General features: G+C 37.7%; 2 protein-coding genes and 1 long non-coding RNA gene across 6 annotated transcripts; all 3 read right to left on the bottom strand.

Annotated features, from left to right (window-relative positions):
• Positions 1–4,468: 4,468 nt before the first annotated feature.
• On the bottom strand, positions 4,469–21,824 carry LOC311284636. Its single transcript, XR_014626253.1, has 3 exons — positions 21,591–21,824; positions 14,813–14,870; positions 4,469–4,709 (listed from the first exon to the last, which is right to left on the bottom strand). It is a non-coding gene; the product is annotated as an uncharacterized lncRNA (long non-coding RNA).
• A 3,739-nt stretch (positions 21,825–25,563) lies between these two features.
• mef2ca (myocyte enhancer factor 2ca) lies at positions 25,564–68,402 on the bottom strand. Of its 4 annotated transcripts, XM_084400953.1 has the most exons (12): positions 68,158–68,402; positions 62,389–62,505; positions 48,172–48,367; positions 43,784–43,987; positions 34,339–34,479; positions 34,054–34,237; positions 32,029–32,076; positions 29,374–29,546; positions 29,154–29,177; positions 28,677–28,806; positions 27,983–28,106; positions 25,564–26,827 (listed from the first exon to the last, which is right to left on the bottom strand). In XM_084400953.1, exons 3-12 carry the CDS (start codon positions 48,223–48,225, stop codon positions 26,461–26,463), a joined length of 1,449 nt encoding a protein of 482 aa, XP_084257079.1. In that variant the 5' UTR covers positions 48,226–48,367; positions 62,389–62,505; positions 68,158–68,402; the 3' UTR covers positions 25,564–26,460. The 4 variants fall into 4 exon arrangements, with proteins under 4 accessions (XP_084257079.1, XP_084257081.1, XP_084257080.1 ...); XM_084400955.1 differs by lacking the exon at positions 29,154–29,177; XM_084400954.1 differs by lacking the exons at positions 62,389–62,505; positions 68,158–68,402 and adding an exon at positions 61,680–62,020.
• Positions 68,403–102,105: 33,703 nt separating this feature from the next.
• cetn3 (centrin 3) lies at positions 102,106–106,034 on the bottom strand. The gene is made up of 5 exons (XM_084400260.1): positions 105,849–106,034; positions 105,295–105,430; positions 103,161–103,275; positions 102,826–103,017; positions 102,106–102,496 (listed from the first exon to the last, which is right to left on the bottom strand). Exons 1-5 carry the CDS (start codon positions 105,863–105,865, stop codon positions 102,453–102,455), a joined length of 504 nt encoding a protein of 167 aa, XP_084256386.1. The 5' UTR covers positions 105,866–106,034; the 3' UTR covers positions 102,106–102,452.
• Between the last annotated feature and the right edge of the window lie 15,862 nt (positions 106,035–121,896).

Raw genomic sequence — 121,896 nt, 5'->3', positions numbered from 1 at the left:
CCTGGATTTAAACAATGGTTGACCCATCGTTTACTTGAAGTGTGGAGCGGCTCTATGGTTCCCCAAGGACGCAAAACGGTTCCCAGTGGACAGAGAATCCTTAAACATTCAGCATTAAAATTTCATCTGCTTGACATCCGCTCTTAAAAATTATTATGATTTATAAATATTTAGACATAATTTGTGGGTGTCTCTTCAACTACATGGAAAAATGTATGTGTTTATGTATTTTGTCTCCACAATGTCTAAGTGTGTGTGTGTGGGTTAGGTATGTCATTTTTGTCATGAACATTTCCCACATCTCAAATACACCCAACATTCTGTGGTGGAAATGAGTCTACATTTTTTTTAGATAAAATAACTGACACCTTTTTCATGTTAAAGCTAATTTTGTGGCTAGCATTTTATGTATCCAAATTAGAACAAAAATGTACAATGTTCATGATTTTGTCAGAATTTGTCAAAACTGCAGCTTGATTCAAATATTAGCGATATTTACCTTGAATCGTTTCTTCACTGACACCGTTGTTTACTTGATAACCGCTTTTGAACGCTTGAAAAAACTTTATTAGCAGTACAATTGCTGACAGTGATTGAAATTATGTCACAACTTGAGAGCCAGTCATAATTTGTGTTTCAATTTTCAGACACACACCCAAATATTGAAATGGTTTATGATGAGTGAACCTTTTGTTTAGATGATTATTTTTTTTATTAAATGTAAAAAAAAAAAAAAATCATGCTGATTGACGGTATGTGTTTGGGAATAAGAGAAAAACAATAAGATCTATACCAAAAAAAAAATAATAATAATAATTTTAAAAGTAGGAAGTGAAATGATGAAGGTTTCAGTTTCCAAGACAGTTTTAATGTGACCATATATCAAATAGAAAACAATGAAATCTGTTAGTTTCTGTAGTTAAACACCCTTTTACAATGAATACAGCATGCAAATATAATTTGTGACAAAAAGCTATTTAATACACTAATCATCAGATTGCTACTTCTGACATTTTGCAGTTGTTTTCTGTCCCATGGATGGACTTAGTAGTTTTTAACAGGCGATGGAGCAGACGGACCTCTGGCACTGGGGGAGGGGGTGCTGGTGTGGACGACAAACTCGCTGAAAGTTCTCAAGGAATCATTTCTATTTCACACTCCACTTGGCTGCTGATTTGAGATTGTGAGTTAGCATAACAAAGCCGCAGAGCCTGTGAACTTGGGGGACCTTTCGACCCCACAGCTCTGCCGGTGAATAGGCTTTGGCTCTGCCAATGGAATCCCTCCCTGCCTCTCCTGTTCGTGGCTAAATTGTTAATCAGGGTAATTTAATATAGTTTTCAATATGCCTCATCTCTCTTTGGGAGGGCATTCACAGCTTCCCTCTCCGCCCCAACCGAAAAACAGCCCGTTCTTTCATGCGGCCCCAGACGGGCAGCTGCAGTCTGGCCTCCTCCTCCGGGCTGGAGTGAGCCGGTATCATGCATTACTGCGGTGAAGTGGGGAGCGAGATGAGGTGGATGTGAATGTGGAAACCTCTTAGCCTTGTCTGACTCTGAGAACGGAGGAGAGACTCAAGTGGGGTTTTGAGACCGTGACGGAGTCTCTGCACACAACCAGACAGCCCGTCCCACCCTCGGTCCATTGAGATGTCCAACTTGAATGTTCTCTGGATATGTTAAGCCATAGCTTAACTTCCTCATAGCTTATGGGAAAATATGACAGGTTCCGTGGTTTTTGCATAGATATACACATTGCCAATTTAACGTATCATGTGCATTTTTAGTCCTATTATAGCTAATACACACATTCATGGCAAAAATCTCTTTTTTGTTCATTTTAAATAGCGAATGTTTATTTAAATCTGTTGCAATCACCCTAGTTTTGCTGCCTTTATATATCTTAATATATCTGTATCATGTTATTAAATATACATTTTCTTCAAATTCTAAAAGTGAAACTACGTACAGTATATGGTCTTTTAAAATATATAATTTTACCATGTATTGTAAGGTTACTGTGTGTGTGTGGTTAAGGTAAACCGTAAATTATGGGGACACAATGTCACCCCTTGTCCTTGTTGGGACATTTTTTGGTCCCCACATGGAAAACAGTTTATAAATCATACTATGTGATGTTTTTTGAAAATGTAAAAATGCAGGAAGTTTTCTGTGATGGGTAGGTTTAGGGGTAGGGTTTGTGTAATGGGATAGAATATACAGTTTGTACAGTATAAAAATCATTATGTCTATGGAAAGTCCCCATAAAACATGAAAACACAACATTCCATACATTCAAACATCCAGGATAACAGCAAATTCCCAGGACACTTACAAAATAAACTCGCCCCCAAACTTGTTTCACATACTTTGCATGCTGGGTAATGGGCAGGCTTACAGTATAAAAAATCATCAGTGTATTTTGTCCTGTGACAATAACATTTCTTGAACCTTTTTTAAACCGGAAGTGTAAATGTTCAGTGTCAACATAGAAGGGTTTCATGACCCTTGACATATACATATAAGGGTCATGTGTGGAGAACGTTTGGACTGTTCATGTAGTCAGATTTTACAGCAAGCCAATATAAATAAGCAGAATGGTTGGACTTTGCCTCACACACAAAAACTTTTAGAACGTTTAATGTGTCCCTATTATGCTATTTTAAAGGTTCCTAATTTTGTTGTGGAGTCTCTCGCAGTAAGTGTACATGCATCCAAGGTCAAAAAACTTTTCTCATAATATACACTGCAGCATCAGCTCTTTTCTAAAAGTGTCTGAAACGGTTTGATAAAGAATTTGGTCTCTCTAAACCCCGCCTTTCACAGAGCCTACTCTGCTCTGATTGGTCAGATGACACAGATGGTTGTGATTGGTCTATTCTGCTCTGATTGGTTAGATGGCTCAGTCTGTTGTGATTGGTCTACTCTGCTCTGACTGGTCAGATGACCCAGTCTGTTGTGATTGGTCTACTCTGCTCTGATTGGTCAGATGGCTCAGTCTGTTGTGATTGGTCTACTCTGCTCTGATTGGTCAGATGACCCAGTCTGTTGTGATTGGTCTACTCTGCTCTGATTGGTCAGATGGCTCAGTCTGTTGTGATTGGTCTACTCTGCTCTGTGTGATTGGTCAGATGGCTCAGTCTGTTGTGATTGGTCTACTCTGCTCTGATTGGTCAGATGGCTCAGTCTGATGTGATTGGTCTACTCTGCTCAGATTGGTCAGATGGCTCAGTCTGTTGTGATTGGTCTACTCTGCTCAGATTGGTCAGTTGGTCAGTCGGTTTTACTGTATCAGTTCGACTTCATCCTCTGGAATTACATGTAGTGGATTTACTTTCCCAGCACAGAAAACAGCGTCTTCTCAACATGTCGACAACACAAACCAAACTCTTCCAGTCTCAGCTACAACTACAGTGTTTGAGGGTCAAATTAGACATTGTTTGCGGGCAGCTAATGAACATCCCAGGCCAGCATTATGCAAATTTGTTACAAACCTTTCGTAGGTTTGTGCAGGAAATAAGAGTGGAATTACTGACGACTCATTTCAGGCTGTTCAAAATCTGTTGTTTCTTTTGAGAGAAAATAACTCCATTTATCATTCACTTTCATCTTTGAAACTTTGCAGACATTTTACATTCATAAACAGCTATATTACACACTCCATGAAAGGTAATATCCGAAAAAGCACAATAGGGGCCCTTTAACCAGATAAACATGTTCAAAAACATAATTATTGCAATAGTGCAGAAAGACAAGACATGCACAGAATTGTCCTGAGACAGCTAATGCGCTGCCCACTGCTGGTTTTAAGAGTTGTAAACTAATTACTGGAAGTGCATGGTTAACATCTGCTGGTTATTTAAACACCATTGGGCTTGTTTAGTGTTTAATGAGAATAAATAAAAGCTCCAACAGACAGGCACAGTCTTTACAAAGAGACATGACAGTCCTCCTCACCTCCAGGCTGTGGAGTAGATTGTGAATCACGCTAATTAATTTCAGTGGCATCTCGTCTAACAAGAGTCTCCTGAGAGGAAGAGAGGAGGCTGTTAACATGAGGACCAGTGTCCACTCACTGGCCAGATACTAGAGCGTGAGCACCCCTCTCAACTCAATGATGCTGGGATTGCTTAATAATTCATAATCTTATGGTAATTACAGGGCCTATTTTTGTCTTTTCCGTTTTAATGTCAGTATTTTGAACAGCTTTTAATGGTTTTCCAACATATTTCAGTCAGAATGTAGACCTCCAAGCAGTTTTTCCCTGCTTATAATGCAAACTAAAAGCTTTTGATTCATTCAGTTTCATTCCATTTTGTAACATATTATGTGTACTGAAGTATGAAGGCTACATTCATATCATTCATTCATGAAAACTGACATGCTCTTATGATCTGTGATATTTGGGCCATCACACACACCCGAAGAATGGCATAAAGAAGGAAACATGAACATATTTTGATCAAATATCAGTTTTTATTTAGAAAAATTGCAAATATTTTTACAGACATATACACATATATAAAATACACATTATATGTAGAATTTTTATTTATATTATATATTTTACCCCTTGTGATTGAAGCATCTTCATAAGATGATCTGTGAGCTCTGACTGATGTTACTTTCACCATCACTGAAGTGATACGAAAGTATCCAGATCAGATCCTTCCCATGATTCCTTTATCATCCTTCATTTATCTGCCAACCCTAGAAAGACAAAAAAAAAAAAAAAAAGTGCTATAAATGCAACGTAAACAGTTTCAGAGTGAAAGTATATGCATGCTACCTGATTTTTTGCAATGACATTTTTTTCTACATGCTCCCTGATTTGTGTTTCTTGTTTTTTGCTGTTTGGTCTTTAATTTTGAAGTGTATTTTCTGTTCCTGTTTTCCCATTGTTCACGTCCTGTGTTTAGTTCCTGTTTTTCTATAGTTAGTAACTGTAGTTACTCTTGTTTTTTGCCATAGTGATTGATTACCCTCACCTGTTCCTAGTTAGCCTCTCGTTATCCTGTGTATTTCTGTCTGATGTTGCCCGTTGTGGATTTAGTGTATGTGTTGTTGTCAGTTCTGCTTTTCCTGAACTTTGTGCCTACGTCTCCCTTTACCTGGATTTATCTTTTGTTATTTTCTTAATAAACTTTTGCAATTGGATCCCACTCTCTGTCTTCTCGGAAACATCATGTGGTGGCTCTAGTTAAAGACTGTGTGATGTTCAAATCCAGCTCCGTATAATTGATGAACGCACTGTGATTAACTCGGGAGGAAGTTTAGTAGAGGAAACTGATTTCCTGATGTACTGCTATCCACTTCCACAGAAGACAAATATGAGCTTGACAGATCAGCAGAAACTCATTTTCTAGTACTATCCCTTGACGTTTGCCTTATTCTAAAATGATTTCTATGCTGAAAAATGTTGTCCATTTGGCCTTTGGCTATGGTGAACTTGCCATGTTCAGCCATTACATTAGACGTGGGAATGAGATGCGGAAATATTCATCTCTGAGTGAAATTAGACCTTCATTGATCATGACGAGGGAAAGCGATCACTTTTAATTCTCACTTTCATTATGGTCAGGATATATATCAAAATACTTAATGTTGCATGCTTTTTCATTTCAACACACCCTGTGTTGTGTCAGAAGAATGAAATGCCTCTGGATTGGAGAAATATATTGCTTAGCTGAAGCCAACATGAGAAGCTTTTACAGGTACAAATGCTATTTTAAGGGTTATGAATCTGAGAGTGTGTGTGCTGCTCACAGAAGGAGTCAGTCTTGTTAACACATCGTGATTTCACACCTAACAACCGCCATCCTTTCACTGAGCGAGGTGTGTGTGTGTCTACTTGATGCAGTTGAGTCACAAATATCTCAAACATTATGAATATAAAGTGCTAATGGTCTCTTGCTTATCCTCAGATCATCACATACTTCTCTGATGCCTAACTGTACAAAGAATGTAATCTTTTTAGAGATAAATCTTCTACAATATTCAATTCTAACTGAACTAAGGCCCAATCCTGGTTTTAATCTAAACACCAGGCCTTAGAGTTTTCTCTTTTTTTTTATCAAAAAGTTTTAGTTTGTTTTTAGTCGGTTTCACTGGTTCTTTATACTCGTATTGTTTTAAAATGAATAGCCTTTGTGATTTATGTATTTAATTGATCGTAGTTCACAATGAGTGTTTTACTTTCTATTCATTTGTCTTTGTTTGCATCTGTACACCACCCTTACACAACCTTGACATTGTAAGACTAATTTAATGTATCAATTATTCTTATGCTAATTAGGGTACAGTTTCCCAAGGTTAGCATCCCAGATGGCAACAAAACCTCACATGCATCTCGTCCCCTTTTACTCTCTGTCAGACTGTCTCACAAAGCCTGGAAGAACTGAGCAACAATATTTGCATACTTTTGTCCAGTCTAATCCAGCATAACGCATACAACACTGGTGTAGTGTAACACCATCACCCCTTCCGACGACGACACACACACAAACACACACACACACACACACACACACACACACACACACACCTTTCTTTTCATTGTGCTTTGCTAGCTTATGTCATTTTCTCAAGTCTGAATACTACATGCAGTCAAAACAGAGCCAGCTTGAGAAAGTGATGTCATAATTAATGTTTATCTCTCGGCTCATGCCCAAAATATTTCCATAAAACTCTTTTCACAGAAAGATGTGAGTAATATATATATATATATATATATATATATATATATATATATATATATATATATATATATATATATATATATATACATATACATTACATTATATATATTTTTTATATAAACAAGTTGTATTATTTAATCACTTCTAACGTCTTCCTGTGAAATGAGAGGTTTGTAATATTATATACATGAAAAAATAATATATGTAAAAATATGTTATGTATTTAGGTAATGTTTAAAGATTATCTAAATAATTTCGAGGTGCATGCATTTTATAATGAATTTTATATGAATTTTATTTTAGTACTTTTTATAATTTATAAATTGTACATTTGTATTTTTTTCACAGTTATTTTGAATAACTTAATCAGTTAATTATTCAAAAGACGGGAAAAATTTTTTGATTATTCAAAAGCGCACATTACGAATCACTTAGTTTTAAAATCAGTGTTTTTAGTTTATGAAAACAAAGACTAAACATACTGATTTTAAAATTAAGTGATTCATCAGTGCACATTATTCAAGATTTCATAATTATTCATCAAACTTAAATATTTGTTCTGCCTCTGACAGCATTCCTGCTGATTTAACCAAGACAGACAAAATCAAATGAACCAATACAGTTTTCCTCAATCGCTTTGGCCAGGGCTGTACGGTAACTTTTTTTGCACATAGCACTGGTTCTACAGAGGTTGAAAGTTTTGTAGCACGTGTGATGCATTTATTCATCGCACAGACAGATTATTTCATAGCACATGCAACATTACATGTTGCTCTGTACAGTCCTGGCTCTGGCACGTTTCGAAACAGTCTTAACATTCTCTAAACTGCTCTCTGGCTGAATGCTCTTGTGTATCACACTGAGATTTTTAGAAACAGACTTCAACAGTAGGTAAACATTTACTAGGAAAAGTCAATACAGTAGTATACACAAAAAGAAAATTAACATTTGTGTTTATACAGTACATTTATTTGTGTAGTATTCACAGTTGCTCATTCATCTTCCTATTGCTCTTCCTCGACAAGCAACTGTGGATTATCAGTTTAAGTAACCCATTTCTAAAAAAAATGAATGTACTGCTTTAGAGACTGATGTTTAAGGTTATGACGTTCCTCCATGTTCAAAAATAGTGATTGTGCTGATGGGCAAACTCCATATGCTTCCAAACTTGATTGGTTGATTGATAAGATTGTGATTCCTATTTCATTACAATAGCAGGCCATTTGCCATTGGCCATTGCATGTTAAATATTTATGGAATATACATGCATGTCTGACCGATTTTGATAACTGGTTCACTGAGAATCAACCGTTTTGATCAACAAACCACATGCATTTAGTTATTATGCAAATTGTAGACGACTGTATACCATTTCTTTTGCACACATGTGTCAAAACGCATGCTTAAATCAATAAGAAATTCAAATCTGATGTGAACAAGAAGCTAATTGTTAATTTGAGAATTGAGAAAAACTGTAATCTCACAAGAACTTTTCACAGTCCAATCAAATACGACAGCTTTGAAATTAGAAAGAATGGCTTCGGTGTGATGACACTTACTGGGCCTTATGTAGTCATTTACAATGTATTATGCAAGATTTGGTGAGACCTCTATAACCTTCAGCTAAGCTTGTGTGAACTCATTAGGCAACATTATCTGAGACCAGCGAACCTTAAAATATATATATAAAAAAAAAAAACAGCTAATCACAAACCAGAGCATCGAGTTCCCTTTCTCTGAGCACTGTCCTGGTTTAATGGCTCGGGGTGGTGGACGCTAGTTCCTTTTCCCCATTTCACACACTAGTCGAATTTTATCCCCACAAGAACGATGAGTTTTCGACCTAATGTGCTTTCTGAGATAACAGAGATACCACCAGCTGAAGCAATGGAACGAAAGTGCGGCCATTTTCTCACACACAAAATAGTAGATAAATGGTTCGCAGTGCTCAGAAATTTCCCAGATTCTAAACCGAACAAAAGACCCCCATTTTCAGCACATACATACTCATTAAGCACACATATAGAGGCCATGTCACAACTTAAGGAGAGATTTTATGCCTACCATGTCTTACTATTATGTAAAATTAGGTAGGGGAGAGAACTAGAAGATGAAAGGGTTTGGGGGGGGGGGGGAATTATCCTTGCGCCAAACTCGCCCGTTGTCTAATTATAGTAACATGCTTTCTTCATGAAACAGTGTTACATGAACCCCCCCTCTCTCCTCTCTCTCTCTCTCTCTCTCTCTGCCGAGAGGTTAGAATGGGATCTACTGTAAATGTGCAGCTGGCACCCGGATTCGTCCATCCAAAAGGATGAATCCATAATTCAGAATGTCCATAAATCAGGTGGTGAAACACACACACACACACACACACACACACACACACACACACACACACACACACACACACACACACACACACACACACACACACACACACACACACACACACACACACACACACACATGAACGAATCACTATTAAAAAACCTCATGTGCAAGTAAAAAACAAATTAAGGGAATGAAATAATAGGATGCTGTCACATGCTTTGGATGGTGAATACCTACAGCCGAATTTATGCTATCTGGGACGTTTCTACACAATTTAAGCATTAACGGTTTTGTTAGTCATCCCTCTGTAGCCCTTCAATGGACCTTCATTAGAAACATGAAAAATATGAAGTGTCTCGAGTTACGAAAAATGAGCTCTCAAAATGCTGCACGTAATAAGAGTAAAAAACAGTAAAAACTGTTTTGACAGTTATGTTGGAAAATGTAAAATACAGCTAATCCAAGATTGCAGCACTGCTATCATACGCACACGAAAACTAAATGGAGAAATCACAGCTTTACCTTGATTTCACTGACCATGATTTCAGCTTTTCTTTTGCACCACCTTTGTTAAACTATCATGTTAAATAAATAGAAATGTAAAAACCATATTCGAAGTCGATGTAAAACAACCGCTATATGCAGATCCCGACACAACATTCTATGTTAATGCAAATTTATGCAACGTTACCTGTAACACTCCTCTAGTGGTTGAACCATACAACTGCAAGTTACTTGTGGAGGAAAATTGTTTTGGTAATTACTGTATGTGTGCGACATTAAAATCCTCCACCGTACCATACATGCGCTATAACCGGATCTTTTTTCTTTATTTACATGACAAGATGGACATGACGTAAATGACGAACGGACGAATATGCAAATCCGCCCCGACGTCTCTAAACTAATATTATAGGCTTACCACTATGAATCGGGGGAAGCAAAAAACACATTTTGAAAGAAAGATTTTTAGTGTACTCTCTATTTGAGGACATTTGTTGGCTTTAAAAAAAAAAAAAAAAAAAAAAAGTTTAAGGCCTACTTGGCAGTTTATTGAGGTTTTTATTATTAATAGGTTACATTTGAAACTTGATTAATAGTATGGCTTTTGATTTTTTTTGTTATTTTTAACAACAAATTGAAATTGGGATATATTTAGTGAAGACTGTCTGTATTTGATTAATATTGGTTATAGATGGCCATAACTTCCTTTCTCTAATTGATTTTCATGTCATCCTCTCCTGTTGTGAACCTCCACCCCACCCCCCCTCGAACGAGAGCCTTCCGTGAGATTTTTGACGTGAAGATGTCATGACAAGCTTGGCCTTTCTCTCTTTCCTGCGGCTTGTGCGGCCCATGGCCAAAAGGTTTTGTGGCGAAGGGACTGTGAGAGGCCTGTTCCTGTCCCCCTCCACTCGGCTTTACCCCTCTGGTTCCCATCCGCTTCTGAAGCTCTTAACAGCCCGAGCTGAGAGCTCGTAACCCCCAGCACACCCTAATGAGAGACCCGGGGACAATACTGGCATTGTTTGGTACCTCAGCCCAAGAACAATGGATGTTTACCCAAGCAGTTGTCCGACCCAAACTCTACCGTTGATTACTGTTGGGTCTCCTGATTAACTCTGCTCCTCGCCCCAGCACAATGGACCCTTTGACTGGGCCACCGTAAGCCCCCTCCAATTTGTCCTCCCCTCCTTCACTTTTTCTCTCCATCGCCACTCTTAACACAGAACTCCATCATGGGACCCGAGAGAGGGCAGCGTCTCTCATAGGGCTGAAATATCGCTGCTTAATCGCCACTCACTTCAACAGAGAGACGTTAACAGAAGTCTGGAAAAAAGACCCGTAGGGACTCCGACTTCAGTATTGTAAAAAAGCATCCCAAAAAATGATTTAAGCATTAAAATTGCGACTAAAATAATTTGTGTTTCAAAACGTTGGTTTTGAATATTTTATTTGTCGAGTGTAAAAGGTTTTCTGAGAATATCAAGTGAAAATGCATTTTAGTAATCTAATATAAGTTTAGCAGAGTGTTTAAAAGCTGAAAATGGATTTTCCGTCACAGTTGGATTTGTGTGTGTTTGCACGTCATATTACTGTTTTTTGTCAATTTTTACACATGTACATACCAACACAATGATAAATATGCATTGGTATGCTCAATTGTCATCAACATTCTTGCTAATATGAGCAGCGTAAAAGGAAGTACAGTATCCGTCAATTTAACAAAAGTTTGACTACGTCCTCATGCATAAAATATAGTTTATAATTCACAATGTTCAGGCCCTTTCACCGCTCATTTAACCTCGTAGAACTGCCATTTGCCAATGCAAAAGATATGTTGCACTGCTAAATCATTCAAATGCATACAATTCAAAAGTTTGGGGTCCGTAAGATTTTTTTAATGTTATTGGGAAAAAAAGGCTTTTATGCACACCAAGGCTATATGATCAAAAATACAGTAAAAATATTGTGAAAAATATTACAATTTAAAATAAGTGTTATCTATCAAATATATTTTAAAATGTAATTTATTCCTGATGCAAAGCTGAATTTTCAGCATCATTACTCCAGTCTTCAGTGTCACATGATCCTTCAGAAATCATTTGCCTATGCTGATTATAAATGACAGAAAGCTAAAAAAAAAAAAAAAATTAAATAGAAATCTTTTGTAACATTATAAATGTCTTTACTGTCACTTTTGATCATTTTAATGTGTCCTTGAGTATCAATTTCTTTTCTTTTTTTTTACTGACCCAACTTTTGAACTGTAGAAGTGTATCCCACAGCATACATTATAGCAATGGAAATAAATGTATCATTCAAATCTAAGGGCTGCATGTACCAGAACATACACAAAATGGTTTCCGTTCACTAACACTGGTACATATAATTCATGCAGCCATGTTTTATTAACACATTTCAGATGAAATCCCTGGGTAAAAAGCTATCCTGGTATTATAGAGCATGTAAATCTAGGTCCAGTTTCACACACTGGAATAGAAGCCCATTTTAACACAGCGGGAAAGAAAACATGGGCTAAAACTCAATGCATCTTCTAAAATGCAGTCAATAAAGATTTTTTTATTAATTTTAATTTAATTTCTAATGCATATCGCTCTATATCCGAATAATATCAGTTTATTAATTTACTCAAAATGACACTACAATTCATGAACGCGTCAATTGATTAGCAAACAACAAAACACCCATTACATGAATTGAAATAGCATGCAGCTCTGCAGTGTGTGTGTTTCTGTGGTCATGCATGGCCGTCAGCACTGCGACATGCACACACACACACACACACACACACACACACTGAACGTCTGCAGTCGGCCCATCTGCCCAGCAGAGATGCTCAGCATCCAGGCTCCGATATTCAGATGAGGCCCGCGCAGATTAATAAATCATTAAGACCGCGCTGTCTATAACGGCCCCATTCGCACGCTCTCCGGACACTGCGTGTCTGCTGCGAGCCCGGCATTAGACATGCAAGAATGTTAATGTCGACACGCATTATAAGAAGCTTGTGAGGCGTCTGTCTGCACGCTGGGCCTTTGCACATCTCGCCATATTGTGTCTGAGAGGGAAGCCTCTCTCGTCTGAAGAAAGAAGACCCACTTTGTGTTTGTACATCTATAAATGTTTAGAACATGTGGCCTAAATATGAAAGCATTTTGTGCTTTTTTTTATTTTTATCCCTACTACTAAAAGTCAAACATAAATCTGATCTGAGAATGTGATATTTATTTTAAAAATGTGACTTATTTAAATACGCTCTTATAAATGTTCTTTATTAGTATCAATGGACCTTTAACATTCATAGAACCTTTCCAACACACAAAAGGTTCTTAAAATGTTCTTCATTCTTTCAAGAACGGTTCAATGAAAAAATCTTTGGGGAACCAAAAAATCGTTGTTCTATGGCATTACTGTAAAAACTCCTTTCGGAAACTTTATTTTTAAGAGTGTATAAATATACACATATATACATTTTCTTGTACAGCGTCTGCGTGCATGCATTATTTTTTTTTAAATAGCAATAATTAGCAATGCTTTTTTTTTAATGTATATTTTACATAAAAACATTAGCGCACAGGAAAAGACACCTGTTTTTCGTTTTTTGTTCTCTTTTCTGCTCCATTCAAAGCATTTTGTCTCCTGCTTAACCCAGCACTTTAAGCACACAGTGAGGGGGATGATTGCATCACAAAGGAAAGCACCAAGTCCCTACCCCTATTTTGGCTTTGAAATTTGCATGCATTTGCATGATTTTATTATGCACATGCCTTTTGTTCCCTGGGTGGGAACCATGAAAAAAAAAAAAAAGGAGAGAGATGGAGCCCGTGCAAATCCACCTCGCACACAAAACTACACATTTACGATTGGACAACATGAAGATTTTGATGAAAGCTGAGCTGTTCATATTTGCACAGCGGTGCTTGTTTAGCAACAATCAACAAATTAACCGCAGAAAAAAATATGAATATATTTAATATGGAACTGTTTTGCTGTTACTTATTGATATTTGCATGCTGTTTTATTCTATTATTAGCCTTATTTCTGTGCAGACACGCACGCAAAACGCTTTCAGCTTCACGCAGACTCGCCGTTTCATAATTACAATCGAAATATCACATCATTAGCGTCTGCTATCACAGAGAACTTCAGTAGGAGTCTAATGTAACGGTCCAATACGACCGACCTGATTTGAAGAAATAGGTCAGGGGTTTAATGTTGCCTTCGGCCTGGTTTTCTAAACCATCCTGATTCAGACACACACACACACACACACACACCGTGATTGAGTCTTCTGGCTCGATAAACATCTTCTGACTAAAATACTCAGCTATCAAGAATGTTTTGCTAACGTCCAGTTTTTAAAATGTTTTTTATGAATGTTAAAGGGATAGTTCACACAAATTTTTTTATTCTGTCATGATCTATGTTCATGTTCTAACCCTGTATGAATTTCTTTCTTCTGCTGAACACAAAAAAAGATATTTTGAAAAATGTCAGAAAACCAAACAGTTGATGGACCCCATTGCCTTCCATAGTATTTTTTTCCCCATACAATGGAGTCCAAAATATTATATTCTTCAAAATATCTTCTTTTGTGTTCAGCAGAAGAAATAAATTCATACAGGTTTGGAACAACTTGAGAGTGCGTAAATGATGACAGAATTTTCATTTTTGGGAGAACTATCCCTTTAAGGAAACATTCTATTTTATAATTTCGCCAACATTATGGGAACGTTACTTTTGAATGTTCTCTGAATGTTCTGGAACAAAAAAAATGTTAGACAAACATCCAAACTAAAATAAAGTTTCAGAAAAAAAACTATAAATAACGTGTTTGTGTTAACATTTCGAGAACATCATTGAAGAACAGATAAGTTTGAACAAACATTCAATTAACGATACTGGAAGAAGGTTTGTTCATAACTTAGCCAGAACGTTCCCTTCTGGGTAATTCTTGCATAATGCAACAAAGTTATTATTATTATTAAAAATAATATTTACAGCCAGTAAGGTTGTGTCACCCACCTTTAACCATGCTTTCCACCAATATAATTTTTTTCGCCTGTCTTTCTCTTATAGCTAGTCCGTCTTGGTCATTTGCATGCATATCTTTGTTTTTTGGATTTGTGTGCAATGGGAAAACAAATCTCAAACGTGCTACAAGCATGTTTTGCAAACCCGCACATGCGCATGTGTCTCTGAAGGGTCCGCAGAGGATGTTCACATCCCTTCTTCTGGCCTCTGGCTCTCACTCACCTCATGTTGCATCAGCCTCACACTTCCTCCTGCAGGCGACTCCGAGCTCCAGCTGCCTCTAACACACACAGAGAAACACAGATTTCACGTTACATAAAGACACATCATTGTGTCTAGCTTTACTATATAAGGGTGAGCGGAATGTCTCGTATTTAGAGGTACAGATAACAGAGATGATTTCTATCCAAAGCAACCAACATTTATTCAAAATACACATATTAATTTACGCATTCCTTGGGAACCGAACCCAAAACCTTCACTTTGTTAGTGCCACGTTCTACTGTTTGAGCTACATTTACAGCATACAAAGGGGGTTTTCGCACCATTTTCGGTTCCCCAAAGAGTCTCTCAGCGATCAGTTATTAAAAGAACCATTTTGGTCACTAGACTTTGAGCATGTCGTGATATTATGTCACACTCTGCGGCATCTGTTTTTATAAACATAAATTCAACATATAACACATAATAATGAATCAAAAAAAGTCAAAAATACACAATCTATTCCACTTTACTGCATTCAGCATTCAGCAGTACATCTAGCCAAGAGGTCATGCTGTGACATATTGATCTTCTATTGCTCACACGTCTTCGTGTGATATGAATTCGCAGGTCAGAGTTCACTAAACTTTAGAATGCGGCGAAATTCAAAAGTTTCAAAAATTCTAAACTGCATTTACGCTTTCAGCATTCACATAATGGAAGTCAATAGAATGGAAAGTGTAGTGTGACCATCCAAGCATTTAAAAAAGAATCTACATATGCCAAAGCAACTTTATTCATTAGTTCATGCATTCCCTGGGAATCGAACCCATAACCTCCACTTTGTTAGTGCCACATTCTAATGTTTGAGCTATTTACACCATACACTCTTAAAAATAATGTTTTTTTTGTTTGTTTGTTTTTTAACCTAAAATAGCCTTTTGTGCAATGGAAAGGTTCCATGGATTTTAAACGTTCTTCATGGAACCATCAATGCCAATAAAGAACCTTTTTAAGAGTAAATCAGAAAACTTTTTATTTTATGCATTAACTTTTAATGGACAGTATTTGGTTGTAGTTGAAAAGAAAGGATAAAGGCCACTAGCAAAATGTGTTCACGCAATCCACAAGTGTATGAGTATCAGCGGCACGTATGTTGCATGAATATCTTAAATGTGAATGAATAATTAACAGCGTTCCTCATGCCTGCAATCTATCTATTCTTCTTCTGCTTATATTGCATGCATGCCACTGACTCCCTAAAAGTGGTCAAAATTCCTCTCTTTGGTATATTTGTACTATGAAACATTGAACATGTTTGAAATGTGTGCACAGAGAATTAATTATATCACTTAAAATGCATTTAGCTTGAAATACAAAGCTAAAGAAGTCATTTTTGTTATCACTGCACGTCTTCATCCATATGGTCTTCAGCAGTTTATACATGCAACGTCGAATCAAAACACAAGATGCCAAGCGTTGATCAAAAGCGTTGATTCTCCTGAGGATCTCCATGCGGTGTGATTACCACCAATCATACGCTGGAGCTCAGGGTGCTAAACCAATGAAAATGGTGCTAATTAGAAAATTGGTATTCATGGTAACGGGCAGCTATTGTGATGTGACATATGCAAAGCGCGTGACGTGTGTGTGTGTGTGTGCGCGTGTGTGTGTGTGTGTGCCAGCAGACATTTTGGGATTGCCCTCTCAGTCTCCACTGCCAAAGTCATAAGATGGTGGCAAACAGGAGGCATCGATTCCACGGTGGACAATGACGTTTGGAGATGCCCATGAACCGCTGACGGTTAATCACAAGGGTTGTATGTCATATATTTTCTCAGATTTCATTCAACATCATGTAAATCAGTGCTTTCCAAAGCAGAAGCAATTATATTTGATTCCCTGTTGATTCTTGGTTTTGTCAGAATACAGAAATATTGTCTTTTTTTTTTAAAGAACAGTCAAAAACTAGCAACAATTCACTAGTCGATTCTGTTTTATATTGTCTTGCTATCAATGCATGCATGCGGCTCCTCTTGCCTCTCCATCAAAGCCTCACAGCAAATTAGCATCCGCGTTATATTAATGAGCCGGCTCAGCATTTATGAAGTACAAAGTCATTTGCAGCTGTTGTCGAAAAAGATTAGGGGATGGAAACACAATTACAGGATACCGGTATTGGAAATCTAGTTCTAGTATATTTGCGTAGCCCATTCATTTATTCCACATAATCAGCTTGTTTTAGCCTAATCACCTATGCAGCTTATGTTTATTAATAACTGATATGGTTCAGTATTAATATCCTTTAGTCTTGATGACAGATTATATTCTTATTATAAATTGCTCTCGGAAGATCTAAGATAGAAATATCAGTGTAATGAATGAACACCGGTTTTCTGTGACTAAAGCATGGCAACACTATAGGTGATTCTCATTACAGTTATTGCAGCTATAGACACACTGGCGCCTCATCATCTCCATGGAAACTCCAATCAGCTCAAGAGCTCATCACACATGACAGATCTGCCAAAAGTGGGCGGGCACATCATAACTGCAGGTTGATTAGCAGATTTGATTTTTTTCTCTCTCTTTCTCTCACTACTAAATCAAATTTTCAGTGATTATTTTACATTATTTCATTTGGATATTATTTAACAAATGTCATTTTATATCCTCCCCACCCCAAAATTATATAAATAATAATAATATTTACTTTCAAAATGCAATTTTTTTTTTTTAAATGATCTCTTTAAAATTTTATATTTTGTTCAGGCTAATGTTTTTACTATGAGTTAAATACATTTGAATAATTGTAATATTACGGTATATATCTTCTTTCTGAGCTCCAGCGTATAGTCTGACCCCTGACCTGTCTGACCTCTCATGCCCTCTGTCCCTAAGTTTCAGAGTTCAAGGTTCAGCACGTGCTTTTGGGTCAAATTCAAGTTCATTCCGACCATCAAAACTGATTCCATGTGCCAAAATACACAATACAGAAACATATTTGACATAAAACACTTGCACCTGTAAACAGCAAGGGCTGTATGTTATAGCAGAGAGAACATAATGAATTTGTCTAATAAAATAACGTTTTTAATTAATATTGTTCCCTTAATAATTTTATTATGCAGTAAACAAATACTAAAAAACTAGCACAAATATTAAAAAATAACTTTTTTAATAAAATCCAAACAAATGTGATGGGTTGCACAGGAAATTCTGTAAATGCTACTTTAGTAATTGTAAAAAAAAAAGATGTATTGCTTTGTTAAATAAAGTAATTCATACTTTTTAATAAAAAAAAAGGCTTATTTTGTCTTATTTGAGTTAACTATATATATATACACACGTTTTTTATTACATTTTAGATCAAAATTACTAAAAATGTTTACAGTATACATACGCCAATAAAGATAATAAATGATATTAAATTTAAAGATATTGAATCAATATAAAAATGCAGGGTTTGTATAAGGTTAAGTTTAGGTTTTGAATACAGAAAATATATTTCGCTCATAAAAACAAAAGAAGTCAATCTAAAGTGAAGAAAAACATGGTAATAATTTTTTGTACAAGATACTCCTATATGTAGCCAGCTGCTTAATGTGTGTGTGTGTGTGTGTGTGTCTGACTCTAAATCAGTTGTCAGCTCTCGGGGCCTCTATGTCGGCCTAGTCGTGGATAGTTTACGAGTTGATTGGTGTGTGTATGTCTAAGTACAGCATCCCGTTACACATTCCCGTCACACACAGGCTCTCCAGCATCCTCCATTCACTCCACTCTGCTGTTCCACCCTCCACAGAGATGCAGATGAGCAGGGTGCACTTGGACCCCCTCCCCTCACAGGGCTGTCTGTCATATTCTGCCCCAGACAAGACATTGCCCACTTGCCCTCGAGCGTGGGAATGGGGGTCCACGGGCGTTCACATCATCTCCCCCACGTGCGCTCGACCGCATCAATTAAGGATGAGTTTCTATGCCAATCCATCCCCATTCCTTCCTCCATCCCATTATGTCCCAATTATTTCATTTGAGGAGCTTGAATAAGTCCAGAGTCAACGATACTGGGACGCACGTGGGTTCCATTGAGCTGACAACCACAACAAACTTACGCCTTTGTCTTGCTTGTGTCCTATGTGCTTTGCATTCATCCATTAATCCAAAAGCTTTATAAATATTCCTATATGATGTGCATGATCAACAAATCATGGTCTGCACGAGCAAAAACACACAGAACGCCTATATTTCTTCATTGCACACAGCTAAAGTAACCGATATATATTTCATGCTCCACGCTGAGATGCTGATAGAAGCGGTCCTTACTTTCGGTTATCTAGCTTTATGACGACCAGCACACTCATACAGCTAGATAACCAAAGATAACAACACGCCTCCAACATATGATGCGTCGCACCACAACAAGTGCAAAAAGCCCATTTGCCCCAATTACTAGTCACCAGATGCGAGTGATTAGTTTCATGCAAAAAAAAAAAAAAAAAAAAAACCCGAGAAAGTTCCTCGCAGCCTGCCTGCTGTCCTTCTAAATGAGGTCGATCCAATCCAACTTGGCTCCCGCGCGTAATTGTAGAACTTCTTAATTCTTGACTCGAACGATGAAGAGAAATCTACAAGACGCGAGCCTGCTACGTCCATCCATAGCAGCGAGGATGCTTTTATTCCAAGCGGAGCTCGGCTCGGCTGGATTTACAGTGCGGTACGCATGAAATCCTGCGTATCCATGCAAGAGAATAAACGGGCACGCAGCAAAAAACGCAAGGCATAAAGGCAGCATCGGGCACAGAGCGAGAGCTGTAGAGTAAAACACATGCGTACTTGGGTTTGGGCTGCAAATATCACTCTCGTAACATGCGTAAAACGCGCGCAGGTTTGATCCGGAGGCATTTTCGCTCCTCTTGCTCAGGGTACCATCGTGACGTGCTTATGGCACACGGATGACGTGCTCACGGATGACAGGACTGACGCACTCATCTCTAGAGCCCAAAATGCGCACAAACCTCGTGAGGTCAGAGGTCTCGAGGTCACGGCGAATTTAAATGTCCAGTTGGAGACGCACGCGGCGACGCGCACCGGTTTGCACCATTTCTGAAGTGTGCAATTATGAATATACACCACAGTCAGAAATGAACCATGGCTTAGGGCAAAAAAAAAAAATGCCCCTAGGTGCCTAATTCCTCAGCTTTTCTAACATTTGATATATTTCTAGGACGTTCTAATATATGATTTTATTAGTGAATAAATATTTGCATGCATAAAAGTAAAAATGCCTATGAAAATCACCCTGGTCTTAATTTCTGGTACTGTTGTAGACCCTCATCCTTTCCGTTTTGCAAGATATCAGTGGTTTAGTTTAGTTGCAAGAGTGAAACTCAGTTTGCCTCAAAAAAAAAAAGAGTCGCGCGAGCAGTTTCTAAGGCATGCACTGCAATTATGAATTATAATTAATAATTGTGAGTGGAATAAGTGTCTTTTACATTTTAGATCTGCTTTAGATCTGTAAACAGGCCTGTAAACAGATCAACATGATACAAATATTATCATGAACTTTTCAACGAAATGTTCGCTCTTCGATTCGTTTCTGCAGCAGCAGGAGACTAAAATGATCCCATAGTAAATATAATATATAGGCTAACATTAAATAACCCTAAAATATTATCACTGGAAGGATGCACACAATTATCTAACCGTTATTTCACCACTAACTGAAGCGATGCATGTCAATATTTCGAGATACATTATAACCGGTACATATTTATTTTAGTAATTTTAGCGCGTGCACAACTGACATACAAACACACATATGTTTTGCTTTTTTTCTGAGAACCTAATAGAAAGCACAAATGCATTTGTAAAGGTTACCTCAAACATGTAAATGAGAGAAAATAACGCAGCTGAATGAAGAACGTGAAAGCATCTATTCTCTCTCAGTAGAACAAAGGTTTGCTTGATTTTAAAGGCTTCAAAATGACTCAAATCAATCAGATGGTATATTCTTTAAACTAATGAAATATTTAGCAAATATCATTTTAAAGCAAAATGCCATTTTATCTGATCTTTAACAGTAGCTCTTAATTTAACCACCCTGAAGCAATTAACCACTTCGAGTGTCCAGCGTGACGTCACACTGTGAGGACAATTAACACTCATTTATCTGTTCTCATCTGCTCAACAGACAGTGACGTGCAGGTCAAAGTGTGTGTGAAGACTTTACAACACTTTATAATAAGGTTTCTTTAGTTAGCTTACTAATTTAGTTAACATGAACTGAGGATGAACAATACTTCTACAGCATTTATCAATCTTAGTTCATGTTAATTTCAACATTTACTAATACATTATTCAAATCAAAAGTTGCATTTGTTAACATTAGTTGATGCACTGTGAACTAACATGAACAAACAATGAACAGCTGGATTTATATTAACTGACATTAACAAAGATTAATAAATAGCCAAGCCTACTAACAAATGTATTGCTCATAACTCGTTAGTTCGTGTTAGTTTTTTATATAGGCTATATATATATTACGCATATAATTCATAAGCAAATAGTTGCCAAACAATATTTCATTACGTTAGAAAATAATCGAACATTTAGCATTTTTCAATTTATCAACAATTTAGCTTTTTCTTACAAGGACAATTAAGAAAACACTGGCCATACATTTAAAAATAGGCCTATTGCTTTTTCCTTTTATGAATAATGCAGTAATTCAACACAATAGCTATTAAAGCTACATATTTCACGTGGCCTGTTTTAAAGCATAAAGTAGGCTACTTACATTCTCCTTGAACTCCCCATGGCACAAAAAAAAAAAAAAAAAAAAAACGGTCATCTGGATGTGAAATGCGGATAAACGAACATCCTCGATTAGAAATCACATCCTCGAAATCCTTCTACGAGCAGTTTGCTAGAGAAGCACGAGGCGCCGTCGTCTGACACGATCTTATTCCATCCTCAGGATGAGAAGGTGTGAGGGAAGAGCAGAACTTCATCACATGGCTTCCTGCGCGCGAGAGCGAATGGAAAGTGCAGCGCGAGCCCTGCAACTTTGGGTGGGCTCGAGAGGGGTGGGGGTTGGGGGGGCAATTTATGACCCACCCCTTCTACCTCTGCATTATACGTGCGATGAAATTTATATTTTATTCAATTGCCCAAATTTGCTCAGATTTCGCTGTGTGGCTTTATGCTGCACGAGGTAGAAAATGTCTAAGTGACGTGACCAGGTGTGACTTACCTGAATCCCCATGGGGTGGGAAGGACCACGTTTTCCAACATGTCTTCATCCTCAAATGTTGTCTTTAATGCGTGTACCCATTGATATTTTCTACATTTTGGATCATTTAAAGTGCCTTCTTCTTCTAATTTTTATTATTTTTTAATTCTATTATTATTAGTCTTTAGTATTATTTTGACAGTCATTTGATGCAGGACTGGAGGGGGTCACGTTCAATGACGTCGTCTTGTTTGTTACGCGCAGCCATATTTGGATACACCGAGGAAATTAGTGATGCTCAATATGCAAATCAAGTCATAATGACTAGGCTACACCACAGAGCCGAAACAATGTCTCGTGCTAAAATAAAATGGTGGGATCTTGATTATACGGGTTTATTTCTTAAGCAAGCAGATATTCTGGATGTTAATGTCGTTGGAGGAAGGAAATGGCAGCACGTGAGAAATTATCGCCTGTATTAATAATCAGCTGCTCGATGTCTTTGTGTTTGTCACGCAGAACAGCATTTGCTCTTATTCTTTCAGCATTTCAAAGCACCTCAAAGTTGTTGTTTTTTCTTTCTTTCTTCATCAGGTGAGTTTTTTGAATTAGCTGTTTAATATATAGGCTACAATATTAAACATTCAGATTTTTAAAAATTCATGTCAATTCAAATTAAAGAGAATTTTTGTCTGGATTGTATAGTTTATTTTTTAAGGGAACAGCCGAGTTTTGTGCATATTAGATGCTGACGTTCATTGCAACCAAATAATTTTTTTTTTAGATTTATGAATTAAGACTAAAGGAATCAAATGGTTTAAACGCACTAGGTGACTAACTAACAAAAATCCCAAACTTACATTTTATTTGCAAAGCTATCGCGTCGAATGGACATGATTCCAGCAGCTCCAGGCGTCAGATGTGTGTTTCAGTCTGATGTCTTGAGTTCATGCTGGTTGTTAGAGATGTTCAGTTCTCATTCGCGTTTCTCAGTTTGTTCACGGGAAGACGAGAGAAAATCACAAAAATCTTGTATGAAGCCTATATTTTCCTAAAACAAACAAACACTGCAAAATGGCCATTATTGATCAAAACTTGTTTTTTTTTGTCTCAAAGCAAATACTGCTTTTAAGAATGCATTTAAAATAAAACATATAAAGGATATAAATATGTAGCCTAAACCATATCTATCTAAAATAGATTGGTGGGTTGATAGGTTAGATCCTTTTTTTTTTTTTTTTTGTACGTTCATGGAGATAAAAGGGAAGGAAATAGCAGAACAACATCTCTCACACACACACACACACACTCACAGACGCAGCCTACACACACTCACAATGGCTTTGTTCATATTAAAACCAGCAATTACAGAGCAAATGTCCTCTTTAAAACGTAGACTGTGATTATATCTTCTATTTCCAGTGATGCATATCTTTGTAGTCATTTATAAACTCGAAGAAATCTCATTGATCATAATGGAATAATTGTGGATGTGAAATCTCAGTGTGCTTATTAGCTTTTATTTATTTAAAATATAGTAGCCTACATTTTTTTAAATGTATTTATTACTAGTTCTTGCATTTCACAATATGTTATTATACGTTATCCCAGACTTGAGCTTGTATATTTCGACAGTAGTCCATGAACGCGTGTGTTATTGCACTACAGCGCCACCTGGCGACAGTCCAACAGCAGCTTAACATCAGGGGAGAATCAGGAACCTGAAACATTTATTCCATCTATATGATCGGTCCTATACAATGATGCAGTTCTTTCATTTAGCACAGTTTTCAGACAGATAAAAGCTTAATTTTCGCCATAAATTAAAGAGCAGTTGAATAATATTTTAAGCTTCAGTTCTTTAGACATAAATAAACTGAAGATTTTGCACCAGCTGAAAAACAAATGATCTATCTATCTATCTATCTATCTATCTATCTATCTATCTATCTATCTATCTATCTATCTATCTATCTATCGCTTTTTAACGCTTTAAATCTAATTTATGGTTTAATACTGTACTTTATACGTATCTGATATTCTCAAAATAAAGATTATTAGAAGCAATTACTGACTGTAAATTTGCGTATGATCAGAAATATGTTTTACCGCGTGTTTAAGGAATTATACTTTGGTTTGTTGTGTTTGATGACAGTTGTAATGGAATAAACAATGATCTTTAAAGGCACGAACGTGTTTCCGATTAATTAATACTAATAGCCTAATTAAAATGATATCCTCGTCCTGTCGATATGGTTTTCAATATTTCAGCTCACACGTACAGTGTGTGTGATAACTAATTCCGTCGACTTTAATTTCACGGAAGATTTGTCTGGGTGTATTCTGCTCTTATGAACTGAGATATCGACATATTTCTAAACGCGACTGAAATGTGTAACATAAGGAAAGAGTAGGACTCAGCAGCTTTTATAATTCTAACAAACGCGATATTTTACTGCTTCAAATGCAACAAACATCTCTTCATGTGACAAGTCTCAACTATTTAGAATCAAACATTCCTGTAAGATTTCTAATAGATTTAAGCAGAAATTCTGCCCTGCTCTTTTCTTATTTTCTGCTCTTATGATGAATTGCTTATCACGACACATTAAATCATTAAAGGTGTTGGATGTCATTTCCAGCCTTACAACTATAAAGATGATTATCAGTCCAGTCTAGTAAAACGTGAGCATACTAGACAGACAATGACCTTGCAAAATGATTTTAAAGTATACATGTTTTGCTATAAATAAAGGCATGAATTGCTCCATCAAACAATCCCTAAAAGACAAACAAGGAGAATCACATGCAGCTTTGCATGCACTAATTTCCTACGTGTGTTTTCTGTAAATATTTCATAAGCGGTTTACTGTAGACTTATGTTTTAAATATAAAGCTGAAGATCTCAGTTTAGGCTGTGAAATGAGAATGAACTCTCAGTGGTCTGAGGAATCATATTTGAGCCATGATGGTTTAAATCACGATGCCTTTTAGTCAAAATCAACTTAGCTGAGATAGCACAATATTTTGAGTTTCTGTTGGATAAACCAATCTCCTTCATTGTATTAACTCAATTTTTTTATTTCAATGAACTAATTTTTTAAGGCAACCAGGTGACTTACCTTTTTAAGTTAAACCAACAATATTTTTTACAGTGTAGGCTACTCTAATTAATAAATTATGACAACATATGTTTTTACATTGCTTTAACTCATCAATATAAGTTAAGCAAACATTTTTTTTAAAGTTATACAAGATTCAACACATTTTTTGGTTAACTTAAATATCCAAGTTGATTGTACTTAATTTAAGGCAGCGACTTGTGTCTGTAAAATGTCGTACACCAGTGTTTTGATGAGTAATGCATCAGTTTTTAAGAATTTTAAATATACAGACAAATTCTGGTCTAGTTTAGCATCATAATATGCAAAAACATCCATCTCTGAAGAAACATTTGATTCATACTGATCAAAATCCATGCAATAACCTGATGAATTAAAGAAACAAGCAAGCAAAAAAAAAAAGAAAAAAAAAAAGTGCAATTGTTTATATGGCTTTATTTTTGGAGCTCACACAGCTTTACCTCTCTGTTCAACATCGGCAAAGCTTGAAATCACATTCTGACTCATGTGGTCAACAGGTAGCAACAAATGCTCTGCATTTTTATGAAAATATAAGCAAAATGTATTGTACATCTCTTCCACCGGGGACAGGCAATACATGGCCCAGAGAACTTTAACGTTGTTAACACGGCTCTGAAATATCGACAACATTTACAAGAGAATTTGTGTATTTGGAACACTTCCCGATCCCGTTTAGAATTGTAAAAATCGCGTCCGTTCCTCAGCCCTGGGCCCGTGTAGTCTTAAAATGGTGCGTGATGGCTTTCTCTATCACTCGGTTAAATCGCAAATAAACCTGCAAATCCTGGCAGGTCCGTTTACCCAAAAGCCTCATCGTTCTCTATTTACATAAATACGTTGAACCTGCAACACAACAACGTCTGTGATAACATACATTTGCAAGTTAGTGCGCATTGACGTGAGCGTAAAGGCCCCGAATATTACTTGTACAAGCCCTGAGACACGTCAATGCCTCCTTTAATAGTTTAATTATGCATAATATATTACTGAAACTAAAAAGTAGCTTTACCAAACAAGAGTACCAGACTTCTCTTTTTAATCCTGTATGCTTGTATACATACATACACACGTATGTAAAATTACATGTATCATTTTTTTTTTTTGTCGTTTTCCCCACACGTGGCACAAGCGATGCATGTCCCTTGCCCCCAACCCCAAATCACAAACACGCCCTCCCTCCCTCCCCTGTTTATCTTATATATATATCAATTTTAATACTTGATGTAGCACTCACACTCCGCAGAAACAAATATAATAATACTAAAGTGAAATCTCCAGATCGAGAAGCGGGATCACGAGGCCCAGCCCTCGGACAGACGCATGCGCTTGACGGAGGGGCTCTGCCGCTCGTCCTGAGAGGGTCTCAGCAGTCCCATGGGCGAGTGGAAGTCGGAGCGGTGTTCCTCGCGGTCGCTGCCGTCGTACGAGCTGCCGCAGCTGCTCAGGCTGTCCACCGGGGAGCGTCCCGAGTCCTGCCGCAGGTGACCCTGCTGGGACGCCTGCTGGGCCAGGGGAGGGGGCAGGGGCTGAGCGTAGCCCCCCGGGGTGCCTCCCGCGCGGTCCCGGGGAGGAGACACGGGTTCCGACTTGATGTGCAGGCTCTGATTGGACGGCAGCGAGAGGGTGGAGCTCTGACATAACTGTGTGTTGCCGCAGTTCCTGTGGGGAGAGAGAGGAGACACGGTTAAAGGTCGAGGAAAAACGTGACGACTCACTGATGTTACAGTGCTGGGAAATAGATAGTCACGATACAGGTTGTGACCTTATGAGGATATAAATGGTGAAAATGATGAATTTCCCACAATTTTTGAGAGATTAATGCAGATTATCACTTTTCTAAGACGCTTTTAAAATTGTAGAGTCCAAAAATCTGAGATAGCTAGTAACATTTTTATGACACTATATTATCAACAAAACAATTTAAGTTAAAATTAGTTATATATAGTATATATATTATATTTTATTATATTATTTATTATATTAAACATAAATATTATATTAAATATAAAATCCCAGATTCCCAGCTAAATTTAAGTGAAAAATTTAACTGAACAAAAAAAAAAAACATGAATATCAAAATGTGTAAAAAAAATAGAATTCCAATAAAAATAAAATACAGATTCCTAGGAAAGAATTTAAGTAAACATTTAAACTGAAAAAGTAAAAAAAAAATATATATTTTGATATTATATTAAATATTATATTAATAAAATATTATATTTAAAATAAAATCCCAGATTCCCAGCAAAATAATTTAAGTGAAAAAATGTATTGAACAAAAAAAAATTGTGAATTTCAAAATGTATTATATTATACTGCATTTTGATACTTTAATTAAAAATTTTGAATTCCAATAAAAATAAAATTCCGATTCCTAGGACAACAATTTAAGTAAAAAGTATATTATTATACAATAAGTATATTATATATTATATTATTAGTTTGACATTTTTAATTACATTTAAAATCGTAGATCACCAGCAAAACAATTTTAATGAAAAGTTAAAATGAAAAAATACCATGAATTCGACAATGTATTATTATATTATATTATATTATATTATATTATATTATATTATATTATATTATATTATATTATATTATATTATATTATATTATATTATATTATATTATATTCACATTTGTATTGAATTTTAATAAAAAAGAAAATCAAAACTTTTTGGATCCCACTGTATTTTAGCCCTTATGATATAACACCGCACATGCCCACAGTGATTTGTCTGTCGTTATAGTGAGTATTCAGTTGATCTTCAGTGTGTTTTGGGTGCACAGGTCAGGGGTGAAGATGCTCACCCTAGATGTCCTAGACCAGAATGCTGCATGTTTTGCTGCCAGCCGGTCATCGAGCCCAGATGAAGAGAAGTTGAGCTGTTAAAACCGGTCAGAGAGGACAGGTCTGCACTGCTGAGAGAATATTCTAGAAGGGAAGAGAAAGATCTCTGTTCAACACACTGCATATAGACTGGACTGAATCTCCTGCTTACTGCAACAGGAAGAGGCTGAAAGAATATTGAGTCAATGACGCCACCTGGTGGTGTAATTAAGACTCTTCAAACAGTTCAGATTCATGGAGTAAACCTTAAATGTGCATAGTGTGCACATTTAAAATAATTTCAATATACACTATCATTCAAAAATATGGGGTCAGTAAGATTTCTTTAAAGAAATTAGTTTTATTCAGCAAGGATGAATTACACTGTGACATTAAAGACATTTATAGTGTTAGAAAAGATTTCTCTTTCAAATAAATGCAAACAAAAGTTATTATAAATATTATATAATATTATAATATTATAAATATAAAAACGCAGATTTGATGATCAACAAGAGACTTCTTTCAAAAATATTTAATGGTAGTGTTTAATACAGTATATATATATATATATAATTATGATAATGTTTTGTAATATAATTTAATATAAAGAATAATATAATAATATAATTGTGTTTATATTACATTATATTATATTATTTGAGCAGCACTCACCTGTACCGTATGAGGTAGAGAGGGCTGATGGGTAACCGCCCATTCCCTGTCCTGGTAGAGTGGGTGTGGCTACAGACACCACTGGTGTGCTCAAGGACTGGGCGGACTGAGAGTTGTTTATTCTCTGGTTCTGTGGGAAAGAAATATGATATTTAAAACAACAGCGACAGAATTCAATTGCGCAGGACGAACAGTAAATGTGCGGGTGGCATCATATCTGCTCTAACTGCTTAATAGATATGATATATTGATATTTATAGATGCATGTGACCAATAACAGGCAATCATCTCACATCCACTGCCGGAGTTTCACTGTTGCTATGGGAACCACTAACGCAGTCCCCTTGGCAACAGAGGAATGAGACTGTTTTGTTTCAGTGTGTGCATTTGACCAAACTTTTTGTTTGTTTGTCTGTTTCTGTGCTCTGTTTCATGGTTAATCGTGTTTCACTGAAGGTGTGCAATGATGCTACTTACCAGCAACATGTCAACATCCTCCGACTGGTGAGCAGTTAAAAGAATACAGTTCTAATTAGTTCTAGTAAAACTGAAGGAACGTCTTTATGGCATATATTTGATGGTCTGAACTGGTTTTATATGGGCAATGCTGGTGTGTGTAGCATTAAATCCTCATTGCAACTGAACTTGACGGCCAGTGATCATATTTTGGCGTGTGGCAATGGTGATGTGAACTTACGATGGAGGGCATGGTGTTCTTGGATCCGGGGGGGATCAGGACACGCAGGTCCGGCTTGCGGTTGCTCATGCTCATGCTCATGGACGGAGGAGACTTGGCCTGCATGTTCTTACTCATGTTCCCCGGAGAGACCAGCAGACCAGGGGAGTTGCGGTGGTTTCCATACCCGTTTCCTATGGGACAGTGAAAGAGGTCGAGTCAGTCTAACACCAATGACCATACACACACTTTCACAATAATATGATAGACGGCAACTGCAAAACATGCTAGGGCAATTTCACGTCACAAATACAATATAGAAGTATTATCAAAACACTGATGGAGATGCCCTGGATTTCTTGTTCATCAATTATACCATAGATTATTTAATTTTTTATAAATAAAGCTTTAAATGTCAAGAAATGATGACTGTGTGTCCCCACATTTGCATAATTGATCATTTAATCACATAAATGTAAATTTTAAAGGACATTTTGTCTAAATAATTTATAATCAATTTAATTTATAATAACATCAACAATACTTATAGTAATAATTACTACTACTACTACTACTACTAATAATAATAATTATTATTATTATTATAACAGTTACAACCTTTTTCTGCATTGTTTACTAATTTTCTGGATTATTTAGTAATAATAATAATCTTTTATAAAAATAATTATACAATATAAAAGTACCCAAAAAATTTTTTGAAGGTGGCATTTTTGTGATGTTTATGGAAGCTTTATTAAAACATAAAGGTAATTGCGACTTATCTCACAATTCTGACTTTTTTTCTCAATTGCATATCATATAACTCACAATTGCGACTTTAGAACGCTCAATTGTCAGGAAAAAAGTCGCAATTATCTTTTACATTTTTTTATTCCATGGTGGAAACAATATCTTTAAATCTAATAAAATATATCTCTAAAAATGACCTATTGTTTCTTTTATACTGATTTTCGTTTATATTACATGGTCGTTTGCCTGCATTGACGAGATATACCATGGTCTGTCTGAATACTTGATTCTGATTGGTTGGAAGGAGTGCATTAAAACCGTTTTAGCATAGGTAGTTCCAAGTCAGTTTAATCACCGTTCTGTATTAGTGTGCTGCTTTCATTCAAGCACACACACACGCACAAAGAGATCGGAGATTGCACTGCGCACACAGAGAGTTGTTGTCAACATTGGCCCGCGACATTTATTAATAAACTCGCTTCGCTACTGAAACGCTGAATTATATTACTCAGCATTGTCGCTGTCTTTTTAAGTAATTCAACTCACAGCTTCACTGCTAGTAGAGAGACAGAGAGACACAGGTAATTCACACGCACATCTCTCTCTCTCTCTCTCTCTCTATCTCTCTCTCTATAGGCTAATTCATTAAAATGTTATAATTCAAGTGTAACCTTACTGCACTACTTTATCTCTGTGTCTGATTCAAAGTGGGCAGAATGCTAGATCTAACATCATTTTAACACTTCCAATCAAATTTAGCACTGCAAACATCAGTGACAGCTTTAACGCTTCTCGTCGGGTGGTTCTTTGCCTCCACGTCATGCATTACATTAGTTTAAAGCACAGCTAGCTGTGGATTATCCTTTCTATATCCAAGTTTCCCTACTTGGGGAAAAAAAAAGATTAAAAAATCTTTAAAAATAGTCTGAAAAAACTTATGAGCTACTTGTTTGAAGAGGTCAGCTGAACCTTAAAATAAATTGGTGAATCTGACGGCTGTCACAGTTTTTGATAAATCTGTCTAAAATGAAAAAAAGTCTTTTCATGGATATTTTATGTTTCCACATGCTCTCTAAGAAGTCGGCTACAATATTAGTTCTGTGGTCTTTTTGAAGACGCTGTCACTAAATTGTTGCCATCTGTCACAATAACGCCACAGAACTATGGGAAAAATGGAATATATGGAAGAAAGAAATTGCAAACGTCGTCAAACGCAGAGCATCGCCATCTTTCCAAAAGTTGACTTTTTTGACATTTTCTCCGATGTTTTATAATCACATCTTAGATGTTTTGTTCTTTCCTCCTGAAGACCTACATTTCCAGGAACATTTGGAGGTGTTAACCACCTTCAAAAGTCAATTTAGACTTCTACTCATCATGTTGTCCTCCTGTCATCCACACTTTCAACGTTTGCATTTCATTATGCTCCCGTTTGAGTCTTCTGCACCAAAGCAGTGATGGTGTTGACAGCCAGTGAGTTTAAACCCGCTACCGTGACAATGTGCAAAGTCCATTTTCTTCGAGCTTCACTAACACTCTTTCATGCACGCATTGGCTCAAACGTTAGCGGCTTGTAATCTTTCTCATGAATGAACTGCGTTCACAGACTTTGAAACTACAAACGGTACATAATTTAGGCTTTTTTAGACCTTTTGTGGTGGAATCGCAGCCTCAAATCTTGACATTCTATGAATATAACACGTTATGTTTCCAAACGGAGGTGTTGACGGTTTTTTTTATGAAACGGTTCTTTAAATATACTATTTAAGGCGCTTCGCCGCAACATCCTACAGCGGTGCGCTGGGTAAATATCCGGGGAGGAACTAGCCAAGCACAAGGAAGCTTTGAATCAAACCGAGCGGCTCCGTCTGTCTATTGAGACAGCAAACATACACGTATGGTAAATATACTGTACATCGCTCTTACCTGCACTGGTGCCCACTCCGCTGCTGAGGTCTGGACCCATAAGGCCACCTGAGGATAGGACAGAGAAGACATTAAACAAGACTGACACTCCAAACACGCCTGACTGCCGCCTCCTCCAGACGGACCGTTACACATTCCAGCGTTCATTAAGATACATGCATGAAAGCCAGCATAAAAAAAAACTCCCGTCTGTAAGTCTATCCGAACCCACAAACCCCTGTTCGGCCCTATGGAGAAGATGTCACCGTCCAAGAAAAACCTTTGAAAAGTCTGCGCGGTTTCAGACGTCGGGGTCCATGCCAAGACTCATATTTAGTTTTGCTCCTGTAATACGAAGCAAATTGTTCCAGGAGAGCCAAGGATAATGACAGGACAGACGCTGCGGTCTGAAGGACTCTGACCAGAGCACAAAATAGATCTTTTAGACAATAATAACAAGCCCACAGAAGGATTACACTTCCCACACGTATGCCACCACAGACTGTCTTTCTCCACCACTTTGTTCATTTTTCTTCCCATTGCTTCCTCTCTGTCTTTCTATATACATTCTGAACGCACAGATCTGGATGTTTCTTTTGGCGCTGTGGACCTTTAGAAATTAAACTCCTTTAAGACTTTTCACACTGTCGCACTTGTCTACTAACAATATCCAATGGCACATAATGTGCATCACAGGAGGATTCAGAATTTTTTGTGTCTGAAGCAAATGTCATTTTCACCACATATTAAATCAGTCTGTGCTGGAAATGACAGTGGTAGAAATTAAACATTTTTGTCATAACCCCCAACCCCCAGTATAAAAATCACTATAAATCTTTTTTCTTTTATTACACTTTTTGTTAAGGTTATTATAGACATATACGTTTCAAATAATTGAACTAACTTAATAAATTATATTTTTAATTAGTAAATAGTTACATAATCTATTAAATAGTTTTATAGTTTACTCATTTTTAAGTTAAAAATAAAATATACGATTTTAAAATATATTTAAAACTACATGAATATACAAATATATAGATTATACATTAGTGATGTCAAATTGATTAATCGCATCTATTTTAATCGCATGCATATATACTGTGTGTGTGTGTGTATGTATATATGTGTGTTTATATATATATATATATATATATATATATATATATATATATATATATATATATATATATATGTATACACACATATATACATATTTATACACATATACACACACACACATACATACATCTACATACATGTATATATATATATATATATATATGTGTGTGTGTGTGTGTGTGTATACATATATACACACACACACACACACACACACACACACATAAAATATAATTTTTCTCATTTCAAAACTTTTTCATTATATTTTAATAAAACAAATTGATGGATTTTCACATTTTCAGATTAATAGTCTGGGTCTGGTAAAACAAATCATTTTCTTTCATGCAAAGATCTAAATTTATCTCAGATCTAAAATCAGTATGTTTTTTTAATAATCAATCCCTGCGACAGTTGAAGAAACACCCATACACATGTGCTCAGAGTACGGATAATGTGTTTTGATAAATCCTAAACTGACCAAGCTTCCTCTTGATGAAACCCAGGCCACAAACGCAAACTTTTCTAAAGGAAGAACGGGAGTTAAAAGGAAAATATGGTCATCTTTATTTGCCCCTAGAAAACCGGGAGTTCCTTTATATAAGCAGCCAAAACTCCCATAGAGACATACACTTTTTTTTTTTTTTGGGCTCTGGGACAACCTCAGGAGTTCTGCTGAGTACACAGTGTTTATATTATAGGCCCGGCCCGGCACAGCTGAGTATGGCTGAAAGAAATATTTGAGCGTATGTAATGATCTGTATGCGGTGTTTGAATACATGCGAGGTGTGTTTTCATAGCCTCAGTGGAGCTGTTGGTGGTCCTCAGCAGAGCTGCTTTCTAATGATGTGTAAATGAACATTATTTGAAACTGTACTCCGGTCCGGAGTCCCTGGCAAAGTGGAGAGCCCGGTGCGGGGTCAGTACCTGTGTTGCCTGCACTCGGGGGCCGGTGGGTCACTCCAGGGGACATGCTGTTCCTCTGGAGGGAGGGGTGGGCCAGCGGCAGCAGGTTGGGGTTCAGGGACGCTCCTGGGTGGCTGTAGATCAGGCTGTTGTGGTTGCTCACCGGGATTGAGACGGGCATGTCGTAATTAGACTGGGGGATGGCCTATAAACCAAAAGTGAATTATCAGCCAGGTTGATTAATCTGCAAATGTTTGGCTGTTTTGAGATTCCAAATGGGACATCTGAAACATTTACTGCACTTACACACAGTCTCTGCCTGCTGATCATCAGGTCAATGTCCTCGTTGATTTTGCGATATTTGTCCTCAGATTCTGGACTGTGGCCTGAATCTTCAGCATCAATATCAGGACTGTCACAGCCGTTTAGACCCTTCTTCCTCAGAGTCTGAAACAAATACACAAAAATACTTAAACGCTACAGAAAATTACTATATATCTATATATAGTTTCAGTGTTTTAGTGTCAGTACTACATTAAACTGCTATATATAATGTTGAATATAAAGTATAATAATGCAATGGGGGAATATTTGTGAGTCCTGATCATGCCAAATGTCTTATGTTACCAGTAAAACGTGGCCTACATTATTTTAAATATACTGTATATAGTCAGTGACAGAGTGCAAGCATATTCATCGAAAATAATTCTGTATTTTCAGCTTCAGAATCATGAATATTTTTATTCTGGTGTCACCATTGTCCTGTGCATTGGGTTACCAGCACCAAGTCCAAGCCTATTTAATCAACAGTACATTTTTTGTTAACCTTTTACCATATGTCTTGGAGTATCGCAATAATATCACATCGTGAGTTCAGTATCGTGGTATGTATCGAATCGTGACATGGGTATCGTTACACCGCTAATATATATAAATAGATAAACGTAACCATTCCACAGATGCTGTTAAATGAGCTTAACTTGTATTCAATCCTGAATATCACTTTATGACTATGGAGCATTTTCCTGTTTGACCACACGAGGGCTACATTTGAAAACAAATCAAGCTTTTCCTGCTTGTGAAACACGAGCCTTTGATTCCTCTGAAGAGCCTGATCCTTTCATCTGAAGCCTCTGAGAGTCTAGTTTGAGCAAACTTTGACTTAAAATGGAATGAAACTTTTACAGTAGCTTTGCTGTCATTAGCGGTGCTTGTTACGCAAAAAACAACTCTATTATTATTACCCATGCCAGAAGCTGAATGTTTGATTTTAGGTTTAAATGTTTCCCATGTCAGAATAAGACGCCTCCAGAGTGTTTCGTCTGTGTTTTTGTAAATTAGATTCAGGGTAAAAACTGATCTGAAGCGACATAGAGCGGCTTGGCTAATCTTTCTGCTGGGTCTCAGCGGCAAGCGGCCACGTCGCTGGACCACAACAATTCCACTCATTCAAGACATCTCCACCTGTCAGGGCCTTTGCACCTGTCCAACAAATCTCCTCAGCTCAAGGGGAGGGGGAGGGTCCGGGGCCGCAGCCAATCACGGCCTCAAACCCCGGGGATGGCCGTAGAAGGCTATTTTTTGCCCTAGTACCACCCAGCAGCAGCATCCCAGAAACCCTACACCAGCCGTCTGCGGGTCGCTGACACCTCCAGCTCACAGTCCGACCCAGCTCAGTGCTTTTAGAAGCACGGCTGGATCCCAAAGCCTGACATCAGCAGACTAAACATTCAGACTGGCACGAACCGCTCCAGACCAACAGGGGGAGGGTCGTGTTCAGCCGAGCATTCCTGTGTAGTTCATTACACACCAAAGACAGGACAACGACGAGAGCAGGACAGAACTTTAATGTCTCGATTTTTTTATAGATTAAATGACGAACAAGTGAAGATGATTGCTTAAAATAGTTGTTCACCCAAAAAAATAAAAAAATTTACACACATTTTATGTCACAAAAGATATTCGAAGAACACTGAAAACCAAACAGCAATTGGTCCCCATTGACTTTCAGTGTATATTATTAATATACTAATACGTTTTCTATTAGTATTTTGAATTAGGTTTTTTTTTTTTTTTTTTTTTGTGACTTTTTATTACTTTTTGTATTTAAAATTTACTATTAAGTTTCTTCTTTTTTTCAGTGTTAGTTTTAGTTTTTATTTAGTAATTCAGTAAGTAATTTTAGTCCCCCTGTGGTGAAAATCAAGCTTTTAATGTTTTTTATATGTCTATATGTGGTGTTTTTAATATGCTTTAAGACAAACCATGTGCAAATTCATAAGTCAACACCATCGCTGAGTATTTTCTCCCTAAAACTGCAGTGAACCAAAGACGGTCTTAAAAATGCGTTTTGAAATCGTTGGTGTTTCTGACGTCACAAACTACCTTGTAACCAATCACGTCAACGTGTGAGCTGGAGTGAGTGTGTGAGTGGAGGTGGGGCTAATTTGCATATTCATAGAACCGCATATACTTAATGAGGCAAGGGTGTAGAGTTACATTCAAGCTATTTTAAGGCATGAAGATATTTTTTTTCAAGGAAAAAACATTTAAATATGTCATTTTGGTGATCAAAGGTGAGTTTTAATGGATAAAATGATTTACTACAGGGGGACTTTAATGATAATAAGCTGGTATAGTAAAAAAAAAACAGCTTTTTTCAAAGGCGTTTTTCAAAATATCTTATTTTGTGTTCTGCAGAAGCAAGTCAATCAAGTTTGGAACGACATGAGGCAGAGTAAACGATGACAGAATTATCATTTTTGGGTGAACTATGCCTTTAAGTCGGATTTTGCACCTTAGAAAAATACCACATCTGTTTCCTCAAAAAGATCTCCGCAACGACTCAAATGGCGCTTTATCAAAATAAGTCAAGTCTCAATATGAACTCATAAATTTGTCATCAATTTCTCCCAAAACCATATTATCTGGCATATACCATCCAGATTAATTTTATATCTCTATATTTTTAGTGTATGCCAACTCTTCACTCATGTATGCATAATTTAACTTCTCTAAACATCTGAGACAAAGTTGCCCAAAACATGACTTAAGTGAGCATATAAACCCATATACTTTGACATTTAGTTGTGTTACGAAATGCCCCAAGTGAGATTAATAACAGAATTACAGCAGCACTCCATTGCCAAAAATAATAAAAAAAGAGTAATTTATATCCATTTTAATTTTTCCAAAGTACTTATAAGGAAAAACATCTGAGAGTTGCTTGATTCTTAGACCCGAAATGAGTCTGTATGTGAATGTACAGTAAATGCTGGCATTTTGTTGCATTTTAATGCAATGTAAATAAAACTTCTCCTGAAAAACCTCCTGAGCCATGAAAGCAAACAGCCAGATTGATGTCTCCTGCCTTTATAAATGTTTGTTGATTAATTTGCTTCAAGTAAAGTAAAGAAAAAATGAATTCAGCTATGCCTTAAGTTGAAGCGTGCTGTCATGAGGGCAGAGAGGAGAAGAAAGGAGAGACACAGCCATCAGCGCCTCCTTCTGCTCCTAGTCCTCTCAACTCTATGGAGACTTGCTCCTAATTAAACCAGCGCTGCATCCCTCTCCCACACGGCATCCACAGCCCCAGTCCGTCCGCACGTAGACACGGCGTCCTATATAGCGAGCGATCCGGTAACCTTCAGCGGAGAAATGATGTTGAACGTGCACTAGCAGGTGGTAACGTGTGGAGACAGCTGACCGATGCTGTTTGTTGGCCAGCAGCTGACGAACCGACTGACTGACTGAGTGTGTCACGTCACCGCGTACCCTCTTCTGCGGTCCACATGGGTGGTCTCCCTTCACCTCAAACCAGGCTCATTACAATCCACTGTGTCAAGAGACTCGTTAAACAAGGGCAAAGTCTGAGAAACGGGAGTCGAACGGCACACACACCAACCCAGAGGACAATTATATTACTCATAGGTTGCTCAATCATTGCTCGGGAGACTTTATGGAGTTCTCATTCACATTTCCTCTCAGCTTTGCTGCTGATGTTTCTCCTCAAATGCACGAGAAATAAAAATATACACAAATGAGACAATTGTTGACATATTGTTGACATATTTCTCATCGGTTGCTCTTTTATAGCTCAAGAGTTCTTAATGGAGTTCTTAATTATGTTATTAATTGTCTCTGATGTTTCTTATAAAATTTTATAGGATATATATTAAAATATAAACAAATGAAACAACTTAAGAGTGTTTTGCTCAGAGGTTGCTCCTTCATAACTCAGGAGACTATGGCTTTCTCAATTATGTCTCATTTAAGCATCAACTTCATCTCAGATGTATCTCCTCAAATGCCTAAAGATAATTCAAAAAGAAACAAATTTACATTTATTCATTTAGCAGACGCTTTTATCCAAAGCGACTTACAAATAAGAACAAAAGATACGACAATATGCAAGTGCCATGACCCTTCCAGTTTAATCTAACGTTAATAATCCCAGTACGTGTACTTTGTTATAAACATTGTCTCAGATGTTTCTTATAAAATTTGATATGATATATTCAAATATAATGTATATTTGTACAAATATAATGTATTATAAAATTATAAAAGTATATCAAATATTAAAAAATATATATTTTTTACAAATGAAATGATTCTTGGCAAAGTCAAGTCAAGTGTATCACTCATACTGTATGTTATTGTTTCTCAGTTCAGGAGTTCTTATGTCTCATTTAAGAATCAGATATCTCTCCTTAAATGCCCAAGGAGAAATAAAAATCATTTTACACCGTAAAACAAAATTACTGCCTTACATTTTTGAGTACAATCAAATTGGATGTTTAAATAATTTCAAATGAAATTACATTAAACTGACTTTTAAAAAATGTATAACATAAAAAAAAGCCTAAATAATTTTGATGAGTTAAAGCAATGTAAAACAATATGTTGTCATAACGATCATATATAATGTTTTACTGTGTAGAGACAAATGAGAGAATTCTTGACAAAGAGTGTATTGCTCATAAATTGTCAGGTCTCATTTAAATATCAGAGTTTCTTTAGGAGTAATAGAAATTTAAACAAATGAGATTCGTTAAAAAACAGTAAGAGTATAGAGCTGAACGACATGAGAAGTAGGAAAATCTCTAGCCACGTTGCTGTCTAGGAGAAACAATCGAAACACTGAAGAGACCTCATGTGTGACTTGTCTTCCCTTTAAGGAACACACACACACACCAAGGTGGCACTGCATTTTGCCCGTCTACATAAACACAGACCACATCCAAGACGCCCAGAAAAAAGCAATCAAACTGAGAGCATGTGACCACAAAAAGGCAGCTCGGTTCAAGGAAATGTCGTCTTATTGTCTCGTGTGTCAGTAGGGATATTCGACTAAGAACTTATTCCACCTCTTCAGATGAGCATGTGTGTGTGTGTGTCATGTTTGCCTGTGTGGAAAGTTGTTGATTTACGCAGTGACTCACAAACTGGCAGCACAACACTTCGCACAGACAAGTGCAGCCGCAGTTATTGTAACACAAAAGCATGTTGAAGCGAAAGGAAATGGCAAATTGTCAGTACGAAAGGCACAGAAAGTATCCAAATAAGACTGGATTTGTGTTGCCGAAACACTGGTAGATCAAGCTTGGTTTATTAAAAGCAGATGGATCTGTGTGGAAAAACGAAAGCCGTACTGATTCCGACCGTAAAAGAAGCGGAATCCTATTAGAGACGTACGGGTTTGCCAGTAGGGACGCCCCCGTTCCTGCGGCAGGTCGCATGGCCAATGCGTGGCACTGTCTGGCCCTCCTCCAGCGCTCTTTCCACCAGCTGCTCTGACCACAGCAGCTGGGCAACGTTTGGAAAATGCCACACTGGGGACTTCTGGGTAATTTACCTCCTTTGATGCTCTCAGTACCCTATAATAACGAATCAAAGGCCCTCTCTTTCACTGCCACGAGTTGAGCGCCGTGTGTTTGGTATTAAACGCACTCGAGAGCATAATTACGACAGTGACCGACCCAATGGATATCCAATCCAACCGCAAGGAAGCGGAAGAGTGTCCCGAAACCGAGTTGGGCTCGGAAAAAAAAAGGGAACCTATTCTCCCTGGTGTTCTTGGGTGGCTTCGGAAACGACACCTCCCGACTTCTCATGCTTCGCAGCTGACGCGGGGCAAGAATTCCTCACCAGGATCATTCCTGGAAGAACCGGGCCAAAGCAGGCCCACATTTATGAATTTGAAGAAAAAAAAAAATTGGCCTTTCTGTAAGTAATCACACACAGGCATGTCATCACTTTACATTCTTTGTCATGTGACCACTCAGCAAGCTTTTTCCATTGCCGCATCTATAGAGGACAGTATGGTTATTCATGTTAAATTATGACTGATCAAGCCCTTTAGAACACAAAGCCCTTTACTGTAGCCCAATAATGGGCTCTTGTGGGCCCCAATCATTCATAGTCACCAAACTGAACTGTATTTGACATGTAGCACGCCACGATAATGGCCCGACTCGACTTGCCATGGCATCTACAATCGGTTGCAACACCAGAAAGAAATAAAGCATTCCTCTCTCACCATCAATTAACAGCTTTTGTCTTTATGAACTCCTTATCAAGGGCAGCAAATCTGGAAATAGGCTTCAAAAACATTATTGTTGCCGGCTAACAATTAGCACTCTCAGAAAGAATAGAGTCCTGGTAAAAGCAAACTGTTTTGTGCTGCGCTGGCTCGCCGTTGGGTCTTGGAAAACCTGACTCACGCAACAAGGTTCAGATTAATCGTGGAATGTAAAACCGCCCTCTGATGTCGTTCAATCGAGGATGAAGAAAACAGGGCAGTAAATACTGCGTTTCAAACTCTAAGCATGAGCGGATCAGAACAATGACCCAAATGTGGGCTGAGTTCACTGCACGCTCAAATTTCACACCGTGTTTTCAAGTTTACATAGCTGAACAGATGGCAGATATGAGCCGACAGAAAGCGTCTGGGAAGTGTAGAGGAGCATACCACGAGAAGTCACGTAATCAAATGAACTCTTCGTTTCCTCTCTTAAAAGTGTGAAAATCCCACCCTAACAAGTTTGATGTAAGCGTTCGTGAAGTACGCAGCTGTCTGTGGTCAGTTTTTCTCAGAGAGAAAATCGAGTGGGGGGGGGGGAACAAGTGTGGTTGTCCTCTCTCTCTCCGGCACTCCACTCCTATTCTTCTCCATTTTCCTTGGCACGACTGCCGGGCCGGAGCTATTTTTAGCTGTGCTGCTTTCTATTTTTAGGAAACTACCGGTTTTCAGGCATTTAATGGGGAAGGACCATGTAAAAACACAAAGGGTTGGAATGGGGAGGAGGTCTGGCACACAAGTTGGGCGTCTGCTCCTTATTTCCAACGCTATGAGAACTTTAGCCTCTTTCTGCCCAGGACAGAGGACGGAAAAGGGGCAGCGGGGTAAAGAATGCGAAAGTCCTCCATCTTATAAATAACCACGAGTCTCAGGCCAAAAGCGCAAAATACAACACGCTGTTACTAAGTGAAGCAGTATACTCATGTTAAACCGTTTGTGAAAAAGGAGGGGTGAAGGAATGCAAAACAAAGATGTCTCTCTTTTGGAAAAATTCCTAAAGGGATGGAGTGTGGCACAGATTTATATCCATTTTTAGCATTACTTTTATTTTGAATACTATTCATATTTATAATAATTAAATAATTCTATAAATATATACACATGCATATTTAATCAAATTGTTGATCAGAAATGGGCTGTAATGGCAGTAAGCTCTAGTTCCTGGCATCCTCTTGATGTTGTGACTGCAATGTGACAGTGTTAATACAGAGTAGTATAAGCCTTTCAAATCTGATTCACCGATTTAATCTGTCAATCGTCATCAAGGTTCACCCGAAGATCAAGAGCCATCATGCGTGCATGCAACCAACAACTCTAAATACACCAGAGAACCATTGCTGCAGCAAGCAATCACATAAAAACACTTCTAATCATCATTTGATCAAAGATTGCACACTAGATTGTGCAGCAATGACTTTAGACAATCCTTTTCACCTGGAGAACAGTGAGCGAACCGAGCATGCAAAAAAGTAGTGCTTAAGAATGCATTGGCATGCAACTACATGAAGACAAATTATCTAAATGAGGAGAGTAGAAAAATGTTTGAGGCAAATGTGCCTGAAATGGAGCCAGCCTATAAAAGTAGGTTGACTGTGTTTTCTTCGTTACATTTAAAGTCATATTGATGTGCCAAGCGCTGGAGGCGTGTTTTCTCAGAGGTTTGTGTGGGTGAAATTGGAGGAGGGGAAGGTTGTCACCTCCAATGCCTTCTAGCACAAGACCAAACACAAGAGGTCAACTACCATACGCACAGAGCTTTGCTCAATCTCATTAGCCGGCCATGTAGCCATTAACAGCACGACCTTTGGAAATAATTAACATTTTCCTTCCTTGCGCCAACGGTCTCATTGACAATTCTCAGCAGAGCGCGAACTCTAAGGTGTGGGGTCTGGAAAACATGCGTTTCACGGGGGACGACATGGGGTTATAGTGCACGCTGTCAGTTTTTAGGATTAAAAGGAGCATTTTCAGATTACACTAATCGAGGAAATGGGATTACCCTGGCTCCTTACTGGCTTGGCAGGGTGTCCATGAGATTTGCCTCGTGGAGACGTGATGTTTCTCCTCTCATGAGGCAAGCCATGCTGTTTTCCCTCTCAGCCTCATAAAAAACCAGCAGAATCCCAGCTAAGTCTGACCCCAGGGCCTTGCTTGTAATGCATGTGTCAACGTTGCAAATGGCCTGTCGAACGGTGTTACACTAGACTGAACAGTCAAAGTATAATAATAGAGTTTGAATTTGCAGCTTGTTATGTGCATGTGAAGTGAGTTGTGAAACAATAACCGGCTCATGCTCGAACGCACAGAGATAAAGAGATCCTTCACCGCAACTGAGCTCTTATAAACGCCCCTTTCAGCATCTATACTGTTATTCCTCATCCTTACAGCGGGTTTTTCTTCATCCCGTACTTAGTAAGAGAAGAGTTTGTTTGTGTGGCACCACCAGGGCTCTACGCAAATCAATCGGGTGTTTTTACTGGAAAAGGGACTTTTCCAGGGGAAATATTTTTCCCACTGCTCCCACTGGGAGCGCCATGGCCTTTCATGCATGTGGGGTGGGAACCTTCAAGTTCTCTCTTCCCAAACTCAGGCTTGACAGGTGGTTTGGAAGAGCTGAGAGAAGTTTCACAGTTGCTCTTTGGTCTTTCAGTCAAGATTTCAGCAGAAGACGCTGAAGTCTTAAATTGGTGGACAAGGAAACCCTTACCTAAAGCAACCCCACGTGTGCCCCGTGGCCTTTTCAGGAGCTCACGTGTCACAAAAGGTGGCGGCGATGAGCAAGCAAGATCTTAAGTCTCTGCGTAGACCACCTGGTTTGACCAGTGGCACCTGCCGTGTCCTCCTAAACCTGTTGCGTAACGCGGTCCTGACGAGATACAGTAAAGTCCTCGTCCCTGTCCTTTATCTCAGCCTGATCTGTTCTTACAGACTGCAACGGCATGTGCCAAACATCTTTTGCAAGGACTATTACAACATGTTCCCTAACAAATCACCAGCAAAACACGGGCCAGGTGTCAAATCCTATCACTTGCTCACTCTTCAGAAAATAACTGCCGGTCGAAAACAGAGCAAACTTTCTTGATGCTTGATGATTCAAATAATGCTTGAATAATACTGAATTTATTTGGCAAACACTTTGATTGGGATGTCTAAATAAGGGGAACTCACCTCCACGATGTCCGAATTCGTCCGACTCTCATGGGGCTCATTGTACTCAGTGTATTTAAGCAGAACTTTGTCCATGTCGGTGCTGGCGTACTGGAACAGTTTATTAGTGCTGTTGAAGATGATGAGGGCGATCTCACAGTCGCACAGAACGCTCAGCTCGTAGGCCTTCTTCATTAGTCCAAACTTCCTCTTTGTAAACGTAACCTGATAAACAAAAGAACAAGGAGAGGGTTACACTGGGATAGATTTGATACCTCTCGTTCAATGACATAGACATAACGTATTAGTCTACTTGTTTGGCAATGATTGCATAATGGTTTACAACCTTGATAGACAGTTTGATGTCAACCAACAGAGATTGTTACCAGCATGTGAAGTCCTCTTCAAATGGCTCTCTTTATGAATGGGCCATTGAATCATTAGTTCAACCGACTGATTCGCTCAAACAAGGATTCATTCAGAAATCGTGAAGTGTTTCTCTGAGACATAGGTAATATTTTCTATTCGGGACAAAAACAGCATTCGTGTGATATTGCTTAAATATATCATGATAAATATGAGACAAAAACTAGTACAGGGGCATTTTTGCCCTGATATCTTGCATTTTAGGGGCATTCATTCTATAGGCTCCATAACGCAGTGAGTTGTTGCCCTGCTTCAAGTCGTTTCCAATAAACTGTTTGAAATGTAAGATGAACTACATATGTCTGGAGATTGGAGGATATGTTAAATGTGTAAATAATTTTAACGCGTTATTTTCCCCCTTTGACTAATTAATTAAATGAATGAGTTAAATCGACAGCCCTGAATAAAATATGAACTTCATTGACTTGTATCTGCAATTCATTTCATTAACATTTGCATGACTTGCGTAAAAGGCCCCATCAAAGTGAAACTTATTGCTTGAGTGTACAGGGTCCCATCCATCCAAAACCAAACTGTTTGACAGGGTACTCTGGTTAGAGAGCTATCAGAGCTCTACGTGCCATGCTAAATTTAGACTGGGGAGTTCAAGGTGAAATTCTGCCCAGCACGCTTCACAAATTGACAGCCCCTGGGTGGCAGGGTTCATCGGATTGCTTTGGCTAATGATGACCCAGCATCACCTAGGCACGCCGGCAGCGTTGCACACATTCCGGTTGGAAAGGACAATTTCCCAAAGACACCATTTAAACCCTCACAGAACAAACTCTCCATCTGTGATGAGAATGAAATTCAGCGAGAAACAGCCGCACAAAACTCAAAAGAACTCTCTTGGGCATCTGACTGAAATATTCAAACTCTGGATTATTAAATTCTGGCATCAAAACAAAATAGATGTTATTGCTAAGAGTTGGCTCTTTGAAAGCTTAATGGAGTTCTCATTTATGTCTCCTATAAGTAGCAGATTCAGAGGAAGAATTAATGAAGAACCAAATTAGACAATTGCTGACATACAGTAATAGTGTACTGCTCAGAGACTGCTCTTTTTAATATGTCTTAAGGAAGTATCAATTATCTTCTCTTAAAATTAAATGCATTTCTCAGAGGTTTCTCTTTCATAACTCAAATGGCTCATTGGAATTCCCAATTATGCAATTATGTCTCATTTAGGTATCAACCTGGTCTCATTTAGATGCATTTTTTTTGGCATATGCCTTTTATCCAAATTACTACTTACTTTGCATAGGAATACACTTTATCAGTTATCATGCATTCCCCGGGAATCAAACCCATGAATTTGGTGTTGCTAGCACCATGCTTTACAGGTTGAGCCAGAGCTATTTGTCTAAAATGTTTCTTTCAAAATTCCTCAAGAGAAATAAAAATACCAAATAGACACAAAGTATAGATACAAAAAAAATCCACAATGATTAAATAGCTCAGGTCATTTGCCTAAACTCTAGAGGAGACATATGTGAGATTGCTGGGGTCTTTTTCTAACAAATCTGAGAAGCAGAAGACTATTTGTTCTCCATTTAATCTAATTTCTGTCAAAGAGAGAAGGCCCTAATCCACATGGTGATGGTGGTGTTTGTGTGTTCCTGATCCCTGTGCGTGAGTTCGGACGTCATGCGCCCTGTCACAAACAAACTCCAGCAGGGTGATCTTCTCACTCCTACAGCTCAGCACGCTGATGCTCTCACCTCCACATGATTTAGATTACGCTCTCTCACACACACATGCACATGCACCGGGAGCGACAGATGTCTTACACATGCTCACTGAGACGCCCCCACACACACATACGCTCGCCTTTCACGTGCTGCATGCATTCAGCGCCATGTTCAGCCTGTCTTGATTTACCTTAGATGTCTGAGTCACAAAGACTTGTTTTTTTTTACATTTTCCTACATGCTTTCTGTTGGTAAAGTGCACTTTGAGGCAGAAGCTAACCTTATATGAACATGCTGCCCTGGTAAAGAATAATTCACGTTTCTTTCGTAGAATCTGCTGCGGGGTAAGACGTCTCGCACAGAACATCCCCTCAGAGCTCCACCACACGGGAAAGGGTGGGCGTGGAGGGGGGCTAATCGTGCCACTGCACTGGGGTCAGGAAGCACATTTGAGTGCATTTCCTGTCATAACAGGAAGGGTCCAATGGCTTCCCCTGCACAATGGCTTTGCCTCGGTTTCCGGCCTTATGCTGGTCACTGAAGGGGGTGGAGACAGGTGGGGGAGGGGGGGGGGGTATAGATGACAGCCATTTATCCTGAGCCCTGAGCTGTTGTCCACTTGAACACTAAAGCATTGTTCAGAAGCAAATGACAACAAGTAAAGCAACAGGCTGAACACGTAACCTTTTTTTATTATTATTATTAAAGCGCTCTACTGATAAAACCTCTGAGAAAAAGACAATTTATTCAGTCATGGACAGTCATTTATTCAGTCATTTTCTTCTTATTATTATTTTTTTTTTTGAGTTTCTGAGTTGGCTAAAGTTTTTAACGTTACATTATAGGTCCTTCAGATCAGAATTTTGGTTTCTTTTTTTTTCTTTTTATCTACAAAATAAAAAATGTTATCACAGTTTCCTCAAAAATCCTGAAAAATTCCTGATCAAGAAACATTTCTGATTATTATCAATGTTGAAAACAGTTATGCTGCTCAATATTTTTGAGGAAACTGATCAATTTTTTCCAGGATTTTTTTTTTTTTTAATGAATAAAACATTAAAAAGAACAGCATTTATTTGATATAGAAATCGTTTGCATCACTATAACATTATTTTTGGTCAAATAAATGCAGCTTTGGTGAGCATAAAAGACTTTCAAAATCTTTTTATAATCTTACCAACCCCAAGCTTTTGATCGGTAGTGAGTGTAGATCTGAGTTGATCAGTTCAAAGCTTTTACCTAATATAGCTATTCTGTATTAAATTGAGAATGAATTGAGGTAGCAAACAGGATGCAGAAAATGTATATTTTTAACTCAAAAAGCAAATCTTCAAGACAATCTCTGAATGCTGGCTAGACAAAGCCTTGCTTGTGAGGATAAAAGTTTAGAAAGATTCAAGAACTTGAACCTGTATTGAATTTCTGTATTGAATCTTCCTGCCATTCCCATTCAAATTCCAACTTGAGTTTAACTAAGTTCACACTTCAATTCTGAGGGCTACGTGACGGTTATTAGCTCATTAAGAGCTGGCGCTCTGCTGGTATGACCTGCAGCTATCAGTGTTAGCCATGAAATTGAATAGTTCCCGCTCCAAATCATGATCTCACGGTTGGCCCTGCGCTAGAGTTCATCCACAACACATGCCCAGCTTTTATGCGGTTAGGATAAATACAAAAAAAAAAAGTAATACTTAAAACCTTATTTATGAAGTTCTGAATGAAATAAAGCATGTGAACCCAAAGTCAAAACCCCTATTCCATCAGGACATAGACATACTGGTTGAATCAGGAAGGTAAGAAGTTGGTGTGCTTCATAAGTGTTGTCAGATGTGGCTACAGATCCTGTCTAATTGCCCGGGTGAGTAATAAGCTGGAAACTCTCGTTGTGGTGAATGATACACCCGTGGTGGAGGCACGGTTTCCTCCACTCCATTACAAACCTCAATTATTCACACTCTGCACATCTTATCATCTAATGCAAGAGCAATGCATTTAAAACGCCAATTAAAGAAGTATTAAAAACGGCAATTATGATGATTTAGGATAATTATATTTCACATTCACACACAAACACGCAACACATATGGGTAAAACTACAGCAGCCATGCAGTCCGAAGTGAGAATCCAGTTTGTGAGTGTCTTGTGACGCCGTCATCAGAAGCTGCTGGCACTTTCTCAAGTGTGTGTGTGTGTGTGTGACTGTGTGAGAGAGTATGAACTAAAGATTTATTGCATTTCTGTAAAATGAGCGTCACATCTCCATTCTTTCCTTCCAGATAACATCTCTTTTACCTGTCTGTTGCGTTCGTCCATTATCCGCGCAATCTGAATCTTTTTCCTCCCCATTATTTCGGCCTGGTATTCCTTCCTATTCCAAAAGTATTGTACACACTTGTCTTCCTTCCTCTCTCGCTGTCTCTGTCCGATCCTCAACGCAGTCTTTCCTCTTCGCTTGTTCCTCTTATTTCAAAGACTCCGGCATCCGTTCCTGAACAGACAAGACAGAGAAAGAGAAACAGATTTGATCAGACAGACGTCGATATCATTCGGTGCTCGCATGGGGGAAGAAACGAAACAAATTTTGGGTATAAATACAGTATATATACACATCATGTGACACTGAAGACTGAAGTAATGGCTGATATAAATTCAGCTTTGCATCACAGAAATAAATGCTATTTTAAAGTATATTGAAATAGAAAACCATTCTTTCAAAATGTAATAATATTTCACAATGTTTTTTCTGTATTTTTTTTATCAAATAAATGCAGGCTTGATGAGCACACGAGACTTCTTTCAAAAACATTAAAAATAGTAATGTTTCCAAACTTTTGACTGTATAAATAAATGTACTTCAGAAAATATGTTTTTTTCAATTAAGATTCTTACACCGTTGGCATGCCATATTGTTTTAAGGAAAAATGTAATGATGTTTTGCTTTCATGTAAATGAAATAATAATAAATAGCTGATTTTATATGGTCTGAACAAAATTGATTGTGTCCAAAACTTGCTGCCATATTTAAATAATAAAATTGATTAAATCTTATTATATTTTAAGCAAATGTACTTAGGAACTAAAAGTTTTTAAAATAATACAATTTGGTTTCAGAGATTACATCTTGAGTTTTGTTCATACCATTGGCATATCATTTTTCATATTGTTTTAAACATAATTTAGTGATGTTTTTGCTTAGATATACATTAAAATATGAAATATTGCTTAAACATAATTTGAGAGGATTTTCACATTTAGTTTTTTTTTTTTAAGTAACTACATAATAAATTTAAGTGACGTTCGCATGTGCAAAACTCGCTGCCATAATGACAGAGAAAGTAGGTAGTTGCCATGGTGTTGCCATGTGGTTTCTGGGGTGTTCTGGGTTGTTTCTAGGTGGTTTACTTAATGAATGTATTACGGTCTCTTAGAAAAGTGTATGTGCAATAGTAAGTAGTTTAGGAAGCACCATTACTTATAAATAGCATAGGTTTTCATCACTGATACAGATTGGCATGAGCCCTGCAATGTCCTCTGACCTCAGAGAGCACAAGTACCTGGTTGAAGAGCAACTTGTACAAGAGGAAATAAAACTCAAGGGCAACCCACAATGCAAATGAGATAAAGCAGTGAGCTTTGGGGAGGGAGAGGGACGGAAAACACACTCACAACAAGAGGGACGGAAAAACACGTGGCCGGCATAGAAACCGAAAATCAGAAGCAGAGATCTGCTTCTCATGACTTAAACATGGTCAACAACTTGGCAATGCATGCTTCAATATGTGACCTTTTGATTATGCTTCAAGTCGACTGATAAAAGCCAGAGAGATGTGAAGGATTTGTGGAGGAGAGATGGAAAAGTCAGATGATACATCAGAAGAGGAAGTTACAGGAATGTTGTGACAGCTTTTCATTTGAATTTGAAAAGCATACCAAACGATAAAAGCCTCGGCAAGCTCCGCTCAGACAAGAGAGTACGCCAACAAAAATGGAAACTTACAGTAAATTCAAGACAGCGAGATCAAATACTGAGTGTCTTTTGGCAGAGGTAAAAACTGCAGTCCAATAAAGCACTATTTCATTTGGACTTTTATGGATCCCGTTATTTGTGCAAAAACACCATTGTACTGAAGATCTACATCTACCTTATCCAATTTAGCTTACAGCATGATGGACGGTCACTCAGTGAGCAACACCTTACGTAACTAAGCTTTTTCAGGACATGTAATCCATTAAACCCGGACTCAAAGATTTCCCTTTAGCCACTGGGCCGCTGATGTCCAACTAACTGATCAGTCTGCTTATGCGTAGCGGTTTCATTTCAAGATCAGCGTCTTATACATTATACATTGTGTCTTGTTTGACTTGTTTTAAGTCTTTTATGCAGTTAAGTAGCCATAATTGAGCAAATAATCAAATCACAATCAAGTATCCAAGTTATTTTTAAATTATGGCCAATAACCAGATTTATAAACTACAAATAAAATTCTACAATTATTTAAAAAAATGGAGTTGACTAAATAAATAAATCTAATGAATAAAATAAGTATTTGTATTTAAAAAAAAAATTGTATTTAAAATAGTTGTATTACATATAATGTATATATATATATATACACATATATACATAGGCCTATATATATATATAAAAAAAATTCCTAACATAATCTGCTTCTAGTATCAGACTAATGGCAATAATTAATCAGATGGGCATCAATATTGAAAAATCAAAAAAAAAAAATTAAGAAAATGTAAAATGAAATAAAATGAAATAATTAAAGGAAATTAAATTTAAAACATAACATAACATATTCTGATTCCAATATCGGACGAAAGCTGAAAGATGATTTTTTTTAAAGAGGTAATTGCCAGGTAAACATGGTGAAATTGTGAACGCACTGGGAAAAAACCCCACAGGAACTGGACATGTCGAAACAAAATGGCTTAGAGGTCAGAGATGCTAGTGTGTTTACCCATGTGACGGAAAGATAAAGACGGAGAGAGAGAGACAGGCGTAGGAGGAGCTGCTGTGTTACTTGAGTAGGAGGGGGGGCGGCCCAGTGCCACGAAACCAGGAGCAGGGATCTCCAGAGAGTAATGTGCAACATTAAGTCACTTTGTTAATCTGCTCTCTGCTTCTCCCGAGGGTAGCAGGGGAGGACAGATATCTCCTCACCCTGTGAAGAGCGGCATGGTGCCACCGAAATAAAACAGCGCTGAGATAACGCCTAGATATGACTGAGACAGTCTCCTGAGGGGCCATTAGACCCAGGACAACTTCCAGAGAAGGGCAGAAAGGCCTCCTAGCAAAGCCTTTGCAAATTAGCTGTGGTAAAAGGGCAACCAATCCACATGTATGTAACTGTACAGTCATTGAAAATGTGTTTTTAAAAAAGGCCTCAGAGCAGCAGATTAGCGGTTAGCGCACGCGCTCACCACAATGCATCGCAAACCTCGCAGACTCAAATCACATTTTACATTAATTCCATCACTAGAACACCAATCAACAAGATTTTTGCATTATCTGAAGAAAAAGTGACTGGTGTTTGCACATTCATAACTCACTTTCACAATGCTAATGTGTTTTTACTTTTTTAGCATGTTGCTAAGAGTGTTCTAGATCATACTTTACTCTCTTTGGTAGTTTTAAAAAGTTTTCATGATATTTTGATCCCTAAAGGCCTGTTCAAACCAAGTACAAAAACAATAACTACAATGAATGAGAATAGGGAAGTCCACAACTATAATGAGAAAGACAGAGAGGAACAATCATTGGAATCATGATGGGTTTTTTCCAGCTGATGAATGCTAAAAACATTGACAGCCAATCAGAATCCATCTTGATTTAAAGAGCTTGAGCATTTAAAGCAGAAGACGACAAAACTGCAGTGTGTGCTTCTAATAAACAGAACAATATTGTTTGGCATATAGTTATCTTTATAGATATCGTTCTTGGTGTGAACAGGCCTTAAATACAGCTCATATGAGTTTTCATCCGAAAGGCAATTGCACACCGTTTCTAATGAAGTTGCATGATTTGAGGTGCAGCGATGTGAAATGAGCTTAAAGTATTGTACTTAAAGTTGTTAGGGGATCTCAAAAGTATGAGCAATTGTAATAGTGAAGCTTGCCTTAGCAAGTGCCACTAATAAAGACTTAAAAAGGCAGAAATAAACAAAAGAAAATCCTCAAACTAGCATTTATAACGCAGCCTCTGGCGTATCTTGGCTAATGTCAGTTAACACGATTGAGATTGGAGCCAGTACAACTTCATTATCACCATCTTTCAGGGCATCTGAAAGCCTGAAGATGTGCCAGGCAGCAGAGGAACTTGTTGGAGCACGTCGAAGCACATCCTCCGAGCTCTTGGCAGACCAGAAGTGTCAGACAGCTGACTCTGACTCGAAGAAGGAAGAGGCTCTTCGCAAACAACCCCCAGCAGCTCGCACAAATGGACATAATGACAGGAAAACTTTGCAGACTGCCTCATAAGGAAGTGACATCATTGAGTAGAAACAATAAAAGATGCCTCTTCCCATAAACGGCTTGACAATGCAATGAAAATGGGAAGTACCAACAAATATCAACGTTCTGAAGTGGCTGAGTAGGTTTGCTGTGATAAAATGCAAGTTATACCATTACTATCAGGGTTTGATATAGCAAGCCACCACCTCTTATACATCACATTTCAAAAGCATGATACACTGCCCGGCCAAAAACAACAACAACAAAGTCGCTGTTTGGATTTCAACAGGCAAATGCTTAAGAGTCAATGATTGGATCATTATTTCAGTGATTCATGTTTCAAGCATGTTATATGTTTGGCAACAGTTCTTCTAACCCTCATTGATTGAGTGTGTAGCTTTTCATTTCTTAAACAACCATGTATGAGACACATCATGGCCATAATCCAGGATGACAATTTCAAGATTCATCAGGCTCAGATTGTGAAAGAATGGTTGTGAGGATCATGAAGAATCATTTTCACACATGAGAGCTTAAATTCATTGAAAGTCTTTGGGGTGTGCTGGAGGAGACTTTCCACAGTGCTGGACTCTTGCATTGTCAATACAAGATCTTGACCTAAAACTGATGCACCTCTTGATGGAAATAAATGTTGTGATGTTATTTACTTCAAGAGGTGCAAACATTTTTGGTCAAGATCTTGAATTTAAGGATGAATTTAGGTCTGATCAATGTTAATATGTGAATAAAAGACTAAATTAAATCTGTTCATCATATAAAGCAATTGAGACTCTTCAGAAAATTTGGACTAAACCGCTCAATTCATATGGATTAGTTTTACGATCTCTTTATGACCTTTTTGAAGCGTCAAAGTCAGTTGCGTGGCTGTCGATGGGTGGTTCAGAAAGCTCTCAGATTTCATCTAAAAGATCTTAATTTGTGTTCTGAAGAGGTTTGGAAAGTCTTAAAGGTTTGGAAAGACATAAGGGTGAGTAATTACTGACAGAATTTTCATTTTTGGGTGAACTAACCATTTAAGGGTAGGGGTTTATTCAAGTATGAGCAATAGTAATAGTGATATTTGCTTTAGCAAACACTGCCAATCAAACAACCTCATCCCCAGTGGCCTTCAAAACATGCTCAAAATGTTCAAGAACATGCATTCTGCCAGCTTTCCCCCCAGCTGTATCTCATGGAAAGGACTTTGGTGTCTATCAAGGGAACCTGTGGCTCAGAGCAGTGGCCGCCAAGAGACTGTATCAATCAGTGCCGGAATGGGGACAAGTCACTCTCCACCCCACCCTTACGGCTCGCCTCAAAACTTCCCAAGGACAAAGAGGAGACAGCGTCTGTCTTTCTCAATGAGAGCACACGAGCTGTGGAGGTTAGTCGTACCACGGAACGAGACCAGCTCCCAGACGCCCCGCTACATTCCCATATCCTGAACCCGCGGTTCCTCACGGAGCACAGTGCGTGAACAGCCGTGGGCCATGTGAGTCCAGGATGATGCTGTCCGCTTAGCGCCAGATTAGAGAGATCTGGCTTTGGCTCACAATGCAATGGTCTTCTATTACAAGTTTGCAGAAATTTTAGGAATGATCTAATTAAATATGCACACATATGCATAAACGTCCTCCAAAGAAATCTGAACAATGGAGCAGGGTTCAAAATTCTGGTTTCATTTTGTTGACATTTAACCCTCTGGGCTTCTTCTTAAATGGGTCACACTTCCTCCCGGTCAAAAACGGACGAAGCCTTAAAATTTAACTTTATTTTTTTTAACGAAGTTTTTTTAAAGAGAGTATTTTGGATCTATTTTGGATATCACTCCACAAATCAGAAAATATGGTCAACAGCCAGCATGTTTTTAGGAATAAAATGTGAAATATATAAATATATAAAATGTTAAATACATTGCTGTCAAATCGATTGTCATTAATTGCGATTAATCGCATCTAACATAAAAAATTGTACATGTATAATATGTCTATATGTGTATATGTGTATATGTATATGTATATATATATATATATATATATGTATGTGTACATATATATATATATATATATATATATATATATATATATATATATATATATATTGCTGAAGTGGAAATTTCTGGAAAACCACATTAGAAAAAAGTCATTTAGAAAAATTGCCTTTTAAGATATGTATTGTAATTGAAATCTATTGACACAAAAGATAAAATGTAGTACAATAAATACTTAAAAAATTAGTTTTTTCCCTGCAATGTCTTGCCTTAAAACAAAATCAATTTCACAAAATGTGATGAGACAAAAATTATTTGCGAATTAAACTTATTTGCACAAATAAAGTGTTTTAAGCATAAATCTCACACAATTAGATTACATTTAGGCTATGCTTAAAACAGGGAAAACAAACTAATGTGGTAAAATAATCTAATTCAAGATGTTTTCTCTAAAAATAAGTTTAGCCTGGTATGCTACACATCCTTATATACCCAAATCAATGGAAAATCTCAAATTATGTCCCAGTTTTTTTGCAGGACTTTTAAGCGACCTAATTACAAAAGCTAAGCTAGCAGCTACAATCAAGCTATTAGCAACAATCCGGTTAATATTCCGGCAAATAACTCTCAAAACTATGACAGCGAGAGCACAAGGCATTTTAGCACTGTGCTCATAGTTGTGCGCGCATTTGCATGGCTTCCTTTTGCTGTGGAGATGTGTGTCACACAGCTGTGTTCTCTGTGTGTGTGCGTCGCATTTGCGCTTCACCGCTAACCGATACCCACTGCCAACTGAAACTCTGTGGCCATTCGTAGCCACATGCTAAGATATCACTTCTCTTTTCTGTTACATTATTTGAAATGCTCTAAATTCATGGTGTAGATACATGCTCATTTAAATCTACACCTTAGCTAAAATACATTTTTGATCTATACTTTTTTACACCGCAATATAGTTAAAAATGAAAATGTGCAGTTGTTAGCATAACCCATACATTTATTTTCATAAATGTAACTAAGGAAAGATTTATTTAATAACATGTATACTTTCTTTGATTTGAACAAGACTTTACTGGTTGTCACATAAATAAATATGAAATATTAACTTGAGTTTAAATAATTTCACTTTGTAAGAATAATAAGAGTGAGGAATGATATGAGGCACAAAACTTCTACAGATAGGCCTATGTTGGAAATTAATACAATTATACAGTTTAACTCAAATATTTGTCCACAGATAAATCTGTATAGAACCAATCAGAATCAAGTACTCTAGAAAGCTAATTTAGATGTTATCAAATTATGTACTACTTATCAATAGGGACAGTAAATAATTTATAATGTTACAAACAATTTTTATTTCAAATAAATGTTGTTCTTTCTATTTATCAAAGAATCTTGACACCAAAAAAATCATGGTTTTCACAAAATATTAAGAAGCACAACTGTTTATAACATTAATATTAACTGTTTCTTGAGCACCAAATCAGCATATTAGAATGATTCCTGAAGGAGGTGAGCAATGCAATGGAATTTAATGCGAGTAAATAATAAAACGTTTAAAAAGTTATTTTAAATTGTAATAATATTTCACAATTTTTGGTGTAAGCATAAGCATAAGTGACTTCTTCTTTCAAAGACTTAAAAAAAAATCTTTCCATCCCCAAATTTTATGCAGCAAAATCTAACACTGACAACATTAAGAAACATGATATGACGCCAAAGCAGATATTGTTTGCCAAGAGTAATTGCACTCTCGCCCTGCAGTTAGCGGTTCATGGCTTAGACACGGACCTGTGATCGATATCCTTAAGAGTTTTTGTCAGGCTGCCCGACGTGGAGAAGAGATCTTGCCAGCCGGTTGGCTCCGACATCAGAGTAAGTCTCAGGATCTGTCCGCTCTTGGCACTCTGAGCCTCTGGCAGTGTGTGTGCGGGACCGAGCTCTCACACAGCAGGTGACTGACCTGAAGAAAGCAGGTGGCCATTTCTACCGCTGATACTTTCAGCTACACCCTGAAGTTTAATACTTGATTTTGGTGGTTTGTTCAAATCCTTAACCTTAAGTATAAGCAACAGTAATCACGCAAGAAGAGGTTTTTCAAATGGATTGAGATGTTTTATGTTGAAAGGGAGGTTAAGACATAAAGATTCTTAAAGCCTTTTTTAGCTTTTAGTATGAATATGTTAGCCTATGGGGTTATGAATAAGCTGCGTGTTCCCAAAACATTCAAAACATAAAATCTCTCACTTCCGCTAAAATGGATCACGGATTTTTATGACATCACCGCGGACTTCAGCTTCTCATCACATCTTCTGTCCAATCAAATGCTCTCTAGAATCTTAAGTGTCCCGCCCCCTATGCTATACCACCTGGCCAAAGCGACCGTTGACACGTCACAGGGTTGGAAATGTGAGTTCGGTTGCTCAAACGCTCGAGTTTTGAAGAATGAAACGAATGAAATGGGTAGAATTTATTCTCACCTCTACTATTAAATCCAACATATCATCAGCGCTCGGATTCGCTTCCATAGCACTGTCAAGTACGACTTGCAGTCCGTGAGGTAAACCGTGGCTATTGGCTATTTGAAAAGAGGGAGGAGCCATTCAATATGTCCCGCCTTAGGCCGGTGACACACTGGATGCGTGGCGTGAGCGTGGCGTTTCTGTTGCGTGTCAGCTGCGTCACGTTTTCCATGTCTTTGCACACCAGAAGCGTGTCTGACGCGGCGCTGCTGCTGCTAGGTGACATATTGGTGATATATTTGACACATGGGGAGAGAGTTGTGGAAGGCCTATACTTCATGTTAAAAAATATATAGCAGCAAAGACAACGTCGGCAGTGTTGACGGCAATATAGACTATAGAATATTTCGTTCTGTATTGACAGGTGCAGTATTTGAAAATCGATAATATTTTTTAAAATTGCATTTATATTTGCATTTATGTCAAACCCTAGACACTTTCAAACATCAAAATGACATTTATTAATATGTATTCGTGTCAAAATGTCATATAAACATCTTTTCCTATTCAATTTTGCTTGGAAACGCTTCCAAGACGCTTGCGTGTCGCGTGAAAAATAGGCGTCGGTTCTATTTCTAGCATGCACGCGTTTTCGCGTGTCACGCACGCAGTGTGCAAGCTCTAACCTGTTAACATGGGAGCCGAAATAAAAACGGACACGCCACGCAGCTGAGACGCTTACGCCACGCATCCAGTGTGTCACCGGCCTTAGCTTCCTGTTTCAGTGGAAATTACGTCAACGCATCATACAAAGATCCAAGGCACTTCAGTGGGCCTTTAAGAATAAAATTCTTAGCAACTGCAATTTTTCTTACTATTATTTTCTAATGTAAGAATAAAGTTAAGAATATTTTGTATTCCCAAAAACATTTCTTAATAATGTTCTAAAGAAATAGGAAAGTTTGAATTCTTGAGAAAGCTAAATGTGCTTCACTAGGTGCGTTTATCTCACACAGAGTCTGCGTCATAAGAACTGTATTTGATCTGGCAGTGGCGGGCTGGAGGTCTGGGTGTGGGTGTTTACAGCCGCATGGGAACCATCTCACGGGGAGGAAGTGACGTGGAAGCTCGGGAGCATTGTAAACCAAACCAGGATGACAGCAGCCACCTCAAACCCCCCCCTCACAGACTTCCTCTTCCAAATATACTGCACGTGTAAATGCAGCAGAACCAAAAATAAAATTATGAACTTTCTACCTCAAACAAAGCGTGACAGCTCATCACAACTGAATCAAACGTTGTTTACATTACGAGAGACAAATCTGGGGTGTTGTGGGATTTGCGACTTCAAAAAGAACAATATTTAATTTAATTTACAGCTCTATACGCAGATAGCGTTCTGTGACTTCAAATGCAGAATAGAGACGCCAGTCATCTCATCTGTAGACGCTCATTTTGAAAGTAAACATTAACGTCAAACCTGTGGGACTTGGCGGGAAAAAAAATCTGACACATAATCAAAGAACAAACTGACATGAGTCGAGCAACATGGTAAGGCCTAAAAAAGGCCACAAACATGCAAGTTTGCGACAACCAAAATGGATTGCACCTCTGTAATTTTGAGGACGGAGAAAATTTGAGGGTTTTGGCTACACTCTGTGCTATATTTAAGCAAGATAGCATGAGATATTCACCGTATAGCACATCCTTGAGTGTCTTAAAGGGAAAGTTCACCAACAAATCTGAATTCTGTCAGCATTTACTCACCCTCATGTTGGTCATAACCTGTCTGACTTATTCTTCTGAGGAACACAATGAGTTCCAAACAACATTTGACATCACTGACTTTCATTGTATGTTGTGTTCCACAGAATAAAGACATACAAGTTAGCTGGTAAACAGGCGTTTCACTTCATAGCTGGCGCAATATTGTATTTTAACATGATTTGAACGCTGTATAGACCAATCGGCCTCCCGAAATGAAACTATGCAGTTTATAGACCTACAAAGAATGGCTTAAACTTCCGCTGTCAAGACTTGTCGGTAACTGTCCTTGATCAGCTGGGCTTCTGTAAGACCTCAGGAGGTCAAGAATGTCCATTTGTCCTTTGGAAGACACCTGGCTTGGGATCCTCGCTGGAGACACCGTTTGAAACCTGTCGGTGTACAGATGTCATAACAACTAAGTACAAAAGCTGAACAGACTGAAGCAGGAGCTCAAGAAACCTGCTGACGATCCTGTTAATGGGAATAACTTGGACAGGATTCCAGTGGCGTGTTACAGTGGATGCAGTATCTGTTACCTCAAGAGCCGACAAGTCACATTTTACCTCACTCTAAACTATGAACACATGATCCACTAAAAATATCCCCCTAGCGCACGCGTCGAGTGGGGGCTCGCTGATTAACGCTATATACGGCCCACCGTACAAAGAGTTCTCTGTGCGAAACCTACTCACTGGAGGATGTAACAGTGAATTGAGCATTTTACACCAGTGACAAAGATAGATTACGTGACAGGGTTTTTTTTTTGTGGGGCAAAATCAAGTTGTGCCAAAAAACTGCTTTGAGAGCAAGATCAGCAAAACCACAGACCAGGAGAGCTTAGATTTCATTTATACATTTTACATTTGTCTATAGTGGTAAAACAAGGTTGAGCATGCATAGTGCAAATTAATGAACATTCATCATTTATCCTTCATTTATCCAACGTTTTTAAAAGAAGTATCTTCTACATACCAAGGCTGCATTTATTTGATTAAAAAAAAAAATACAGTAAAAACAGCAATATTATGAAATATAATTGCAATTAAATATAACTGTTTTCTATTTGAATATATTTTAAAATGTTATTTACTCCTGTGATGCAAACTGAATTTTCAGCATCATTACTCCAGTCTTCAGTGTCACATGATCCTTCAGAAATCAGTCTAATATGCTGGTTTGAAACCATGATTAAAATAAAATCTGGATTTTTTTTTTTGATGAATTGAAAGTTTAAAAGAATAGCATTCACAGTACTTAAAATCAGCATTTAGTAATAAAATCCTTGCTGAAATAAAAGTATTAATTTCATTAGATATTGCTGACCCCGAACTTTTGAACAGTAGTGTATATAATATATCCGTATAAGTATAAGTTCAAGTATAAGAAATTTGTAGAAATTTATCGTGAAAATATTTACGAGTCGGCATAAAAAACGACACTGAAATTTTTTTTTTCAAATGTCTTCATTCAGCAGTTCTAATCAGCCCAGCTGTTTTTCAGGAACGATGGTGATATACTTTTGCGGTTTTGCTGCATTTCTCTCAGTGGCTAATGAAGAAAACCAAGGAAAGTGCCATGGAGGTCTGACCAGCACCCAGACCACCCAGCAGGATAACCTACACAACTCATATACTGGGTGCGCTCCTCCCCATACGTGCTGCTACTAGCTGTTAATACCACAATTACAACTTCATCCCATCAGGCCCTTTATGAAACTGCTGGTTTTATTCCTCAACATGACAAACCGCCGAAGTTCCTACAGGCCTCTAATAACATATAAATCCAGACGTTTTTGGATGGTTACCTTTTTAAAATACATCACCGTTACAATATTTATTAATTGCCTTCTCACCATCAAGTGATTCCTCGCACAGCTTATGTTAATGAAACACATTGGCTGTTGTCATGATTTATTGCTGTTAAGTTGTCATCCCTCACCAGTAACTAATGCGATCGCACGTCAGGTTTATAGTTTCCTGATGGCAATAAACAGTTGAAGTGTGTGCCATTCTTTGAGAGGCACATCACAGAGTCTCAGTGCATGGCACACGTTTCCTGTTTGTCTACAAGTATTTCACCTCTTTTCTAAAGCATCAAGAATCATGTGCATTTGCTCATTTCTTGCAGCACTTCCCATACTAACAACATGCCTAAACACTTTCACAAAAAGGGCACAATGAATGTCATTAAGTACAGGGAGGAGCATTAGGCTTTCCTGGATCACATTTTGCCCTTTGGCCATTATTATTGTACAAGCACCAGTGGAAAGCACTTCTCTCTCATCTAAACTGCTGCGTTTCACCCAGGGAACCCCGTCCTGGATATTCCGGGTTAACTGTAAAGCCATTCGTTTCAGTAAGCGCTGCCATATAAAATAACTTGTTTACAGTTCTCCAATTACCACAGCGGGGTATAAATAGAGATGCTATTCACATAATTACACCATTTTGGAAAAAGATGTTTGTTTAGTGTTACCTAAACCACTCCAGACATCATTTTAAATTGTGCATTAAAAAAAAGTACATCCAGTGCACAACTCCGAATTATTACCGCTTAGACGTGTTTATTCTGTTTTATTATACTATTCCAGTATATTGTACACTCTTAAAAAATAAAGGTTCTTTACGGTTCCATGAAGAACCTTTAACATCCATGGAACCTTTGCATTCCACAAAAGATTCTTTATAGTGGAAAATGGTTTACGTTCTTCACACTAAGGAAAAAAATGGTTCTTTTTAGAACTGTTCACTGAAAGGTTCTTTGGAGAACCCAAAACGTTTTCTCTATGGCGTTGTTGTGGAAGAAAAAAACTTTTGGAACCTCTTTTTTAAGAGTGTATTATTTATATTCTATTACTTTTATAACATATAATATTACATAGACCATTCTGTACTTCATTAGTATTACTTGTAAAACTATTCTATTCTAATGTACACTATTGCATTACTTATACTATATTGCACTAGTTCTGCATACTGCTTGTTAAACTACAGTATACTATTCTATTCAATACTATAACTAATTGTACTATTCTATTTTATTAATCAAACATAATTTAAACAAAACCACAATAATAACGGTAAACAAAAGCATCTAGTTGTGACAGTTCAACTTACTTTGTAATGCATGAGTGTGTCAGGTCCAGAGAACGTGCGCGCGCTGGTGTTAATGGTCAGACACGCACCGGTCCAGAACTCCTCACGCGCTCTCCAAATCCAGAACCGCGTCAAAGCGCTTCATGTGCGCGTCAATGTGAGAATGATCGCAGAACTCCGCGTGTCTCATTGGCTTTGACACATGCAGCGATGGAAAGCTTCCTTTCAATAGCAGGAAAAAACAACAACTGAAGGTGTCCAGAGTTATCCTGGATAGATCAGTGGTGTTTGAGATCTCCTCTAGTTTACTGACAAGATCCTCACGCGCGTCTGTTCGTCACACAGGAGAGAGAATCATTCTCTCTCTCTCTCTCTCTCTCTCTCTCTCTCTGTAAAGAGGGCGGGACTAACGCGTACAGTAACTCACAACAGTCTACAGTGCGAGCGCGTGAACGCGTGAACGCTCTTATTTTAATCACCACGCGTCGCGTCGAGTGTGGGCTACAAACGTGAGAGCTCAAGCGGATAAACGTTTTCAATTATTCCACTTAAGTAGACATCGGTTTTCATTTTGTCTTGTTATTTGAAGGCATACTTGTGTACAGAAATTACTTATTTCTCTGTGACTTTATCTTTATTTTTTTCTCTAAAATAAAATAAATATGAAAATGTAAACTGTAAAAAAGTAACTTAAATTTGTTTAAAGACAATAAGGGAATATCATTCTTACCAATCACTTGCTCATAACCTTTAGTTTCAACTTCACTATCTTCTCCCTCTGAATCTTCACTGCTTTTGTGTCTCCATCAAATGGGGTTTTGAGGCTTTCAGGCACTTCGTTTGGCACCTAGAAAAATGAAATATTAATCAAATTGTATGAATTAGTTATTAGTCTGGGGGACAATCAGTGAACATCAGAAACGCACATTAAAACTCACCAGTGAAGTTTAGAGACTGGCGGCAGAAACACACGTGACTCATTACCGCACACTAGTGGCGGGTTTGTGCATTACACCTCAATACACACTTACCATATATCCTTCAATAACCATAACACCCCCGATCAGAGGGCTTATGTATTTGTTCATTCAGCTGAGACCGAGTCTGTTAAAGATTTTCTTTTTTTTTAAAGTTTAGTTTATCTCGATAACTGAGCATTAGGGAGAGAGCGGAAACAGAGTTCATCCACTCTTGTCCAAGAAAAGCTATGTGCGTGTTTTAATAGACACACTACACTGACAACCCTTTACCTTTCCAACACTTTTCCTGGCAGCAGGGCACTAATGCTGACACTCACAGAGGAACATGGGCGCTCTCAGGGGCCATGTTTTTCATTGAACAATTTCCCCCAGAGCTGCCAAGTGCGGGTAAGGGTAAAACCTCCATGTGAAGTTTAGCAATACTTTGAGCTTAATCTTAAGTGTCTGTGAAGCTTTGGTGGTCATTATTTGGATTTTGCAATTGTTTGTGTTTTCTAAGATCTGTGCACTTCCATGATAGGCTTGATACATTTATATCAAGATGAAAATCAGTAATAGAACAGAGATGCAGCACACATTTTAAAGCCACCATGAAATCAAAATTGACAGTTCTTGTTTTTTTTTATGGAATATTACAGTGTTTATTATAAATTATTCATCTGTGCACATCTTTTTTATTCATGCGAGTAGTCTTTAATCAGAATATCTTCCCACTCATATCTCTTCTCTGATGATGCGTTTACTGGCGTGAGGGCGGGGCAACCTGTCACTCACAAGAGATCCACCAATAGCAAACCACAACCATCCAATCAATTCCCCATGGATAAAATCAAGTCCCGTTCTACATTTTGTCTGGTTCCAGAAACGAGATATATGCCACGATAGGGAAGAAAAGACTATCGCAACTTCCATTTCATGCCATCTCTCTCTCTCTCTGAAAGCAGTTAGAGTTAGTCAAAAGATAAAATAAACAGTGTGTCTTTTCAAGCACAGCTTTTCTTTCAGAAGCAAATTACAGGGGTTTTTTTATCTTTACTTTAAACTATTTTGGACAAGGCGGATCTTTTTGAGGGTGTCTTTCTGTGTTAATTGGTTAAAATATAACAGTGCAATTACAGAATAAAGGAAAAACTCATACAGGTTTGGAATGAACTGAGTAAATAATGACAGAATCTACATGTTACAGCAACTGTCCTGCAAAATTATTCAACACAATTACACAGGACTTGTTAGTAAGAATCCGCAGGCTATTCGTGACTAACAGAGGGCTTTTTAGTAGTTTGCATTTGTGGCTGAGCTCCAAACTACACCTGTAATCCTCAACATATAAGCCTGATTACAGAAAACATGCTTTCTATTGTTATGGCTCATACTCTGGTTTCACTGGGGAAGTCCTAGCGTGCAAACCTCGCTTCAAATCATGCCGCATTATGTGGCTCACCTGACAAGTTCTCAGGCAATGATGTCTCTAAAGCTGCCTTTAAGGCATGTCATCTCTGAGTGTTACATAACCTGATACCTATGCTTACAGGTATGCTTTTGATAAATATATATCATATTACACTACATTATGCCAAAAAAATTACATTATGATGTTGCATGAAAACCCATGTGCAGAAGTACAAATACAGCAAACAAAAAAGAAAAATGAATAAAAAATCTAATTTACAACTTTACCTACTCCAAAACTACCTAATCACATTTATATTAAAGAAAAACACTATTTGAAGAATCGTAAGCAATACAGCATTTTTTCATGTTTATCATATTATTTAGAAAATGTCATATTACAAACTTTTCCTAAAGAAATATATTAAATATAATATAATAAATATAACATTATAACACAATATATATATATCCAAGCTGGATAAATGCTCTACTATATACTCAAAATACAAACTTGTGTGGTAAAAACTGAGCATGGTGCAGCTGAACATGCAAATCTTGCTGCATTGACATTCAAAATCCAAAGTGGGTCAGTTTGCGCTTCCTTCTCCTAAACATTCAGCTTTTTTAGAGCATCGGGACAGCCAGAGAGTCTAAACTATATAAACAATGGCACAAACGCTCACACTCGCTACATAAGGATAGCATTATCACGGCGTCTTGTTTTGAAACTGAAGCGGTAAGAAGAGAAGGCTGCAGTGGTTGTGGGCAGGAATTGGTGGTTTTGTGGGCACCTCAAATGCCCTTGATGTGCCTTTCATTATCTCAAACACTCTTGATGGATTCCCTACAGCTGTGGCCTAGAGAAAGAAATCCCTAGGGGATCAAGCACCAGCGATGAGCATTAATGCCCGTTCACACCAAGGACGATAACTATAACGATAAAGACGTAGTTCTAAAATCACTCTAAATATAAAAGAACAGAAAAGTTCACACCACAACTATAACGGCACAGAGAGACGATATCGTTGGAATCACTTTCAGAACCATTTTTTTTCCAGCTGATGAACGATAAAAACATTGACAGCCAATCAGAATCAATCCTGCTTTAAAGAGCTCGCGCATTTAAAGCAGCAGATGACATAAAAGCAGAATGGATTCTGATTGGCTGTCAATTAGCTTCCAATGATATTGTTTCTTGGTGCTGTTATCGTTACAGTTGTGGTGCGAAATCGATTTTTAAAACTATATCTTTATCGTTATCTTTAAGGCCCTTTCACACCAAGAACAATAACTATAAAGATAACTATAACAAACTATTGCATATTAGCGTCCACACCTGCAGACGATATCGTTCTGTTTATTCTAAAGGCCATTGCACACTGAGTCCGAAATTTTCGTATGCGTTTTTTTTTTCGTGTTCGTCAGCCTTAAAATTCGTCACGCACAGAAACCTTGCACACTGAGTCCAATGCGTATTTATTAAACCTTAAAAATACAAAATGGATTCGTCAAGCAGTGAGGATGATTTTGTTGCCCTCTTTCTTCTTAAAAAGAGAAAAAGAAAGAGGAAATATTGGGTCCATCCAATCCTGAGATTGCGCCGAGAGTTTCACCTCCTTATCAAGGAGTTGCGAAATTATCCCGAGCGATTCAAAAATGACCTCAGAATGTCAGTGGAACCGTTTGATGCTTTGCTAGCGATACTGGAGCCACATATTAAAAAGAAGACCACCAATTTCCGTGAACCGAGACTGGCAGTATGTCTAAAGTATGGGGTGGAGTGGCACAATGGATAAGACACATGCCTTTGGTGTGAGAGACCCGGGTTCGAATCCACTGTGAGACACCAATGTGTCCCTGAGCAAGACACTTAACCCCTAGTTGCTCCAGAGGCGTGCGACCTCTGACATTATATAGCAATTGTAAGTCGCTTTGGATAAAAGCGTCAGCTAAATGTAAATGTAAAGTATGGACACACACACACACGGCCGGCGGAAGCGCTGGGCAGACAGAACAGCTGTATCAGGTTTTTCATACAGTACTTTGTGCTGCGAGACTTGTACGGTGGCTCTGAATTGTCAAAAAAACCTCTCAAAATACTGTCTGTGGATGCGAAAAACGCCGAAAATCGAACCCGATCCGAATTTTTTTATTACGGACGAAAGTTTCGTAGACGTAGGCAAGCGTGATTGACATAACGTGAGGTCGAATTTTTTTTTTTACGTGCGAAAATTTTGGATGCGAATTTCGGACTCAGTGTGCAATGGCCTTAAGCGCGCGGCGCAGTTTTGTGCTTTGTAGCAGGATGGATTCTGATTGGCTGGTTAATGTTTTTATCATTCATAAGCTGTAAAAAAAAATCATCTGAAAGTGATTCCTACAATATCAATTCTCTGTACCGTTATCTTTATAAGGGGCTTTCGCACTGGGTAGTTATAGTAATTCAGTTATAGGAACTAGCCACCAGGGCGGTTCCCAGAAAAAATGATTGTTCCCCTATAGGGCCATTTTCCTGGTTGCATTCGTATCGCCAGTAGGAACTTTGAAGTGACGCAACACAGCCGACAGCGATGTCATTTAAGCGTGGCATTAACCAACGTCAACAACTGGAGAATGGAGGACGCCGTGATAGGAGGTGTGTTTTTGCTTTTTTTTTTTTTGAGGGATTCGTGATAACGGAGATGGAAGTTATGTGATGGAAAGAGCAAAAAGAAGGGCTTGGTCCCTTCAAAATCACGTTGGCTTTTCTCTGTGGCGTAAAGGTTAAGCAGTGCCTTGACTTCGGAGTCAGTCCATCTATCCCCGTCTTCCATCGTGAAGTTTGTTTGTGGAGTAAACTATGTGCATTTAGCGTGGGTGCTGTTTCGTATAGCCATGCTTTCGACAAATCAACGTACTCTTACGTCACTGGTAGTTCCTATTGCGCTGGGTTAAACCCAAGCGCCAACTTTCCGGTCTCTCTCTTGAATCCAACACGGAAATGACTTAAACTGCAATTCATCGACTCCCCAAGTTAAAATGCCCAACTTTACAGCAGAAAAAAACATGTTCACAGCCTGGAACAAAAAGTGGTTTTAGTCTATATAGCAAATTTGTCCCTTCATGACAACTGTGAGGGGAGTGAATTTTTTTATAACTCATCCTTTTAAATTATATCAAGCCTTAAAGTTCTGCATAATTAAGGGCGTGGCCACTTGAGTGACAGGTGGATTGCGACTGCTGTCACTACTAGGCGTTTGTTTGCCGTCATGTCACCTCAGCTAATCCCGCCTTTTTGCCCATTTTCAGTTATCCGTGAGTGACGCGCTGCCAAGATGGCGACGGCCGGTTCCGCCCACTTTGGGCTTCAAAAATGCTCTTCAGAAATCTACGGGTGACGTCACGGACACTACATCCATATTTTTTTACAGTCTATGGTTAAACCCTACTCTGAAGTAGGAGCTAATATAGCTCCCCCAAAAGGCGTTCCTAGAACTAAATTCGTTCCCAGTTCCTGCGGTGCGAACGCGCCAAAAAGTGGGTAATTCCACCATTAGCTCTATAGGAACTATGACAAGGTTCTTCCGGTGCAAAAGCCCCCAAAAGTTGTAGTGTGGACTTTTTCTTTTGCATTTAGATTTTTATTTCTTTAGCGTTATCATAGTTATTGTCCTTCATGTGAACGGGCCTTTATCCTCGGAACCTGTGCACACTTATTTAATCCTAATTCCAACACATATTCATCTTTTTATTTCAATATTATGTACACTGGCACCAAACAAAATCACTGGCTTGATTAAGTCCTCAAACTGTCCGACAAAGAAAGCCACGGTCGACGTCAAAGCTCCTTTTGTCATAAAAGGAGCCGTAAATAAGCTTGACTCAATATTAGTAAACGGTGGCCCGTTCCCTGCATTCATCTCCTAGACAAACATATCTATTTACGAAGGCAAACCATGTCCAGAAAAAAAGCCGACCTCTCTAAATTTGTATCTCTCTATTTCTATTCTCAGGTCCGCATTCCCCAAACGAGACGTGTTGAAACACCGTGTCATACTAGCACACGCACTTTATTGACTTATGTTCACCACAGACACGTCATTTTTTTTGCCAACATCAAACATTTTGGATACTTTTTGGTCACTTACCAGTCCGATAAGGTTCTTCTCCAGGAAGGTCAACCCTCCAGCACCTGCTGTGGGTCAGTCTTTGTAGAAAAGTAAAAGTAAAAAGATTGTTTATGTGTCAAAAAAAAAAGGCTAAGGAAAAAGTAATAAAGCCAGACCAGCTGGCTTTGAAGAGAAACCCAAAATTGGGTTGTGTATAGTTCAGATCTCGATCCACAGTGAAGGGGAGATGGCATCCTCACCCCAACCGCACCCAACAAGGACATACACACTCACACACACATAAGCACATGTATGCGTGATGGTTCAGTGTCTGGCAGGGCCTCTCTCACCTGCTCCCGTCAGTCTGGTGTATATTTAGATGAAAGTATCACTGACATGCAGGCCTCTGTTGGCCTTGGCACAAGTGCCCAGGATTATTGCCCCTTCAAGAAGATATTGCAGCTTTTCATGCAGATTCATTTAATTTAGATTACATTCAATTTGTATTTGACAGGACAAGAGCATGCTGTTCTTTGGAAAGCAACATTATTTTAGTTTCATTACTATCGTAGTTTAAGTTAATATTTTGAATTCTGTTTTATTTTTACTGTCTGTTTTCAATTTCATTTTAAAGTTTTAGCAATTTAAGTATGTGTTTGTGTCAGTTTATATATATATATATATATATTTAGTTTGAGTTATTATAGTTCTTCAACTTAAGAAATGTTGCCTTGGCAAAATAATTTTGAATTTTTTTTTATATTTTATTTTATTTCAATTAATGAAAATGTTATTTATGGTTTTAGCTTTAATTACAGCTAATGACAATAATCTTGTCCAGGGTAAATTTCATCTACAAATGTAAAAGAAAGAAAGAAAATATATATATATATTTCACATGAAGAAAATGAGGTCTATTTTAAAACTATTATATATTATTATATATATAATATTTATTATAATAGTTTTAACAATAGTAAGTACATGTAGTAACGTGTAACTTTCACCCTAAAATAAAGTGTTACTATATATATATATATATATATATATATATATATATATATATATATATATATATATATATATTTATTTATTTATATATATATATATATATATATATATATATAGTTAGTAACACTTTATTTTAGGGTGAAAGTTACATGTTCCTATACATGTACTTACTGTAGAAATAACAGTAAATTATGCATAATTACAAGTAACTAACTCTAAAACAAACCCTAACTGTAACTCTATAGTAAGTACATAGTTAATTAATATTACTCAGTACTTATTTGAGTAAGTACAATGTAATAATAACCTTAAAATAAAGTGTAACTATATATACACTATATAACTACATTAGTTACAAACTAACAATGACCAATTCTTCTGCATCATTTATTAATATTAATCCATGTTAATTATTATTTATTTAATGTTAATTTCAACATTTACTATTACATTTTTAAGAGTCAAAAGATGTATCTGTTAAAGTTAATGCACTGTGAACTATGATGAACATTGAACAAATTCTTTATTTTTATTTATTTTTTATTATTAACAAAGGTTAAACATACTATGAAAATATATTGCTCAAATGTTAGTTCATGCTAGTTAATGCATTAACAAATGAAACCTTACTATAAAGTGTTACCATCAAAATATTATTAAATTAAAAAAATTTATTTATGTATTTATTTGGATTTTGTGGTGAAATATGACAGGTTTCGAGAGAGCCATCCAAACATTAATTTATCTGATTCATCCAGTACTGTTGAATGACTGAAAATAGTATGCATTATTTCTGTAGCATTGCTTTGAACATACAGTCATAATGTATGAACATACAGTCATTCACATGCATCTTTTGCAATGGGATACTCTGAGAAAGAGGACACTAGCGGTCACATGACTCTTCTGGAACATATCCCTGGTCACCATGTGGTAATGGGAGGGCCCTGCTGGTCTGTCCTGGTATGCATGTCGACCAGTCCCAGAGAGACACCGAACCTCCAGTAGAAACCAAAGATAACAAACATTTGCCCACGCAGTGGCCGTCTTAACATGGATGGGTGAAAACGTATAACTTTTGGGCTTTGCTTTTGGGAAATGACAGTGGCATAAAACTTTACCGGAATTGTCCAATTCGACAAAGACGATAGGCCAATCCTAATCTGAAAACCCCAAGCAGCAAGCGCCGTGCAATTGTCCAAGACTTGATTTCAAGATGGATTGGATTTGGACTGCTCACAACCTGTGTTTACAGAGAGACAATTTAAACAAACTTGCATGGAATAAAGAGAAAGTCAATTATCTGTCTCCACAGCAGAAGTTCCAGTAAAATGTGTCTGAAGCGGTTGAAAAGGATTTTTCCACTCTTTTGACTTTTTTCCCAGGGCAAATATATAAACATTCTTAAATCAACATTAACTTGAGACACAAATTACTTAAGGAATTAAGTTTTGTTTTCTGAAATAATGATCAAATTTGGTAACACTTTAGTTTATGGTCCATTTCTCACTATTAAGTTTCTTATTAACACGCATATTACTAGGATATTGGCTGTTCATTAGTACTTATAAAGCAATGTTAATGCCTTATTCTGCATGAACATATTCTACATCCCTTAATCCACCCAATACCTAAACTCAACACCTTACTAACTTTTAATAAGCAGTAATTAGGAACTTATTGTGGCAAAAGCCATAGTAAATGGTTAGTTAATAGTGAGAACTGGATCCTGACCTAAAGTGTGACCGTGAAGCTTATGCTTAAAGTCACCATGAAATCAAAATTGACAATTCTTTTTTAATGGAATATTGCAGTATGAATGTGCCCTCGAAATCTTTAATCACTCACATGAGATCCACCAATAGCAAACCACAACCATCTAATGATCCAATAAATTCCTGATAGACAAAACAAGTCCCGCACTCTCGCATCAAGTCCGCAAAGACAAGATGAACACTGTGAGCGAGTGTTAGAAATCAGGAATGGCGAGAGAACATTGTGCTTGGTACATTTTTCCTCTTCAAACCAAACTTGGGTCTTCAGCCAACAAAGTTTAAATCCCGGCTAGCTTGCTTTCCTGTTTACGTGAGGTCAGTAGACGGAGAGTAGGCGTCTTTTGCAACTGTTTGAACACATTCGACCACATGAGCGTTTACACTTTGAAAGCAATCCAGTCGAATGCGTTTTCGACTACCTCTGGAAGTGGTCGAAAGTGGACAAGCTCAAAACATTTAGACCCTGTTTACACCTATATTTAGAGTCTTCCACTTGTGATCCAATCGACCAAAACGCATTTTAATTCCAGGTGTAAACAGGGCCTTTAACACACTACTAACCCAACTCAACCAGGCCTCACCCCCTATTGTTTTGCGTAGGCTACGCCTTGGGCGGGAGTTATTTAAATGAGGAAAATTGTGATGTGTTTGTTCCCTGAAGAAAACTCAAGACTACGATGGAGGCGTTTCAGGGAGTTCAGAAACGGTGACAATGATATAGAGAATAACTCCCTTTGGAGTGACTTTGTAACTTTGCGGACCTTTTAAATGCTCAAATACAGCAAGATTACGCACTAAAGAAAGTTGAAAATGTAAAAAAGCTCCTTCTAAAATCTTCTATCTAAAAAAGAACGTTTAGATATAAACAAGACAAAAATACTGAGTAAGAAAATCATTTTTTGCAGTGTGGGGGTTGGTCATGCGCTTTGGCAACAAAACCTGTGTCTCGTTGGCCTTGTGCTCCGCTCAGCACTAGGAGTGGCGTGTGGCACCGGTGGCAAGGCCTAATGACAGAGCACCCGTGCCAGAGAGATCTTGTGGGAACACCATGTCCGGCACACCCAGGAGGGGCTCCAACATTGTGACACATTTATAGGGAAGCCGTTCCCAACACAAAACTTTTGTTGTTTTTGTTGTTGGCGGCGCAATCGAGCTTCAACGCCGGTGTCGGCCGTCGATATTTCACCCCTGTGTGTCTGATGCACCGCCGACTTATCGCTCAAAGGCTTTTTGTTTTGTTACGGCATGGGGAAAAAAATCCACATGTTCGAGCTATTATCCTAACGAGTTGGCTGACAGATTTGCATGTGTGTTTCTGCTCTAGTCGCCACAGAAAAAAAAAAAAAAGGTTGTATAAGAGACTCTGCCTAGTTTTATTCAAAAAGCCCTGAGGTTTGTGGCTACAAGGTTTTTGGCTTTCCATAGAGGTGCCTCTGTGTAGGAGAACAACCGTGCCGTTTCCCCAACACACTGTGGCGTGAGCTGACTTCAGCCTGTCAGGCCCTGAGCCGCCACACAAGGTCTCACTGTGTGTTTTAAGACCAGACGCTGTGAAGCAAAGAAGAAACAATGAGCACCGTGGCCCTCAAAAATTATGTAAATGCAATTGAAGATAGTGTTAAATAAAAAAAAATCCCTGAGACACGGTGAGAAACAAAAAGAATAGAGCAGGAAATGTGTGCGGTGAACAAGTGTCGGTTTGCAGGGGGTTGGGAGAAGAAACAGCGTTCTGAGAAGTTCTACCTCCAAAGATAATATTTTCAGAAGATCTTTGCGCGCACATCTGGTTCTTTTCAAGGGCGACTTATTGGTAGTGCCATAGCTTATTTTTCTTCGCCCTGCACCTCTCCTACGGTGTCCTTCCAAGCATATCCCAGCGGCCCGGCTGAAAATGCTAATGTTCCCGACACTTAGTCAAGTCAGGCTCTTGGGAAGTGTTCTGACGATTGACCTCTCAGCTCCTTCCTCTAGAGGATGAAGTGATGATATCTGAGGGCAGATCAATGAGACATAAATGCAGAAACTTCATTCAATACAAATATTAGTCTCAAGAACTCACCTGCTTCCTCTACTGTTTGGAGTCAATAAAGTGGTTTTGACATTGAGTCATTCTATAAAACAGGTGGCAATAAAAAAAAGAAGGTAAAATGTACAAAATGCAAGATATATAAAGAAGTCTTTTATGCTCACCAAGGCTGCATTTATTTGATTTAAAAAAACAGTAAAAAGTAATATTGTGAAATATTATTACAATTTAAAAGAACTGGTTTCTGTTCGAAAATATTTAAAAATGTAATTTATTCCTGTGATGTTAAAGCTGAAAAAAAAAATCATTCTAAAGCAACATTTATTTGAAATAGATATTTTTTTAAACGTTGCTATATATACATATATATATATTATATTACTATTTTATTTACTGCCTATATATATAGACCCTTTCCAAAAAATTTGAATATCATGGAAAAGTTTATTTATTTCCATAATTCCATTCAAAACGTTAAACTTCCACAGATTATAGATTCAGGGCCCACAACTTAAACGATTTCAAGTATTTAGTTGTTTATTTGTACATAATTTGGGCTTCCAGCTCATAAAACCCACGAAAACAGGATTTCCAAAAATTTGAATATTACTGAAATCACACAGTAATTACGCAGTGATACCATGGTAATTGAACCAGGTTTGGGTTATTTTGGCAGTGTGGGAAGGTGCAAATCCTGCTGGAAAATGAAGTCAGCATCTCCATAAAGCTTGTCTGCTGAAGGAAGCATGAAGTGCTCTGAAAATGTCCTGGTAGACGGCTGCGTTGAGTGGACAGCACAGTGGACCAACACCAGCCGATGACCAACACAGACTGTGGAAACTTCACACTGGACTTCAAGCATCTTGGATTGTGTGCCTCTCCATTCTTCCTCCAGACTCTGGGACCTTGGTCGTCTGTATATATATTTTACACATACACATATCATCATCATCATCAATCGGCTGCGAACATGGTAGGTTGACAGTCGGTCACTAATTTTCTCCATTCCTTGCGATTGCTGGCAACTTCTCGTAGTTCGCTCGCTGTTGCTGGTACGTCCTTATTGAGGAGTTCGCCGATATATTGATGGTATAGCTTTCACGCTCTGCCTCGACTTCTTGTGCCATGCTGCTGTTGTGGCGCGTACAAGACATACTTGTTGATCAAGTCGCTCTCATGTCTTCTTAGGGCAGTGTCTTACAAATCTTAGCTGCCTCTGTTGTACTTGAAGAACGAGTTGGTTGCGGCCGACTCTTTCATAAATCTCTTGATTGCTTTTCTTGTCCAGATGCTTTATGCCAAGCATGATTCTGTAGCAGTTGGTGGCAAAACTGTTGAGTTGGTCTCTGAGTTTGCTGCTAAGGATCCAGCTCTCGCAACCATAGAGCAGGATTGAGACACACGCAGCTTTGAATATGTTGATCTTGAGTCTAATTGGAAGACTTCTTGACTGAAATACGTTCTTCATCTTCCAGAAGGCCCCCCATGCTTGGCCTTTTCGTATTTAGACGTCGGATTCGCTAGAGGCGATGTGGGAGCCAAGATGTTTGAAGTTCTTGGTCCATTCAATGGTCTGTCCATCTATCTCTGTGTGCTGATGATTGTGTATTGCCATGTCCAGACCAGCATATTCTTGGTTACTCAGTGCTTCTGTTTTAGCTATGTTGACTTAAAGGCCTACTCTCCTGGCCCACTTTGCTGTTGTTGTTACCCCTTTTCCACCAAGGCAGAGCTGGTGCTGGTTCGGAGCCAGAGCCTAGTTTCAAATCGGTTCTTTTTTTTTTTTTCACTGCCAAAGCACCAGCTCCGAACCAGTAAAACTGGTTCTTAAGTAGCACCAAATCATTGCAGGGTCTAGAACAGAGCCAAGAAAGAACCGCTTGCGTCAGGGGCTGGGGGCGGGGTTACCGTGACCAACAAGACGAATAGAAACTTGTGACCGCCATTTTTAAATAGCAGCTAGTCGAGCTAATAGCAGCTCGATTATAATATCCGTCTATGTAAGTTACGGCGAGCTGCACGAACGCGTTGGATTCCGATGTATTTTTGCAAACCCATGAGCATCCATAGTATTGCAACGTCCGTTATTGTTGATGGCTTGTTCGAGATGCATCGGAGCGGCGGGGACCGATCAGAGCTGCGGGAGTGTTTGGAGAGCATACGACTCCTTGTGCTTTTAGATCGCTATCGCAGTGCTTTGATGTCATGCGGCGATCGATCTGCGAGAAGCCGATGCATCTCGAACAAGCCTGGCGTGTTTGTGTTTGGCGCTACCGCACTAGCGGTTGCTGGGCAACATGAGACGTATACAGTGACGTAAGATCTGGCTCTGTTGTGGCTCTCTAGCCGGTGGAAAGGCAAACCGGTTCTTAGTAAGCTCGTCAGTCGAACCAACTCTGAACCAGCTTTGGCTCTGGCTCTGAACCAGCACCCGGTTCTTGTTGGTGGAAAAGGGGAGTTGTTCCTGTGCTCTGTCCAGGGTGTTTTCAAATAGGGCGATGTCGTCTGCAAAATCCAGGTCAAATAGTGATACTTCTGAATTTCTGCTGGATTCTTTTAAATGTGTTACGATTCCGCGCGATTATGTGTTCTTTGCATGCTCTTCTTCAGCTCGAGTTAATACATAGTCTATGACGATTATGAATAGGAAGGGAGCTAGGGTATCGCCTTGTAGGACGCCTGTTGTAATGTCGAAGTGGTCTGACAGCTTCCGTTCTACTAGTAGGTGACTCTTTGACTTGTTGTTAATTGTGCGGATCGCTCTTACTGTTTTGTCTGGGATCCCATAATGTCTTAGTATGTCGAACATGGTTGATCTCTTGATGGAATCGAATGCTTTCTTGAAATCTACAAAGGTGATGTAATAATTGAGTTTCTTGTCAAGCCTTCAATTATTCTACGCAGGATGTGGACTTATTCTGTACATCCTCTCCCTCTTCTAAAGCCAGCTTGATTGGCACGTAGAATCTTGTCGATCGGGTCTCTTATTCGGTAAAGAAGGACCTTGTTGTATACTTTGGCGGGCGACCGACATCAAGCTGATCCCTCTGTAGTTGTTCATTAGGGTGAGGTCTCCTCTCTTGGGTAGTGGTGTATACACATTTACAGTGAATACACATATACACTGTAAAAAGTGATCAATTGACTGTTGACAGGAAACCCGTTGCCTTAAAATCTTAAAAAGATTAGCATATTCTGTCTTGATAATCTATAAAGCGCGTCCCCGTGGGGTTTATGTAAATTTTAGGGTTCATGATGTCACTAACATTACATACTAACTAAAGTTACATGTTTTCTCACTGTTTTTTAAGTTAAGTCAGCTGATCACTTTTACAGAGTGTGTGTGTGTACAGTATATATACTGTGTATATATACACACAAATATATTTACAAACTTATGTTAGATGTGAGATATATATACATACAGTTTTATACATACATATATATATATTATATCTAATTATTATATTTTTTTTAATAAAAAAATTAATAAAATAAAATAAAATAAAGAATATTTCAGTTCTGTCAGGTTATGCGTCAAACCTATTACAATTACATGGGGAAAAAATTCTATAATATATTCATTTTTCAAAAAGTAAACCTTTCAAGTTAAGTCTCCTCTTTTTATTGTTTTGATCACATCAAACTGGAAAGCCATCAACTCTTTCATGTATTAATGTAATAATTTTGCTTTAAAAACTTTACAATTCAGCACATTACAGAATGCTTCAAATCTCTAAACCGGACAAGACGACCGATTCATACAATGATCCATTTCTTGTTGCTGACATGCAAGATGCAACCAATGTGGTGAACAAATAAACTCCAACAAATAAAAGGGAGTTCAGGGCACAAGCATTGAGAGAGTCTACATTTACCTAGAAGAGCCTCATTCCTGGTTCTCAATAGCTTTTTGTTCACAGTTCATTTGGAGACATCAGCTGAATACTCATATTCATGGTATAAAATGATGCACTGTCAGTTCGGACCATCATTTTCAGAGCCCAGACAACTTGTGCTTTTCTTTCCTTTCTATGTGTTTGCACAGCCTGAAATTATGGAACCGCCACTAACAGGATGTGTGCGTTCCTGAGGTACTTTGTGAGTATTCCGATTGCATCACATGTCCTGGATTTCATGGGTTTTTCACGGTACATTTACTGTGTCATTTATAAAAGCGGCTCTCTACTAATATGCTAAATACAACCGTGCTGAAAGAATATACGTGCCAGATCGTAATTTGATTCGAATTAAATTTTTCTAATGGCATCCTCCAGAAAGTGCAAAGTAAACACGCGCTCTTTCCCGTCACTTTTCCACCAAGTGGTTTTGACAGGATCTTAAACATCTGGACAGTGTACATCATATGAAACACACACAATTCTTTCTTCCACGCGGAGTTAACTGGCCTCAAGTAAGTCCACCGAGAGAACCCACCAGTTAATCAAAGCAAATACGCCATTTTCTTTAACAAACAGAGCCTTATCTTTTCCGCCTCGTGGAGGCCAGTGTGGAAAATCTTGAAACGAAGGAAAAATTTTAAACTTTCAATCAAATTTCAAGATATAATAGAGGGAAAGTAATTTTCTATTGGTCTTAAGTTTTGGGAAATCAGTGTGGATTGACGTTGCACTGAGAACTCGGGGGGTGTGGGACATACATGATGTCTGGAGATCCTGCAGTGGAGCCATTATTTAGGGCCTGAGGGATCACAGCTAGGGGTCGTGACCCCTGATGACCCTTGGATGATGGGCAGGACTCCATCCATGAGGACACATGACAGCAGGAAGTACTAGCTAATGTGGTTCTGATTAGAGTCCTTATCTCCAGCCCACAATTAACGGTTCAATTATCTGACGGGAAGAAATGAACCGCTGACTAAAAGCGTAAAAGGAACAGTGCCATGGTAAATAAAAATTCGGTCATCACTTTCAAACCTGTATGACATTCTTTCTACCGTAGAACAACAACAACAAAAAAGGGAATTTTCACATTATGACTTCCTTATTTTCATGGAAATTTCAGTAAATGAAAAGTTCGGTTTGCTTGGTTCTGTTGGTCTGAACCAAAAAAGAAAGTTATACATAGTCTTGGTTCGCTTAGTGTTCACACTGTCATTTTTAACACCGAACCTGAAGATACAAAACAAGAAAAACATTTTTTATGACGTATATTTCGCGACTGAACTTGTCGAACATCCAAAACATGTTCGTCGTATGAGACCCACTACATATGATGGCATTTTGACCAGCTGAGAACTCGTGAAGAGCTTATAAATGTGTAAAGGAGTTAAAACAGCGGCAGCGTCACACACAAACGAAGATCTGCTGTGACGAGACGCGGTTCTGATCCTGTACTGAACTGTGATGGGCAACATCGCAACTATGACGAGAAAAAAACAGGTATGCTTGAGCATTCAGTCCTTTTTAGGGTCTCATCTTGTGACATCATGTCCTGTTTTTGGTTCGTTTTCATTTCTTGGTCCGTGCTGCGTTCATATTTCAGTCAAACCCCACCAGAGTTCGTTTGGAAGCGGATCGAGACCCATCTTTTCAGTGGTCTCAGACCATTTGTATGGTGCGCACCAGGGTTCGGATGGCAGCGTTCACATATAAACCACACTAACAGAGCAATCTCACCAGTGTTCGTTTTAATCGAACAAACCATGCCAAGTGTGAACACACCCTAAAATGGCATAAAGAACCATAAAAGTATCCTAAAAGTGGTCCATACTTACAGAGATGAGCCGCCAGGATTTTCTTCAGAATTTCACCATTCACTGTTCCAATGAAAAAAGAAAGTAATAACATTTTCAGTAAAAAGCATTCCTTTAAGTAATGGTGGACAAACTCGCTCTTGAAATGAGAAGTTTCCCTGACCTATACCATCAACCAACATGACCACCATGGAGATTCTTGAGTTTTAGCATGAAAAGCGACTGCAAGAAATCTGCCCAAACGTGTGTGTGCACTGAGAGTATCAGTGACTGTAAAAAATGTGAAAAATAAGTAACAAATAAACTGGGTTAAGAGATTGTATTTTAGCATAAAGCAAATCTTATTAATATAATATGATAACATTTAGCTTTAAGACACAAATAAAATAGTTTTTACACTTGCAAACCTTAAAAAAATCTGATTCAAAGAAGAAATGTACTCATAAAAATTAGGAAAATAGAGAGTTATTGAACATAAAATGTTCATATATTAACAAATAAATCAGATTGACCAAACAAATTACCTAAACTAATGCAAATTCAGTTTATTAACAACGTGAAGATTAATCATAAAATAAGGACTTTTACTTGTGTACGGAGCCCCTAATGGGACATTTTTAAAGGGAAAAATTGCCAATGCTTTTGCATTCCCCCGAGAATTTGTGTTCGCACGCAAAGAGCTCAAAAGGTTTTGCAAACGAACACAAAGTTTCTCGGGGGAACGCAAAGGTTTTGATTTTGTTTCCACCACCATGTCCCTTTAGGGGCCCCGTACTTGTGCTTTCCTTCCTGTTTAGATGTGTAAGTCATTTTTAGTTGATGTTTCACATGAATGCAGCAACAAAACGCGCTGTAGAAATATCCAAAACTGTATTAAAAAAAAATTTTTTATTCCATTAAACATTAATTTAACAACATAAGATGTAACATAAACCTTAATGTACATAATTTCCATGAAATCAAATGGAAAAAAACATCAGATGTGAGCTGTCAGACAGGGAATTCTGGGAATGTCAATTTACGGTTTCTCACTGTAAATTATAAGATGACTTGTTCTTTATCACTTCCATACATTTAACAGTAAACAGTAAAATTAAATTAAAGGGGTACTCCACTTTTTTTGGAAATAGGCTCATTTTACAACTCCCCCAGAGTTAAACAGTTGAGTTTTACTGTTTTCGAATCCATTCAGCCGAACTCCGGGTCTGGCAGTACCACTTTTAGCATAGCTTAGCATAGATCATTGAATCGGACATGACCATTAGCATCTCTCTCAAAAAAATGACCAAAGAGTTTCGATATTTTTCCTATTTAAAACTTGACTCTTCTGTAGTTACATTGTGTACTAAGACCGACAGAAAATGAAAAGTTGCGATTTTCTAGGCTGATATGGCTAGGAACTACTCTCATTCCTGCGTAATAATCAAGAAACTTTGCTGCCGTACCATGGGTCCAGCAGGCGTAATGATATGACGCAGATATGACGCTGATATGACCATATCAGCCTAGAAAATCGCAACTTTACATTTTCCGTCGTTCTTAGTACACGATGTAACTACAGAAGAGTCAAGTTTTAAATAGGAAAAATATCGAAACTCTTTGGTCATTTTTTTGAGAGAGATGCAAATGGTCATGTCCGATTCAATGATCTATGCTAAGCTATGCTAAAAGTGGTACTGCCAGACCCAGAGATCGGCTGAATGGATTCGAAAACGGTAAAACTCAACTCTTTAACTCTGGGGGAGTTGTAAAATGAGCCTATTTCCAAAAAAAGTATCCCTTAAAATGTCCCATAAAATCTATTGCAGTTTTTCACCATATAAAGAGAACTGACCATTAACCAATTAACAGGTTTATACAGTATACCATCACTTTTACAGTCATATGAGAATTTATTATCAATTTAAATATCAATTTATTCGCCAACCAAAAGTATCAGGACAGTGGAGGGTTACAGAGATAAAGTGTTCAACATGATCTCCAGCCCGGATCAAGCTGCTTTTTTTAAGTTAAAAACTAGTTTTATCTTTTATAATCTTTCATTTGATTGTCAAATGCTGATTTCGGTCAACAATTACAACGAGTGCTAATTCCCAACATGCAGCTCTGCACAGAATCGGTGATAACGGTGCATGATGGGAACTGGCAGGCACTAATATCTGTGCACTTAGGAGCTTGTCTGTGCTGCTCAGTGGATTGAGTTACTGTGAAAGGCATGATGGAGTGTAAAGTAATCTCCTGCTGTGGAGCTGCCGCGCATGCCTGGAGTCCGTCGCATGTTTCTGAGATTCCTTATCTGGTGTGAGGGGGCTTCACCTGCTGCGCTAAGATGCCCTGGAGACTTTACCACAGCTCGCCAGCATTTCCCAGACAACATTCGGCATATATCCAACAAAGTTTTCTACATATCGTAGACATGCGATGAAATACACATCCAAAAAACACCACAAATCCTGTCCAAATGATCTGAATGTTTAAAGCTTGAAATGTAAACTACGTCTCCACAACATCTGTTGACTTGGTAACACTTTACAAGAAGGTCTCATTAGTTAATGCATTAGCTAACATGAATTAACAATGAGCAATTCCTTTTTCAAAGCATTTGTTAATACTTGTTAATGTCTACATACAGGTGAAACTCGAAAAATGTGAATATCGTGCAAAAGTTCATTTATTTCAGTAATTCAACTTAAAAGGTGAAACTAAAATATGATATAGACTCATTACATGCAAAGTGTGATATTTCAAGCCTTTATTTGTTATAATTTTCATGATTTTGGCTTACAGTTTATGAAAACCCCAAATTAAAAATCTCAGAAATTTAGAGAAAGCTGTAAGCCATAATCATCAAAATTATAACAAATAAAGGCTTCTCACTTTGCATGTAATTTTCTATATAATATATTAGTTTCACCTTTTAAGTTGAATTACTGAAATAAATGAACTTTTGCACCATATTCTAATTTTTCAAGTTTCACCTGTATATGTAAACTAATCCAGATACATTTGAAAACGCATCTGTAGCACTTTATTTTACAGTCCTGTTCGACATGTAGGCTACTTATTATAGTAATTACAGTAAATGGGTAATGACTAGGTACTAACCCTGTACCTACCCTTAAACCTAACCTTAACCCATGTAGTTACTTTTATTAACCAGTAAGTACATGAAAGTGCACTTACTGTAAACTAAAGTGCAACCAACGCATCTTTTTCCTCTACATTTTGGTCTTTTGTCCACACTGAGTTGGCGATTTTGTCCTTTGAAGACTCTCTCAAGTGGGTAAATTGAAAACGCTGTTACTTTGTACAATCTTCATATTACATTTCTTGAAAAAAGACAGAAAATGTACTCTCAATTGCTGTTCTTTGGCAAAACATGAGGGCTATTGCACTTTTGACCTTAAAATGGCTATTGAGGTACCAGTGAGTGGTGACTGGTGAGATTTTTTTTCTAATAAAATGATCGTGCCAGAAGAAAAGTATGAACTTTTATTACGTCTGGTCTCTCAGTATCATCTCAGTAAGCTTTTAGTAAATATAATGCGAGTGCAGGAAGATGATTTAAACACCATTCAATGTCGATGGGAAACTTTTGGAAAACACTTGAAATGCTAGTGTAGACAGAGAGAGGTTTGAAACGAAAACGCTTTTTTCAAATGTATCTGGATTAATATAGACGTAGCCTTAGGGGCCATTTACACGACCCCGCTCTCAACTAAAAATGGAAAACTTTTTATGCATTTTGACCGTTCATTTACACGACAACAGCGTTTTGGGGGCTTGAAAATGCGAACTTTTGAAACCGTGTTTCAAAAAGCTAGTTTTTGAAACGACACTGTTATTGTCTCCGTGTAAACTACAAAAACACGAATTTGTGAAAACGGTGACGTCATGCGTATGCGCATTACGTGTTCACTCTATAGACACTCAGTGTTTCTTTACAAACATCGCCAACTACTGGCCTGGCAGCAGAATACAGCGTTTTTAAATGTTTTCTCAGATCCGTGCAAACTGGGATCAATTTGACAAAGTTGACGTCTGTACGCGAAAAGCACAAAGGAAAAACGTTTCCGTTTTTAGTACATCGTGGTCATGTAGAAATATAAATGTTCATTGTTTGTTCATGTGTTAACTTTTGATTTTTAAAATGTATAAGTAAATGTTGAAATTAACATTGACTAATATTAATAAATGCAGTAGTATTGTTCATTGTTAGCTCATGTTAACTAATATAATTTTAACAAATGGAACCTTATTGTAAAGTGTAAATTTGCTTCAGAGAACAAAGAAACCCACATTTCACTGGCATTATATACTGGAGCACATCACATAAGGTAAGTCTGGCTCGTCTCCTCATATGTATGAGTCTCAGTTTCAAAAGAGGAAGGATTTTTTCCACCACAATCCAAAGAAACAGCACACAAACGAATGGAGCCGTGCCACGGTGTGGAAAAGACGCATGTCCAGCCTCATGCTTCACGTCAGGGCCTCCGCCAAAGAAAACTGTGGTCGGAAGAATCCTTTAATAGTGCCTGATCTGTGTCACCTGAGACTGGAATCATCCGAAACTCAGAAACCACACAGCCAAAGTCATGGACGTGGATATTTGCAGCAGCTGAGTCTCTCTAATGAAGGGCTCCCACCGCAGACCACTCCGAACTGCATCACAATCTGCCCTACTTTCACATTGAAACGTCTGGGCTATGGACAGGTCGCAATCCAGACATCTATAACAAATGCACAGTGGTTTTCCCACAGACTCTAAGATTACAGTTTGCCTTATTTATCTCCATCATGACTGTCATGTGACAGTCGAGCACATGAAAACGACTCACACTTCTCAGGGAACGGTGACAGAATTTTCCAACTGTGTGACTGATGCAATCTAATGGTGACAAAGCCTGAGCAGAACATTTCCTATTCTACCATCCACAGTATACTGAGCGCTAGTGCTATCTCGATAGCAAACTTTCAGTAATCAAAAATAATAGGGTATATTAAAGGGATAGTTCACCCAGTCATTTACTCGCCTCACGTCGTTCCAAACCTGTGACTTTTTTCCTCTGTGGAACATAAAAGATGATATTTTGAAGACTGCTGAGGTCCAAACACACACTGACTTTCACTCTATGGACAAAAACAACAATGAGAAATGAGTAAATGATAACAGAAATTTCATTTTCAACTATTTGATTTAGCACACTTTAATAAAAAAAATATATATATAATAATTAATATTATTAATATTAAATATTAACATATTAAATTAATTAACTTACCAATAAACATGGATAGTGTTCCTGGAAACATGTTTGAAAACAATTATTTGCTATAATTAAAATGATTGTTGCTGACATTACATATATATACTAAAGTGGATATATATATATATATATATATATATATATATATATATATATATACTAAAGTGGATATATATATCTATACATATATATACACTCACCTAAAGGATTATTAGGAACACCATACTATTACTGTGTTTGACCCCCTTTCGCCTTCAGAACTGCCTTAATTCTACGTGGCATTGATTCAACAAGGTGCTGAAAGCATTCTTTAGAAATGTTGGCCCATATTGATAGGATAGCTTCTTGCAGTTGATGGAGATTTGTGGGATGCACATCCAGGGCACGAAGCTCCCGTTCCACCACATCCCAAAGATGCTCTATTGGGTTGAGATCTGGTGACTGTGGGGGCCATTTTAGTACAGTGAACTCATTGTCATGTTCAAGAAACCAATTTGAAATGATTCGAGCTTTGTGACATGGTGCATTATCCTGCTGGAAGTAACCATCAGAGGATGGGTACATGGTGGTCATAAAGGGATGGACATGGTCAGAAACAATGCTCAGGTAGGCCGTGGCATTTAAACGATGCCCAATTGGCACTAAGGGGCCTAAAGTGTGCCAAGAAAACATCCCCCACACCATTACACCACCACCACCAGCCTGCACAGTGGTAACAAGGCATGATGGATCCATGTTCTCATTCTGTTTACGCCAAATTCTGACTCTACCATCTGAATGTCTCAACAGAAATCGAGACTCATCAGACCAGGCAACATTTTTCCAGTCTTCAACTGTCCAATTTTGTTGAGCTCGTGCAAATTGTAGCCTCTTTTTCCTATTTGTAGTGGAGATGAGTGGTACCCGGTGGGGTCTTCTGCTGTTGTAGCCCATCCGCCTAAAGGTTGTGCGTGTTGTGGCTTCACAAATGCTTTGCTGCATACCTCGGTTGTAACGAGTGGTTATTTCAGCCAAAGTTGCTCTTCTATCAGCTTGAATCAGTCGGCCCATTCTCCTCTGACCTCTAGCATCAACAAGGCATTTTCGCCCACAGGACTGCCGCATACTGGATGTTTTTCCCTTTTCACACCATTCTTTGTAAACCCTAGAAATGGTTGTGCGTGAAAATCCCAGTAACTGAGCAGATTGTGAAATACTCAGACCGGCCCGTCTGGCACCAACAACCATGCCACGCTCAAAATTGCTTAAATCACCTTTCTTTCCCATTCTGACATTCAGTTTGGAGTTCAGGAGATTGTCTTGACCAGGACCACACCCCTAAATGCATTGAAGCAACTGCCATGTGATTGGTTGATTAGATAATTGCATTAATGAGAAATTGAACAGGTGTTCCTAATAATCCTTTAGGTGAGTGTATTTATATATTTATATTTATATTTATATTTATATATATATATATATATATATATATATATATATATATATATATATATATATATATATATATATATATATACACACAAAGTGGATATATATATATATATATATATATATATATATATATAGTGATGTGAATAAGTTTGGACACCCATGCTAAAGTTGCCTAAAAAGAGGAATAAAAATTCATCTTTTGGAAATTGAACTTAATGCCTTAATAAATTTTTTTGGGAAAAATCCAACCTTTAAGGACACCAATTTTCTTTGTGAATGAATAATGTATCGTAAATAAATAAATGTTCTTCCTTAAAATACAGGGTGCATAAGTCAGGACACCCCTATGTTAAATTCCCATAGAGGCAGGCAGATTTTTATTTTTAAAGGCTAGTTATTTCATGGATCCAGGATACTATGCATCCTGATAAAGTTCCCTTGGCCTCTGGAATTAAAATAGCCGCACATAATCACACACCCTTCACCATACCTATAGATTGGCATAAATAAAATATTATATTAAATATAATGGATTACTATGCCATTGGAATAAAAATTCTGGCCAGTACCGATAAGCCCATAGTTGATAAATAGTCAATATAAAAATTTATGCTATTTTTTTATTTATTTTTTTACATGTAAAAATTAAACACTAAACAATTTTTTTTTTAAATGCTACAAGTACATTTACAGAATTATATGGATGAATAGTCATTTTAAGATTTGCTAAAGAATAAATTTAACAGTGTATTAATATAATTATTAGTGTTTTTAAAGATTACCTTTGGTACCATTTAACAACACTTAAAGTTAATCTAAATATAAAAAATGCCGGAAATAAATTTACAATCAAGTATCTAATATCGACCAATAGGTTACTGATATGAATTACAAAATCTGACAACCGATATGGTACCGATATGTTGTGCATCCCTACTTTTAACTCCTATAATTTAGTATTATCATTCATATTTTAGTATCAGTAACCCTACTGAGCAGTGAGCACACAAAAACTAAAACCAACATCACACATCTACAAGCCACAGAAAGTTGTGCTTTTTCAGATCGTCCAAGAAGAAGTTGTCATTTGGTGCTTCCACCAAACCTCTGCTTCCAGTTCAGACCAACTGTTGGCAAAGAGACGGAGACACAGAAAAGACTGGTTAGTGTCACACAGGACAATGTGGTCCATTAGGAAGACCACACAGGGCTCCAGACACTTCTCCAGTGAGATAGACGCTATCAGAGTGAGTGACAGGTGCTGGTTTTTTGTCCCATCTCGTTCTCTGATAGTACAGATGAACAAGCCTCCCGACACGCTCCAACTGTTTATCATCAGACGGCTTGATTTCCTCTTACAGAGAACAGATGGCTTCCTCAACGGCTCTGTGCTCGCCAGTTTCCACTTTAGTTCTCAGCACAGACGCTTCGTGAGATCTGGGCCCGCGCTAGATTCGTCCTACAGAAGAAATAATGGGAAAACTAGCACTATCAATACCGTTAAAAATACATATTAATGCGATAGTGGTGGGATAGAATATACATACTGTACTGGTTATGCTTATCAGATTCAAATGCAGGCACATTTAAAAGTTTGGGGTCAGTAAGACTTTTTCTTTGAAAAGAAATTAATAAATGTATTCAGCAAAGATGCATTACAGTTTTTCTCGATTGCTTAAACACTATAACCAGGCTTTTGAACTAAAATTTCAAAACCATAACGCCATTTATCAAAAAGCACACCCATTTCCCTGAACTATAAACACTATTCCCTGTTTTGACACATGAGTCAAATTTGTTGAACTGTCACTGCAAAACTCTACACACAAATCCCTTCATTTCTCATTGCTTAGACCATGTTGTCATGTATAAAGCACTAGCATTCAAAATTGTTCACTCAAGTCAGCACAGCTTCAGCTCAGTTAGCACACAATTACCCAAGTGGAAACACTAAGAGTCAAAATTTAACACACATCAATCAGAACCTTCAATAGATATATAAAAGGGCCCAAATCAGTTAATTGTGTTTTGGAACAATGGATCCAGAAAGACATAAAGGAAGAGGGATAATAATGAGGAGGAGGATGGGCAAGGACAAGAAGACAAGCAGTCTCAGATGAAACTCAAGCCACTCTAGTTGCCCATGTCTTTGTCAATGGTATGACTATGAGGGAGGCTCGGCTACGAGTAAGGCCAAATTTGAGTCGCTTTACCGTCACCTCGAGAACCTTCAGGGAGGTGTGGTGGCAAACAAAATTCTATCACTGAATAAGAGACAAACATTTCCAATAGTCTTTGATGAGGTTTATTTTCTTGCAAGAAAAGGCCAGCAGTCGTACAGTCACACAGAGTGGCTGCAGAGTGTGACAGTGAAGGCATCCTTTCTCCTTTATAGTCTTGACTCCCAGAATGTTATCTTTCTAGGCAAATGATGGTATTTCAACCATATGTGGAATATTCTTAGACGTGTTCATCATATTGTATCCTTGAGTGGAGGCCCTCCTGTTACGTCCCAACACTCTTTACCATTTCAATACAATTCGAATTCCATATTAGAATATGGTTTGTGTGTGCTCTTTTACTGTCATATGTTGGTCACACACATCTTACTGTAAGTAAATATAAAAAAAAAATGTAGAGGAGAGAGTAAAAAAAAGAGTAAAAAAAAAAAAAGAGTAAAACAGGAAAAAAAAAATGTGTGTGTTTTTTGTGTATGAATAAAAATGTGCCAATGTATCCACTGGTTGTGTCTTTGGTGTTCATCATGTGAAAAGGTTTGTGATGGGGGAACCACAAGCAACATAACTTACCAGTTTTGGAAATATTGTTTTGAATTTATTGCACCAGTGTGTTAGACTATGTTGTAGTGTGTGTGATTTTGAGGGCTTGTGTGTCCTGTTTGAGGGCAAAGTTTGGTTTTTCAGCAAGAGTGAATGGTTTTGAGTGTAGAGCTTCATTTTGACCTGAAAATAGGATGTTTGGGGAATTGGGTGAGACGTTATGGATTTGTGTTTATAGTTTTGAGAATACGAGGCATAGTTTCAAGAAATGTGTTTAAGCAATCGAGAAAAACTGTAAATTGATTCAAAGTGACGATAAGATTATAATATTACAAAATATCACAATTTCCACAAAAATATTAGGCAGCACAACTGTTTTCAATGTTGATATAAATAAGAAATGTTTCTTGAGCATCAAATCATCCATTTTGAAGGATGGATCATGTGACACTGAAGACTGGAGTAATTCAGATTTGATTCAAATTTTTAAATATATGAAAATAGACAATATTTATCAATATTACTATTTTTTATTGTATTATTGATTACATAAATGCAGCTTTTGGTGAGCATTAGAGACCACTTTCAAAAAATATATTTTTTTAATATTTTGTGTATTTAAAAGAAAGTACCACAAGTATAGATATAAAATATAAATCTGAATTGAAATTATTTCATTATGTGAGAAGAAAAAGGGTGGAGATTGATATTAGAGTTTAGCTGTCATTGTACAACATTTTCTGAATACACAATCCTGCGATTGACCAATCACGATCAAGTATTCCAGAGTGCCACGTAATAAAGGATATAACATATGACAGACATTTTCCATTGTATTTTGTCAGCTAGCATTTGTCAAACTTCATTCACAGTAAGACTTGCTAATGTCATCCTCAATCCATTATGAAGTTTATACTGGCCTCAGCTGTCTGCAACGTATTCATGTAGGAATGCTTGGAAGTGCAGGCTAGCATGTCAGCAATGTGTAGCGGGACTTTGAAGCGTCAGCCTGGGTCAACATAAACAACAGGTACTGCAGTAACAAACCTCAGAAACAGGTGGTCCGGTCATGAGTGAACCAATACGTGCTGGTGGCCGCAAGAAATGTTTCCGCTCAAGGACTGGATCGATGTGATCAATAGCTTTTGACATTTTGACATTTTCTGAAGGAAAAAAACAAAAACATAAGCATGTTAATCTGCTGGATATTTTGGATGGATATTTTGAGTTAATGCATTAGTTAACATGAACCAGCTATGAGCAATATATTTTCCAGCATTTATTCATCTTTGTTAATGTAAACAATTATTCATTGTTTGTTCACAGTGCATTAACTAAAGCTAATAGATAGCCTACAACGTAACAAATTAGAAAATGTAGGAATTAACATTAACTAGTTAGTTCATGTTAACTAATGTACACTGCCCAGCCAAAACATAAAGTCACTGTTTGGATTTCAATAAGCAAATGCGATTTTTGACGATTTTTGCGTCATCGGAGGATTTTTTCCAGACAAAAAATACATAAATCTCTCGTCTCAGGGGGATATGAGGGAGGAAAGCATGGTAATTCGAAAATACTACAGGTTTTCTACTGATACAAAGCTTAATGCTAAATCCTGAAGCATCCCTTTAAGAGTCTATGATTGGATTGGAATAAATTGATGAACCTTTTGATCATCACAACATTTATTTCCATCAAGAGGTTCGTCCATTTTTGGTCAAGATCTTGTACTGACAATGCAAGAGTCCAGCACTGTGTAAAGTCTCCTCCAGCACATCCCAAAGACTTTCAATGAATTTACGCTCTGGACTCAGAGGAGACGATTCATGTGTGAAAATGATTCTTCATGATCCTCACAACCATTCTTTCACAATCTGAGCCTGATGAATCTTGACATTGTCATCCTGGAATATGGCCATGATGTGTCTCATACATGGTTGTTTAAGAAATGAAAAGCTGCACACTCCATCAATGAGGGTTAGAAGAACTTCTGCCAAACATAAAACATGCTAGAAACTATTGCTATTGAAATCCAAAGAGCGACTTGACTTTTTTTTTTTTTTTTCGGGCAGTGCATGTAGCTAACTAATGTTATCAAATGAAACCGTATTTAAAAAATGTATTTAATTTTTCAATATTAATATTTATTTTTAAATATCTGTTCGTTTTTTTTTTTTTTTTTTTCACACAATGAAAGTCAATGTGTGTTTGGACCTCAACGATCTAAAACTATCTGTCCACAGACGAAAGTCAGTCGTACAGGTTTTGAACGACATGACAGTGAGTAAATGATTAGGTGAACTATTTTTATCTCACATCAAGCTAAATATACCAAATTTGACTGTTAATGTTCCATCAGGACTTTTAAATATTAAAGGACGATCATTATAATGCAATTCTGAACCCGGTACCGGGTTTATGATTTTATTAAACTAAATAAATATAATAATTATAATAATAATAATAACAACTAATATAAATGACATATTTTTACTTTTTTATTTGTAAAGTTGACGTTTAATTTGTTTAAAGTAATGAATTATTATTATTATTATTTATATAATAAGTAAATAAAATCTTGCTAACTATAAAAAGTCTCCTTTGCTCGCCACCATGTTGTTGGCCTTGCTTATAATGTGACGTAAAATATGTGAGGTCAAAGGTTTTGAAAAATCCCTAAGTATAAGCAATAACAATAGTGACGCAAGTATTAGCAAACCACTGTTCCCAAACAATCGCACCTGATATTTCCACAGATATGGTTTGGCATCTTTAAAATCTGGAACTTGAGAGTGGAAACCGCTCCGGACATCTTTGGAGAGCAGACGACAGTCATTGGCATGTCAAAGGGCCAAGTGTTCACATATGGTCACATAGCTGAACTAATGGCTGACAGGCCTCAGCAAGGGCATTAAAGTGACCCTGCCTCCAGGACAACACAAGCACGGACCAGCGCTCTGTAAACACGCATCCAGAAACCTGTAAACATGCGATTAGGCCATTAATGTTGCACAATGGCCTACTTACTCCTCTGTTCACATTTGATATCTCAACCGCAATATAAACAGGTTTTTCTCTATTCCAAAGAACTTGTAGATTTAAACGACACAATCAGAAAGTCTGCAATTAAAGAAAACATAAATGTACACTGAGAAATTGTTTGGTGTAGGATTTACTTTGGATCACTTTTCACTCAGAAATGGCTAATTTTACATTTACAATTTACGACTTCAAAGAAATCATTTTTTAAAGTGTACAAACCATTCATGTCCATATAGCACAAACGTACAGGATGAGTTGCACATCAAAGTTGAATAAGCACTATGGGACTGTTTCAATAGTTAAACCTCAAGTTTTGCAAGTTCCCAGCATGCATTGCAGCTTGAAATATTTATGTGGTCACTATTATTTAAAAAATTATCATTGCTTTACATCTATGCTGCTGCTGTTCATATTTTTACTGCATTTAGATATTTGAGATTGGTGTTTATATGCATCTAATCGCAACTCTAAGGTTTAATATATTTACCTGAAAGGTTAAACAATCATTATTTGCCTTGACAAGAATTTATAGTCATTAGTTGAGTTAACTTAACAAATTGACTGTAAAACGTTGTAAAAAGTTAGGTCAGCTTTTTTTCTTTGGTTTTACAGTGTTGTTATCTGAGGCATAACATCTCAATTGTAGCAAAAGCTAACAAACCTGTGGGAAATCCTTCACGGATCTGACAGTGTGAGAAAGTTCGCGCACAGATTTGAAGCAGACAGCTTACAATGGACCTTATCTGTATTGAGTGTTTATGATAGATAAGGTTTGGGGGAAAGCCTGCCTTCAGTGACAGCCATCAGACGCTCACAGTGTTCTGATAGAGAGCCTGGACACATCTTGAGATTGTTAACAAATAGACTGCTTCATACAGATAAGCTCGACAGAGATTCAGTACAATCGAAGGGACGTTTTTCGACATACGAGACTATTTGAATACGCTATAAGAACAGCTTTGTTTGGTTTGCGTTCCAAGCCTGACCATTTCATAATCAGCTTGTATCATCATCAGCTTGGCCCTGAATTCGTTTTTTTTTTTGTCATAAGCATGCAATATTTGTTTTCTATTTAACTATTAACTATTTAAATCTCTGTCACGGTAAGGGCAAGATTTGAATAATTCAAATGCATTTGTACAGTACACGTAAATGAAGGGAGAAAGACATAGTGAGGCTTTCATTTGAGATGGAACATTTTCATTTAGCCTGATATACAGTATTTTCTTTTGTTTTGAATGTTCCGCTCTAAAATTGGAAGTCAAAGAAGAAGTAATTATCCTCTAAATTGAGCCATTTCGCATAATTATTTCTTGGAATGCAATGTTTTTTACCGAGCTACAAAGAACATTGAAACTTGCCATTTTATATGCCGTTTGTGTCGCATAATGGGTTTTCCCATCAGCTCCAGACTGCGCTGGTTAATTTGGGAAGAGGTCTTGTTCCCTCTGAGAGCACAATTTAATGAGGGATATCATCCAACTGAGAGACGTTACATTTATTTATATATTTTATATTTATTAATGTATTTGTCTTTCAAGATTTCAAATTGCATACATTTGATATAGATGAAGGAGGAATGATGGCTGTAATTTTGGTAATCAAATAAAAGATTGTATTGATACATACAAGGAATATTTATATTTTCTATATTTAACCTGTTGTTAATGTAGAATATATTACAATTACAACCAGTAACACACGTATATATATATATATATACACACACACACACATATGTGCACACACATATATGCACACACACACACACACATATATATATACACACACACACACACACACACACACACACACACACACACACACATATATATATATATATATATATATATATATATATTATATACACACACACACACATATATATATTATATATACACACACATATATACACACACACACACACACACACACACACACACATATATATATATATATATATATACACACACACACACACACACACACATATATATACACACACACACACACATATATATATATATATATATATACACACACACACACACACATATATATATACACACACATATTTATACACACACACACACACACAAATGCAAAAGTACACATCAATAAAATGTCATAAAATTCTATATTAAAATTATAAATAAAATTAGAGAAAAAAATACTACATAAAATCTATGTATTATATATATGCACACAAATTATTAAATGTTTAACATGTAATATAAATATCATGCTATCATCCAATATACCTTAACAACCACCTACAACATATTCACAAGTGCTGTTTGTAATCACTCTAAACAAATGTGATTCTTAAATTGAATCCATAAAATTGAGATTATACACCAACTAAGTAACTAATGGGTCTTTATGCCTCTTTTTAATCTGTCTGTGACCTTTTAAAGTTCATGTAGCTCATAACAGAGAGCACTTAAGACTTAGTTGCTCCCCAGTTGACCAGTTCAGCCATATGAGTGTGAAGAGAATTATGACCCATTTTATGGGGCAAGTTAGTTACTCCTTTGTTTATAACTGAATGCGACTAGTGTTGTGAGAACAGTGTAGCAAATGTAAAATTTATGTACAGCCTCGGGCAATGGTGATTTTTTTTTTCCCAGTGTTGCGTCAGTGAGTTGATCTTTGCATTCCTAGTCTTATCTGTAAATCTTTACGTAGCCGCAAACCACAACCCTGGCACATACGTGAACAAGCTTCACATCGTGGAAGCCTTGTTCTGCAGGTCACATGATCGTGAGCAAAGGGACGATCTGAATAAAGGGTGACCTCTACTGAAAGAGAAACATGACTGACATCACCCAACTATGTAAGGTCAAAGGTCACAACTGGAGTGATACACAATGACCCCATGAAGTATCTGGACACTTAAGCCACAAAATACATAAATGTCATTGCATTAGAAATCTCAAATCAAATCCATCTGCAAAGAAATGCTTTTCTGAAAACTATAACTTTACTTCTATTACCATATTTGAGCAACAGGTCAAAAAGTTCCTCTAAAGTGCAGCCTTGGTGAACAGAAGAGACTGCTTTCAAAAACATTTTTAAAATCTTACCAACTCCAAACTTTAACAATAGTGTACTTGTCTAAACACTTTAGGGGTCATTGAGTGCACATTCAATTCACCAGGTCATCTAGTCTTATAGTGCAAAACAAAACAGTTTTGATCTACTGTAAAACACCCATTTGGGAATAGCCAAATTTCCATCATAAAAAAAAAACGTAGATATTGTGGAACAGATTCCATGTTGGCCATTTTAAATTGGCAGACAATAGCATGGCAGGGTTTGTATGAGTTAATGCACTCTAAAAGCCCCAGTGGGAGAGTTGTTATTCAGCCGATGGGAGCCGTTTCTGTAGCTGAAAATTTTGTGAAACGGTGCCCGCTCCTTTGGTTCCTCACAGCAAGACAGCCGTCTATATAATGGGCGGCGATTGTTCTCAAGACAATACGGCTTTTTAAAGGGTGCCACCGCGATGGTAAGTATATATATGAAATATTGTTATCCTGGCTCAGAGAAATCAGAGCGGTCAGGCTGTCTAACCACAGTCACGCAGTGGCGCCACAATCCCGTGGACAGCTTCCACGCTTGTGCCGCTCGAGAACAGCGCCCACGGGTGTCTGGATGGTGAACCTGAGCAATAATCTATTACAAAATCATTTCTTCTTTCTCAAAGTGACATTTCAAGGTGGACAATTGGTTCCTCAAAAGTGACGGAAAGGAAAAAGTTGAGAATCTTTTGTACATGACTGGTCAGTCTCTTAAAGTCAACATGAAACGCTCAGAGCACATTATTTGACGTATTTCTAAAAATAATGATAAAAGACTAAAGATCCTATGGTAATAACCTGTTAATCGGTTAATGGTCAGATCTCTTACTCTATACGGTGAAAAACTGTAATAGGTCAAATGGGACATTTCATGTAATTTTACAATAAAATATTGTTAAATGTACAGATTTTGGAAGTCAGCTTATAATTAGAAATAAAAATTACACCCTATTGTAATTGTTAGTTTTCTTATTATTATTCCTCCCAATGGAAGTCTATGGCAGCCCTATGAACGGAATATAGAAAAATGCTGAAAATTGGCACACTTGTAGTGATGTAATGAATAGTGACCAACTTTTTTGAGATCTGAAAAATTTATTTTTACTTATAACTTTTGAACAGTTTGTCAGAATTATGATCTTGGTGTCTATGGCTTCCTTAGGTTAAACCGAATCCGTGGATACCGATTTTGCCAGGATTGGACCAACCACCAGTCATTCTGACACCATTTTGAAATTTGCCAAAAATTGCAATATCTTTTACACGATTTGACATATAATCCCCAAATTTGGTAGGGTTCATTGACAGCATGAACACAGCGCCACGTAGTGTTCCAGATATATACGTTTTTTTGCAAAAAAAATGAGCAAAACTGTCCAAAAGTTGTTTTCTCTGTCACCACGTTTCTTGTTTTATGCCGGTTCCGACTGTATCTCATTTGTAATTTTCCATCAATGTGCCTGTCCGCCATATTGATTTAAAAAAAAATAAAAAAAATTACACTTTGCCTGGGTCTTCTGTGGACATTTTCATGGCAAGAAAATTTATGATAAAACTATATCCAGGTTTTACAATCTTTTTATGCTAAAAACTCCATATTTATGCAAAAAAAAGAAAAGAAAAAACACCATAAGTAAATGAAAAAACTTTTCGCTGCCACTCCTATAGATTTTGTCCAATTTGGTCAAAAATCGGATCAGATAATATATATATATATATATATATATATATATATATATATATATATATATATATATATATATATATATATATATACCTCTCCAGAGTTAACAGTGCCTGTTAACTATATGCTAGTTAGCTTAGCATATAAACAAATAGCATGCTAATCAGAGGCCATTCTTTCTTTAAAAGTAACGAATCTTATGTCTAAAAATATTCATTGTGTTGATGGTTTTGTGTTTGTATGACACCGTCCACCTTCTTTATTTTAGTATTTACTAAATAAAAAATTGGTTCTCTCTTTACCACCCGTGTTTTTAAAGTGGTTGTCCGTGTGTGATTCATTTGAGTAATTTGGTATATTAACATTATTTCAGTTAATATAGTATTTTACAGTAAATTGTATGTATGTATATATGTGCCTGTATTTTTGTATATTTGTATTTACGTTTGTTTCTTGTGGTGGGGATTTTCACTACGGGGAGTAAATGTGTAAACTACCTAGATAACTCAGTATATTGGGTAGGTTAAAGAAAAACTACAACTCCCACCATTGGACTACAACTTCCCTACCTGGCTTTCACAGGTGTGGTAATCACTGTTGATTGTCCTGATGTGTTTGAACACAGTTAAGTTGATTGCTACATTCATTGTTTGTATGCCCCGAGGATGGTCTTTTGACCGAAAGCTTGGTCATTAAATTTGCTTAAAGGATTCAAGTGTGCAGACAGTCTATTTTTTTAGATCTACAGTAAATTTAAGGTAAATCTGTAAAACTTAAACATTGCTACCATATTTTCTACAGTATGATAAAGTTCTGGCAACCACATCTGCCTTTTTTTTACCATAAATTTCACAGAGAAAAGTGGGCGTCACGGAGTCAGCCAACAAGGAAAGTTGTTTTTAGAGGGGGAGCAAGTGAGAGATTATGAAGAAAAATCTCTATTTTCTTTGGAAAAAACATGCATAATCATTTACAACAAGACCAGGAGTGTGTATTAAGACCGTAAACAAGGTCAATTTCAGTTTGACTTTTAGCATACTCTGGTGTGCACTATTTCTGGCTTTAATACACATTTCTTGGCCTCAAAATGGCGGCAAACACTTTCAATTCACCAGGCCAAACGCATGATATTAAAATGGGTCAGCTGCCCTGCCTGAATATGACATCTTTCAAACCCCAAAATGTCGCAGTGCTCCTGTTTTTCGCATCAAGACTTCCCCCTTCAGACCACCAGCACCCCGAAGAGAAACCACTTGAGGGAGCGGGACCGGCCTGTAACCAGGAAGAACAGGGCGGCTGTTTATTTCTGGTGCATCTCTACCGAATGACTCACAAGTTGGCTGCAAAACCAGTTCAGTCTCCAACAGCTGAGCATGTGCCAGCTCCAAAGGCATATAACTTGTGCGCTGCCCACCCGCTCCGCTTTACCCCCGTCTCAATCGCAACGCTCGTCATCTGCCTATTTTCTCCTGCGTTTAATCCCCCTGTAATCATCAGATGCAGCGTTTTACAATCAACATTGGATCTGACCTTGAGCAGGTTTAGAAACGGCCAGACACATTAGTGGATGGGTACGAGGCCGGGCATGGAAGAGAGAGAGAGAGATTAAGTATAAGTGGGCGGCTCTCTGCTTCACTGGAGTCGAAACACACATTCGATGTCCCTATTATAGAAGACAGTGAGCCACCAAATACAAACAAGCACTGCAAAGCGAAACAAATCCACATTAATAGTAGCATCATTAAGGATGTATAAAGTATTTACAGTATGAGGACTATTTCAAAGTATTAATCAACTAAAAGACAAAACTTTTTTTTTTTTTTTCATGCTTGTCTAAGTGGGAATATACATTTACCCATTAAAACATAATTCGTACCAAATTTGTCACGTGGGCAGTCAATCTAGGACTTGACGGAGATGCACTTTTAAGATCTTTCTTATGTACACTACCTTTTGAAAGTTTGGGGTCAGTAAGATTTGAAAGCTAGCTAAAGACAAACATTAGTTAAAGTAGTCATGTACATTGTTTTCTGTATCATACTAGAAATAAACTTGCAAAAACAATAAATTAAGCTGCAACTACTAGAATAATAGTGTGTGTCATTCACATTTAATCTCACAAATGCAACATGTCAGGCCCTCCAAATTCATCCTTATTTTAGGCTTGACCCTCTACATAGAAAGCAACACACCATGTATGGAATATGTTATTCACTGAGATCTGAAGCATCATCTGGATTGCAACTGTGACATGGACAAAAAGTTGAAATATTTCCGATCAGCATACTTGGTGACTCAACTACAAATAAAGTAATGATTTATCTGAGCGGGAATATAGATAAACATTTTCCCATAAAACACAGCCATGTGGGCAGTCATATGGAGACGCACTTTCAACTAGATATATTGAAATGTATCATGTACACTACCTTTCGAAAGTTTGGGGTCAGATTTAAAAAAAAATATATAATTATTATATATACTTTATTCAGCGAGGACGCATTCAATTGATCAAAAGTGACAATTAAAAGACATTTAATGTTACAAATAAAATGGTTGTGTACCATTTTTATTCTTTAAAAAAAAGAGCTAATTGTACACACACACACACACACACACACACACACACACACACACACACACACACACACACACCCTCTGATTAACCCCTAGTAGTTTTCATTGAACCAAGTGCAAAAAAAAAGGACAAAAAAAAGGAACTCTGTGGTAGGCTAACATTAGATGACTTAAAATAGTAGCATGCACATGATCTTAAATATTCAAACATGAGATTACGCTATTTTGAACATTTGAATTAAGTTCAAATAAAAACAAGGCTTTATAAAATAATAAAAGGCTATATAACCATTTTGGACATATTTAATATGATCAACCTGGTTGTTTATCATCTCATCGACTTTTCTGTAGCCTATCATAGGTGCTAATGAGCAGCGCACCTAACTCTTGCAAGACTGCATTCACTCAACAGCCAAACCAACCAACAAAAATGAAGACGCAGCTTTGACGGTCTCACAAATTCCCCCCCAAAAAGCCCCCCGTGGGCAAGCCCTGGTTCGTGGGAACCGCTGAGGTGACAGATCCCGGCATCTCTTCCCATAGAGCTCAGGGACAGAAGACATCACTTATCCTGACCTACAGTCAAGTTAGACATGATGAGCTGCTTCCAGCAGTCAGCTGACCCTCTGTGGACCAATCCGAGCAAAAGAAATCCCATGCTGGAGGTCATGGAAAACCTCTCCCTGAGAGGTCCAGATTTACTTACTCAGCAGAACACATAAAACTGTTCTTGGACAACGCGTAACGAGGAAGACGGACATCACCAGGCCAACATGTCACCCTCAAAAATGCATTTTTCTTCTCCTGGGGGAAATTTGTGGCTCGGAACAGTTCATATGCGTTTCTAAAACGGATGAGCTTGTGTTTGAGCGATAGTAATTGGATCGTATACACTCTAAAAATAAACTTAAAATGGATGGATACGCCAGTCTTTTTAACAAATGTTTCCCTCCAAGTTTAAATTACCGTGTGTGAGGGAAATGTCTTAGAAGGTTTTGAAATTTGTACGAGTAGGCCATGATCGTGTGGCTACGACTTAAGATACACCAAAGTTAAATATGCTCCAAATTACAGTCGTTACGAGACCCTCAAAGCCAAAATTAAAGGGCGAACGCCCAGGCGGTACTATTGACTTCTTTATTGAATGGCTGCTCTGTATAATTAGCAAAGCAAACTAATCCATCTGATCTAAACCATCTGAGTGCATTGTGCTGTGATTCAGATGATGTTTCGTGATGGCACCTACTCTAGAATCAACCAGGAGTTTCGGCACAACAGAGCTTTGATGTCCGTCTGCGGTCCATTCAAGGTTTTTGGTTGGTTTCTAAGGCGAAACATTGATCTGACGGAGGATGCTGTCCCTGGAGACTCTTCTGACAGCTGAGAAGGAAGCCATTACTGCCACTACGGCCTGATGGTAATGACAGGATGACCTTTAACCTCAGGTTTCCCTCATCTAAAGCACGCCAGTGATTTTCAGAATATCGTATTACGACATTTAACCACATTTCGCCATCAGATGATTTCAGCAGATTAAATTGTTGCTGTTTTCAGTTCTATTTATAAACCCTTGTCTAAAAATATCTCAAAAGCTCAGAATTTTCTCAGTGTTTTTCCTATGTATGATTTCAGGAACCAGTCACTAATGTGAAACTAATGTACACACATACATACACACATACATACATATACACACATATATATATATATATATATATATATATACATATATATATACACATACACATACATACATACACACACACACACATATATATGTATACATACATATATATATATATATACATACATACATACACACATATATATATATATATATATATATATATATATATGTATGTATGTATATATATGTATATATATATATACACACATGTATATATGTATATGTATATATATATATGTATGTATATATATATGTGTGTGTGTGTGTGTGTGTGTATGTATACACACACACACATTATATAAACACAAATATATGTTAGATGAAATTAATCGATTTGAAAGCAATACACACACACATAATATTCATTATTTTATTATAATTCCATATAATTATAATAAAATAATTCATCTCAAAATTGTCCAAACAAATTGTGGGTAATATTCCAGGTTTTCAGACTTGGTACTTGCAAAACTGCATTGGTTATTGCTTCTCATAAATAATTGTGAAGATAGTTGAAAAATGTAATATGCACAAATACAAGACTTAAATCTTAGATATTTTAAGAATTATAATGCTCAGTTACATAGAAGAAAGTCATACACGTTTCAGGGTTAACTACTCCTTTAATTTCTAAAATGTCTCCATTGTCTCTTAACTAAAATAAGGATGCACTTTATTAATTTTAATCTCATTAAAATGTTCTGTAAATGTAAAAAAAAAAAAAATTCTTTAATATAGATAATACTGTCATGGGGGGGGGGGGGGGGGTGTCTTATTTATTTGATCCATTTTGACAGGCATTCATCAAATCATCTTGCTAAATTCTTTGGCCTGATTTGTTTTGTGTAGCAGAAAAAAAAAGAAAAAGAAATAAAAACACACACACGGCTTATATCCATCTTTGGTCTGCTGGCCCGTATCCATGACAACGGTTTCCGTGCTGATGTTCTGTGTAGGACTGTCCTTACCTCACGCTTCCAGACAGAGACACACTGACCAAATTATCCTCACAGCGGCACAGATACGCATGGAGTCATCGCTGTCAGCCTCTGTAGAGCTGCGGTCACATGTTTAATTTTGGATAGTGTTGTAAGAGGTGATGCTCAACACATTCAGCCATTTAAAGCTTTCCTGTCACCTCACCGTCACGTCGTTTTGACAGCTGAATCGATCCCACATAGGCAGACATCTGGCCAAGGAACAAAACTTTTGTAGATGAACCGGAGAGGCTAAAAGTTTACTTCACACACAAATTCTGCCACAGATGTGAACCAGTATGCAATTTGAGATTCGATTTTGTGTTGTATTCATAGGTTTCCTTGACTTTGCATGGATTCTGATGGAAAATATTTAAAAGTTATGGTCTTTTGGAGAAAAAATAAAATCTCTCTTTTTGAAAACCCAGCTTTTCTATGAATAATGTCTCCCTCTATTGGCTAAGACTGAATAATCCCCTTTTAAACCTTGTAAATCAACAAAATAACACGCCACTAAACTAAACAATAGGGAGGAAAGGGCAAAAAAAATAAAAAATCTTCAATGATACATCACAATAATTAAATTATGGATTAAATACATTCATAATCAGAATTTTAAACAACTATACAAAAGATCAGAATGAGCATTATACGATTCGGCTTTTATGAGGAATTACTTTACATTACATTATTTTATTAATATTTAAAATTATATATATATTTAATATAATCGTGCAACAAGTGACAAGGTGGAAAAGAATAGCAAACCTATGCGGTTTCAGAAAAATTGAGCTGCATTGCCTGGAATCAGTTCAAAATTGAATTAACAATGTAAAAACAGGATTGCAAAACAAATACGCTATCATAGAATAATATGATTATTAATGTAGTGGTGATTGTGAAGACCATTCTGTCCTTTAGTCAAAGAGACGAGCGAAAAATGATGTTTTACTGTGTATTTACAATAAATAGTACTTTGGAATGTTATTTCAGATGCAATCAACTACAATACAAACTATTAATATTAAAGACACATCTGCAATGATAAAATACAAAGTATCCCTATAAAAAAAATCAAACCAACCTATTCATGACCTGAAATGTTGTTCGTCCTTCACGGCCAGTTCAGTTCAAGCTTCTGTCCAAAATGTTAGCACCAATCGGACCTACCGTTCCATACATTTGAAAAGTGGTTTATTGTTCATAAGATCAGTTTGTCCGATGGATTGGATCTTTGCAGAACATCACCAAACGGTTTCATTGAGTCACAGCTGCTCACGAGTCTCCGGTCATGATGGAGATGAACTCCTCTTGATTAACTGAAAGACAGTACAAGAACAAAATGTGATCACTTAAATTCACTTTGCTTTTAACCTACTTATTCACAGCACGGACAATTAATATTTTGCTGATTAAATTACATATCATATAACTCTTCACAACGCCAAAGGACACACAAACAGCTTTCAACGCAGCCTTCATTTCCACTGTTCCCATTTTTGTTGGCTGCAACACATTAATTTGCTGGGTCTTAATTGAGAAAAGCACTTTGGGCCAACTGGGAAAAGCACAGTAATTACTTCCATTCATCAGAGGCAATAAAAATAGCACTTTTTCCCTCTCCCTAGATAAAAATCCAGCAACTTACTCTCTCCGTCCCCATCGGTGTCAAATTCATCAATCATGGCTCGCAGGTCTTCGTCACTCATGTCTTCGCCCAGTTCACGAGCGACTCGCCGCAGGTTTCTCAGGCTTATCTTTCCGGTTTCATCATCATCGAACAGCTTAAACGCCTTCATTATTTCTTCTTTTGGGTCTCGCTCCAATATCATGTCCGTCACTTTAAGAAAATGACATTATTATGACAGAAGTATTCACACAAAGCAAGCAGAAGATTTATAATGTTACATACATAAATGTTACATTTATCTGCAATATCATTTTGCAGTCTATGCCTATTGATGAGTAGTGAACTCAACTTACCCACTTCTTTGAAATCTTCGAAAGTTATTTTCCCAGTTCCTTCTCTGTCATAGTCTTTTAAGATCTTTAACACATCTACTTTCTTCACCTCAAAACCCAGAGCTCTCATCGCTACCTGGAACACAAATGTTAAATATCAGCAATTTTTGAGCGACTATTGTTGATGTTTAAAGGTGCACTATGTAACTTTTTGTTCAAAATGAACTAAATTTACATAATAAGTCAATACACCATCAATCCTTCTTCCAAAACGTGTTTTTGTCTTACCCTGATTCACAATCACAATCTATTTTAGATCGAGCGGGATGTTTTTCCGCATGAAACTGCGCCCTTACGTCACTCGTCCCGTCCGTGAAAAGTCTCTCCGGCTACTTTGAAGCGTGTATGGTGTGGGAGTGGCATAAGTTAGTTGTCACATTGAGGGAGAAAGCTTGACATGGAGCACCTAAATCTCAAACCTCCAGTGAATCACCGTTTTTGTTTTTCTTAACGCCGAACAGACGAGAGTCTGCTGGACAAAACAGAGTGCGACAGAGCTCGTAACAAAACAAGAATCAACATGGGCTTGGCTTTTCAGAGATAGTGAGAACTGAAGGATTTGAAATGTTGTAAAAGTGACGTGGAGATTGGGTTTGTATTACTCAATAGGCGAGTAAGGTACTTTATTGAACAGATATATCGCCATATGTATACGTGAAGGGTCATTTCATTATGGTTGTTGTAGTGATGTGTGGGAATTTATTTTCAAGGAATTACGTGTCTATTAACGGGTAAAGCTACAGTAACGTCTTCAGCTAGTTGTCTTGAGACCCTTTCCATCTAAACTAATATCTCTTAAGCCTAGTAGTTGTTGAATGTTTTATGAGCAGTAGGAGAACCATATTCATCTGCACAGTCAGAGCCAAAGCACAACCAAAACAATGTTCTTCTGCAAAATACATGTAGTTTTGTTTTTTTAACCACAGGTTAATACAAAGAGTATCTTTAAGCGTTTGCTGAACAAAATTAAAATAAGATCTTACAGTTTACAGTCAACCTTATAACAAGTCAGAATACCACGGCCACTACAACCCTGTGCTATGTGCGCAAATTAATATAAATTAATGTATTAATGAAACTTGTTTTTCAAAATGTATCATCCTCTTTAATTGGTCTTATGGTTATGTATAAATAATTCACCTTTGGCTAAGCCCCGCCCCCCTTAGTTACTGTTGCTACGTCCGACAACTTCATCTGGGCAACACGGTGGCGGTAACGTTAGTCACCTTCAAAACTACCACAACAGCGTGTCTGTAACATTAACGTTAGGTGTTTGTATCTTGAATAACAAAGTTAGCTAACATCCAGCCGCTAGTCAAAACATACAATCCTGACTTACGTGATAACTAAACTATCGCTAAGCTTGCTTGCTAGCACCTTGATTCTTCTTTAATTAGGGTAGAGAACCGAAATCATAACCTAAAACAGCATAAAACTGTCTAACTAGTATAACTTCACAGTAAGGTTAAAAGCAAAATTTACCACAAAAGTGTACTTGTTGATCCTTGAAGGGTTTAGCTGACTGTGAGGACGTCCACAAAGTTTAATCCAAAAAGATGACACTTGTCAGGATTTGACTTAGGTTTTGGGAAGGGAAAAAAAGGACACCCCCCTCTCCAACCTCTCTGGGAAACGCGTATCTGTGTTATAAATGCCCCAGGCACAACGTTTAACCATATTTTTGATAAAACTACGACGGTAATAGCCTGCCGAGACCAAAAATATGAGACGCCTGTGTTAAAGTCAATGGAGCGCTGTGAAAAAGTGTCGGACCTCTGTGGGAGCTCGTTCTTGGCTGCGCTGTGATTGGTCAATCTACATTCTAGGGTGTGGCTTAGCCAAAGGCGAATTGTAAAATTGCTATAAAAAGTGGGATTTAGTGACTGTATCAGAAACTTTTAATGAGTGAGTTAATCAAAATATTGATACGAACTATTTACATAATTGTTATTTCACATAAAATTCTTTTTTGATTGGTATATCTTCTTTATTTGCAAATTGTATTACTGTTAACATTAAAAAAAGAGATTTGAACTTTTAAATAGATGACCGTTCTGAATATAATGAATAGCCATTTTTGAAATGAGAACTTTACCTTTAACTCATGATAATCTATTTCTTTATCCTTGTCTGTGTCAAAGAGCTCGAACGCCTCCTTGATCTCATCCTTCTGCTCCTCTGTAAGTTCTCTCCTTTTCTTCTTTTTGCTCTTATCAGCAGTTAGTTCAGTCCTAAGGGCACAAGTATGGAAATCAATCATGTGATTCATTCTGATCTTCCATTAATTTAGATATCATTCAATCAAATACACACTTGCTACTTGCCTCACTCAGCTAGACAGTATTTTGAGGTCTCATAGAACATGTAAGTTATATGATAATGTACAAAACTGCTGACTTGACAGGCAGGTAATCAGGATTTGATTGTCTGTATGAATATGTGATTCATATTGCAATAAAATGAAGAACATGCGTGCTGTTGCTCTTGTTTAATACGTATAGACATTTTATCATTATTATGAATCACTAGTATTACTATTAATATTACATAAAAATGTGTCAGCGATTCGCATGCACCGGCTAGCAATGCTCAACACACCAGAAGCTGGTCTCTAAACCAACAGCTAGCGACTAAACACCTCATAATTACCTCAGAGACAGACTCATTTTTGCAGTTTAGCAATAAATTTGCTGATACTGAAACCCAAATCCGTCCAACAAGATTAGAGTTCGGCTTCAACAGTCCTGCTAATCCCGAACACAGACGACAAGCAAAGCGCGTTGCTAGTTGATTGTCAAGGTAACGTTTCCGATTGGCTGCTGCTGTCTGAGCGTCAGGATGACGATACTTGTGATTGGTTGTTTGGGAACAGATTTGCGTTTGAGCCTGTTTGATTGGCGGACTGGGACTGGGACTGGGCGGTCTTAATGATGGCGGTCAAGACGGCGGCGCATTCATGAAAATTTAAATGTGTGGTAATATTGGACACATTTAGATTATTAGATTGTGTTTATTGTGAATCGGTAACTAATTAACATGTATTTATATATCTGACATGATGTAATATAATATAGGGCAATAGTAATAGTTTAGATACTGAAGTGTACTGTTGTTACCAAACATAAATTGTTATAATATAAGCAATACTGATTTTAAATGAAATTAAATGATTATACACGAGTATATTTAATGAAATATTATATATAATTGTTGCTGTTAATATTATTATTTTATGTTTTATGATAAAAATTAATGTATAAATGTCAATAAATAGGAATTGTTGGAATATTTAAAAGGATATTCACCCAAAAATGAAAATTCTATCATAATTTACTCACCCTCAAGTTGTTCCAACCCTGTTTGAATTTCTTTCTTTTGATAAACACAAAAGAAGATATTTTGAAGAATATGGTTAACCAAACAGTTGATTCCATAGTATGGGGGAAATTTTGTTTCTGACATTCTTCAAAATATCTTCTTTTGTGTTCAGCAGAAGAAATTTATACAGATTTAAAGGAACTTGAGGATGAGTAAATCATTTTTGGGTGACTATCCCTTTAAATAATCAGATACTAAAACTCTGGTGATGTATAAGGGTGCATTTTGTTTCATTTTTTATTTCTGTTGCTGTTCATAAACATTATTATTATTGATAATATTTAACAACAAATTGTTTAACACATTAAAATAAGTTTTTATTCCTCAATTTAGTAATTGCAGTCAACCACCAATAGAGGACGCCCTACACCATGACAACACTGACATGTATCCTTTCTAAATTCAGCTTAAACTGCAACAGGAAATACAAGAAACTCTTTTAAGACTTTGGACAAAAAAAAATTGTGCAATTAATTTAATATCATAGTATTCTCTTGTTGTAAAATCAAGATCGTGGCAATATCTTTACAGCACATTTAGGAGAGTTAAATGGGTGGCTCCCAAACCACTTCCTCTGATGAGCACAAAATGTGCCTCTGGTCTCACGAGGCTGTTGTGGGTTCAAGCATGAAAGGTCTTAAGGTCACGAAACCACACCCTAGGCTCAGTCCCGGAGAAAAGTAAACAGATTAATCCTGTGAGGTGCATTGGCTGTTCTGATAAATGTTAAAGAATAAGGTTAAAGTGTTAACTTTAACTTGCATAATGACTGTATACTTTTTTTCCAGGACAAACAAATGCACCAATTTGGCCAGGTTTACTTGTATTAGTGCCTGTGCAAAAAAAGAAAAAGAAAAAAACCTAGCACAACATTTTATCATTAAAGTCCCCATGAAATCAAAATAAAAAATTTTTTTTTTGCTTTTAGTGTGAATATGTTAGCATTGCTGTTAGGCTATCTATAAGCTAGTGTGCTCTAAAACAATGACTAAATTAGGATTAAGAAGATACAAGCATTCAAAACTTACAGCCTCTCACTTCCGCCAAAATGGATCAATGATTTTGATGACATCACTCATCTTGACACATTTGATTTTCTGTCCAATCAAATGCTCTCTAGAATCTAAAGCGTCCCGCCCCCAGTGCACTGACACTAGCCTGGGTTTCCCCATGCTGACAATTTTATTCACGCTGCTAGGCAGCCTGGACACCATGGACCAGATTTTCCCCTCAAAAAGGGAACCAATCACAGAACGGGGAGGGAGCAGCAAGACGATGACGACATCTATGCGACACACCGAAGCAGTTTGTTCATATCTATGGATCCAACATGGCAACAGACGCGAAGTTACCTTTCGATGCAGCCTTAGATAGTGTTCTAAGTAGTTAAGTCGCTGAACGCCATCGTGTACACATAAATCTCTGATCCATCGTCTTCTTCCTCGTCGAATTTCTGTCGCTCTACATACGTCATCTGGTATAATTGAAACGATTGGCTATGAGCTACATACAGGCGCATTTGATAGACATTCGTAGCGCCCAATAAACGGCTCTGGGCATTCGTAAACCGGCGCTCAGATACGAGAAAATGAACATGTGGTTCCCAGACCACGTCTCAATGAGACGAGGTCTGACGTTAGCCAGGCTACACTGACACTGAAGCTGCAGCTAAAATCGGTCACTTGTTCACACAAATTTGCTACATGGTAAATGGCATATAGTGCACTAAATAGGGGATAGGGAACGATTCAGACAGTGTAAATAGGTGAATGAAGTCTGGTTTCACATCAGTGTCACGCGAACCACCGCAGCGCGCACACGGTCGGTTCAGAGACACGATAGCACAGAGCGGATCATATGTGCGAGTCGGCGCAGACCACAAAACGTATTGGACCCATTTTTATAGATTAGGTTTTATAGATTAGGAAAAAACTGCGCCTCTACCGTGCTCAATGGCTCTGGCCGAGCTGTGAGTGACATAAACCGCTATTGGCTATTTAAAAAAGGGGGAGGAGCTGATCGATATGTCCCACCCTGTCTTCCTGTTTCATTGGAAATCACGTCAACACATTGAGTAATGCTGTGAGTTCCAAGGCACTTCAGTGGGCCTTTAACATGGAATGGCTGTTCTTTTTAAGTGCACAGTCTGCATGTTTTCATGTTTTGACTGAACTTGATTTAGAGCACTTGGAACCAGTAAAGTCTGTTACCGTGACAACAAAGATTACCTCTTGGCAAATGCTGACATTTGATAGGTGTCATATTGAGAAACAACAGGATTGTTCACACGCTCGCTAATCATTACTCATATGAGGTGTGAGCGGTTGCTGGCCATTCTGCTTTTGTACAATTTCCTCGTAAGCTGATCTCTTGAATGCACACCAACACAAGTAACAGGGTTTCATAAAGTCCATGATGTCAATCTCGAAAGCGCAAGCGTGGTTCTGATAGTGCAGATCACTGGCTCTGAGTTTTGAAGAACAGAGTTTGTGGATCCCATGAAGCAAGTCTGTGTCTATTGGACGGTGCTGGTCACGTGACTGTCCATTCATTTCATTAGCCTACTTGTGACAGTCAGGGCGCAGAGTCTTGGTCATAAGGACCCTCAAATGCCTGGACCATCTGGACTTGTTTGTGTTTCGCTAGACTGTTGTGGTGTTAAATAAAAGAACTATATAATCATTTTAAAGTATCTTCTGAATATAAATTAATTTAACACACAATTACCTGTCATTTTAAGCTCACTATTATGGTTTACGCAGCTTAACCCTGTTTTATAGAGTGATGTTGTTGTGTGCCAGTTAGTAATGCATCTGTGGGGGAGGTTTGACTAGCTATGACTGGCTCTTGCTGAACAAAAGCAGATGAGGAACTACTGTGATGCTGTCGAGGCTGGAGAGATCTAGTTCAGACCGGTAGCTGGGTGCTGCCGGCTTACACACTGAAGGGTTCTTTGCTGTGGTTTTTTTTTTATTTTTTTATTGTCATCTGTGTGATTAATTTAGGGAAGACAAGACAGTCTTCAGAGGTTTCATACTTACTATTGTAAGAGGTAATTATAGTATGTACAGCCCTGAGATGGAGGAAGTCAAAACTCTGACTGCTTTTTAAAGGTTATGAAAGTGTGTGGATACAGATTAAAGATGTTTGTTATTAGATTTAAACAGAATAAAACAATAATTATATTAATGTAAAAATATAATCATTTGGAAGAAGCTTTTACCCAAAGGTATCATATACAATATGAATATTTATATTTATTTTAGATAGATAGATAGATAGATAGACACACACACACACACACACACACAATAGTTCTTATATTAATAATTATTGTATGATTGATGTAATTTGTAATTTGGAAGATGCTTTAATCCAAAGATACTTTATCATATATATGTATATGTATAGCCTATAATTTGTTACAACATTTTACTTTTATGATAAATTCACTGTAAATTAGGTCATGCTTGTTTTTTTATTCCAACATGTATGATATTGTTATAATATTTAATATTTGTTGATCAATGTAAGGTAGGGTAATGTATAGGTGTCAAGTACTTAAGTTGAACATCATTTTCCCTCCAGGCAATGTTTTGTTCATTTTTGCATTTGTTCTATATGACATAAGCGATAAACAGATGCAGATACCATGAACATTGTGGAAAAAGGTCGCATCAATTACTAGCATCATTAGAATAGCTTACTGACTCATTATGGGAAATTTCATTGAGGGAAAACAATGAGTTACAGTAAGCACAGTACATCTTATAGTCCTTACCACTCCTTGAGCTCCTCCCCAAATACCTGTTCTTTCAGCTCAGTGGTGGCGTGATGTTCTAGACACGCCCCCTCATTGTTTCTGCATTCTCATTGGATGAAGTAGACAATTTGTGATGCAAGAGGTGATGGTTTGTGCAGCTCATGATATATTTGCTGTTAAACATACATTTTAGCAGATAAACCCTCATAAAACATTTGTATAATAAGCTAACACTTTATGTGAGGCCACATAAAAGCTCCTTCAGTAGCCATATTTATCTAGACATCAGAGGGACGTGTGACTCTGCAGGGCTGTTGCAGTGGTAATCATGTGGAGATGTTTTTTCTTGTGGCAGAAGGTTAAAGACCACATGCGCTCATGTGGCTTCTCGCTTGCTTTCTCGCTGAGAAAGAAGGAAAGGCAGATGTTGTGTGTACACAATTCCAAATCATGCCGCCACAGGAGATGCTGGGATCCAGCCAATCTCTCCCAAAGCCAAGAAAAACAGACCAGTTATTCTGGGGCCGGCTGACCGATCTTCTGTCTGCGATGATATGATGCATGATGTAAAGTTAAAACTGCATTCAGGTCCGCAGTGAGTAAGGAGATTAGGTCGATTCTAAGGGCCCTGGTCAGAGAGGGAGAAATTGAGTGAAAAATTCAGCGCTGTGAACACAAAATGAGTGCGCATGTCTAAGCGATGACTTTATTGAGAAGAGAGATCATTTTAATTCAGTAGTTAAAAAAAATGTTTAAGCAAATTAAATCAAATGAGAAGTATCCTTTCAAAAAAGTAACTCAAATATTAATGTGTAAATAAAAGAATTTATGAAGTAATGCGTTACTTTACTCGTTACATCAAAAAGTAATCTGATTACGTAATACACATTACTTGTTACATCTAAAAAGTAATCTGGTTATGCACTACACATTACTTGTGATGCGTTACTCGTTACATACAAAAAGTAATCTGATTATGTAATACATATTACTTGTAATGCATTACTTTTTACATCCAAAAATGTATCAATGTACGTAATACATTATTTGTAATGCGTTACTCGTTACATCAAAAAAGTAATCTGATTACATAATGCACATAACTTGTAATGCGTTACTTTACTCATTACATCAAAAAAGTAATCAGATTACGTAATACACATTACTTGTAATGTATTACCCCAACACTGTTCCGGCGTTCAAATCCAGGCTAAATATGCAGTTTTAATAAACCAAGAATTGCAGCTGAGCCACAGAAAAGCTGGACATTTTGCAAAAAAAATTCTTCTGTGCTCCACATGAAGAATGGCACAAGATTTTCAAGTGACCTGAGGATGGGTAAATGATGATGAGGTGAAGTATGACTTTAAACTTTGATTCTGTACCTTCCACATGTTTTACATGACCTTCTTCATATTAAATGCCCAATATTTTTTTTGCTATGGTTTGTGACACCCATTTTTAAATATCCAGGCAATAGCAGATATACATCAAGTCCTACATTTTCACTTATTCAAAAATGGGGTTGTGAGTATGAATTCATGTTCACTTTATCACAATGAATAGCAACTTTGCTCTGAATAATTTTGTAAAATCTGCCAGTTAGGTCAAAATGTTTTGGATTCATCTGGATGCTTATCAGAGGGTTATTAATGAGTGATTAAAGGAGAACTCCGGTCAATTTTAACATTGAGCTCATTTTTTTGTAAATTTGGAGTGCTGTCAGTACAGAGAACAACGACAAAAATTGGGGTTGCCTACACCGTGTTATCCTCTTTTTAAAATTTGCACCCTGTTGACTTCAATGGTGCAAATTTTAAACCTGTTTTTAGCCTCTTAACATCCTTGATGTGTCATTACAAGTGCACAGCCAATGTGAGTGATTCAACAGGGGAAGTCAACAGGGGGCAAATTTTAAAAAGAGGATAACACGGTGTAGGCAACACTGATATTTGTCATTGTTCTCTCAAAATGTACAAAAAAATGAGCTCAATGTTAAAATTGACCGGAGTTCTCCTTTAAGGAAGAAGTAAAGCTGATTTGGATGAGAACGGAAGGGTTTAGACAAACAGTTCAGAGGCGCTCAGTAACTGGTACAGAAAGGTCATCCCATAAAAGGACGGACTAACTTGACCTCAAAAGAGTGAATATCAGGGGTTTTACGCATGATGCATGTGATTGCAAAAGACTTGCTTAAAGGTTACAAATGATACCATCAAAACCAACATGTTCTGTATAAAAAAATGACTTTAAAAAATCTCTGATGTAATCTGATTGAAGAAGATGCTATCCTGTGAGAGGAGCATACACAGATTATTTGTGATGTGAGAAAGGAGCTGATGCTCGCCGATAGGATAGCTGGTTAAAGCCGGTTTGTTTTTCGCCCTGAAATGAACCTCTTCTGCCTTGTGTCATTCAAACAGGTGTGAAGTCGTACCCTCCTCCCCCCATCCCGCATTGCTCTGAGCACGTAACACCTGCCCGCCTCTCGACAAGTGTACAAGATGTTCTCTTGATTACTCCTGCTGCAAAAGAGGAACAACAGCTTTCACTTTCTGTTACTGCTTGTTTGTTTGTAATGTCTGTAAGCGCTGAGATCAGCAGTGCGGGTAGCAGGTTCAAGGCATCTGGTTCATATGAAGGTATACGATAGAAAATGCATGTCTAGATTTATTGTTGTTAAAAGGGAGCAAGTTGTGTATGGGATCATATACAGTCAGCCAGTGGTTAGACAAAGCCTCAAAATACTGGGATCTTGCATGAAAAATGCCACACAAAAAAAATCCAAATTGTGCATAAAAATGGTTGCCTTTAACTAAACCAATTCAAAAAAATTTAAGAAAAACTATATAACAGTATCTCAATGACACTAAAACAACACTGCAGACTCTGTAAACAGCAAAAAAACAAGTTGGTTTTGCTGACGTCTGTGTGGTTGCGTTTGTATGGCTTACATCTCTTACGGCATCTTTAACACCTTCTGTACTTCAATCACGCAGAGCTGTTTTCGAGAAGCTGTATGTAAGAAATGTATTTCAATTAATCATAAAATGGCCCTGATATGTCACTAGACATTAAGAAATCATGTTCATTTCAAATACTTATATCACTGACAACAGTAGTCCGGCCAGGATATTGTCATTTAAAAAGTGAAGTTGCAGCCCTCAACTGATGTTGATGATGTCATCTTGTGTTTTGGCCTGAAGTGCCACCCTCCACCTATCTACCAATCACGAAGTCAGTAGTGTTTCGGCATCCGGGTTGCCAGCTCTGCTCTAGTTACCACAGCTACGTAGCAGCCTACGTTCCTGCTGGATCCTGCAGCCTATCTGGCAACCTCGAGTCAGAGGTTGTAATTACTGTAGAGCGGTGTATCCCCTCCCCGGGATACACCGCTCTACAGTAATTTGAAAGTGATTGCAGTACCAGTTTTGGCCACAATCTTACATACGGCTCCTTTAACATCTCCAGGAGATTATTGCAGCATCAAATCAGAGATTGGCGAAGAAGATTATCACCCGCTCTGACATCAAATTCACAACCACAAGCTGCCCTCACGGCCTCATGATTCACACTCTTGATTGAGACTAATTAGACCTTCTGCAGTATAGCAGCCCTCAATCATCAGTAAAGTAATTGTGTCCCCCAATTTCCACCGGCTGCGTTACGGCTCCGGCACGGCGGCGGAGTCAATAGGTTTCCATTAAAGTCAATGAGTGTATTTCCACTGAATGCGGTACAGCTGCGTTCCGACTCCGGCGATCCGCAGCCCTCCGGAGCAGATACGCAGAGCTTCTATTTTTGCCGGATGCCGGAGAGCTCCGCAGCAATTCAGCGCTTATATCGCGCGATCATACGTGAATTTGCGAGATCTCGTGGGTCCTTGTGACTTCAGCTGTCAGTCATGACCGCAGCCGTTCCGCAACAAATACGGACCTGGTGGGTATTGACGGACGACGGAACACGGAGCTGTCACGCAGCGGAGCCGTTCCGCAGCCGTTCCGCATCTGGTGGAAATTGGGGGTGTGACCTGTGTTTAATGTGAACTTACATTACATGATGTTGTGATGATCTCAGACAAAAGGCAACATGTTTCACATGTCTTTAAAGCATGAAAGTGACAAATATTTTACTGATAATACATTTAGCTGTTTTGTGATTCCAAACCAGTGTTTGGACAGATTTTTAAATAACATTTCGAAATGTGTAGAATTATTTATAAATGACATCTGCAATACCTGGCCAAACATGTGAGTGTCATGTTGCTGATAACTCATATGAGCATTAGTGCTCGGCCACTTTTTCAGCGGTGCTGGTTCCAGAAGTGTTTTTTCCATTCATTTTTTCCCATAGGGATTTCAAAAAAGTCTTGGTTAAAGCACTAAACCATGAACCAAACCAACCAGTTGAATCACAACACTGTATTTGTTGTTTGCAATTTTTATTTAGTCACAATACATTGCTGTTTTTCAACTCAATTCAATTGAGTTTGTTATCCATATTATCCATTTTCTTTCCACATTTCTCCATTTACTGCTATTCTTTTGAATGGCTGTGATTGGAGAAAGATGCTTTTTGCGCAGATAATGGTGTAGTTACAGCACCTACCAGCAGGGGCAGACTGCTGAGATTTGCCTGGCCAAACCTTGCTGAGCCCTTTTGTGCTATAAGGTCATAAGGTCAACACACCCGAGTTGTTGCCAAAGAAGAGGGCAACACATTGGACACTCAAAGAAAAACGAAAAGCGAAAGAGGAGAATATGGACTTAGTCATGGCTAGGGAAAAAAGGCCAACTTGGCATGGCAATCTTGTAAATGGAGCTTGAGGTAATAGTTTTAAGTTTTAGCGCCATGTTGCGTTGATCAATACGACATTTCATGTTGGATTCATATTGGCTAGCCAGTAGAATTATATCGTAGAGCGAGGTCTCAGCCATGACTAGTCCAGTCTGAATAGGACTCACTGAATGTGAATCTGTAACTACACTTAAGTATTGATTTCTCACAGCAGATTGATTTCTTACTCTTTAGTATTGATTTCTTACAGACGTTCTGCTTACTGAAGCTCCAGCTCTCACTTGAGAGAACCTCTCAAATAAACATTCACGCTAATGAAACTGCACTTGCTTCAGTTTATTTGTTTAAACTTTCCAGCAGTGCCAACATAGCATTTTCATGGCCAATTCCTTCTCTCTTTGCTGAAGATCATTGTCTCGGTGAAGTGCGTCACTGGCATCTCTGTTTGCATGCAACACCACTATGTGAATGAGGCTGCTTGTGCTACGCTTTGATATTTTTTAAACGATGTCTCATGCTCAGAGAAGACTGTATATGGAGCTGTAGGCCTGAATCATATCGAAGACACAAAGTTTGTTCTTGTGTCATTTCCTGTTTTAAGATATGAGAGCGTCAGGCAGGATGATGATGGGAGGGGTTCTCACTGTCTGTGTTGAGAAACTCACAGACAGGGACTCCTTGCTGAATCCAGCTAAAACCAGCCAGCTTCTTAGGTACCAGCCGGTGGAACTGGTTTTTACCTGAGACGCCATCTTGATCAACCTGTTTAGGGCTGGTAGGCCACCTATGCTTACCGAACTGCATATATTTAATAAAAAATACAGTAAAAACTGTAATACTGTGAAATATTATTACAATTTTCTATTTTGATATGTTTTAAAATCTAATTTATGAATTTCATGAATTTTCAGTCTTCAGTGTCACATGATCCTTCAGAAATCATTCTAATATGATGATTTGCTGCTCAAAAAAGATTGCAATGTTTAAAACAGTTGTGCTGCTTAATATTTTTGTGGAAACCGTGATACAATTGGATTTTTTAAGATTCTTTGATGAATAGAAAGCTCAAAATAACAGCATTTATTTTAAATAGAAATATTTTGTAATAGCCTATGTCTTAACTGTTCCCTTTGTCCAATTTAATGCATCCTTGCTAAATAGAAGTAATTTCTTTGAAAAAAAAAAAATCTTTTTGACCCCAAACAGTTGTTTGAAATATCTTGCAACCCAATGAAACAAAGAAAGGACACATTTCTATTTTTGACCTGTTTGTGGGATCAATCAAAAGGCTGGTACAAAGGAGGCACGCACAATTCCAAGATCTAAAGAAAGATCTTTAATCCGTTTGTAATCCGTAATCGCAGATTCTTTCATAACCAGTTGTAATCATAGCCTCATTCCTTAGGTCAGTTCTAAATGTCTAACACAATGGGTCGTCGTTTGCTTTACTTCAATGTATTCAATTGGTTTTTAATGTAAACAGTTTAAAAGTAGGCCTATCACTTTGATTTGAATTAGGCTACACAATCGGCTGATATAATAAATATATAAATAATTAAATTAATAACTTTTTTTGTCTTTGTCGCGACGTAAAGTTCATCGCTGGATGCAAATCCATTTGTCCTTCATGTCAGAAGCAGCGCGAGCGCTTGGAGAACGTCGGAAATAGTACAGGGAATCAGTTTTACTGTCAGGGATTTGTCGTGTCGAATCGCGTCACTCACATCCGATGTAGACGCGCAGTAAGTATGAGCAGTGGTGTTTTATCACTCAAAACTAATAGGTCAGCTTTTGACCACCAGGACAAATGCAGACTTTATGACCATCTGGCCAGACCCTGCAGTGACGTGTTTGTCATGTTCTCAGACGGGTCATACATGTCACAGGCTGGTGCTACAGTAAATCCACCCAAGCTTCCTTCACACCTTTGTGGGTTCTTTTCTCATGGACGTGTGGTTGTCGAAAATTTCCGTTCCCTTCTGCCCTACGCAGTTCACTTCCTCTTCACCGTGTGCAAATGAACCACCTACACGGATGAACATTTTAAAGGTCTCGTTTATGAGTGCCTGGTTTGTTGTCTGTCTATAGCAATTTGATTTACACATCGTTCACATAAAAGGGATCTGTTAAAAGGCATTTGAGAGCTAGTTTGGAAGAGTTTACGTCCAAACCACAAGCTGTCATCAGCTCTCTGCATTGACTGATGGCAGTTTGCAAAGTCTGAAATGAACCTGATGCCATGCAGCTCTTTGACATATGTCTTCTGTATGGATTACAGTATGACCTCTGAATGTTTAGTCTAATGGTAATGCTGAGCCGCGTGGTGGACATCTGATATCTCACTCATTCACCGGTACAGCCTGTGCAACTACAGATACAGCAGAAATGTCGCTAACACATTGCAATCATATCCAAGTGTCAGTGGGACACTAATGATACGTGGTTTCATCTATCGTTTTTTTTATAACTTCTGGACCTCTCAGGTGGATGGGATATTGACACAGTGCTAAGTTATGCGATCTTTAGATCATAAATCATCATCGCATCTCATGTTGGAGTGCCAATAATTGCTGAGCACGATACACAATTTAATCTGCGTTACATTACCTTTTCAGGTGTATTCTTCAGGGGATGTGTTCAATTAAATGAGGATTCATCTGTATTAAAACATAGCAATCATATTTGAAGGCTTTTAACAGGTTAACAAACTAGACATGAAAATCTGGATGGATGGATGGATGGATGGATGGATGCATGGATGGATGTACCACCACAGTACACAGCACAAGGAGCAATAAAACTCGTTTCATGCAGACAGGAGCCATTTTGGTTGGCTGAATGGAAGGATCAGGTTAAAATAAGCTCCTGTAAAAGTCAATGCCAGCCGGATTGAACTGACCGGAGCTGTAAGGCGAGAGAGTTGCGGACACTCTGTGAACTCCACAACCCGGGCCTGAATGTGCCCTGATAAAATATTTCAACACTCCCAAGTATGTATGTTGAGAAGTAAGCGCACACGCAGAGCTATTAGGTTGCCGATCTGGCCGCCTCCGTCATACTAGGCCAGTCCAAACCAGTTCTTGTTTATCACTGGTACACTGGCTGCCCTTGTATCAACAACTGCAAGCGAGCGAATGAGACTTGTCACTGCATTGAACACAAACATAAGTCATTTGCATGCCGTGCTTGAGGTCAAAGTTGTCTAAAACAAAGGATTATTGTTGCCTTTGCTTATTTTAATGCTTAATCATTTTGAAAGCTCGGATATGAGAGTAAAGCTTTGATGCATCATGACTTTTTTTCCTTTCAATTCAACAAAAGTCAAAAGACTTTATTAAAATGTAAGATTTTAAATAGATTATATCACATTTTAAATGCATGCTCCCATTGGCTTTCAACTGGTGGATTGCAAACCAAAAAATGCAACTGGAGACGCAGATTTTGACATGATCCAAAATGTGGATCCTGAAGCAAAAGCAATGCTATATTTTATAATTTTTTATATTAAATTATATTCATATATTAATATATACATGTATTTAGATATTATATACTTATATTGTAACTATATATATATATATATATATATATATATATATATATATATATATAAACACAGTTTTTAGAAAAACTTCAGAATCAGAATCCTACAAGAGACTTTGTGCAGGTGGCAGCCAATCAGGAGCCGATCTGGCACTCCTCCACCATTGGCATCGCAGCATGTCTGTGAAAGGGGGCGGGGCCTGCACTGCTGACCACTGATTGCACTGACTCAGCTGAAAGTCAGGGTGTCCTGTGTCAGTACTGACCCCTCTGGCGGCACAGTCACCGACTGACAATCCCTGACTCGTGGAGCGCGGCCCTTCTTAGAAACATGTCCCGCCGTTTCTGGCCTAATGTTACAGTTATGAAAGTGTCCTCCACTCCCATATTTAGATCCATGACATTATGTAAAGGGGAGAGAAGGGGTCTCCATGCAATTCTGTGTTTGCACCATAGACTGTAAAAAATGTTTTGCACCTGTTGCGCATATTTGATAAGCCAAAAACGTATCAAATATAATGCACCTATAATTTAGCAGAGACACTTTGTTGATATCCTTGATTTGTGTACTTTGAGCTCCACTGACAGAGCAAATACACACCTAGAAAATCGTACAAAAGCAAATCCGACATTCTTTTGTTGTCTGTAAGTCTAGACTTTGACATATGTTCGGCGATCTCTTCACAAGACTCTTTCATATGTGTTGAAGCATGCAGAGTTAAACCGTTCACAGAGAGCACAGATGACGCAGGCTCGTCGTTTTCCTCAGGTTAATCCTGTAGTGCATAAACACTTGCCACACACACAAGCTGTCAGGGGCCTTGTCAAGTTCATCACCTAAAGTACCCAGCCAACATGTCTGGAGACAGTTCAATTATTAAAACTTGTCAAAAAGAGCCCAGGGCGAAGATGTTACATCATCATGGCTATCCGTTAAGACACACTTCTCATCCAGTTCTTCTTGATTCTGATTAAGTGTGCTGGTTAGGCCAGTTACTGTACTGAAATGCTGACATTATGTGAAAGTTTTCACAAGGGCTATATCTCAGTAATTATGAGGTTTGTAGTCAAAAATCCAATTGCACAAAAGTGGCTTTCTTGTTCTTGTTTGGTTGTTTGTTTTAAACATCTAGTGCAGTGCATTGAGTAGCCTATAGGCCTACATATAGCGAGACAAAATACTCAGTTTTTAGTGCATGTTGTCACCAAAAGTAAAATATTTTTTAGTTTTTGTAGCCATGACTTTAAAGGGTTAGTTCACCCTAAAATTAAAATGAAGTAATTTTTTACTCACACTGGTGTTGTTCTAATGCCATGTACCCTTGTCCGTATAGGCTAATGGTAGGGAATAGTAACCAGCATCAACTTTTTTTTTTTAAAGACGCAAAATGTTTCAGAGAATGGTCCCATGCAACACGTGCCATATATTCCAAGTGTTCTGGGGGTATATGATAGGGTTTGGTTGAAAATCTAAGTCAAATGTAATGTAGTAAAATCTGACCTTGGCTTTTGGTTTTCTGTGCATGGGCACGGCGTTCATGTGACTCGTCCAGAAAAAGCACACAAGTTGTGAGAACCAAGATTAAGAAAAACGCGAGATGAAATACAATCCATGTTCTTTTCTGAGGTGAATATATTAGTTGTGTTCGTCGCAACAAAAAGCTATCGCGTTCACATCTCTATCAACTGTAATTCTGACATTACAGTCATCAGACAATCAGAATTCTAGTCCGGAAATTTTCAACTCAGTGAAGAAAGATAATACTCAGATCATCTTTTTTTCCCCCTAGTGTTTATAGATTTCTAGTTTTGTATTTCATATTGCGTTTTTATCAATCTTGATTTCTCACAAATTATGTACTTTTCTGGGCGGAGTGAACTCACTGCGGAGCTAATAGAGTTTCACGAAAGCATAGTCGAGCACGGAAGACCAACAGCCAAGGTCAGGATTTTCATTAAATAATAGGCTACATTAAATGTTCTGGGGGGGTTTTCACCACCAAACCCTATCATATACCCCAAGAACACTTGGAATTTATACGACACGTGTTGCGTGGGATCGTTCTGATGATACTTCTCTTTTTGTGGTCCGAAAAAGACACATGGTGAGTAAATTATGATTGTATTTTCATTTTAGGGTGAACTATCCCTTTAAAGTTTTTGCCTATGTAACCGGTTCTTCATGCCTCACTCTGAGTGGGATTCAAACCCTGGTCGCCATCATGGGAGACGGGCGCGCTAACAAGGACATTAAAGACCGCAGCGTCTAGCATCAGTCGTTAGCACGCCTCTTGAGGCCAGGGGAGTGAGGTTTACACGTACAGCTCTTACTAGCCATTGTTACACTCAACCCCCTAAACCTCACTCCCATCCGGATCATGGCACCAAATGTAACCAGTCCTACGCCACCCTCTCCGAGTATTAAGTTAATTTAAATGTCCATCTGTAAACTTGAGCATTTTACACTCCATTTACAGCAATGAGCTCTTAAGAACTGGAGAGATCCAGTTTTATCCATGACCAGTGAAGGGAAACTAGGTTAGTGGTCCACTTACAGCTCTTGGGAGCAAACATCTGCTCCATTTGAGCCTGGGAAGAGGAGTGGAAAATATGAGGCGCTTCTAGCACACATGAGGCCTGTGTGCACAGAGACAACGAACTCCTTGTGTTTGGTCAGCATCTGGTCCTTAGATGGTCTGTGTGCTGGAATGCCAAGAGGGCAGAAAGGAAAAGACGTTTCCTCTATAAGGAAGCTGAAGAATGTGAACCAAACTGTTTTGCATGATGTCTGCTAAAGTAGAATCATATAAATTCGTATTTTTATACCTTGGAGGGTGATTTCCGAACAAATTGAATGCAAAGGTAATGTAAATGCTGGTAGGAAAAAGTCACACAATGAAGCATGTCAACACCAAGAACTGGTTCTCGCCTCAGGATATGTAACAGCCGTCTGTCTATTTGCATTGCGTAATTTTTTTTTCATGTTTCACAAACCTGGGTCACAACGCTAGACACGTTAATGCATATGATGTAACCGCCATCTGTTTTTTTATTTTTTGACTTTTGACAGCTATAGGCAATATATACACCATAATTTACACTTTGTCAAAGTGATTTGTTACCATGATTTTTTTTTTGTCTGAACATGGATGAGTTTGCCAAATGTGTCATGTTTTCCATTGTAAATATGAATCAGTGTTCTTGAAGTATTTTAAT

The sequence above is a fragment of the Rutilus rutilus genome (genome assembly GCF_951802725.1).
Source record: "Rutilus rutilus genome assembly, chromosome: 25".
Taxonomy (NCBI): Eukaryota; Metazoa; Chordata; class Actinopteri; order Cypriniformes; family Leuciscidae; genus Rutilus; species Rutilus rutilus.
Note: the sequence above shows the minus strand (reverse complement) of the source record. Positions and strands in the feature narration are given on the sequence as shown.

Excerpts from the sequence above, each read along its gene's own strand:
- mef2ca (XM_084400953.1), bottom strand. The coding sequence starts at position 48,225 with ATGGGGAGGAAAAAGATTCAGATTGCGCGGATAATGGACGAACGCAAC. Across the intron at positions 29,178-29,373 it reads AGAACACCATGCCCTCCATC|TCGGAGGATGTTGACATGTT; the intron begins GTAAGTTCACAT and ends ACTGCTCACCAG. Across the intron at positions 28,107-28,676 it reads CTCTACCTCATACGGTACAG|AATATTCTCTCAGCAGTGCA; the intron begins GTGAGTGCTGCT and ends CTTCCCTTCTAG.
- cetn3 (XM_084400260.1), bottom strand. Across the intron at positions 103,018-103,160 it reads CGAAGATTTCAAAGAAGTGG|TGACGGACATGATATTGGAG; the intron begins GTAAGTTGAGTT and ends ATTTTCTTAAAG. Across the intron at positions 102,497-102,825 it reads CACCGATGGGGACGGAGAGA|TTAATCAAGAGGAGTTCATC; the intron begins GTAAGTTGCTGG and ends ACTGTCTTTCAG.